The 144179-nt window shown below is 38.8% G+C and overlaps 1 protein-coding gene and 2 pseudogenes across 8 annotated transcripts; 2 read left to right on the forward strand and 1 right to left on the reverse strand.

The window, feature by feature from the left end:
* Positions 1-17757: 17757 nt before the first annotated feature.
* Positions 17758-106606, forward strand: LOC141415447 (uncharacterized). Of its 8 annotated transcripts, none has more exons than XM_074052148.1 (6): positions 17758-18396; positions 19380-19506; positions 22002-22122; positions 23643-23823; positions 24531-24638; positions 43627-47532. In XM_074052148.1, the coding sequence occupies exon 1, from the start codon at positions 18028-18030 to the stop codon at positions 18370-18372; it is 345 nt and encodes a 114-aa protein (XP_073908249.1). In that variant the 5' UTR covers positions 17758-18027; the 3' UTR covers positions 18373-18396; positions 19380-19506; positions 22002-22122; positions 23643-23823; positions 24531-24638; positions 43627-47532. The 8 variants fall into 8 exon arrangements, 6 of the variants coding, with proteins under 6 accessions (XP_073908249.1, XP_073908248.1, XP_073908247.1 ...); XR_012440485.1 differs by having other exon boundaries at positions 17767-18396; positions 23643-23786; XR_012440484.1 differs by having other exon boundaries at positions 17772-18396; positions 22005-22122.
* Positions 106607-106711: 105 nt separating this feature from the next.
* On the forward strand, positions 106712-108494 carry LOC141415448 (nuclear envelope phosphatase-regulatory subunit 1 pseudogene; annotated as a pseudogene).
* A 6847-nt stretch (positions 108495-115341) lies between these two features.
* On the reverse strand, positions 115342-119855 carry LOC141415449 (ICOS ligand pseudogene; annotated as a pseudogene).
* Positions 119856-144179: the final 24324 nt, after the last annotated feature.

Below are 144179 nucleotides of genomic sequence, written 5' to 3' on the forward strand. Positions count from 1 at the left end.
TCAAGCCCCACCAAACAGATGGGTCTCTCCCCTTTTGAAATTCTTTTTTGGATGTCCACCCCTTTAGTCAAAGGCCTGTGAAGGGACCTTAAAGAAAAAGGTGACCTCACCCTGAGACAGCAGATAGAGGCCCTTGGGTTGACTTTCTCAAAAATAAATGACTGGGAAAGAGAGAGAATCCCCATTAGCCTGACAACTCCTATGCACCCTTATAAACCAGGAGATGCTGTTTGGGTAAAGGGATGGAGTGTTTAACTGCTAAGGCCTCACTTGAAAGCCCTACTTTTTTTGTCCACCCCCACCACAGTTAAAGTAGCAGAGATTGTTCCCTGGATCCACCACAGCTGAGGGAATCCAACTTCCCTTGAATGGGAACACATCCCTGACCCAGGCTCACTATGCAAGATCACCCTTCGGAATGTCTGCACCCTTCCCCGACAGCACCCTTGGACAACAGGAGACCATGGACAACCAAATGTCAGCCCTACTCTGGTCACCTTGGAAGCTGACTAACCTACACATGGCAGAAACTTGAGGAGTTGCCCATCTCACCTTTGAGGATGAGTTTGTCCCATGTATTCCTCTTGCTAATCTTAGTCAGCTCTTTACCTGGGGACCCCCAGGCTTTGGACTGTGATTCATGTATGTGCATTACTTGAGCAGGGAGTGCTGTTACCAAAACCCTGGTTTTCCATACTTATTATTCCTGTGTAGGCACCATTGTTGGGTCATGCACCCACAACCATATCGCCTACTCAGTGTTTTTTCATGATGATTTAGACCCATCTATTGTGCTCTGGAGCAATGGGTAAAGGTCCAAAACTTCACCAGCACTTGGAAGCTCATTAACTGCACCTGGGTTAATTACCCCAACAAACTTGTGTTCATATATTTTGATGTGTGTGCCACAGTAGCTGAAAACAGAGGCCCTTGGGGCAACTGTCAGGGCCTAGCCTAGGAAAGGACATATAGGTGAAATAACAAGTATATATACCCAGAAGATGACAGTGGGACATCCAGTTGTGCATACTATGAACAACTCTACTGCCCTTATTGGAGTAGAGTAGTGGGTGACTTGGCTAAAAGAGGAGGCCCATATATCACGTGAAACTGCTGCTCTTTTACAAAAAATGGAAGCAACCCCTGACTGCAAGCTTAATGCCTGTAACCCTGTAAGTCTCACTGTTTTCAAGCTCAAGGAAACAAGTTGGTAACTTGGGAAAAGTTTAATCTATGGAAAGGGAACAGACCTCAGTACTTTGCTGCCCTTTCAACTCACCATGATCACTCATGAGAGATCCTCATACTAGGTCTTTTACTCCTTTTATGAGGAGATACAATATGAGTTTCCCATCTCAGTTAAAACCAAAAATCTGTTCCTCTCACTAGCTGAGTCCATAGCACAAACTCTGAAAATAACTTTGTTTTATGTTTGTGGGGAAACAAATAGGGGAGACCATTGGCTATGAGAGGCAAAAGAGCTAAACCCATAAAAGCCCTTTAATGAGACCACTATCCCTATCCTTGGGGAGATCGTCGGACTAATAAAAACCTCTATATTCGGAATTACTGCATTTCTGATCCAAAAGGCCAATTCTCCATCCCAATAGTGGACTTGATCTGTTTGGGAAAAAAAGTTTTACAATGATGCTACTCATGAGACTTAGTGGTGAGGAAGGGCTCCCACTCACATGAAGCCCCAACTTCAACTGCTGGCTAATTTTCCTAAGTTTGCAATAGCCTGAAATAATCCAACTGCAGGCAGACAGTGGAGGGTGCCTAAGGGGCTATACTGGATCTGTGGGGGATGAGCTTACACAATCCTTCCCAACAACTGGTTTGAATCCTGTGTGTTGGGTACCATCCTTCTTTCTTTTTCTCCCCTTCAGACAAGGTGAAAAATTAGGAGTCTCTATATAGAGGAAATGATAAACAGGAAAAAAGTGAGATGCCGGGGACTGGAAGGACAATGACTGGCCTCCAGAGCAGATTATTCAATATTATGGTCCTCTACAGGTGCAGAAGATGGCTCCTGGGGCTATTGTACCCCAACCTATATGTCAACTGCATCATTTAGCTTCACGCAGGGGTTGAAATTATAACAAAGCAGCTAAATCCCTCAACATATTAGCCAAACAACAAACTAAAATACTCAATGCCATCTACCAAAACCATTTGGCTTTGGACTCTGCTAGCCTGGTTGGGTGGATATGTGGAAAGTTCAATCTGAGTAACTGCTGTTTATAGATTGATGATGAGGGAAAGGTAATTAAAGAGATCTCCAGCAAGATGGAAAAGCTTGCCCATGTTCCTATGCTGACCTGGAAGGGATGGAGTCCCAATGACCTGTTTGGGGGCTGGTTCTCAACCCTAGGTAGGTTTCAAGACCTTAAAAGGGGCAATATTCCTTGTATTAGGAGCATGCCTGACATTGCCCTGCCAAATCCCCCTGGTACTGTGGTCCTTCAGGACCATATGGAAGCCAGTATAGAAAGAAAGATAGCTGCTCATGGAATGATGCTGTGGAAGTATAAACTCCTAGATCAAGATGATGCTCTTTGACCCAAAAGTGGGTCCAAACATCAAAGGGGAGAATGTGGCAGGAAAGCAGGGAGGGAGAAGGGAGATAATGAGTGCTACAGTGAAACAAAGAAAAACTGGAGTTGGGGAATGTTACCTGGAGACCAGAGAAGGGTCACCTTGCCCCAGAGGTTAAAGCGGCCAATGAAATAACATGTGATTATGGATGGGACAAGCTGTACCTCTGCATTTCTGTAACCTGCTCTAAATGGTATATAACAAAGCCCTCCTTTGTTCTCGGGGCTCAGCCTTTGGACTCAAGTCTGCTGAGTCACTGCTGGCCTGCTTAATAAATTTACTTCCCAAAAGCCTTGGTGTCCTCTTTGTCTCTGTCTCTGTCTGAACCCTCCTGCAACAGATACAGTGCTCATGCAGTGCCTCAATCACAATATTAATATGGAGTAAAAGATTCAAGCTGATCTGCAAATGTAAGCCTAGATTAGGCCTGTGAAACTCATTTGGATCAGAGGTGAAGCACTTATTTATCAGAAGAAAAGAAAAGTGCATATGTGGAAGAACTCCCAAGTAAGAATAACTCTTTAAAACTTTTTACTTGGTCTACAAAATGTCCTACATTTGTTTTCCAGCTTGTACCCCCCAATTTAAGCACATAAGGAAGTCCATCATCATAAAAAAAGCAGCTGATAAATTCAACAAATGAAAACATTAGCACCTATGGATATAGAGATAAATCTGAGAAGTTTAAATTAATATGTTAACTGTTCAAAGGTATAAAGGAGTAGTATCTGTGAAACAAGAACAGAAAGATTTGAAAATGAACAAATTTGAAATCTTGGCAGTAAAAAATAAGGTCACTAAAACAATAAAAACAACCCTCAATAAATTCTCCACTGCTACACTGGATACATTTGAAGAGACAGGATTGATGATTTGGAAGATAGCCCTGAAAAGATTCAAGATTAGAGAGTAGTAAGATACGTTAATGAAAAGCTTAGAAATCTACCCAATGGAAGTTATAGAAGGAAAGAGGGAGAATGGAAAAGAGCTGATATTTAAACTAGTATTAAACCTAAAGACATACATCCTGTAAGAATGAATAAAACTGGGATGCAGCTCAGTAGAAGGGTGCTTAAGAGAGACCACAGCACCCCAGCTTCAATTAGATTTTTATCATGATTAAATTAAGTGTTACTCTTCAATCTTTTGAATTAAAGTTTTCTGGAATGGTTATAAAGTCTGAAATAGACAAATATCATAATAAATTGTTCATTACTGAGACTTGCTAAGTATGTTGTTCTTCTGTGGCAAGGAAGAGCATTATTTGAAAAGCTAAGCAAGTGGGCCAGAGGTGAGGCTCAAGTGGTAGAGCCCCAGCCTAGCAAGCCCAAGGCCCTTGGGCAGCAAACCTACAATGAACACTGTGCATGAAAGCCATATTCCCATCAGTCTGTGCACACACATCTGTCATATCCTGCCTAAATGACTTCTGTGTCCAATTTTTTTGGTCATAACTTATGCCTTCACCCTAGAAGAAATGGTCAAGGGGTTCAATCTGTTACAAGATATTGTCAACTTTTCCAGATTTTCTGACCATCAGTAACTTATTTTAATAAATTCATCTACTGTAAATCATATAAACATTTTGCATTTAATACACATCAAGAAGAAATGGGTATTAAAAATGAGATAATGGAGAACATAAAATCTGTTTTCAGATTTTTTTACCTCAAAACATTTTGCTGCTAATGAAGTGGGTATTTTCCCCTGAGGTAGTGATCAAACCCAGGGCCTCACACATGGTAGGCAAGTACTGTACTATCCCTAGCTCCTGAAGTGGTTTTTAATGTGACCAGATAAATGTCTTCTAAATGACATTCAACATGTATTATGAGTTCGGTCTTGAGATAGTCTGTTTTGTTTTTTTTTAAAAACAGGTCTCAGGTCTCACACTAACTTCAATAGGTCAGACACTCCAGAACATGGGGTGGAATGCTGCAACACAGGATGATTTATTAGTGCACTGAGGAACAAGGTTATTTTCCAAATAATAAAAAGGGGGCATTCACATTGTTATTCCAAAGAGTCACTCCCTTTATAAACTGCCATACTGACAGTTTCACCCATTTTACTTTCAAAAGGGGACTCCCACAAGAAGAAATTTCTCCAGGCTTTCCCAGAAACCCACAGCTCCCCTTTCTGTTCTGCTTACAACATTACCAAAGGACAATGCATCCAGATTCAGATAGTCAAGGGCTCCCTAAGAAATTTACAGGTTTTTATTGCTAAAAATCTCTGGAAATATCACCAGGAAGCTTCTACAATTCTCTCCATTTTACAGGTGAGCAAACAGAGCACCAAGTAGGGAACCCTGGCTGTCTGATGCCAGAACCCTGATGCTCAATTCTAAGAAACAGATTGCTCCTTTCAGTGTCTCTGAAATGGCAATGGCAATGCATCTTACAATTGCTGACATCAAATGAATGAGATATTATGCAATGCTCAGGGGTTTCTTGTTAATTTGGATATGTTCCAAAATATTTTGCTGTCTGTCTGCTTCATGCTTATACATTTCTATTTCTCATTCAATTATGAAGGATAGTGTTGCTGGATACATTACTAATCAATGGAAGTCAAATTCAACTTAAAATACATACTAGACCAATAAAATTCTAGATTTATATATAAAGCTTCCTTACTAAATATCAGCTAACAGCAATGACAAGAGTTCCCCCTCTGCAAGTTAGTTCCGAATGGCCATGTCCCTTGGAGGTTGGGAAGAATCTAGATAGACATACATCCCTGGCTTGAGGGATTAGAGATATATCTGCCTAGTCTTTGTTAAGCACTAGATTCTGAAGTTGACTATGACCACATGTCACATGAGGGGACCGCAGGCTCTTTCCTTCTGTCATATTATGTGATCCATGCTAGAATCATTTTAATTTTTTCTGTGAATTTTTTTTTTAACCCTGGGGCTTCTCTTTCTTTAAGACACTGCTAAACCACACACTCCTTCTTTTTTCCATGTGCATGTCTTGGTTTGAACTTGAACTCTGACTTCAGAAATGTGGCTCAGAGGAAACTTGTTTTACACTAACTAAAGCAAAACAGGGCTAGGCCTGTGGCTCACACGGTAGAGTGCCTACCCAGCAAGCGTAAGTCCCTGGGTTCAAATCCCAGTACTGCAAAATAAATAAATAATTCTAGTACCACACACACACAGAGTTTTAAGAATTGGTTGAAAAACTCTCAACATTGGCAAAAGTCATAAACTTCCAGATTCAAAAAAAATTAGTAAAACCAAATAAATCCATGCTCATATTCAACAAATTCAAACTGTGTGAAACAAAGGGAAAAAATAAACAGAGAAAACTAATGCCTTACAAATACAGGAACAATTTGCTGTATGATGGTATCTTTCACACTGAAAAGCATAGAGGTCACAGGATGGTAGAATGCTTTTTAAATACTAGAAGAAATGAACTAGAAATCTAGAAACCTATACCCAATTCAAATATTTTTCAGGAATGAAGTCAAATAATCAAATTCTCAGAAGGATGAAAACTAAGACAATCTGTCACCAGCACACCTGTTCCTAAAGAAATGCTACAGGAAGTATTTGAATGGAAATAAACCTTAAAATATTATGCAAAGTGAAGGAAGCCAGTCATAAGACCACATATGGTCCGATTCCACTTACATGAAACATCCAGAGCAGAAAAACACATGGGAAAAGACAGTAACCTACTGTTTTCCTAGGCCTGGGTACTCCAAAAGAAACACAGGCTGCAGGTGGGAATCCTTTTGGTAGATGGCCAGCCAACTTCTGCTTTCCAATTGGTTGGTACCCAGGAAGAAAACCATCCAATCAGAGTTGGTGTAGGGGGCTCCTTCTCGTCCAATCAGAACAAGCCTCTGGCAGCCCTCATTTGAATACAGAGTCTATAAAAGGGCTGCTCAGCGGCTCCCACCATTTTTCCTCTTCTCTTGGGTGGAGTGCATGAGTGGCGTCTGTTCGGTGTCCCGGCCTCCAGCAGGCGAGGTGAACAGCTCCGATAGACTCCGCTTGGTTCCAGAGATGGAGAACCAACCGTGTTTGCCTCCTCCCGGAAAGTGTCCAGTACTTCGTTCTCCGGCTTCTCATCCCTGGTGAGTCTTGTCATTATTAAAGTTCAGTAGGGTATCTCAGGGAGGTTGTGACCACAGGCCCTGGACCCTCCTTTGTGGGCGGCGTGGGGAAGGAAGAATGACCTGCTTTCTTGTATGTTTTTTTGGTTTTTTCCCTCTGCTTTTTTCCTCTGGTTGTTGCCGGGCTTAGTTTTCTTTTGTGGACAGGAGGTTTCCGTTTCATCGTCCTTGGTGGCTCCGTAGTCTTAAGTTGTCACTGAAGGTCCTCTGACAAGGTAGTGGTAATAACATTTACTGTGCAATACATAGATAGCATTTGTCCAAGAATTCTGTTTCTGTCTTTCCCAAGTTCAGGCTGCTATTCCATAATTGCCTGAGCTAAGTTTCGGAGGCCTGTGTTCTGTCATATTTGTTGGTTACTTGCTAAGGTTCAGGAGTGTGCTTTTTAAAATACAAGTATCGTGTAAAATTCATTAGGCCTTGCATTTTTTCTTCCAAATTAACGTTGACTACCAAGTCTTGTTGCTGGGTCACAGTTGCCCTATGCTGTTTCTGCATTTTAGAATCAGCAAATTTGGCTATGAATCTGGTTGCATACATTTGTAGTGTGTTAGGGCTTTGGATGCCTTAAGAGAGTACATGTTATTTCTTCTGAAATATGTTTTTAAAACATTGAAATCGTTTTAAGTATTGTAGTTTTAGGTCTACATAACTGACAGGGCACAGGGGCTATTTACACAGTTGTATCCAAATGTGTGACATTTACTTTGTGCTAAATGTTGAAATGAAATACCCTTATATGTGACTTTGGCTTTAAAAAGGCAATGTCACGTTCCATCCAGTGAGGCAGTGGGAGCCCAACTGTGCAGTGCTGACCTGCAAGCTTCCTGGCATAGTTTACCTTTTCTTACCAGATTTCATTTAGGAGATATAAATCCAAATTTTAATACAATATCAACACAGTAACCTCAATCACTGGGAGTCTCTTCTAAGCATGTGAACGTCAGTGCACCTGTGCTGGTTTCACATCCACAAACCTGGCTCCGAATCTTCATTTTAATAGGCTAATTTAACTGGTTGACAGTATGAGTTCCTACGTATAAATACATTGGATAGTTGAAAAACTTGATCCCTTTTTTAATGAAAGAAAATCATAGTTTTTCAATTTAATGTTGATTCTTTTCAAACATTCTTACCATATAATAAGGTCATTCAGAGTTTTGTGTTCTGTATTTTAAAAACATGGAAGAAGGTTGAATTTTCAGTTTGCATGATATGTCCATAGCTCTTGCGTGCATGTGCATACTCCCTCCCTCTTCTCTCTCCACCCCAGTGTCCCTCTGTCCCCACTCCCCCCGGGTCTCTTGCAGTTCAGGCTGTCTTGGAACTTGCTGTATAGCCCAGACTTCTGGGACGTTAGGCATGAGTCAGCAACCCAGTTTGCACATTCTCCTAATAGACCCTTTTTAAAAACTTTAAAAGTGCAAAAGTTTTGATTTTTAAGTTAGTCAAATTGATGGATATTAAAATATTTTAGTCTTCTGAAACCTTCTTGCTTCTCAGATGTAACTTAAAATTCTCAAATGTATATTAAATATCTTCCAGCCATAGGAACCATTTTTATTTTCTGTGACCATTTAAGGGTTATTCCAGTATATTTGACAAGCATTGCATATTTTCAAGGTGTATACTGTGATGACTTGATACATGTATACATTGTAATTTGAGTATCATAAACTAATTCACATTTATCACCTTACACAGATGTTTTTCTTTGTACGGAGCGAATACTTCAGTTCTAAGTGCTTATGAACTACTCTCCATGCAGTTGTTAGTGCACTAGAACTTTCATAACTGTAAGTTTACACTCCCTGTATCCCCATTCCCAAACTCCTGACAAATACCATTCTACTCTTTCCTTGTAGAAGTTGGACTTTGTAGATTCCACATACAAGTCAGTCACAAAGCATCTTTCTGTGCCTGGATTATGTGATTTGGTGAACATCTCCAGGGTCCTGGCTTTTGAGTTTGTGGTTGCTATAGTGGCAGCATTTCCTTTTATTAGGCCAGATTGTATTCATAATGTGTGTGTGGCATGTTTTCAGTGTGTGCATATACTTGAGATAGTGATTTTTATTTTCTTTGGTTAAAAACTTTTAAGTGGGATCTCTGGACCATATGGTAGTTCTACTTGTAATTTTTCAAAGAATACTAACAGGCGTTAGGTAATATAGCTCATTATGGTCTTTATTTGTATTTCCCTGATAATTGGAAATACTGAGTATCTTTTCATATACTGATTGTCCATCCTCATGTCTTTGTGGGAAAATATTTAAACAAGTCAAGTCTCGTGTGTGCACGTATGTGTGTTGCTGGGGAAGCAACCTGGGGCCTTGAGCATGCTAGGCAAGGACTCTACCACTGAGCCACAGCCCCAACTTTTTCTCACCGGTATAAAACAACTTTTTTGTTATTGAATGGTATTTGTGCCTTTGGATATTGTTCCTTTATCAGATACATGGTTTGAAAACATTTTTCTCATTCTTTGTTTTGCCTTTTCACTTTTTTTCCTTTGCTTCTGTTGCTTGTGCTTTTGGTGTCACATCCAGACATCATTGCTGAGGCCCATGTCATGGAATTTTCCCCTTTTTAGGAGATTTATGGATTCAGGCTCTGTGCATATAAGTCCTTAGTCCATTTTGAATTGATTCCCTTGTAATGTGTCAAATAAGGCCTTTAGATTTCCAGTTTTCCTGCCTCAGATGAAATCTCCCTGGGGAGTGAACTTGGCAGCCCCCAGTGCATCCAGTTGGCCATGTGTCTCCTGTGGAACCCCATGGCCCAGAAATTGCCATATCCTGCCCTCAGCAGAAGCCAGCTGTGCCCTCTCCTGCCGTTGTGGCTCAACGACTGCAACTCTGGAGATCCAGGCCATGCCTGCCACACTGTTGCTATGTGTAAGCCAGAGGAGGAGAAAGTGGGCAATGCAGACAGCAGAGCCAGCTGGGTGTGCAGAGAAAGGGGAGCAGGTGTGATGGTGGAGCTGGGCAGCTGGGCAGCAGTGCACTGCTGCTCTGCTGGATGCCAGGGTTGTGTTTATTACATTTTTGGTGTCTCTCTGAAGCTTCTGGCTCAGGATCCAACAATCGCATTTTAAGTGGGTACATCTCATGCTTTGCCATAGTGTTTTTGCAGAGCTATGTGAACATAATTATGGCATAATTTAAGCACATTTCTGTTAATTGAAAAAACACTTTATGGTATTTGCTGCCATTGCGTTTTCTCTCCAGCTCTAGACTAGCATGGATCTACACTGTCTCTAGACATTTGCTTTTTTCACTCCTACAGTGGGTGGTCTTTTGCTTCTGATTACTTTTTTTTTCCCCTCCTATCTGGTTGCTTCATTTTGAAGCATTCCTGTTGTAGCATATCTAGTTGCTTCCTTTTACTTGTTGAAGGTATAAAGAACTACATTTTGTCTTTTTATTTTGTAGTTCTGGGTTAACATGTGTGTTGTATTTGAATGTGATCGCAGCTGCAGTGAACCCTTTGTTGAGTGGTGCCCTCAGGATACTGGCTGATTCTGTGATCCTCGAACCAGTGTGGGCAATCCACCTTGCGCTCAGATCAATTGGAATACACAAATACACAAAATGTACATATTTCAAGGATTTGATTTCCCAAGTTGGAATTATGAGCCATGAGGAAATCACCATTTTAAAGGTTCATGGATAGTAGATATATTTCCAAATGTTCAGGTACTGGAATTATGCTTAAACTGTTTAAATCAATAAAAGAGAAAAAAATTAAAAATAATACATAATGTTCAGAAGATTGCCTGCAGAGAAACCAATGCCTGAGAAGCAAGAGGTGGTGAGGAAAAAACCAGGCTTTATTATGGAAGGAAGTAGACTAATCTTCGGGCAGGTATGGGATATTTATATGAAGATCATGTTAGGGACTACTTGTAGTATTTCCCAGAAACTTGAGCTGTCTGATGTTCTCACTCTGAGTAGAGATAACCTAGTGATGGAGCACTAAACCAAAATTCAGGCATTTGAAATATAAGATCACAAAGCATTACAGGAACCTAAATTTATAATTGGATTAATGAACTGGAGATGGAGCTGTCAAAATGCATTGAAGAGTGACAGCATTAGTGAACTGCAAGTTTTGACTCAATCACAGTGGAGTATTTTTCCAGTTCGGGGGATCAAACCCAGGGTCTGCCTCAATGGTAGGCAGGTGCTCTACCACTGATCTATCCCAGCTTCACCTCCACCCCACACATAGACTTGAGATGGAGTCTCATTTTATATAAATTTTTCTTAGGATATATTTATTATACAGGGGAGATTCAAAGTGATAATTCTAATTAGACTTACATTGTACATTATTTACATTTCCCCCATCGTCTCTCCCCCTCAAACCCCTCTACACCCCACTTAAAAAAATTGCAAGATGTTTCTTGGTTCTGTTTAATATAGGTATATGAAGTCAATCTACCATATACCATTACCTTAATCTCCTTCCTTCACCCTGCCCCTCCCAGTACTTCCCCATAGATTGTAACTATTTTGCAGTCTTGGTTTTCATTATTATTTAAGTTGATGTTCAAAGGGGTGTGTCAAGGTATGCCCACTGTGGGTGTACTTTACTTTGGTCTGTTCAACTGTTTCTATTACACTCCCTTACCCCTTTTACCTCCCACCCCCCATTTTTCAATAGCTTTCAATACACATCCTTATTTCCTCTACCTTCACATCTTATGTTTGTTATATTGCTGATGCTCTATCATTTTCTTTTCCTTTCCATTTTTCCCTGAGTTCCAGAGTACTTCCACTGTTACAAACATATTCTACATATGAGTTTGTATATGATCATGCTTGGTTTTGTGTGTATGTTTATGTTTGGATCTACCTTTCATGTATGAGAGAAAACATGTGGCTTTTGTGTTTCTGATCCTGGCTTAATTCACTTAACATGATGTACTCCAATTGCACCCATTTACCTTTAAACCACATGTCATTATTCTTTATAGCTGAGTAATACTCCTTTGTGTATTTACACCACAATTTCTTAATCCATTCATCAGTTGTAGACATCTGGTTTGTGTCTAGAACTTAGCTATTGTGAATAGTGCTGCGATGAGCATTGGTGTACAGGTGTCTGTATTGTACCCTGACTCACGCTCCTTTGGGTAGATGCCCAGGAGTGCTATCACTGGATCATATGGCAATTCTATCTATAGTTTTTTGAGGATTCTCCATACTGCTTTCCATAGTGCTTGTAGTAATTTGCATTCCCACCAGCAGTGTATAAGGGTTCCTGTATCACCACATCCTTTCCAGCATTTGTTGCTGTTATTACCCTTGATTATGGCCATTCTAACTGGGATGAGATGAAATCTAAGTGTTGTTTTGATTTGCATCTCTTTTGTAACCAGGGAAGTTGAACACTTATTCATGTATTTACTGGCCATTTGTACCTCTTCCTTTGAGAAATTCTCTGTTTAATTCACATGTACATTTCTTAATTGGGGTGTTTCTTGGGGGTTGAGTTTTTGAGTTCCCTGTAGATGCTGGATATTAGTCCCTTACTGGATGAGTAGCTGGCAAAGATATTTTCCCATTCTGTGGGCTGTCTCTTGAGTCTGGTGACTGTTTCCTTTGCTGTGCAGAATCTCTTTAATTTGATGCACCCATTTGTTCATTGTTTTTCTTAGATGCTGAGCCTTTTGAGTTCTGTTTAGGAAGTCGTTCCTATACCCATCTGTTTCAGTGTAGTTCCTACTGCTTCCTGGAGTTGTTTCAGTTTCAGTCCTTATATTTAGATCTTTGAAAAGATGTTAAATTTTGTCAGACTTTTCTGCATCTATTGAGATGATCATGTGATTTTTGTCCTTGCTTCTGATAATGTGCTAAGTTATATATATATATGTATTAATTTGTGTGTGTTGAACCATTCCTGCAGCCCTGGGATGAAACCAACTTGATAATCATGTCAGTTGATTATCTTAATGACCGGGTTTGTCCTGGAGGGCTTGGGATGTGTGCCACGGTCACTTAGTGGACAACATGGCATTTATGACCAAGACACCTATGTTCTTGTCAAGCAGGATTCCTACGCTAAACAAATACCTATGAGTTCACTTAAAAGGAGAGAAACAATTCAGTGGTCACATTTGGAGGTACGCATAACAACAACTTCTTAACTGGAAAATTGGCAACTGATGGGGAAATCATAAGCAATCAAGTCGCTTTTTTATACACTATATTTCAGTATAATTAAATGGCTGTTGGTTGATGAGGGAAAGTTTTTTCTTTACAAATTCCAACTAATAACAGTGGAATTTATTAGAAATGAAATAGTCATGGAAGAAGCAGAAAGACAGCTCAAACACCAGCACAGGGTTGGTTGATTGGGAAAGAACCCTGCAGATGGGGTCTCCAGCAAGAGAGCTAGAGTTCATTGATAACCCACAAGTTTGGGCAGATATATGGGTCTATTGGAAAAGTACCAGGAAGGTCACTAAGGAATACTGTATCTAAGAAGATACGTTGTGGTTAGATCACCGTCTGCTCAACTGTCCTTGGAATCCACCCAAAAATAAAAGTTGACAAATGTCCCTTTGTCAGTCTTTGGGGTCAGGTGGGAAGTTTCCAGTAAGCCACCTGCAAAGGAGGAAGGGGTTTGGTTTTAACATGGCTGTCCTCATTGTTAACCTAACATTTCTGCCTTTTGATATCTATGTCTATATCTATATCTATATATCTATATGTATATTTGCAAGAGGGATGATGAAATTTTGTCTAGCTACTTCCTGCTGAGGAAGGGCATTGAGGTCTCTTTAAGCGGAGGGAGTATTGACAGGGTCTTCTTGCTATAGACAACTGTAGTTGGCCTGCTGCAGGAACAGAAGCAAGTTGATCTGTTTTTAGAGTAGTGTCTTGGATGAAAGCCTGAAGCCTCTGGGAAACAGAGCAAGAATGTGTTTGAAAGAGACAAGGTTACTATGAGGAAAAAATAAGGGGTTCCAGCAGAAGGAGGACCCACGGCATCCACTTAGCCCAGGAAGACCGTTGTTTTCAGCTTTCCATTGTGCATTATCAGAGATTCACATCACATTCCCAAAGTCTCTTAATGGCATCAGTAATGATCCAGACTGGTTGACATAAAAGCAGCATGAGTACATTGTCAATATGCTTTTGAGTGGTGACCTGTTTAAAGGAATGTAGGCTTTGGGAGATAAAGGGAGACATGCAGTTATACACCTGGGCCAATGGTTATCAGCATGAAAAGGAAAGCCAAGGGATATTGGGGTACAGACATGGGCCACAGGTCTAAGCAGACAAACTGGGGACAGGGGACAAAGGCATGTACTGTCTGAGAGTCCCAGTCACAGATCATCAGGTGTGTTGTGGTTTACCACCATCCTAGTTCTTGTTTTGGGAGAGGTTTTTGGAGTTGTTGTCATGGAGGGTAGTCCATCCTAAGGAAGGTCCACCTTCTGGGGTAGTTTCAGTCCCTTGCCATGAAGATTCAAGTCATCACTGTCCTTCCTTGACTTCAAGGGGGCCACAAGGTGACTATATAGAGAGAATGGCTCAGAACAAAGACAGTTACAAAATGGAGAGATGTCATGCCTTTTTTTTGTCCTTAGCCAATATATGGACCAAGTAGGGAGCCAGTGCTCCCCAGCCAAAGTATTTTAAGTGCTGCTTATAAGTTTTTATGTTTGAATGTTTTTAATTTTGAGGGAATTAGGGTTTCTTGGCCAGTGACAAATTAGTACAGGGGAAGGGGATAGATAACTAACAGCTAAGTCAAAAGTACTTGTTGTTTAAGTCTAAAAGTATAAACACTATTATAATACAGAGGGAGTAAAACTCAGAAGACATCCAGTTAAACATACTGTGTAGGGGAATCTGTTTAAAATAACTCCATGAACATAGACTACTAAAAAGATATGTTTGGAATCAGCAAAAAATAGTCATTTTTGTCTTTACTTACATAGAAGACCTTGGCCAAAAATATGAGTGTGCCTTCTGTCAGAAGTGCCTGCAAGGGTTTGGATGTCTAGTACCCATGATTCAGATCACTTCTTTGAAACTTCTTGGCTTTAGTAACTTTTGTGAGGTCTGGCATAGGTGACTCCATTTGGATTATGACAGCTTTTCCCCTCTTGTTTCCAAATGGTTTCTGAAGAGTCTCCTCTGAAGATTTTTGTCAGTCCACCATTTTGGTTAATGAAAGTCCCTCGGTGATGGTATAGCTTTCCCAGATGTTTTCAACTTTGGAGGGGGAAGTACCAGGCAGGTCAGGTGAGGATTAGTGCCAATTAGGACTTATTTTGCCAAATTATAAGCAACAAATTAGGTTTAGAGGTAGTGGGTTTACCTGGCAACCATTTTTAATTCTGTCTAGAATATAGATGATATCCTCACCACTGAAAAATACTGCAAAATGTGTACAGACAACAGTTAAATGTTTTCCAAAAAAACAACAAAAGAAATATTTAGAAGGCTGACTCAATTGAAAAATAGGTACTTGTTAGAACCATTTTTTGGGGTGGGGAGGGCATTGATTGCAAATGCTCCAGAGAAGGAACCAGACTGCGAATGACAAGACTTAGAATAGCCAGGGTTGAAATACTGAAAAGTAGTTTCGGAACTGTCAGAACATTTAGTTATTTTCATTGCAGACATTTTGACTGATAGCATTGAAGAGGCAACACTAAGTGCTCCTTGTTACAATTAGAAACACACAGACACGTATACCTGCTTGGTAAAGTTTTTTTAAGCTTTGCATTTTAGAAGACATCTATATTTGGGGGAGTACAAATGCATTACAAAAGAGTTGGTAACATAAATGTCAGATATACATATTAGTTTAGCTTTTTATTCTTCTTTGGAGTAAAATTTAGAATTTTGGCTAGTAAGGTAATAGGTGAACAGCACTGACAAAGGCAAAACTTTAGATCTCTTACAAGTTAGGGGGTCAGTGCCTGTAATCCCAAATAGTCTTGTTTCCTTATGCACAAGTACATTTCATATATACATTACCACTTATTTGACTAAGACAAATGTAGGCCAGGTTTTAAATAGAGTTGCCCAAATGGCAGGTTATTTCTGAATGTTACTGATACAAACATCAGTATAGCCAAAAGTTACATTAACCATTTTTTTGTGTCAAAGGTTTATATGTAATGCTTTTAGATAAAAAGAGAGCATTAGCTGGTCATATTACATATATTAAACTGACACACTTTTAACTCTGCAGATGTTTGTACACTATAAGGTCTAGATATACAGCTCTACATACTTTCAGTCACAAATTTATAGTGCACTAATTGTGTTAGAATTACTTAAAATGATAGTTGTATTATCAGTTATAATTAGGTCATTTGAGAGACCTTTACATGAGCAAACACTTAAATGTACTCTTACTTACGTTACTTTTCTAAGTATTTAACAGCTTGACAAGATCAGCAGAAAATACAAGTAATTACTTTCGTAAAATCTTTCCTTACGACAGTGTTGTACAGATGTTACTCAGAGCAGAACAACAGTAAGATAGCCTTGTTGTTTTATGAACAGAGAATCAGTTCATAACATGATCCTAGAAAATCTTTTAGGCAACTTTTAGATTGCAGTCAAATTAATTAAAGTTTTTTTTTTCAGTAAAACAAAGTTACTCTACTAGCTTTATATTTTTAATATATAGACCCAGGAAGAAAATCAATCTTCAACTATTTCTTTATGTAATAAACAATTTGTAAAATAATGGATCCAATTATAAAAGTGTTCAATGTAAACTATACTTACAACAGAATGAAACAGACCAAGGTAACTGTTCATAAAATCCTTCTCTTTGCTTCTAATATTTTTGAATACCTACATTTTGGTTAAAACTAGTTGGCAAGAAAATTTGAAAAATGTGTTTGTTTTAAAGTATCTGCAAAAGATGTGTGGGAGAGAGAAGGAACAATTTTTACACTAATTTTACAATAAGATTTATCCTAAAGGTGTTTATATACATGCATATGTGGGAAAAGGTTTAAATTAAGCATGTCATAAATGCCAATTTAAGTGTGCATAGTTTAAAGACCTCAAGAACGTGTAAAAATTAATTTAGTGGCCACATGTTTGTTGATGAGTTATTTCTCAAAATTTCAGGAGCTGATTGAGATGTGTCCCATATTCTTTTTAGGACTCATTTTTGGAGGCTTGATAGCTGAAGCAGGAGTGGATGTTAGAAAAGTCAGTCTCTGTCTTCAGTAAGACTATTGCCATAGCCATCAGATTTTGGTGTCTAATCCAATCATCATGCACATACAATAATAGATATTACGCATAAAATTCTCACAGTGACACACAAAACAATTACATTAATTTTCAGTGCACTCATAGATACTGTTCTTTTCTTTTTAGCAAACTAGTCAGTTAGCATTTTCCTTAGGAGACAAGACAAACTTAGTGCTTTTTATTTTTATACTATTTATAGATATATTTTTATGCTTATTAGTCATTTTTAGTCATCTATAAGTTTTTGGAGTTTTTTAATGAATGTTGGAGGCTGACTGGGAAATAAAATGAAGGTGAAGGTAAATTTTTTCCCATCTGAGGCAGGTGCAAGAGTGGTATATTTGGTCATCGCCTGTGAAAAGGCAAGAGAAGAAAAGAACTGAGTTTTTGTAGAAGCCCTGTGTAATGTCTTTTCTTTTTATTAGTGTTTTTTAAAGTTAACTGCCTTAAGTACAGCCTTGTCCATTTTGCCCAGGAGGCAGGTAAATTATGTGACCCCCCCTTTTTTTTTATATTAAAAGACTTTAGATTTACCTCCAGAAGATAGTTTTTAAATAGTTTGTAAGAATAGTTTACCTTGGGTTACAGCATCTTTATTAGCCGAATCTTGTAAGTAAATTTAGGAAGCCTAGTCTTGGTGTGGTGTTGGGATCCCATATCCTCATCCAGACAAAGGATATACTATGCACCAGAGGGTGTAAAAGTTCATCCTCTTATTTTATACTAAATTTTTAAAATTAGAATTTACATGACAGGCTGGTTAAAGGAAGAGGAAGATGGATGGATGCAGGCAAGCCAAGGGGGAGGAGATGCTGGAGGAGGAGGGCTGCCTCCTTGGAAGCTGTCTGTGATGCGGGATGGCGAGGGCTTGGTGGTGGGGTTGGAGGGAGGCCAGATCGGAGGAGGATCCCTGCAGCTGGCCACCTGGCTCTAGAGCCTGGCTTCCCGCAGCGCACAGCCATAGAGGCTGCTCTCGCGCCCTGTGGTTCTCCCAGACCTTCCCTTTTGTTAAATTCGGGTTACCAGCTCTGCCAAAGCTGCCCAAGTCCCCATGCGCCTTGGCCTGGCGCCGCCACGTCAAGGAGCCCTGTGCTGCCTCTTTGGGGACCCTGCTGGCGTGCCAGGCTACGCTGTGCCCTGCTGCCTGGAGGAGCTCCATGCAGCCCCAGCGTGCAGCCCACACCCGGGAGTGGAGTCTGGTCCGGACGCCATCGCCTCCCTAAGACACGCACATCGCACACGCACGCGGCTGCACTCCGAAGACCACGTCCCAGCTTCTGCTTCTCAAACCTCTGTGCCTCTGGAGAAATGTCATCCAGGACGTCAGGAGGAGCCTCCAGCCATCCACCGCTGTGCTAGCAGCCAAGAAGCCGCAGCTGGATCTCTAGTGGGCTAAAGAGCCAACTATGTCTTTAGTGATGTATGTATGGAGCGATTTCTCTTTTTTTATGCATTGATTCATATTTGTATTCATTCATCCATTCAACCATTTAGGTATTCATTTCTTTATTGATGTATTGATTTAATCATTTATTTATATATTTATGTGTTTATGTATTTTAAGTATTTACCCATTCATTTGGTTATTTATTCATTGATACACGAATATTTTTGATATGTCTACTTATGGATTTATTCATTTATTGTCATTCATTTATTGAATTGAATATTGTTTCATTCATCCATTTATTCCTATATGTATTTATGTGCTTATGTATGTATTTTTTCATTCATTTGTTCATTAATGTGTTTGTTTTTATTTTTGCATCTGTGTACTTATTACTTTGTGTGTTTGTTTCACTTACTCACTTATTTCATTTATCCATTGAAATATTCATGTGTTTATTTATACATTTATGTATTTACTAACTCACTCATTGATATATGTATTTCTTTATGCATCTAGGTATTTATGTATTTCCCTGTTTATTTATTTATCTGTTTTTGTGGGACCAGAGGTGGAACTCGGGGCTTCAAGATGAACCACGGAACTTATCACAAGCCTTTTTATTAATGCGTTTGTTGGGATAGGGACCCGCTAATTTTTTGCCTGTGTATGACCTTCAGCGCAATCCCACTGCTCTCTGTCCTGATTTTCTAGGAAAGCAGGGGAGAACCCATGGAGTCCAGGTGGAAGAAAGGAAACAAAAAATTGCATTCACATTGTATTGGGATTTGAACTCGGGTCTTCCCACCCGAGTGGGAGTCACGGGTGTGAATGCAATTCCCCTGGTCTCTGTCTTGATTTGCTAGCAAAGCAGGGGCAAGCCTCGGAGTCCTGGTGGAAGAAGGAAAAAAAAATTCCTCTCAGGTAACACAGGGATCCAAACTCTACGTTGAGCTACCCTGCCTGTTGGCTCCTCTGTTTTCCTTTCCCCCCCTATATTCTTTCTCTTCCCACAGGCCCGCTACTCAGAAGAAACCCCGGGGGTTGAAGCAAGCAGGCCAGTGCAATTCCTACCTTTGGGAATTGAGCGCTGCCATCGCCAGGTGGCGCTGGCTCATGGTGCCTTCCGAGTGAGCGAGAAAGGTAGGTGAGAGAGACTTTGGCAAGGGTCTGTCAGTGGTCTGCAAGATGCAAGGGTTAGGGAGTTTCCCGAGGCCACAAGCACGCCCTGTTTGAGGTTGTGAGGGTGCAGGAGGAAGAGAAAGACGGATGAATGCATGCAAGCCGAGGGGGAGGAGGTGCTGGAGGAGTAGGGCTGCCTCATGGGAAGCCATCTGCGAAAAGGGGCGGCAAGGGTGAGGTGGTCCGGCTGGAGGGAGGCCGGGTCAGAGGAGGATCCCTGCATTTGGCCGGCAGGCACTAGTGCCCGGCTGGGCTGCCTGCAGCGCACAGCAGCAGACGCCACTCTGGCGCTCTGCGCTCTCCCCTTGTGTCGAACCCCGGTTCCCAGCCCGGCTACAGCGCCATGGAGACTGGATCCCTGCCACCTTCCCCTCCCAGAGCCTGAGGAGTCAGACACAGGCGGACACACAGGCGGCTGCACTCTGCAGGCTAAGTCACAGCTCCTGCTTCTGTATATTTACTTATGTATGTGTGTGGTTAGTTATGTAGATAGATAGGTAGGTAGTTTTATTCATTGATTCATACTTGTATTTCTTCATTCATTCATTCGTTTAATCATGTATGTATTTATTGGTTTATTGATGGATTTATTCCGTTATTTATTTATTTATATATTCCTTTATGCATTTATTGCTGTATCTGTATGGATATACGTATTTAGGTATTCATTTATTCATTCATGTATTCATTTATTTGATCATTTGTGTATTTATGTGTTTATTTAGGTAGTTAAGTATTTATCCATTCATTCATTTATTGATTCACTGATGTATTTATGTGTTTGTTGATCTATCTATGTATTGATGCATTTATTTTCATTCATTTTTTCATTTACGTATTTATTCATTCATTTATGTATTCAGGTGCTTATTCGTGAATTCATTCATTCAGTCATTGATTTATTTATTCATTTATATACTTATGTGTTGATTTATGCATCCATGTATTTACTCATTTCTTGGTGTGTTTATTTATTTTTACTCATTTGTTCACTCATGTACTCACTCATTCAGTCATTCATTTATTCTTTTACCTGTTTATGTATTTATGTATTCATTAACTCATTCATTTATTTATGTATTCATTTATGTGTTTAGATATTTATTTATGCATCTAAGTATTTATGTATTTCTCTGTTTTTTTCTTTGTTTTTGTGGGACTGGAGTTGGAACTCTTGGCTTCAAAATGAGCCACTGTCCTTATCACAACCCTTACTATTGCTGCGTTTTTCTGTTATGGGTATTACCTAATTATTTGCCCGTGTATGACTGTCAGCGCAATCCCCCTATTCTTTGTCCTGATGTTCTGGGAAAGCAGGGGAGAGCCCTGGAGTGCCTGGATGAGCTCAGTGCAGCCCCACTGCACTGCACAGACCCGGCAGTGGAGTCTGGATTGGGCAGACCTTGCCACCCAGCGTCTAAGGCACATACATCGGACACATGCAGAGCTGCACTCCTCAGATCAGGTCCTGCACCTGCTTCTGAAGCCTCTGTGGCTCTGGGGAAATGTCATCCAGGAGGCAATGTGGAGCCTCCAGCCAAGCACCACTGTGCTGGCAACCAGGAAACCACTGATGGATCACTTGTGGGCAGAAGAGCCAACGATGCCTTTATTTATGTATGTGTTTTTAGCTATTTATTTAGTTAGTTTTATTCATTGATTCATATTTGTATTCAGTCATCTAATCATTTAAGTATTTGTTTATTTGTGTGTTTAGTCATTTATATATTCCATTTTGTATTTATTTATCTAAGAATTTATGGATTTATGTATTTATTCATTTAGTTATTCATTTAAGTAGTCATTCATTCATATATTTGTTTCTTTATGCATTTAAGTATTTAACCATTCATTTCTTTATTTTTCCATTGATTTGTTTATTGATTGATTGATACATCTATGTATATCAACATAATTGATATACATAGACAACATAATTGATATACATAGATACATTAATTATGTATTGATTTATTCAGTTTCATTCTTTTCTCTTATGTATCAATGTATTCATATATTCATTTATGTATTAATGTGCTTTATGTAATAATTTATTCATTCATTCATTATTTATGTATTTATGCATCTATATATTTATTACTTTGTTCATTTGTTTTTTAAATCATTTATTCACTTATGTGTTTATTCAGTCATTCATTCATTTGTTCATTTATGTATTTATGTATTTAGATATTAACTCTTTCATTGATTTATTTATTTCTTCATTTATGTTTTTATGTATTTATTTACGCATCTATGTATTTATGTATTTCTCTGCTTGTTTGTGTGTTTATGTTTGTGAGACTGCAGATGGAACTCTGGGTTTAAAATGAGCCATTGTACTTATCACAGCTCTATTTATGATGTGTTTGTTGAGATGGGTACTCACCAATTATTTGCCTGTGTATTTCTGGCCGAGCAATCCCTCTTATCTCTTTCCTGATTGTTTTGGAAAGCAGGGTGAGCCCTTGGAGTCCAAGTGGAAGAAGAAAAAAAATTGCACTCAAGAGGATTCCTGTCCTACCTCCCACCAGCCCAGCGATTTAGGACTTGAGCTACTCTGCCTTTCACTTCCTGGTAGGTTTTTTTCTCACCTATATTCTTTCCCTTCCCACAGCCCCACTACTGAGAAGAAAACATGGGGTGAAGAAAGCTGTCCAGTGCAATTCATAAATTTGTGTCAGCATCATTGTCATCACCACCAATGGACGTGAGTGCAGAGCTCTTGATCAGGACTGCAGTGGTACCAAGAAGACTTGTCTTTAGGGAGTCCCCTCAGGAATACAAAACTGACTGTAAATGTGGATTGCTATTCCATCAAGTATATGCCAAATGGCAATCAGATCTGAGCTCAGAGTGGGGAGTTGAATTTGTGCTAAGACATCTAGGGGTCTTCAAAGATAAGATGGGGACCCACTGGCCATTGATGAGTATCTAGATTTTCTCAGGAGATGAATGAGTAAAGATGAGTAGAAGGAGCATTCCAGGTCAAGAGGACTACCTGTGGAAATGTTTGCAAGCAGGAATGTGATGGTAAATCTGGGGAAGAGTAGAGCTATTTATCTGAGGATCATGGTGTTTTGGGGGTATTTGGAAGAAGGAGAAGATAAGGCCTCTAATACTTGGGATATTTAATGTCAGTTCAAAGCCTCTAACAATTTGGACATAAAGGTTAAAAATCCTTGAAGATTATCAGAAAAATTTTGGTTGTTAGAAAATAACAGGCGTTAACAGATTTTTTTAAAATATAGATGATTTTTGAAAGATAGATGATTTACTGTTTTCCATTAAGGTTATTGCATCTGGTTGTAATGTAAACATTATTCTACTAGCAGTGCATTCTGAGATACTTGAAAATTGTTTTTGCTCACAGTCCTAAACAAAAATATAATAAATACCCATCCAAGGGGGCTGCTGACAAATTGCAAACTTAAAATGCACAGAACAGAGTTGAGTTGAAGCTTTGCCTAGCATTATGTGGCAGATCTGGGAGTGACTGAGTGAGCTAAGCTGTGACTTTAGGAGTGGGCTTGTTGGCCCAGAGCTACCCACCTTTTTTCCTTGATCATGTGATGGCTTCAGATGTGTGTTTTCCATATTAGTAAAGAATATTTGGGTAGCAAATGAAAAAACCAAAACTCAAATTGGCGTACTTTAAAACATAAGCAAAGCAGAAACTTAACTCAAAAGTCCAGAATGGAAAGGAGCTTCAGTCATGGTTGGATCTAGAAGCTCAGTGTGGTTATAAGTCTGTCTTTTTTCTGTTTCCAACACTGCTTTCAAGGTTGTTACCTTTGTTTTCCAGCTGTAAAGCTGACTGCAGGTGATTTAGATCCTGTACAGACCAAAGAGTCAGTTTCTCTTCTCCCTCCCGTGTCCCTCCTCATTTCCCTGTTTTTTCTTTTGTCCCTGAAAATGTTATCCCTAAGTAATCATCTGTCTCTGACTAACTGATCATCTTGAGGAGGCAGAACTCTGATTTACAGCTGCATCAGAAAAAAAGGGAGTGAAAAGGAGTAGGAGACAGGCAGAGATGAAAGTGATACCAGGGGATTCTGGCTATCATGACTTGAGGTCCTATGTTTCTGTGGTTTCAGGTGCCCTTTGCTCAACACAGCTAGTGCCATGCCTAGAAAAAAACAAGGATTTAGCCTGGATTGCAACAAAGGATGTGAATGTCAGAGATGGGCCTATTGGTTCTTCTATCCAGCCACAATTCCAGATTATCAAGACTAGAGAAAGTGACTTAAGTCTTTGAATTTCCATCCTAAATTTGAGGTAAAGATATTCTGACTGATAAAAAGACCACATTTGCTTAGTAAGTCCTCAGCAGAAGATACTCAAGTTCTTCCCTTAAGAGTTACCTGTGTTTGATCTGTGGAGTTTTCCATACTGCATCAGCTGTATGTGGAGTAAAGCTTTTGCAGGACTTAATAGGTCATTTGCCCCAAATCTCCATCTTGTGTTTCAGTGTGCTATGTTCCTATTGACCATGAGTTCCACTTCCCTGGAGAGCAATCTGGGACAAACTCATACAGTTGGCATGTATGCATCCTTTCCAAATCACTAATTTGGAGGAGGGGGAGAAGGTATAGATCAGTATGATTTTCTCCACTTGGAAGATTTAGGAAGTAAGACATAGGGAAGGTTAAGAGATTTGCAAGGGAATATCAGTGGCAAATCCTAAAGACAGAAAATGGCACTCTTAATTTCAAATCAGTTTTCCTTAATAATTGGTCTTCATCTTTTCTGATTCTAGTACACTATTTCCTTTCAACAGAGTACCAACTTAAACATTCACTTTCACTGGAGAGTCCATCCAAATCTATTGGTTAGCCCAAAGGATAGTAGCCCAGAAATCATTTGATGATATTTAGATCATTTTGCATGCATTCCAAGTTTCCATTTATTGTAACATTGCATTTAATGTGTACTTCTCTGATTTTTCTTTTAAAATAGAATTTAACAATATTTGTTTTCTGTAGCTTTTCCACTGATTCCTAATCCAAAATGCAGTGATAATGAAGGAAGTAGCTGGCTGTTTCAGAAGTTCAGGCAAGTGAAGATATTATTGACAAGAGATCTCTAAACAGGTATCAAGTGCTGAAGTAATTGGTTTTGTGATTTTTTTTTTGATATTGAGTGGAAAAATGATCCTTCCCAGCTCTCTGAAAATCAGTAGTATTTTTCTTCATTTCTTTGGCTATTACTGATGCTTATGTCTTTATTATGTGAGTCTACATCAGGAATTAGCAAACTTTTTCTCTAAAGGGGAAGGTAGTAAACTGTTCAGGTCTTGTGGCTCATACGGTAGACTCTTAAGACTCTTTATTATGTGAAAGCCACCATACACGATACATACATAAATAGGTGACTCTATATGACAATAAAACTTGATGTATAAAATAGGTGTAGGAAGGGCCAGATTTGACCTGGGGCAGCAGTTTGCAAACCCTTGGTGCACAGACCACTGGAGTGTGTGTGTGTATGTGTGTGGCCTCCTCTGCTTGAGCACAGCTGAAACCCAGAAGGTTTTCCTAGTATCTCTGAATCCTCCTTCCTGTCCCCTCCCTTTTCCCTGCAATATTCTGTTACAAGACTGAGTTTTTAAGTGAAAATTCCAATGTGTGAACCTTGAACTGGACTCAGGGGCCTGATTTTAACTCTGCAGAAACAAAGACCAGGAAATCTTTCTGCTCTAGAGCTGGGGTTGAGGCACATGGTCTAGTGGAATGGTACAAGACAAATGGTGATGGAGAGATGGTGATGTGATCCTGAGCAAACTATTTAACTTTATTGAGAATATCTGATGGTAAGAATATCTCCCTTCCTTACTCTACAGGGCCATTGTATCATTCATTCATCCTGTCTTTATGAGTACCTACTTCCTGACATAACTTTCTTTTGTTAGTCATTGGAGTTATAATGGTGGCCAAAAGGGAAAGTCCTCACTTACCTTTATGGGCCTTACTTCCAGGTGATTAAGTTAGTTAAGGTAGAAAAAACCTTCTTCAAGTCAATTAATGTACAAGATTTTCCTAACCTTTCTACATACAGATGTCCTCAAAGTCCAAGGGAAATTTTGGTCTTTTTGTTAAGGAGTTGAAATCTCAAGAAAGCCAATGGAATAGTAATTTAGATAAAATAACAAAGGTTATGGGTGGAGCAGGGAGAAAATGAACATAGAGTATAAGAGTAGCTAGCTGGAGCTGCTATTTACTGAAATTCCATTCTGAAAGATACCATAGAGTTTCACCTCCATCTGGACTTCAAATCTAAGGAGATTACCACTAAAGTCAGTTATTCAAGGGTAAAGTAAGAATGTAGGAGGATTCATTTTGAAATGTTTCCAGCAACCAACTGGAAAAAAATAGCAGCTACTATGATTACTAGAAAATTTCTTGGATATTGTAGAAGTGTATCAGGTAATCTCATCTACCACAGACTTCATTGGCATTTGGGTGTTTGGAGAAGTATTTATTTTAGAGGGAAATACCACCAAGAAGGAGGGAAAATAACATGATTATTTTAAACTCTGAGGCCTTTTGGCTGTTGTGGATTTGTTGTCAGTCAGAATAGATAGTTCACTTGAGTGATACTTAGTGAGGGAAAACTTGGGATCTTGTTTGAGGCTAACTGGAGTTAGTGCAGGAATGAGGGGGCAGGGATACCAAAGCAGAGGCAGACTTGGTCCCAGCCTCTGGAGGGCAGGTAGACAGGCTTCCTGGAGAGTGAGCATGAAATGGCTTTGTAAAGTGTAAGGGACCAACTCCTTCCTCATGCTCTTGGGGATATGTGCCCCACTGGTGCCCATCATTGAATGGTACCTGACAAATAGCAGTAACTATGCAAGTAACTATAGAAAGAATCACCTTTGCCATCATATGTTTGGTGTTCCAGCCATACCAACACATCTGCAGATCCTTGTGGATGTTCTTTTAATGATTGGCATACCCTCCACCCAAACTTTGACTTCCTAGCTTTTGCTGCCTCTTAAAGACTGTACACAAAGGCCTCTTCCTTCTTGAAGGTTTTCCTCTCCTTCTCTTTCTTAACCATAATGCAATTCAAATGCTCCACCTTACACCCCAGGCACTCCACATCTCCATTCCCCCAAATGTATCCATTATAGACCATGATTCATTTAATTATGGTTGTTTGAATATTATAATGGAGAGCAGCTGCTGGCAATTGAAAAGTTGGTCTGAAATTAGAGGGAATGATAAAATACACACATAATACCCTGACCATATTATTCTAACTTAAAATATCAGAGGTATATATTTATTTGCCCCTCTTTTGATATAGAAAAGTCCTAGTTCTGTTCTTTACATATTGACCTGCTGATTACAGTTCTGCATTATCTTTCTTATTTATTTTTATTTTTATTTTATTCATATGTGCATACAATGTTTGGGTCATTTCTCCCCCCTTCCCCTGCCCCCTCCCTTAAATCACATCTATATATCATCACCTATAATTTCCAATTCTTGATATTTTAACGGACTAAAATACACTGACAATGAACTCAGAGTCTGGATTCTCCTACCCTCAGGACTTTATATTTTCCCCATTCATACCTAATGCAACTACATTTTTAAAATGACTCATCTTCATCCAGTCTTTGCAAAACATTTGACTAAGGTTTTATAGAAAAATGGGCTATATTTCAATGAAATATGTATTTCATACTATTTCATTAAATAATAGACTCATAGTAAGTATGATGACAATAAGTAGGTTTGAGAACAAACACAGGTGGCTCTTCTAAACACATAACTCAGCTGGTAGGAAATTCAATGGTTGAGTTTACAGGAGTGGAATGATAAGTGACCCAGCTGGTATGTAGGAGCAGTTTGAGGTGGTGCATCAGAAGCAATGGAGAACACCAGTTAGTCTAGCAGGTCAGTTGAGCAGAGTTCTGTTAAGGGAGTACTTGCTAGATTAAAGGGATGTGTGATCCATCCATGATGAGAAGGAAAGAACTTTTGGTGATATGGAATTCAGGACCAGCAGTATTTGAACTCATAATTTGCCATCTCTTTTATCTGTAGGGATGCTGGGCCCAAATCAAAAGGCTCGACCTTTTACTACTATCTGCCAAATGAGGCTGTGAAAAGAAATCTCAGGGCATAGATTGCTGGATGAGCCTGCCAGCTGTGGCTGATGATCAAATTTTAAATTTTTTCCTTCGTTGCTTCCCGGATACTTTCCCTGCCATTGCTTCTTGTTCCAACCCTTTCTATTTTGGTTCTGAAACCTGAGAATGTTTTGGGACTAGAGGTTCTAGAGAGAGAGACACTACTGAAGGAAGACATTTGTATTAAAATTCGGTATGTGTAAAGTCCTTTAGTGAACCTGGCTCCACATTATATGGAACATGAGCGGGTGAGAAGTGTTCCATATACATCCAGGTCCCACTTCAAATACCATCTTACTTCCCTGTGGATAATTTTACCATCAGGGAGGCACTGATAAGAAGATTACATGTTTTCATACACATACATATACATTCGTACTAATATTTATATATAGATAAGTACATACATAAATACATACATACACACATGCATGAGTGTGCATATGTATATAAGCTGTACATTTGTGATGACATTTTTCTCTCAACATGAAGGAGATCAATGTGGGCTCATGGAAGATTGCATTGGATGGGGGCTTTTGCAAAATGGGGACTATGGAGAGTGACAGATACTAATGCTTTTAATGTATGGGTATGGAGTGGTTAAATTAATGAGTTAATGGGAAGAAGCCAGATCTGTCTGAGTCATGCATGGAGACAGAGCTCTCAGGGGCCCTGCCACAAATTGGAAAAATAGAGACCTGGATCCAAAATTCAGAAAAATGTGGTGATGCAGAGGCTAAGAGCACATATTTTAGTTTCAGATAGTTTTTGGTTTGAATTGCTGCTCTGTTACTTACTAGCTGTTTGTCTAGGCAACTTGCTCCTTCAGGTTTTGTTTATTAAAAAGAGCAATAGTACTTCCTTCACCGAGGTGAAATGATAATTAGATTTCATATGTAGTGAAATTCACACAGTGCCTGCCCCACAGTAAAACACTTAGAATGTGATGTCCTTATGAATATTAATTAGATCTTGGGCCAGCACAAGGAGCCTACCATGGGGGCATTCTCTTGAGATTGGTTGGAATTAAAACTCCTTCCTAGGACCAGACTCTCTGATGAATACTATGTAGTAAACATGAAGTGTAGTGCCCAAGTCCTTTGAAGCAGTGGGGAATGGGATGGGGGGGAGGAATCAAAGAAGTAGATTTTGTGATTGCCCCAATCTAGGATTGCAATATGATGGAGAGAGGGCCTAACATTGATAGAAACGGACACAGGTTACACTCAAAAAGAGTATATAATTGAACATCATCTCTGAGATTGCATCCTGTGCAGAAATCAAAGCACTTTGGGCATTGGTTTCATCCCCTTTTAATAGCTGAGATTCTTAATATACAGGGGTTGAGTTGCAGGGGCTGAAGAAACTGAATTGTGACTGCTTCACAGCAATTTCTGAAACCAGAAAAGTATGCTCATTGTGCCAACCCCTACCCGCACGTCCCAGCCCAATCGAGCCTGTTCTTCTTTATTCCTTATATTAGGAAGGACTTGGCCATGACAGTCTTGAGACATACTGTCAGGTACACTTGGGATGCAGCTTTTTTATTACAGAGAAGGTCAGGACTTGATACGTGAGAGGGGATGAGATGAATGAGTTTCCATTGTATTTATAGAAACTCAGTGTAACATCTCCCAAGGTATAAAGAGAACAATTGAGTGTTGACAAAGGGAATGGTTTTCTGTAACTGTGGAAACCTTGCAATTACTCCTGAAAGTATACCCATTGTTTATCTGCATCTCAATTTTAATAAATAGGACTCTTAATGTTTATTCCTGAAATTTCAAATGGAAGTATATCTTCCATTATTATCCCCTTCTTGTGAATCAGACCCATCTTGCAAATTTGCAGCTGAGTAAATACATGGTGTTTTAGCAGCAATTAGATAATTGGTGCCCTGGATCAACTCTTTTACAGCTGTGAATGAATATGGACTGCACAAGTGTCATCTGGTGCAGCCTTCCTGCTAGCACTGCATGCCATCACAGCCTTGCAATTAAGCAAGATGTTTACCAGCCCATGTCTAGTCCTCCTCCTCCCAAGAGACATAAAGAAGCAAAGCAACTAAGATTTCCTATGCTCCATGGGGTCATTGTATCAGGAGAGGTGTTAAGGCAGAGAATTTGGTAGAAAAGGAAGAGTGTGTCCATTTATCTTGACTTAGTTGATTGGTAAATTGTTTATGATGACTTGTTTTGTGCATATGGCCAGCAATAATTCATGTTTGGATTCTGGGCAAGGGAGAAAATGAGTTGGGTTCTTTTTCTTGTAAATCCCATAAAACTTGCTGACTCTGGTCTGGCCATTTTTGCCCTAAAGCCCTATCATCAGTTTGTTTTGACCTCTGGCAGTAAGTTGGGTTTTTCCCTACCAACCACACTTGAGTCTCTTTTTCCTTGGGATCGTATTTCTTCTGGTCTCTGGCTGATTAGGATGCCATTTCCAGTTCATTCTTTACCCCTGTTTCTCAGATGATCACCTTTTGTGGTGTCTAAGTTGTTTGTTTAATTACTAATGACTTTAGGAAAACAGATGGAATATTAGCACTAAATGGGGAGTGTCAGAGGGCTTGCGTATCCCTTCTCAGCATCATGATGGAGGCTTATTGTCTGCCTTGTCCTCCTGGTGTGTCCCCTCACTTTTGCTTTTGATTTAAAAGCAATTCTGTCCAGCCCTCCAGTCTCTTGCTCTCCTTCTCCTGCCTTGCATGCCCTGAAAGTTGTTCTGCGTCACCTTTTTCCTTTCTTACTCCATACACTTTCTTTGTGTTGGGAGGAAGCAGATGGAGAGGGAGTTGGAAATTGTAGGGCAGGGGGAGATTTGGGCTGAGCCTCTGTGTCTGTGAACAGGTCACCTGGAATTCTTTCATCTCGTAGAGATCATTCTGGCATATCTCACTGCATCCCTGCATATAATAGGAGTGACATCATGTCACTTGAGTGAAAGGGTTCTGAGGAAATCTCCAGAAGTAGAGGTCCTGGCAGGATTTGGTACCAATCTTGCTGTTTTTTGGTATGTGCCATTCCTATTTAAACATGGGATACATTATCTTTTTGTTTATTGTTAGCATTATTTCATATTACTAATATTTAACCAGCAGTATAGTAAAAGTATAATTCTTGTGTTGAGCACCTACTTTTTGCTTTATGTACAGTGATACATCATCCTTTGAACATGAGATTAATCTTATTCCCATTTTACAGGTGTGAAGCTCAGTTTCAGTGAAGTTAGTAAATACTACACAGCTACTGGGTGGCAGAGATGGAGTCCAAACCTAAGTTTATCTAATTGCTATGCTGGAGGGCTTCAGTCATTTGGGGATACCATTAATGTCATCTTGCCAGATGTCACACAGCTACTTAAGTACCTGTGCCTGAAACCATTCCTAGTTGCTTGACTCTTACTGACTCTGTGCTGCCTCTCCAAATCATTGCCTAATTAGTCTATTTAAAGTCTCTCTGTCAAGCTGGCTTCAGTTGCCCTTGCAAAGACATTCTTGAGTGAAATCAAATGATTTTGCAGTTGAATGAAGACATTTGCATGATGCTATTTTGTAAGCCATCCTCACAGAGGGTCTTTTGGCTCAGGAAGCCACTCCAGGTTTGGGGAGGGGGTGGAGTCAGAGAAAGGATGAAATTCCTGCCTTGTCGCAAGTGAGCCAGTTAGAAACCACAGACCCTGGCAGCAGGTTCCTTTCAGGGCCGGTGGGTCTAGGGAAGGAGGCAGAGGATGGCTCCATCCTGTGTGGTGAGTGTCCCTCTCTCACAGAAAATGTCCACAGCTGGAGGACAGTAGGTTGACCTACAGTTGCCAACACGGGGACCTCTTTCTTGTGGTCTTGTCCTAAGAAACCTAGATGAGAACAAACTGGATCATTAAATCAAGAAAACTTAGACCAAGTCCCCATGTTGTGATGGCTGTACATCAGTTAATCATGGCCTTAAGGAGTTTACTTTCTAGTGGGTGATAGTCAATAAACAAGTAAATTCTGCAGCAGGTTATACAGTGCTAGGGAGGAAAATAAGACAGAAAGAGCATGAGCTATGCCATGGGTGGATTTTCAGGTGCAGTTCACTTAAGTGTCACAGTGACACTGTATGTGGTTCTGGAGATCAAATTCAAGGCTTCGTGCTTGCTAGGCAAACTGTCCATACCACTGAACTACATTCCCCATTTTGCTTTTAGTTTGTTTTTCAGATAGGGTCTGGAGCTCATTTTTCCCTGACTGGCCTTGGGACAACAATCCTGCTTCTTGAGTAGCTGGGACCACAGTCATGTACCACTATGCCCAGCCCTTATTTTTTTATTTTTCAAGATGCGTGTTCATGCAGGCAGTGCAATAGACCAAGTGAAGAGAGAGAAGAGGAAAGAGATGGAGGCAGAAAGGAGGAGAGGAACAGAGAAAGGGAAAATATGTAAAATGAAATAAAAAACACAAGAAAGCTTTTTCCTCAGGACAGGGTTATGTCACCTTTTCTCAACTCAGCTCTGCCTCTACACAACAAGGTCAGTACCTCAATTGCATGCTGGGTGAGTGTAATCAGGAAGAGATCCTAGTCTTCAGAAGCCTACTCTAATCCAGAGGGTGAAAACAAAACAATAAAAACCAACCCAGCTTTCACCTTTTGTTCTTTTCCAGGGGATGGGGAGTTTCTTTGGCTTCACTTTAACTCATGGCATCATGTTAGTTGTGGTGTTTGGGGAGTTCATATTCTTTACTAAATTGAAGAAGTACTCCTCTATTTCTACTTTGCTGAGGCTTTTCTGTGATACCGGGGTTAGAAATCAGGGCCTGCACCTTGTACCACTGCAACAGTCCTTTTATGTGACTTTTTTTGAGATAGGGTCTTGCAACTATTTGCCCAGGCTGGCTTTGAAGTGTGATCCTCCTGATAGCTGCCTCCTGAGTAGTTAGGATTTTTTATCAGGTAGATGGTGGATTTTGTCAAATGCCTTTTTCTCACTGATGGATACGATCATAGAATTTTTCTTCTTTAGCCTGTTGGTGTAATGGCTTATAGTGATGGATGGTCTAATACTGAGTGAGATTTTACATACATGGGATAAATCCGTTTTGGTTACATGAATACTTCTTTTTATACATTGTTGGATTTGATTTGCTAATGTTTGTTGAGAACTTTACATCTGTGTTCATGAGAGATTTTGTCTGTAGCTTTCCTTTCCTGTAATGTTTTCATCTGGTTTTGAGTATTGGGATAAATCTGATCTCATAGATTGCTTCTATTTTGTTGATGAGACTGTAGAGAATTCATATCATTTATTTCTTAAATGGTCGGTAGAATTCTCAGGTCAAGCCACCTAACCTAGTGACTTCTTTTTGAAAAGGATCTTAATTATTGATTCTATTTCCTTAATAGAAATAGGATCCTATAAATTATTAACTTTTCTTTGGGTGAGTTTTGTTAGTTTTTGTGTTTCAATGAATTGGGCCTTTTATATAAAGTATCACATTTATGGGCATAGAATGAATCCTTTGGAGTACTTGTTCAGTCACTTTTTAATGTCAGTGGGATCAATAATGATAACCACTCATATTTCTGATAAAAATTGAGATTAAATCATTTGTGTCTTCTTTTTTTTCCTTAGTAGTCATAATTAGAAGTTTGTCATTTTTATTGATCTTCCCAAAAAAACATTAAGTTTTGTTAACTGTCTTATATTATTTTCTTATATAATGACTTTTGCTCTAATTTTTCTTATGTCCTTTTTTCCCCCATCCTGGTTGTAAATATAAATTAGTCTTCTTTCTCTTGTTTCTTAAAGTAAAAGCATAGTTATTGATCTTAAGTCATTTTTGTTTTTTCATATATCTAGGTAATGTTACACGTTTCCCTTCAAACACTACATTGGTTCCATTTGACAAATTTTAGTAAGTTGCACTTTCATTTTAATTTAGTTAGAAATGTTTAAAAATTCACCATTATTTTTGATCCAGTATTATTTAAAAGAGAGTTGTTTAACTTCCAAATATTTGGTAATTTTTATAAACATCTTTTTGTTGTTGATCTGTAGTCTAATTCCATAGTGGTTAGAATGGATACTTTAAGTGATTTATATTTGTTTTGAAATTTGTTAAGTTGCATTTTATTAAGGCGCATTAAATTTGTTATAGTGACCAAAATATGGTCCATTTTGGTGACATTTCATGGCAACTTGGAAAGAATATGTGTTTAGCTGTTATTGGGTAGAGTGTGATGTCAGTTTTAGACTTAGACCAAGACCACAGTTATCCCCAACTTTCTCTTTCAGCTCAGAAGTTGAAGTCCTCTCAGGAAAGAGGCTCCTAGGATAACTGGGAGTCATATAAGGGCAATTTTTAATCAGACCAGAATCCAGGTCACAGGCAACATCAGGAAGGATAGAGTCAGGTGGTCAGGGAAGAGCTGGATGCTTGGTCCTAAGTTTAATTACCTGCAGTTGTGAGTGAGAGGAGCCAGTAGAATTAAGCTTAATCTTGTGTTATCACACCTATGCTTGATAGTTTCTGTACATTATTTTATACAATCTACACCAGTACTCTCCAAAGTAGGTGTAATGATGAATTTTGTATGTCAGCTGGACCCGGCCAAATATTGCCCAAATAGGCTGGTAAAACATTATTTCTGGATGTGTCTGTGAATGTGTTCCTGGAAGACATTAGCATTTCAAACTGATAATCTCATAAAGAAGATCCACTGTCACCAATGTGGATGGGTACCATCCAGTCTGCTGAGGAAACAGAGTGAAAAAGCAGAGGAAGAGTGAATTTCTTCTGGAACTGGGACATCCTTTGTCTCCTACTCTCAGACAATGGGGATCCTGGTTCTTCAGCCTTTTGGACTCCAGAAGTTACTCCATTGGTTTTCTTAGTTTTCAGGTTTTTAGATTTGAACTGAATGATACTAGTATTTACTGGTTCTTCAATTTGCATATCAGTGGAGATGTAAGACAGGCTCGTGGTCTTGCAGAAAAAAGATTCAGGGATGAACATACTGAGGAGTTTTAACAGAACAAGTTTTATTGATGCAAAAACAAGAGTATAGCCTCAAGATAGGAAGAGGGTGAGCAACCTGACCAAGAATTGAGTGCCCTGAGCTCTCAGGTCTTAGGCACTTTTATGGGCTATAGGAGATTAGATATGTTTGGTTTATGCACATAGTTGTGAGGTTTTCTTAAGCTATGGGGGGACTTTTCCAAGAAATTGGGGGTGAAGCATGGGCTTACCTAGTAAGTTCCCCCTTAGTGCTACAGTGGTGATCTGAGGGGAGGTGCATGCATCAAACTACATCTATAATGAGATGTAGAGGAGGTTTCAGAAAGTCGCTGCTGGGACCATTGCCTTCTGTATTAAGAAGGGGTCAACTATAATTCCAGGGTTTTTGAGTTAGGTTGTTTGGCAAGATGTACTCAGTGTAGTGCTGCCCTGCATCTTTGCTTCTTTTGTTTGGTTTCCTCTTTTTGCCTGCCTGCCTCATCTCATGTAGCTGGCAAGATTAAGAGCTTTTCAGCCTTCAAACTTGTGGAGCTAATTTTCATAATAAATCTTTACTTGTATATCTAGCTATCTATCATCCATCTATCCATCCCATTGGTTTTTTGAGAGCACTAATACAGTAGAGTACATCTAGGGGGTGGACAAGGCATTCCATTGGGTGGTCAGGACAAAATATTAGATACTGAACTATGTAGCCCAGGCTGGCCTCAAACACACACACACACACACACACACACTTTACTCTCCTCTCTCATCTTCTCTCTCTACTTGTGGTACTGGGGATTGAATCCAAGACCTCATGCTTTTTAGGCAGGCACTCAACCACTTGAACTATACCTTTTTGGTTGTATTTTGGTTTTTTTTGGTAGGGTCTTACTACCTTTGTTGTGACTGGCCTCAAAGTGGTGATCCTCCTGCCTCTACCTCCCATGTAGCTAGGATTGTAGGTTTTACCACTATACCTGACTTGAATTTCATTTTTTAAATTGTTTTTAATTTGGCATGTATTTTTAAATGTTTGTAACATGCTAGAACTAAAAGTTGATAAAGACTAGTTCTTAACTACTTCTGCTGCTAAATCCCTAGTGTAGCTGCCCTGATCTTTCACTAGAATTGCTGCAGAAGACTTATATCCATTTGCTCAGTTTCTACCTTTTTCTCTGTGTGACCACACAAGACGATCCTATTGTACATAGTCAGGCCACATCACCCCCTTCTGTGACTTCCTGTCTTATGCAAAGCATAGCCAAGGCTCATACAGCTTATTTTCTCTTTTCTTACTCCCACTTTACTCCTGGTGACCCCCACATGAGTCTCCTTGCTGTCCCCAGAGCTTTGCTATGGAGTGCCCTCTGCCTGGAATACTCTTTCTTCAAATCTACTGAATTTGCTTCCTCAGTTTCTTTAAGCTCTTAACTTGCATATCATTGTGTTTCCTTTTCCCTGTTTCTGCTCTATTTTTTTTCCTCAGAACATTTATCACTGTCAGACACATAATTTACTTATTCATTTTGTTTATTGATATTCCCCTGCTGGAGTATACGATGGATATGGACAAGGGCTTGTGTTTTAGAAGTACTGTATCTCTAGTGTCTGACATATCCATAGAAGGTCCTCTATGAATATTTGTTAAGTGAATGAAAGAATAAATATCACCCAGGGCTGTTACATTATGCTGACAGATGGGTGCATAATGAAAACATTATATAGCCTCAGAGAAGCAAGGCTGAATGCATGCCACTAGACAGAGGAGGAGCTAGGTTTCAAAGCCAGGGCTTTGTGAAACCAAGGTCCATACTACCCCAAGTTGCTTCTCAGGAAGGGAGAGAGAGAAAGAGAGGGTGAGAGAAAGAAAGAAAGGAATGTAGGGAAGGAATAGAAGAAGGTGAAAACTGGAGAGAGAATAAGCTTATGAATGAGAATGAGGATTGAACTTAATAGAAATAAATTATAAAGACAAAGGACAGCAAATAGTAGCCACATGGTGTCACCAGGTAGTTCTTTGGGGACAAGAACTCTTTTTCTTTTAAATTGGAGGAAAAGAAATCTTAAGTTCCCCGGGATCTTTGGAATTTGGTTTCTGGAGTGTTTTGGAATAGGTTTTGTGTCCCTTATCTTACCCAAATTCTCTGAAGTTGAGTCTCAGGTCAGTGGAGCTGGCCAGATCTCTTTGTCAGACCTGTCTGGTAGACCATTGTCACCACTATGTGGATTGGTGAGTTAGATGTCAGTTGACACTGCAGTTCCAGCTGTCTACAGAAAAGGAAAAAGTACTGGAACTCCTTCTCTGCTATCAAGAGGGAACTCATCTTCTTAGTCCCTTCTTCCCATAGAAAAGAATTATGCACTATCCTTGAAAACTGCAGCACCACTGAAACAAAATGAAAGATAATTCTCTTGTGACTTCCTCTAGTTCCTTATGTTATTCAGATCCTTTCTCTGACCCAGACCATGGTGTCTCTCTTTCTAGTACTTTGCTGATTATGCAGGTTTGTTGCCAACTGTCTGGTATATGGTTCTCTCTACTGGGCTCTTACAGGTATCTTTTTCTTCTTTCAAAATTTTCTTACTTTGCTCAAGAGCATCTTCTATTTCATGATCACATATAAAATCCAGGGGCAGTGACAATTAAGAGGCCCTTGAGGGCACCACCTTTACATTGGGTTTGTGGGATGATCACACTGTCAACTGCAAACAACTTTAGCAGAAAAACAAGTCAGAGCTGGGCAGTCTTGAGTACATTAAGGTACATAAGCCTTGGGACACTGAATTCTGTTACCATAGAGGAAAACTTTGCAAGATTCCTCTGGAGTATTAGAGTTTGACAAACCTGATGTTATCCAGGCCTATTTCCTTTTCTAAAATCCTTATTCTTTTACTTTTTCCTTGTTAGAAGTGTTCTCTGGCTTTGTACTTGCTTGTCTAATTTGTATGTGCTCATGTGTAGACTGCAGTAATGATATCAGCAGTGTAAGTTTACCAGTGTAATTGAGTGTAAGTGAGTTGAGGATGGAGCTGCATCTCTCTACTTCTGTATTCCTTGACTCAGACCCTGGGTTAATTAAGGAGGTTGTGGAGAATGGAAAGAGGGTGCAACACAGAAAAAGGTGTTATTGTACATTACTGTCTGATTGCAGGCTACGTAACTTCACCTCTCGGTTCCTCTGATTTCCCCTCCATTAAATGGGGGCATCAGGCTCATCTGTACTTGCCTCTAGGACTTTTATAAGGATGAACACTGGATGCAAGAGACATCGAAAAGGAATACACTATGGATGTAAGTGAGAGTGTGTTTTGAAAATGATCATTGAAATAAGCTGGAGCCTCTTGTCCTTTGCAACAGGAAGCATGGGAATTATACTCCTGCAGATTTTGCTCATGTTGAGTTTGGAGAAGTGGTTAGTGTATATGTCAGGGTGAGGGAAGCAAATGGAACTGGTTCTTAAAGCTATCTGAAGAAAGAATTCCCCTTTGTGAATAAGGCCATATCAAAAAGCCAATTAGAGAGAGCACAGCTTTCTACTAGCAGGGGGCTTAAGTAAACAAGTCTGACAATTAGAGCCATCAGATGCAAATTTCCCTTGTCCAACTGTTGGTGACTATGAATTCCCAGAACTCATGGCACTGTTACCAACATGTACCTAGGAGAGTGCCAGAACTCAGGAGACTTGGAAAAACATTGGTCTTGTCCTTCACTGAGCATGGACACAGTTTCCTTGCTATGAAGGCACTTGCGTGCAAAAGTGTTTTTCTTTGTTAGGTCTAATCAGTGCTTAGAATGAAACCCCTGCTTTTTTGTGTGACCACATGCTTTAGGCACCTGTGGTCAGAGAGAGGAGCCCTTTGTGAACAGTAATAGGTGCATTTGGTGAAAGCCTTAGAAGTAGCACAGAGCTTCTCCTCTCTCATACATTTTTCATGTAAGTGCCGTTAGGCCCATCCTGTTTCACCATTGTCCTTGGATAGCTCTCTGGGATCTCGCCTTTACTCTTTTCTTCCTCTTTGGATTCATAGGTAGACTACTGCCTGATTGGTAATTGCTCCTCCTTTGAAATCTTCAATAGTTTTTTGTTTACCACATGGTAAAATCAATTCCCTTGGCTGGACTTTGGAGCCACCTGCAGTTTGGCTTCTGTTTACATTTCCTTGAGATGTACACCAACACCTTCCTTCCACTGAGCAAACTTTGCCTGATCACTTCTCCATGTTTTCCCTTTCCCATTCAGATTTACTCCTAGAGGGTGACCAACAGTCTCAGTTTGTCTGGTGCAATTTCCCATGCCATCTGTACCTATTGCCATCTTGCCTTCCTTTTTCTGCTTCTGCTACATTCTCATTGTGTGTTTGAGCTTTAGTTCTCATTATCTGTGTATTCATATGACACGGAATGTTTATGTTGTCCTTTGTCTTAGACATTTGTGCTTACTTTCTGTCACCACACACAAAGCATTAGTAATTTGAGAACAGGAACATGTCTTGCTGTTTGAGTCCTTTAGAGCACCTGATACAAGGCCCCTCAAATGGCCTTGTATTGTTGTTCCTATCTTATTAGATGTATGAATGAATGGTAAATGAATTATACCCTTGAAGTGAGAAGATGTACCATAATTGCATTGATGGATTTTAATCCATTTTCACTGATTATAAAATAATCAACCTTGCTTTTGCAGAAAACTAGGAAAATTAATTTTAAAATGCACCTATAAAACTTGTAAACCCACTATCCAGAAATAATTACTAACTCTACAGTGTCTTTGTGATTAGTTCTCACATATCATTTTACCTTTGTTCCATCTATCCTTCTAAATACCATCTGTCTCTATACCTTTTAAAAAGTCCTTGGGTATTATATTACATACAAATTTGTATGATTATTTTTTGATGGTTTTTTTTTTTTTTTTTTTGAGACAGGGTCTTCCTATGTAACTCAGGCTGGCCTTGAACTCATGACCCTCCTTCCTCAGCCACTTGAGTCCTAGGGTTATAGGCATGTGTCACCATACCCAATGCTAAGTGTAACTATATAATTATTTAAAAAGATACATATCTTTCAAACATTTATACACAAATTTACATATTTACTTATATAAATTTGTCTCTCCTGAAACTCTGTAGTCAATCAGGGTCAGAGCTGGAACTAAACCCTGGTCTTCTGTTGTAATATAATATTGCTGATAATATTTGAGGACATCATTGCAGAGTAGGAATGTTATGGAAGACTGGAGGTAGGCACTTACTTCTATTTTTAAAATAGTTTTATGAACTATAGACTCATGAGCTGCAGTTTAAAGCCCTGGGAAAAATTTAAAATAGATGATTTAAAAGATGGTTTGTGTAACCTTGGAAATTCAAATAGTATTCACAAGTAATCATCATGGGCTAAATAAAGAGTAAATATTGTTCCACTAACTTAATTCCCTTTTTGTATTAAATGTGTATACCCTAATTTTGGCAAGGCATTTGAAAAGCCTTTCATGATAACCTCAGGCTCATGTTTATCTTCTGGCTTCATAGTAATTTGACTCTACTTCAGTCAAGTTTTTATTCCAAGATCACTGCATGGCTTTGAATTCCTCAGCGGCATCCATTTGGGGCTTGATTCCCCTAGTTTGGAGCTGGGGTGTGGAGGGAATGGGAGGAAGGATGAAGTGAGGATCCAGGAAGAATATCTGGCTCAATTTGAACTATTCAGGGAACTGAAGCCTTGCCTATTGTACCGTTTATATCCCTCCATTCCTTGTTCTTCCCCTACTGTCTCTGACTCTTTCTCTTTCAAATTTTGTCATCATCTTCTTACTGGTCCATTTTCATCTGGTATCCCTTTGCAAGACATCCCTTTGTAAGTGGGAGTGAGAGGTAGTGCTTTCCATTAGCCAAAGAAATTTTGATAGCTTGGAGATAACTGCTGAATTGGTAGGGTCTTTATAGCACTTATCAAATCCCTTTTAACTGTATTAGTTGGCAAACTGCTCTGACTTACCAGAGAGTCAGTTGGCAGGTAAGTCAATAAATATTTGTCGAATGAGGGAATGAATGAATATCAACTTCTCAATGTATTCTAGTTTTATATCATGTTATCAGGTTATTTAAATAATATAAAATGTAAGGCTTGGTTCTTGGCTTAAGAAATGCTCATGCCTGTAATCCTAACTACTCAGAAGGCAGAGACTGGGAGGATCATGGTTTGAGGCCAGCTCAGGGAAATAATAAGTGAGACCACATCTTACCAATAAAATGCTGGTTGATGTCATCACAGCTAAACCGGAAATGTCATTAGGATGATCACTCTTTAGGCCTGCTCAGGTATAAAAGTGAGACCCTATCTGAAACATAACTAAAAGAAAAAGGACTGGAGGCATAGCTCAAGTGGTAGTGTGCCTGCCTAGCCAGTGCAAGGCCCTAAGTTCAAACCCCAGTATTGCTCCCCTGTCTGCTCCCCAAATGCACTTTCTTAATACATAACAAAACCACCAAATATTGTTTGAAAAAGGGAGAGGAGGAAAGAAGAATGTCAAGGGAATATAATGGGGGGGGGGGGTAAACTTGTTTAAGTACACAGTATGTGTCTATGGAATTATCTCATTGTCATCCCCTTGTCCTATTTAGTGTATATAATAAAAAGAAATGTATCTTCTCACGCCTATTCACCAAAGACTGTTTTAAAATAGTTCAGAGAATCAGACCAAGTTCTCAATTCTTTCAGAAAACAGGAATTCATTTCTTCGAATGGGATATTAGTAGAGTCTACGTTATGGCAGTAACGAACACCTGCTAAAATATTGGAGAAGCTGAAAGCTTGATCGCTATTCATGTATTTTCTATACAACATCTTCACAAACAGCAAAATGCATAAAACGACATGAGTAACATGAAGTTAGCACCTATGGACCTTCCAAAGGAATATAAGTTTGACATTTTCCCAGAAGCCTCCGCTCTCCTGTCTGCATAGTAATCTTTGTATGAGTCTATTGAAATGCCTGAGGTTGTGTAAATTTACAAACAGAAGAACTTCATTTAGTTCACAGTTGTGGAAGTTCAAGGGCGTGGTCCAGGCCTCAGCTGACCTCCGATGAGGACTTCACAGCAGATGGCATCACAGTGTCTGGAGCATATAAGAGGAAGAAACCATATTACCAAACAGGAAGCCAGAGAGAGGGAAGGGGCCAAACCTGTGGCCTTTCAGTAAGCCCCCATCTCTTAAAGGGCCCATCATCTCCCACACTGAGGACCAAAGTCCCAACATGTGAACCTTGAGGTACACATCCAAACCACATCCTAACCCCAGCATTGTTTGCCTACTTTTCTTCATAATTTTCCACCTCTATAAACTTCCTTAAGTTTTATCAAATTTGAACTCAAAATAGATTTAAAAATACAAAATACAAACAACTACATGTGCTTTCAGTATTAGACTAAAAAAAGTTTTAAAATAAGGTATTTTAATGTGTACTGATCTCTACTGGAGATCAAGACATTTAGTCTTGAGTCTAGTTTCATACTTGCTTATTGTCTGTCTCTCCTCTCCTTAGTACTTCAGAGGCATCCTTTCCTAAGATGGCTTTGGTCTCATACAAATGCTTTTGCAGATTCAGTGGAACTTTGAAGGATACTGAGCTCAGCATGATGAAATAGATGTTGACATTCCATGATCATCACTGTAATTATTTCTCTTGAATTTGCTTCAAAAATTTCTTCCTCTACTCCCTAAAGTCTGAATTTTCAAAATAGTACCCACAGCTTTAATTATACCTAACAATAAACTATTCTAACCTGTTTGATCATGTACCACAGCCAGATTACATAATCAGAATCATCTTCAACTATTTTACTTAAAAATACCATAAATACCAGACTCTCTAGGTACAGTAGTAGTGATGGCATTCATAACTCTTCTTGTAATATTTTTCTGTGATTATTGCAAAGCAAAGTTGTGAAAAAAGTTTTTTTTTTTCTTTTTCTTTTTTTTTGCAGTAGTGGGGTGAAGTCAGGGCCTGGTACTTGCTAGATAGGTGCTGTATCACTTGAGTTGTCCACCAGCAGTGCCTGGCCTTTGGTATTAACATCTAGTGGAGATCAAAGACTACTATAAGATTGAATGAACACCAGGAATAATCTCAGAGGCATTGGCCCAACTGCCATTTTAGGGAGTTGGACCAAGTCTAGGGGAGGGGCCAGAGTGAGAAGTGGAGCCTTGGCAAAAGGCAGACTCAGAGAAAGGCCTCTCCTTGGTGAGAGGTGGGGCCTTGGTGGAGGCGAAGCCTGAGATGTAGCTCTGTTCATGCCAGTACTGGTGACAGTCTTGCACCTCAGGTTTCTTTACTTGTCTCCCTTAGTTTATGAAGACAAGAGTGAAAGTGGCCTTAAAGACAGTTTCTGGTGAAGGTTTATTGTGACCAAGTAACTTCCTCTTTGTCCCTTCTGAGAATGTGTCTCTGGGCCACCATCTTCCCTGAGGCCTCAGTAGAGTAAAAGCAGTGCTTCAGAAAGGATGCCAAGGCCTGGACACTGAGTGGAGCTCAAGGCAGGTGGCACTCTGAGAGGAAAGATGCTGACCACTTTTAGGGTTCCTCTTTGCCCTGGCTGCCTGGCCTTGACAGGAGACCTAGTACCTCATCTCACCTATTATGTGGGGAAGTCCTGGTGTCCACTGACAGGGTGGGCCAGGGTGACTGGAATGAACCAGAGCCTCGTCCAGCCAGGGGCTGGCGGTGAGGAATGGTCTGGTCCAGCTGCAGTTGCCTCCTGGTTTTTGCCACACAGAGAAAGCCCAGGGCTTCGTCAATGCTTGCATCAGACGGAAGGATGGTGGAAGATGTCAAAATGCCTATCCACACACCACATTAGTAAGTATCACCCTAATACTCCATAGGACCAGCAGCTACAAGGTGGGTGCTCACAGCCATTTGTTTTCAGAGGAACCAACAAGTACTTCATTCCCTCTCCCCAGGGACTGAGCATGAGTCTAGAAGGACTGGTTGGAGGGAACTTCTGGTCAAGGCTTGTCATGGCAAAGTGCTGGAGAAGAGATAGGAGGTCTTCTCCTGTGTGTAAAAGCAGAACCACCTCAGCCCTTCAAGCCAGGACAGTGATACATGAGGCTCCGCAGCAGACAGGACTGCAAACTTGTCATAGGTACCAGCCTTCCATCCTTCAGGTATTGATACATTCATGCATTTATGGAAGTCACGCTACATGGCTTTGCTCCTTGTTAGATAGGAACTGTAACCAGGCTCAACTTCATAGGAGGTGAAAGAATCCTGCTAGTAATGTTTGTCCTTTAGAAAATACTATATAGCAAATTTGAAAGATATGGGAAAGAAGGAAGACCCCATAGATTTTTAGCCTCAAAACAATTACTCTTAACATTTGATGTTTCCTTTTAGATATTACCATGCATATTTTTACATTGTTTAAATAATATGTACTTAAAAAGAAAACCACTATCACATACATTTTATGTAAGTATAAATTGTAAAAAAAAAAAGTATTTGTGATAGCATTCTATGAAGTGGTAGAACATAAATTCTGCTTTCTGTTAACATTTGGGTGGTTTCCAATTTTTACAAAAATTTCATACTTTGCTTTCCATGTTTCTTCATTTTACTTCTCAACTTTCCCATTCCATATAGTATAAAGCTATTCCTAAATGATAATTTCCTAACTCAGCGTTCTTTCCTTGGCTTCCTTTTTTTCTGTTTTTCAGTTTTCTTAGACAAGTTATCCACTTGTGTGCTTAATTATTTAAGTACTAATTTCTATGACTTTCAAGGTAATGATACTAGGGGCTTGCTAAACATTGTCCATGTAAACTTTTCCCAGTGTCCTTTACTGTTCACAACCTGGTCTTTCTCTCATTTTCCGTTTTCAATTACTAGCCCTACAACACTGGAAGAAACAGAAGAGCCATTCTATTCTCCTCTCTTCATTTTCCCCATAGCTATTTATCTACTACATGAATGAGTTGGAAAAAAAGAATTTAAGATCTTTTAGGTCACCAGCTGCATTTAAATTAAATTAGTAATACATGTTTATATTCTGAATCATAATTAAAACAGTCTCTGTAACCTTAAATATCCCACTCAGAAAACCCCCAAAATATTCTGTTCTATATAAAAATTTCTTTTTCCTTCCTTTCTTGCTGTTTATATTGATACAGATTCTTGATTTCCTACTTGATTCAGTTCAGTGTCTTAAAATCAATATTTATTTTTATCCCACAATTTTCTCATATTTAGGCAAGTCACTTTAATCTGACTTTTCTGTGTTCTTTTGGTATATCTCTATCATGTCACACTTTCTGACACACAAACATGTTTCAGGCTTGTGATGTACGTGTCCTTGCACGTGTCCTCAGTTCAGCCATCTCTTTGAGTTTTCCTGGTTCCTTTAATGTATACACATATATTCAGACATCTGAATCTCAGTCAGTGTCTCTGAATAGCTATATGTGTTGAAAATCAGAGTTCGTAGTAATACCTCCCATTGTGACCCAACACCACAGGGTTGATCCTAGCTTTCGCCCTTGACGTGTAAGTTATTTATTTTTCAAACAGTGAGAAATTGGTTCATTATCCTTCATATATTTAGGATATCTGCTTAGAGATATGCCTGTAAGCCATCAACCTCTTATCATCACCATTGTCCTGTCTGTGTCTGGATGCATTTTTCAGCACTTCAAGGTCAGCCCAAGAAAATAACTTCATGAGACTCCATCTCCAAAGTAACCATCAGAAAATGGCCTGGATGTGTGGCTTAAACTGTAGAGCATCTGCTTTGAAAGCCTGAAGCCCTGAGTTCAAACCCTATCCCCCCCAACCCAAAACCAATACCCAGAACAAATGAAAACCATTCATTTTGATATAAATACACATTCATGTACAGTTTTAAGAAATTTTAAATCTCATGTACACTTTATCCAGCTGTAACATCTTACAAAACTGTAACAGTCACACCTTTGACATTGATACTGATATGAAGATGCAGAGTATTTCTAAGACCAGAAGGATCTCTTATGTTGTCAATTTATAGACATATCTACTTCCCTCCTGCCCTATCTGCTAATCTGTTTTCAATGATTATAATTTTGCCCTTTCAGTAATATTATATTAGTATACAGTACAGTTATCTACTGTAACCTTAGTTATTTACTATATACAGTAACTTTTGGGGATTGGTTTACTTCTTTATTTTTACTTAGTTCAAGTCTGTGGTGACTCCTCTAGGCTGTTGCATTTGTCAGTAGTAAGTCTTTCTATTCTATGGCATGCGTGTGCTAGTTTGTATTATCCATCAAATGATAATTGGGTTGTTTCCAGTTTGGGGCTGTTACAAAGAAGGCTTCTATAAATGTTTGTGTACGGTTTTTGTGTGAACACCAATCTTCATTTCTCTGTGATAAATGGCCAGGAATGTAATTGCTGAATTTTATGTAGTTTACAAGTTTAGTTTTTTATGAAGCTTTGGAATTATGACTGTATCATTTTACATTTCCATCAGCAATGTATGAGTGGTGCAGTTTCTTCTCATCCTTATTGGCATTTTGGGTTGTTACTATTTTTTGCTAATTTTAGACATTCTGATAAATGTGTAGTGATAGTTCATTGTGATTTTAATTTACATTTCCTGAATGACTATTGATGTCAGTGAACATTTTGACGTGTATTTTACAGCTGTGTATTTTCTTTGGTGAAATGTCTCTTTCTCTGTAACCTAGTCAGATTTTTAAAATTACTGGTACCAGAGTTACTCATACATGTATAGCAATTTGCAAATATTTTTCTCACTGTCTGTATCTTGTCTTCATCCTCTTAAAGGAGACTTTTGCAGAGCAATAGTTTTAAAATTCAATGAAGTTCCATTTTCAGTTTTTCCTTTTATAGATTGTACTTTTGGTGTCATGTCTTTGCCTTGCCTTAGATCCTGAAGGTGTTCTGATAAGATTTATGGTTTTGAGTTAATAAGTAATTTTGTGATTTGTTTAGGTTAATTTTAATATAACCTGCAAATCAAGAGGTTATTTTAAAATAACCATTGGCTCAACATTGTTTATTGAAAAGCTATCTTTACTCCATTGAATTATTTTGTACTTTGGCAAAAATTCCTGGTGTGGGCTGGCAGAGTGGCTCAAGTAGTAGAGTGCGTTTCTAGCAAGTGTGAGGCCCTGAGCTCAAACCCTGGTACCACCAAAAAAAAAAAAAATTCCTGGGGCATATATTGTGTGCGCTTACTTCTTGAGTTTTTAATTCTGTTCCATTCATTTGTGTATCTGTATCTGTTTTTCTGTTAATACCACATAGTTTGATTACTAATGTAGCTATATAGCAAGTCTTAAAATTAGGTAAACTGATTTCTCCTGTTTCTTTTTCATATTGAAAATTGTTTTAACTTTTTCATCTCCTTTCCTTTTCCATGTGAATTGTAGAATAATCTCGTGTACAAAAGATGCTGGGATTTTGATAGCAGTTGCTTTAAGGGTTTGTCAATTTGAGGAGAATGGATATTTTTAATATCTTGACTCTTACAATGCCCACCATGTTTGTGAATTGGATTTATTGAATATATGTATCTCTTCCATTGGTATTGTGTAGTTTCAGAACCCAAGTCCTGTAGAAGATTTGTTAGATTTGTATCTAAGTATTATTTTTTCCAGTACTTATACATGATCCTGCATTTAAAATTTTTGTTTGTAGGTATTCATTGACAATATATAGAAATGCATAACCCTGGAGCCAGTGTTTCACACCTGTAATCCCAGCTACTCAGGAAGCAGAGATTAGGCAGGCTTACATTTCTCAGCCCTGATGTCCTGACACTCTTGGAGAGACAAATTAAAAATAGGGCTGATTTCCTGATGTCAAAGGACAAGAAAAAGACAAGAGAATCTTTTCCCAAACAGTTTTTGCTTGAGTACCAACTGAATCCTGCAGGCATCAGAATCTTAGAATCAGTTACTGATCAGCAGGACTCTGCAGTCTCCCTTCCCTTTGGGAGCAGCACAGGGAAACCAGCGGAGCTGCACATGCCACAGCAGCCCCCATGTCTAAAGACCATTGAAGACCAATTTCAGAAAAACTGCATGCAGCTCTTCTGGGGTCTCCCCTGTCTACACAGTGAGTCCCTGAGACCTACTGTTTGTGCCTCAGGTGACTGTCCCTTATACTTTACTTGTTTCAACAGCACCTTCAAGGCTTCTGCAGCCCATGAACCTACAGTCATTCTTCACTTCACAGCTTCAAACTTGCCAGAGATCCAGTCTCAAGCCTTGCCTGAACCCCTGCCCCAATTTCATTTCCCACATGTGCCTATTAACCAGTTCCAGGCCCAGCTTCAATCCCCACTTCCAGACCTGCCACCTTCTTCCTTATCCCAACCTAGGAGTTGTGGAGTCTGTTTTCACAGCCCCCAGAGTGAGGCACAATCTCTCACTGTATCTGAAATTCACCATCTGGAGTACCATGTGTTACAGAAACAGCAGGAAAGCATGTGCGGTTTACCCACTGTGGTCCAAAGATCCCAGGAAATATTTTGTCCTCCAGCTCCCAAACTTGCATTGGTCAGCCATTCCACCAAGGCCTATGTTCCAATCTCCATCCTTCCTGGAGATTTCCCCCTGGACAGTGAGATCCAGGAGAAACTAGAGTATCATCTTCGAAAGAGGCTCATCCAACACCACTGGGGCACCCCGCAGGATTTTTGAGTCTCTGTCAAAGATGAGGCCTTACAGAGAAATTCCTCAGACCTCTGAGTCAGAGAGCAGTCATGGACTCTAGTGCATCTCTCTCTGTAAACATGAAAGCTGCAAAGATCTCAATAATTATGAATTGAGCAACCTCAGAAACTTAAATGAGAAGCTCAGTAATGGCTCAGAGACACTTCCTCTAGAGAACAGAGTGGGGAAGGAACAGGGACATAATCTAGCAATTGGTCCAAACAATCATCTGTTGAGCCACCTACAGGGTGCTCCAGATAACAGCCTAGGACGTGACACTAAGACAGAAATAGAATGTCATTCTGGTGATATCTCAGGGTTCTCCGAGACCTTTGGGGTGAGCCTATGTCAGATAAAAAGCAAGAATGCCCTGGAAGTACATTTGAGCAAGAAATTTGGAGAAATCAATGGGGGTCAGGTCCCTGATGTTGTGCAAAGTTCATGGCATTCTACCAAGATGACATTGCCTCTACCTAAGAAATCCCCCAACCAAATTAGTCAGAGTGATCTGGCACAATTGATGGCCAAGGACAACAGCAAGGACAGCAGCCTTAATAACCCCCATGGTGTTTCTCTCCCTAATTCCAGCAAGCATGAGATTTTGGAAGACCATATTAAAATTTTTCATGGGCGGATGACTAGTGGCCTTGCCCGGAGGGTGCAGAAATCCATTGACATGTTCAATGTAAAAAAGGAACCATCCAACTCCTTTCCTTACTGGAACTTTCCCTCCTCAGTCATTGTTACTTCTGGGTTGGGTTCTGATGTTGAGGTTTGTAAGCCTCTTAGCGGAGGCTCTAACAGTTTTCATGAGGCCAAGGAGGGAAAAACCAATTCATTAGTAGATAGTCCTCCCTCTGCCACCTCACCTGTGAGTGGGGAAGCACAGGGGGACCCGAAAGAGTCACCCTCTTGTAACAAACTTCCCACCCACACAATTGAGAATGGCACACCCACAACTTTATTATCCCACACATACAACAACATCCAGGAAGGCAGTCAGATAGAGACTGCGCTAGTCAATAGACACAGGTCTGAGCTGCCCCCAAAGCAAGCTGGGACAGGACCTGAGATAATGCGTAAGAGAATGAGCATCAGCAATGATATAGAAAAGCTTCAGAGCAAAACAAGGAATTTAGTGCAATTTCCCATGTCTAACAAGTCCAGAGAAATATTCAAAGCAAAGGAGCTCCATGAATTTCAGTCACAAGCTAGTATCATCTTGAAGACCAATGAGTCAGAGAGCTCCCCAGTCAAAGCCATGAACCCAGGTGAAGTAGCAACTACCCTGAACACTGAAACATCCTCATTGGGAACTTCAGTTTCACATCACCCTGAGCAATCTGCATTTAAAGATCAGCTCATTAGGGAATTGAAGCTGAAATTGGAGAGCAGGAAGCAGAGCCAGGCTCAGGGCCTCCCTGCTGATGTGCCCCTGCCCTCAGATTCCTCGACTTTAAAGACTTTACTTACTCGTGACCAGCATGTCTCCAGTGGGGATAAGGCAGCTTCCCAGGTGCTGCATGTGCAGTTAAACAACAAAGGGATCAGCATGCAGCCAGAGCAGGAGCCCTGGGTCCCTAAACATGTCTCACGCAAGTGCCAGGACAAGCATTTCCCTCCAGCTATAAAGAAACCTTGCCTCCCAGCACCCAAAAGAGGAGAGCTTGGTGAAGGGGATGCAGGGTTGGGGACTTCCCAGCCCAGACAGAAGAGCTGCCAGCCTGAAGACAGAGCGTCAAAGATGACACTTGGGAGGAACTCCTCCTCAACCCTGTCACTAAAGGGAAAACCTCCTCCTGAAAATCGTTTGCAAAGCCACATGAAACAATTTTTTCAGTTTCTTTGCCCTAAGTCAAAAGACAAAGGGCATGGAAGTTTCCTGGGAAAGGGCAGCGCCCCATCAACATCCATGCAGGCCAGAGATCTAGGTAAAGGGAGAGCTGCCTTTTCCAGGAATACTAAAAACCAGAATGTCCTGACAAATGTTGACAAAGTCATAGAAGAGAAACTGGGGCAAAGGCATGCCATGTCCATGGCCTGTGCTGAAGTGCCCCTTACTTCCTCTAGGAAGTCTGAGAAAGCTGAATACAAGGCAGAACTGAAGGTCCAGGCAGAGACTATTCAGGGACGTCCCTTCAGTTGTAAACCTCGCCATGATAAAATGACAAGTGTGAAGTCCAGCAAAGAAGCTGTTTTTGCTGGCCAAATTTATCCTGTCAGCAACCCATGTGTCAAATACAGGGCAGTCCCACCCCAGACAGGTGTGTGATTACAAAGGAAGGCATCAGGTCAGAGGAGTCCTGACTCCGTGCCCCACAGGGAGTCCATGCCCCAAAGACCCATCTGTAAGTGTGAAGTTGGGCAGACACCTCCAGCTGCCTCTACTTTTTCCCAAGGTACTGTTTTGGGAGACTTGTTCGTATTATTTAAACAAAAAAGTCTTTTCCACAATTGGCAAAAAGAAAAATTTGTTTCTTCAAAATAATTTACCTCTTGTTAAGACTATTGATTGCCCTTAATAAATATTGTGATAAATTGGTGTGGTTTTTGTGTACTGTGTTGGGGACATGGATTTTGGGGTAACACAGGGCCTCTATATATGGACAGGGAGAAGTTGTGCTCTGATTGCCTCTTTTTGCTTCTAAAAGATGAGTGGTGACCTGAATGTCTTATTGAAGAATGGACATTACATACTTCAAAAAGAACCCTTAGTCCATGATGAAGTGTGAAGAGGTGTGTCTACTAGCTTAGCCTTAGTGACATTGTATGGCAGCCCATACTTTCCTCTCCATTGACCTTTTAATGTTCTTGAGATCATTGACAATTTAGGTTGTCTGCATCCGAGGAGTGGGTCAAGGACAGGTAAAACTTTGAGAGTGGCCGTTAGTTGTCAGAAACCAGAGAATCACACAGGAGGGTTCACCTTGCTCGAGAATGTTTGGAGGTTTATGGCAGGGGATTGAAGATGATTGGGAGTGGAGTGCAGGAATAGGGCAGGTGCTGCTTAAGAAGTTCTCATGTGAGGCTTGTTTCATAAGCATATTTTGACCTTGCCCCTGAGTTTTACCTGCTGAAAATCACATAAGGGAAATGTTTCCCCTCCTTAACTATTTCTTCAGGTAATCAAAAATATCTTCTGATATTTTTGGAGAGGAAAAAAGTCACCTCTCTGCCAGTGATAGGAATGTCTTCCAGGTAGTTACCTTTCCCATAGGGTAAAATAGAGATTAAGGAAAAGATGTCATAGGGTGAGTGGGATATAAGGAAAAATACCAAGGAAGATGGTAAAAAATGATCGTGCTTTCAAACAAAGACTAATGCCTCATTACCTCCCAGGTTGTGACCTGCTCCATTCTCTACACTGTGATCCTGACAGCCCTTAAGACCGACGAAGGCTCTGCATAGGTTACTTATGCCACAATGGCAGAAATGTATTGGGCTGTCCTTTCAGCACTAAATAGCTGCAGGATTGTCATCAGGCATGACATCATTTAGAAAAGTGACCTTGGTTCTTTCTTCCATCCTTGCTCGAGAGAGCATGGAGGATCTTATCCTTAGTGAGTACAGTTCACATGCCACCTTTGACCTTCACGGGCTTGGTGTAGCCAAGCAGTGTGTCCAGGACTATGCACCAGGGCAACAGACACTTTAATGACATTTTCTAGGGCAAAATAGTTTCTGCTGGGTATTGAGGTGGGGGGAGAGGGAGGGGGCAGAGTGGGTGGTAAGGGAGGGGGTGGGGGCAGGGGAGAGAAATGAACTAAGCCTTGTATGCACATATGAATAATAAAAGAAAAATGAAAAAATAAAATTAAAAAAAATTTTTCTAAAATTATTTTTCATGAATAGTTATAGTCTTGATGGAGTGACCCGGCCTTGTCAGCTACTGTTTTGGTCCCTTTGCCCAGGAGGTAATCTACATCTTTTAGTTTTAAAAGGCTTTTGAAGTGCAAAATGTCTAAGCTTACATAAGAGTCAGTAGAGCAGTATAACTTCATGTGTATCCTCTACTGAACTTTTACAATTATTTGGCACATAAGGTGCCTCCCCCATTTTTATACTGAGTAAAAGGTGAAAGTGCAGACATCTTGTCATCTGTCTCTCAGATGATTTGCTGTGTGTCTTATGTTAAGGCTCTCATTTTTCTTTGATACTTACTATGGGAACATACACTTCCAGAACTGACATACATAGAATTGGCAGTTTAAAGACAGTAGGCTTCATCCTTTTATAATCAGTTCTGTTCTGAATTTTAGTGAGCACTGAGTAGCCATTCGATTTCAGTACTCCTTACATTTGAGTGAATTCCTTCCCCACTCCTTACAGGAAGTAATGTTAGGAAATTTAATGGACAATATTGCATTCTCTTTATCACACAGTATATAACATGGAAGTATAGTGCTATAAAATTGTACATGTAGATGAAAAAGTGAGTTTGTTTTATATAGGTGTCTTTTATTATTTAATAGAAATCTTTCGTGTCACAGTTAAAATGAGTTACTGTGTTTCTATATTAATACAGCAAGTCTAGTACACTTGGTTTTTCTCTCCCTCTCAAATTGCCATTAAAATTAAGGGATAAGAGATGGTGGAGTGACTCAACTGGTAGAGCACCTTTCTAGCCCTGATTTCAAACCCTAGTACCGAGAAAAATAAGTAATTAAAGAATTGTAAGGGATTACACATAAAGTGGCTTGACATTATTCATCAGGAAAAATTAGTTGAATATCGGATACTGAGTAGCTTCAAAAGGGCAGATCAGTAATGTGGAGAAATCTAAAGTTTCATAGAATTGACTTCAGGTGGGTATATAAAGTGGTGTGGCTGTTTTCTAATTCCTGAAAATGTTAGAGAGTTGACACATGACATAGCAATTCATCTCCAAGGTATATGCACAAGAAAAACAAAAATCCACACTGAAACTTGTATACTAATGAGTGTAGGATTTTTATTCATAATATGCATTTGTCAGAAACAACCCCCGTGGACCTCAACTAATAGACAAATACAGTGGAATATCAATTGTGTAAGCCATAAAAAAGGAATAAAGTATTAATACATGCTACACATGGGCAAGTCTTTAAAAAATGCCTGTCTTGTTAAATGAGACCACGTGTTATATGATTCCATTCATGGGAGATTTCTAGAAAAGGAAGTCTATAAAGATAAGAACATATAATAATAGATACTTGGTAGTTATTTTTGAAGCCATAAAATTGATAGATGGACAACTGGATTAATGCACCAAAAATCATTAATTTATATACTTGCATTGGGTGTATTGTTTGTGAGCTATATTTTTATTTTAAAACTTTTACAAAGCATTTGAAAAGCATACAAGGACTTGAGGACAACAATAATGGGAAAGCATATGAGAAAGGGGTCACCACACTTCTGGAAATCCAGTAGAGGAAAGGTAAGTGATTTAGCAAAGCAGAATAAGCACCTATAAATCATTTTGAATAACAGAAACTCAGGAGACAAATGACATGGTTGCACCATATTGGAAAGAAATTACGAGTTACCTGGTGTAGCATAGTTTTTGACATTTTGATTCTCTTGTTTTAAAGGCTAGGTGCTGGTGGCTCACACTTGTAATTGTTGCTTCTTAGGAGCTGAAAGGCTGAGATCAGAATGATAGTGGTGAAGGCTAGTTTGGCCAAACTTTTCGAGATCCTATCTCAACCAGCAACTGGGTTTAGTGGCATGCACCTGTCATCCTAGCAATGGCAGGAAGCATGAAATAGCAGGATTGCAGTCCAGGCTGTTCCTGTGCAAAAAAGCAAGACCCTATCTTTTACCAGAACCAGAAGAGCTGGAGGTGGGGCCCAAGTGGTAGATCACCTGCTCACGAAGCACAAAACCCTGAGTTTAAACCCCAGTACAGCACCCTCCCCCCAAAAATTGGGTTTCCTCTTTCCCTGTATTTTGTAAAAACCCTGCTGAAATGTTAGCAGCTTCAAATGTGAAAAGAGGATCCTTAGTTCTCTCATGGGGCAGAACCTGAGACTTTATTTAGCTTGTTTGGTTTTCAAGTGCGGGGGTTTGAACTCAGTTACTGAGATAACTATTTTAGAGTTATTGTTGAGCACTATTGGAGGATGGGGGTGGTGGGGCAGTTGTAGAAAACAAAGTAAAAAATTGTAGGTTAGGTAAATCTCAGTACAATATAATTAGTGTTATATGTTTTTAAAGTGTATTAATTTGAACATAAGCATGTAGAAAATTGTGTGGATGGGATTCAACAGTTTACCTGTACCCAGATTTATCTATAATCATTTGACCCATTTGCAGTCTAACTCTCTTCTCTTATTCTGAATATACACATTCATTCTTGAATATTTGAGAAAACATATCATGCATGATGCCCTTTTCCGTGAATATTTCATTGTGCAGTAAGAAAATTCTCTTACTTTCTCAGTTATCACTTTTAGTAAATTTAATATTGGCTTCAAAGTTTTAACTAATCTCTCACTTATACTCCATTTTTGTCACTTATCCAGGAGTATATTCTGTGGCTTTATGTCTCTATTATCTGATCGAGTTAGAGTTACATGTTGCATTGAGTCTTTAATCAGGAAAAATGTGTCAGCCTCTCTTTTTATATGACCATTTCTGGGTTTATTGTCTGATCAGAGGACTAAAGATGCAATCTTCAGATTCTATACAGACAGCCAGGTGTATGCAGAAAGCAAATTCTATAGTATGCATAGTTTAATTACTGTTCTTATTAATATGTTCAATGTAGCATATAGAGCATCTCAAATTTGACTCCCAGCTTGAATTTCAGAGAGAATGAGTCAGCCAGTTGGTAGAAACGTCAGTATAAGGGAATGCTGAGCATGTAACTACCATTCTAAAATGCTTTTTAGGATCCATGACCTAAAAACTATAATCAAGAGAGAGGTGCAGGTTTAAAGAGACTGAGTGAATGGTATTTGGTCACATGAGAAGTCATGCCTCATGTCCACATCCTTGCTTCTACTCAGAGAAACAGTGGAGGAGGCAGTGGAGAGAATTTATGCTCAAAGCTCATCTAGGAAGTGACCTAGGTGTGAGGTGGCAACAAGGATGGTCCTACCTGATGATGATGCAAGTTTATCAATGCCTCACTGTTTGAGTGAGGTTCTGCTGGCAATGACAAGGGAGGATAATTTCCTCTCAAGGTGTAATTGCTGTATCTACTATGCAATTTTACATACTTGTCATTTGTGGCAGGATCATTTACCAACTATTGATTGCTCTTTCTATGCTTTGCCACTTGATCCTTCCCAAAAGAAGCAAAGTTAACTTTCCATTTTTTTCTTCCTGGAAGTTCTAGGCTCTTGGTCTCAAGCACCTCTTGAGGCACCTCTTGAACAATTCAATCTATTTTGTCCTGTGGGAGGGGAAATTAGGTGGATGTTTCTTGGAGGTATAAGTGACTCAAATCTTGGGTTTTCCGAGAGCTGTGTAATGGTAGCAGTGGCTCCGGTGACTTGAGAATAAGGATGCAAAGTTAGTTCCTTAAGTAGGTCCTGTATGGTCATAGTCTAGGAGGCTGCAGGATTTCTTAATAGATGACATGTTTGCTGAGATGACTATCAAGCCCATTATATGCAACTAAACACTTCATTGCCCAACTTTGGCATACTGTTTGACTTTGAATAGCAAGCTTAATAGGCAAAGCATCCCCACGAATGACAATATTGTATATCTTCCTATCCTTTGTGTGGGTATTTGTGTCAGATTTTTCACTTTAGAAAAATAGAGACTGCTTGTTGTACTTCCGTGTCATGGAACAAATTGATGCCTTTATGTATATTATCCCATTCAATTTTATAAGTCTTTGAAGTAGGTATATTTATCCTTTAAAAAAATCATAGAAAGGAAACTGGTGCGCTGTGGAAAGTCATATGTACATGTATGTAGTGGGCTAGCATGGAAGATGGAGCCAGAATTGGAGAGCCCCATTACATTGTAAGAAATTGTACTCCATAAAATGAATTGGGATGTACTTCCTCCTCTATTTTCTGAAAGAGAATTTATGAAATTCATTACTTTTTAAATGTTTGGTTGAATTTCCCCGTCTGGGTCTGGAGAGTTTTCTTTGTGGGAGAGTTTTAAAATTAAGAACAAATATTCTTAACAGTTATAGAGCTATTTAAATTAGCTGTCCTATATTAGGTGGAAAAGAAATTTGTTTGCATAAGGTTTCAAATTCATTGGTAAAATTATCAGGACATTTCTTTGTTATTCTTTGAATGTCTTCAGGATTTGAAGTGGTGTGTTCTCTCTCATTCCTGATATTCATAGTGGCATTTGCTTTTCATTGAGCATTCTGGTTGGAGCTTTATCAATTCTACTGATCTTTGCAGAGTACTAGCTTTTAGTTTCATTGATTTTTCATTATTTGATTTTTTATTTCATTGATATCTTGTTTTTGTTTTTATGCTTTCCATTCTTATGCACTGAGTTTAATTTGCTCTTGTTTTTTATTTGTTCAAGGTAAACACAACCTTAAAAGAAAAGTTTGAGACCTTTCTTTTCTGATATATGTATCTAGTGCTAGACATTTACTGGTTAGCCCTGCTTTAACTGCATCTTACAATTTTTAATATATTGTGTTTTTTTATTAGATTCAAAACATTTCTTCTTTTGTTTACTTCTTTGATCATGACTTATTTAAAGATGTTTTATTTAAATTGTAAAACTCTTGGAAATTTTCTGGTATTGATTTAAAAATTTTGTGGCAAGAGCACTTTGTCCAATTTAATGGTTTTACGTACTGATTTTTGTAGCTTAGTATATGTTTTATCTTGGTAAGTCTTGTCTCTGCACTTTTTTCTATCATTGTGAGGAGTTTTCAGTTAATTATGTCAGATCAGTTTCTAGTACTATCAACTTCTTTGTGTAGTTGATTTTTTGGGTCTACCTAAGCTATTAATTATTGATTAAGGGATATTGAAATCTTTGATTATAGTAGTATAGTAGTATATTTATATGTTTCTCCTAAGATTGCTGTTTTTCTTCATGACAATATTTTGGTGGCCTTAGAGTTTGAACTCAGGACCTCATACTTCTAGGCAGGTACTCTACCACCTGAATCACACCTCAATCCGTTTTTGCTTTAGTTATTTTTCAGATAAGTTTTGTGTTTATTTCTGGGCAAACCTGGACAAAGATCCTCCTACCTGTGGTCTTCAAAGTAGCTGGGGTCACAGGTTTGTACTAACATATCCAGCTTTTAGTTGTGATGGGATCTGACTAACATTTTGCCTGGGCTCACCTTGAAGTGTGATCCCTCTGTCTCCACTTTCTACATAGCTGGGATTGCAGGCATGAGCCACCATACTGGTTCTTCATGAATTTTAAAGCTCAGTTATTAGTTGCACCGGTATTTAGAATTCTTACATGTCATTGATTAGTTGACCCTTTATTTTTGTGAAATAACTCTCATGTAATATTTTTACAATGAATTTTTTGTCTCATGTTAATATAGTTACTCTTGCTTTCTCTTTTCTTTTTTCTCCTCAGAATAGATAATTTTATTTTATAATTCTTCAAGTTCACTAATTCTTCCTTCTTTATGCTCAAATATGCTGTTAAACTCCTTTAGTAAGTTTTTATTTCAGGTTTTCTTACATCCAATTTCAAAATTTCTGTATAATTCCTGTTTATTAATTTTGTCTCTTTATCAATATTCTCTGTTTCTTTATATCATTTAAGTATATTTTTAGTCTGCAGTTTTGTTTATTTCTTTTTTTTTGCATTTTTCTTTTATTATTCATATGTGCATACAAGGCTTGGTTCATTTCTCCCCCCTGCCCCCACCCCCTCCCTTACCACCCACTCTGCCCCCTCCTGCTCCCCCCCCTCAATACCCAGCAGAAACTATTTTGCCCTTATCTCTAATTTTGTTGTAGAGAGAGTATAAGCAATAATAGGAAGGAACAAGGGGTTTTGCTGGTTGAGATAAGGATAGCTATACAGGGCATTGACTCACATTGATTTCTGTGCGTGGGTGTTACCTTCTAGGTTAATTCTTTTTGATCTAACCTTTTCTCTAGTTCCTGGTCCCCTTTTCCTATTGGCCTCAGTTGCTTTAAGGTATCTGCTTTAGTTTCTCTGCATTAAGGGCAACAAATGCTAGCTAGTTTTTTAGATGTCTTACCTATCCTCACCCCTCCCTTGTGTGCTCTCGCTTTTATCATGTGCTCATAGTCCAATCCCCTTGTTGTGTTTGCCCTTGATCTAATGTCCACATATGAGGGAGAACATACGATTTTTGGTCTTTTGGGCCAGGGTAACCTCACTCAGAATGATGTTCTCCAATTCCATCCATTTACCAGCGAATGATAACATTTCGTTCTTCTTCATGGCTGCATAAAATTCCATTGTGTATAGATACCACATTTTCTTAATCCATTCGTCAGTGCTGGGGCATCTTGGCTGTTTCCATAACTTGGCTATTGTGAATAGTGCCGCAATAAACATGGATGTGCAGGTGCCTCTGGAGTAACAGTCTTTTGGGTATATCCCCAAGAGTGGTATTGCTGGATCAAATGGTAGATCGATGTCCAGCTTTTTAAGTAGCCTCCAAATTTTTTTCCAGAGTGGTTGTACTAGTCTACATTCCCACCAACAGTGTAAGAGGGTTCCTTTTTCCCCGCATCCTCGCCAACACCTGTTGTTGGTGGTGTTGCTGATGATGGCTATTCTAACAGGGGTGAGGTGGAATCTTAGTGTGGTTTTAATTTGCATTTCCTTTATTGCTAGAGATGGTGAGCATTTTTTCATGTGTTTTCTGGCCGTTTGAATTTCTTCTTTTGAGAAAGTTCTGTTTAGTTCACATGCCCATTTCTTTATTGGTTCATTAGTTTTGGGAGAATTTAGTTTTTTAAGTTCCCTGTATATTCTGGTTATCAGTCCTTTGTCTGATGTGTAGCTGGCAAATATTTTCTCCCACTCTGTGGGTGTTCTCTTCAGTTTAGAGACCATTTCTTTTGATGTACAGAAGCTTTTTAGTTTTATGAGGTCCCATTTATCTATGCTATCTCTTAGTTGCTGTGCTGCTGGGGTTTCATTGAGAAAGTTCTTACCTATACCTACTAACTCCAGAGTATTTCCTACTCTTTCTTGTATCAACTTAAGAGTTTGGGGTCTGATATTAAGATCCTTGAACCATTTTGAGTTAATCTTGGTATAGGGTGATATACATGGATCTAGTTTCAGTTTTTTGCAGACTGCTAACCAGTTTTCCCAGCAGTTTTTGTTGAAGAGGCTGCTATTTCTCCATCGTATATTTTTAGCTCCTTTGTCAAAGATAAGTTGCTCATAGTTGTGTGGCTTCATATCTGGATCCTCTATTCTGTTCCACTGGTCTTCATGTCTGTTTTTGTGCCAGTACCATGCTGTTTTTATTGTTATTGCTTTGTAATATAGTTTGAAGTCAGGTATTGTGATACCTCCTGCATTGTTCTTTTGACTGAGTATTGCCTTGGCTATTCGTGGCCTCTTGTGTTTCCATATAAATTTAACAGTAGACTTTTCAATCTCTTTAATGAATGTCATTGGAATTTTGATGGGAATTGCATTAAACATGTAGATTACTTTGGGGAGTATCGACATTTTTACTATGTTGATTCTACCAATCCATGAGCATGGGAGATCTCTCCACTTTCTATAGTCTTCCTCAATCTCTTTCTTCAGAAGTGTATAGTTTTCCTTGTAGAGGTCTTTCACATCTTTTGTTAGGTTTACACCTAGGTATTTGATTTTGTTTGAGGCTATTGTAAATGGAATTGTTTTCATACATTCTTTTTCCGTTTGCTCATTGTTAGTGTATAGAAATGCTAATGATTTTTCTATGCTGATTTTATATCCTGCTACCTTGCTATAGCTATTGATGATGTCTAGAAGCTTCTGAGTAGAGTTTTTTGGGTCTTTAAGGTATAGGATCATGTCATCTGCAAATAGGGATATTTTGACAGTTTCTTTACCTATTTGTATTCCTTTTATTCCATCTTCTTGCCTAATTGCTCTGGCTAGGAATTCCAGTACTATGTTGAATAGGAGTGGAGATAGTGGGCATCCTTCTCTGGTTCCTGATTTTAGAGGGAATGGTTTTAATTTTTCTCCGTTAAGTATAATGCTGGCTGTAGGTTTGTCATATATAGCTTTTATAATGTTGAGGAACTTTCCTTCTATTCCTAGTTTTCTTAGAGCTTTTATCATGAAATGATGTTGGATCTTATCAAAGGCTTTTTCTGCATCTATTGAGATGATCAAGTGGTTTTTGTCTTTGCTTCTGTTAATGTGGTTTATTACGTTTACTGATTTTCGTATGTTGAACCACCCCTGCATCCCTGGGATGAAGCCTACCTGGTCGTGGTGAATAATCTTTTTGATGTGTTGCTGAATTCGATTTGCCATTATTTTGTTGAGGATTTTTGCATCAATGTTCATTAAGGAGATTGGCCTATAGTTCTCCTTTTTGGAGGTGTCTTTGCCCGGTTTTGGGATAAGTGTAATACTGGCTTCATAAAATGTGTTTGGCAGTTTTCCTTCCCTTTCTATTTCATGGAACAGTTTAAGGAGGGTTGGTATCAGTTCTTCGTTAAAGGTCTGATAGAATTCAGCACAGAATCCATCAGGTCCTGTACTTTTCTTTTTGGGGAGACTCTTGATTGCTGCTTCAATTTCATTTTGTGTTATAGATCTATTCAGGTGATTAATTTCCTCTTGGTTCAGTTTTGGATGATCATATGTATCTAGAAATCTGTCCATTTCTTTTAGATTTTCAAATTTATTTGAATATAGGTTCTCAAAGAAGTCTCTGATGATTTCCTGGACTTCCATGGTGTTTGTTGTTATCTCCCCTTTTGCATTCCTGATTCTACTAATTTGGGTTTTTTCTCTGCTCATTTTAGTCAGGTTTGCCAGGGGTCTATCGATCTTGTTTATTTTTTCAAAGAACCAACTTTTTGTTTCATTAATTCTTTGTATGGTTTTTTTGGTTTCTATTTCGTTGATTTCAGCTCTTATTTTTATTATTTCTCTCCTTCTATTTGTTTTGGGATTTGCTTGTTCTTGTTTTTCTAGGAGTTTGAGATGTATCATTAGGTCATTGATTTGGGATCTTTCAATCTTTTTAATATATGCACTCATGGCTATAAACTTTCCTCTCAAGACTGCCTTAGCTGTGTCCCATAGGTTCCGGTAGGTTGTGTTTTCATTTTCATTGACTTCCAGGAACATTTTAATTTCCTCTTTTATTGCATCGATGATCCATTCTTCATTAAGTAATGAGTTATTTAGTTTCCAGCTGTTTGCATGTTTTTTGTCTTTACTTTTGTTGTTGAGTTCTACTTTTACTGCATTGTGGTCAGATAGTATGCACGGTATTATTTCTATTTTCTCATATTTGCTGAGGCTTGCTTTGTGCCCTAGGATATGATCTATTTTGGAGAAGGTTCCATGGGCTGCTGAGAAGAATGTATATTGTGTAGAGGTTGGATGAAATGTTCTGTAGACATCTACTAGGTCCACTTGATCTATTGCATATTTTAGATCTTGGATTTCTTTATTGAGTTTTTGTTTGGATGACCTATCTATTGATGATAATGGAGTGTTAAAGTCTCCCACAACCACTGTGTTGGCGTTTATATATGCTTTTAGGTCTTTCAGGGTATGTTTGATGAAATTGGGTGCGTTGACATTGGGTGCATACAGATTGATGATTATTATTTCCTTTTGGTCTACTTCCCCTTTTATTAGTATGGAATGTCCTTCTTTATCTCGTTTGATCAATGTAGGTTTGAAGTCTACTTTGTCAGAGATAAGTATTGCTACTCCTGCTTGTTTTCGGGGGACATTGGCTTGGTAAATCTTCTTCCAGCCTTTCATCCTAAGCATATGCTTATTTCTGTCAGTGAGATGAGTCTCCTGTAAGCAACAAATTGTTGGATCTTCTTTTTTAATCCATTTTGTCAAACGGTGTCTTTTGATGGGTGAATTAAGTCCATTAACATTAAGCATTAGTACTGATAGGTATGTGGTGATTCCTGCCATTTAGTTATCTTAGTTGTTTGAAGGTTTGATTGTGTGTACCTAACTTGATGCTACTCTCTACTGTCTTGCTTTTTCTTATCCTGTGGTTTGGTGCTGCCTGCCTTTTCATGGTTAAGTTGGGTGTAACTTTCTGTGTGCAGGATCCCTTGCAGAATCTTTTGTAATGGTGGCTTTGTGGTCACATATTGTTTTAGTTTCTGCTTATCATGGAAGACTTTTATTGCTCCATCTATTTTGAATGATAGCTTTGCTGGGTAGAGTATCCTGGGGTTGAAGTTATTTTCATTCAGTGCCCGGAAGATCTCACCCCACGCTCTTCTTGCTTTTAATGTTTCTGTTGAGAAGTCTGCTGTGATTTTGATGGGTTTACCTGTGTATGTTACTTGTTTTTTCTCTCTTACAGCCTTCAATATTCTTTCCTTAGTTTCTGAACTTGTTGTTTTAATGATGATATGTCGTGGAGTAGTTCTATTTTGATCTGGTCTGTTTGGTGTCCTGGATGCCTCTTGCATTTGTATGGGAATATCTTTCTCTAGATTTGGGAAATTTTCTGTTATTATTTTGTTGAATATATTACGCATTACCTTCGCTTGCACCTCTTCTCCTTCTTCGATGCCCATGATTCTCAAGTTTGGTCTTTTGATGGAGTCAGTGAGTTCTTGCATTTTCTTTTCACAGGTCTTGAGTTGTTTAATTAATAGTTCTTCAGTTTTTCCTTTAATTACCATTTCATCTTCAAGTTCTGAGATTCTGTCTTCTGTTTGTTCTATTCTGCTGGATTGGCCTTCCGTTTTGTTTTGCAGTTCTGTTTCATTCTTTTTTCTGAGGTTTTCCATATCCTGGCTGTTTTCTTCTTTATTGTTGTCTATTTTTGTCCTGAGTTCATTTATCCATTTATTCATTGTGTTCTCTCTTTCACTTTAGTGTTTATACAGTGCTTCTATGGTTTCCTTTATTTCTTCTTTTGCTTTTTCAAATTCTCTATTTTTATTGTCTTGGAATTTCCTGAGTGTCTCCTGTACATTTTGGTTGACCCTATCCAGTATCATCTCTATAAAATTCTCATTGAGTACTTGTAGTATATCTTCTTTTAAATTATTCTTGTGGGCTTCATTGGGTCCTTTGGCATAGTTTATCTTCATTTTGTTGGAGTCTGGATCTGAGCTTCTGTTCTCTTCATTCCCCTCTGGTTCCTGTACTAATTTTTTGCTGTGGGGAAACTGGTTTCCTTGTTTTTTCTGTCTTCCTGTCATTGTCCTTGGTGTTGTTACTGTCCCTGTACTGTGTGTAATGAAGTATTTTCTAGCTTGTAATAATAACAATGGTAATATTGAGAATGGAAGAGTGAGCTGAGATGGAAAGCAAGAAGTTAAAGAAAAGGGGAAAACAAATATACAGACTAGAGGGAGAAAGCAGAACAAGGTATCAGACATGAGAGTTTCAAAGGTATAAACAGGGAGTGTTAGTGTACTAATCGACAGTAAGCTGAACAGACAATAGAGAGACAGAGAGAGGATTGAAAATCAAAGATAAAAAAAAAATAAGTATATGAAAGTAATATCTATATATAAAAATGAATTAAAATAAAATGGAAAATAGAAAATTAGAAAAAAAAAAAACCAAAAAAACTTCCAAGTTTATATGCAATGCAATTTCAGTCTTAATAATTTGGATGTCCGTCTCAATCTCCAGTCCTGGAGTTGGTGCCTCAGATGTTGTTCTGTAGTTGTCTCATCAAAGGGGATGCATAAAGTAGAACAAAACTACACTCACACACACACAGAAGAAAAAAAAAAAAAAACCCACCAAGTGTCCCCAGTTCAAATGCAATACAGTTTCAGTAAGTTTTTCGGCTTGCAGGTGTAATTCGGTTGTTCTCTCATCAAAGGTAGGGAGAAAAAGAAAAAAAAGCATCTGGAGGCAGTTCTGAGAGTGGTATGTGCAACTGTGGCTTGCCTGCCCGCTGCTCTCAGCCTGTAGCTGGCGGCGTTATTTATGCAGATCTCTGGGGTGAGCTAGCACTCACCTGGTCCCACAGGCTTTGTTTGCTCAGAGTTCTCCTGTGCGGGGGCCTCTGCTACAGGCTTTCCCCTTTCCATGCACTGGGAAAGGTGACACTGCCCCGTGTTGTCAGGCCTGCGTGTTTATTTACAGTTCACGTGGGAAGTGGGTCTTCCCTCCTCTCACAAGCGTCCCCGCTCATGGTTGCTGGGCGCGCCCCGCTCCCGCCAGAGCCTCTCCGGCCCGCCCGGCTTGTTTATTTACAGTCCCGGGAAGGATTCCCTTCCCCCGATCTTCAGCGCTCAGGACGCCCCACCCTCTTTCCAGCGTGTCTTAACTGTTCTTATTGCTTAGTACTCAGTTTCTCTTTTTTTCCCGGGTGGAGGTCAGTCTGTCCAGGGGGCTTGTCTGTGGGGCTACCATCGTACCACGAAGCTCACCTGGTCCACGTCTTCCCAAGCCGTATGGGCGCCAGCCACTGGTGGCCCCGGGGGCCCTCCTCGGTTCTCCGTTTAACGTGAAGTGGAGATTCTCTGCGCCGGCTGGAGATGTGGAGGAGTCAAAGTTATGCCTTTTCTCGGTGATTATGCCTGCAAAGTGTGTCTCCAGCGTCTCTCCAAGATTTCACTATAGGAGGGTCGCTTTCTGCTTCCTACCTCTAGCCGCCATCTTGGAATTCCTCTTGTTTATTTCTTTTAGCATATTTAAGACAGTCTTTATCTAGTAATTTGAGCATCTGTCCTTCCTAAGTGAGTTTCTGGTAACTTCATTTTCCTCTTCCTCTCCCCTCCCTTCCTCTCTCTTCTCTTACACTTTTTTTTTTCTTTCCATGCATTGTTATTTTGTTTTATTGAAAACAAATGCTAGTGTTAGCATTTGGATTATTAGGGTTTGGTTGCTTTGGAAATCAGAGTTCTCCTTTCCCCTCAATATTTGTCTTGGTTGCTCACTGTGGTTATAGATACTTGCTTGTTTTGTTACTTTTCAAAAACTGTTTTGAGCACATTAACTGAGATATCATTAATGTGCCATACAGTGTACCCAATTAAATTATACAATTCAATGGGTTTTAATATAGTCATAGATATGCAACCCATTATTGTAATTTTTATCTAAATTATATTGTAAAGACTGATTTTCTTTTTGGTCATGTGTGGTGTCTGGAGTGGTATTTTTGTTTTTTTGCTTTTGGTTTTTTTGATGGTGGTGGTACTGGGGTTTGAATTCATGTCCTCACTCCTGCTAGGCAAGTGCTCCTCCACATCAGGCATGCCCCTAACCTTTTTAGTTTTTGTTAGTTTTTGAATAGGGTCTGTGTTTATGCCTAGTCTGGCAAGGATCATGATTCTCTCTTTTTTCCTGCTGCTTAGCTGGGAAAACAGACACTAACCACAGTGTTTGGCTTTTATTGGTTGAGATGTCTGGTGAGCTTTCTTACACTTCTGATTCTCCTAACATAACTGAAGGCAACTAGAGATGCAGAAAGTACAAATGATGGAAGACAAACAGGGGCCAGCTGTGCTGGGTGCTCAGATGGAGATGCACAGCAGCCTCATTGCTTCTTTTCTCTATTCTTTAAAACTTTGCTTCTAAAGTCTTCTTTTTCTGTTCTTTAAAGTCTCTTTCCTTAGACTTGCTCAGTCCCATGTTTTCTTTAATCTCTCTTAAAGTCTTGGCCCTCAGACTTGTACTGTCTCATGTTCCCTTTAATCTCTCTTAAAATGTTGCCCTCAGTCTTTCACTGTCCCACGTCCTTTTTAGCTTTTCTTTAAGTGTCGCTCCTTAGACTTGCACTGTCCCGTGTTTCCTCCAGTTTCTAGCATAACTCAGCCACAGCAGCAGCAGCATTCCTGGAGCAGCCTCACAAGTAGGCCACAGCCAGCCCATCAAAATTCCAAAATCCCCCATCAAAAGCTCTCTGTCAAAAACACTCCATCAAAAAACCTTACCTCCTCCTTCAGAGAGTCTTTTATATCCAGTGGTAAACAAGGAGGTAGAGCAACAGTTCTCGGGGAGGGGCAGGACATTGTAAACAACTTAAGAAAAGCAGCTGTGCCTCATTTTTCCTCTTGCTGCCTCATTTTTCCTCTTGCTATCTTCTGTAGCTGGGGCCTTGCCATACTCAGCCTGCCGATTATTGGGGACAGCTGTGCTTATGTCAAGTTCTCATAGGCTTCTCATAATCTGCTCCCCAAAGAGATGATGCTTCATGAACTTTTTGTACGAGCCTTTTCCAGGTTGCCTTGGAACTGTGATCTTCCCCAGCTCTGTCTCCCTAGTAGCTAGAATTACAGGCATGATTTACTGTGCCCAGCCCCAAAGTGTTTGTTCTTTTATCTTAGAGTTCAACTAGTGGTCTTTCAGAGATTTTCTTAAATAACTAGAGACAACAAAAACAAAACAAATGAATAAAAAATATTTGAATGTTGTCTATATGCCCTATGTTAGGACCCTGTGTTTTAGCCTTACTTCCTATTTCTATTGAGCCTAATGATCAGCCAAAAGTGAAAAATGATGTTTTCTCACATCATTTCTGATTATGTGTCCTGCTGAGTGCATGTCTGTGATTTTCTAGATTCTCTAATGTATGTGGGAGCTTTCCAAAGTGTTTGTTGTGTCTGTTTTTTTCCCTAATTGCCATTCATAGTCCAGCAGCAGTGGCTTGTTCACTTGCCTTTGTGTACTTTTAATTTTTTTTTCCATTAGTATATGTTAACTGTAAAATGGGTTTTATTGTGACAGTTTCATGTACTCATGTAATACATTTGGATCATATTCATCCCCAATTACTTTTGGTTTCCTAGCTCCCTCCTCCTATTCCCCTTCTTCTTCCCAAATGGTCCCCCTTACACTTTCATGTCTCTGTCTTTTAATATCTGGATTCTGCATAGCAGAGAAAGTATGTGCCATTTGTCTTTCTGAGTCTGGCTTATTTTGCTTAACATAATCTCTGATTTCATCCATTTTTCCTTCAAATTACCTAACTTCATTCTTCTTTATGACTAAATAATACTCCACAGTGTGTGTGTGTGTGTGTGTGTGTGTGTGTGTGTGTGTGTGTGTGTGTATAATGTATCTCATTTTCTTTATCCAGTTGCGCATTGATGGGGAGGCACCTAGCCTATTTTCATAAATTGGTGATTTTGACAAGTGCCATGATAAAGATGGGAGTACAGATCTTTCTATTGTATACTGACTTAAATTCCCTTCTGTGTATACCCAGGAAATCAGAATCCTCCCTCTCCCTAGTATTTGTTTTTGTTGCCACCTGTTGGTTGTAGTTTTTTGCTTCTTTGGTTACTTTTCTAAACTATTTTTAAACAGCTTTATTGAGTTATAATTCCGATACCATGTACTTGTTTTCTCTAATTACTATTTGCTGCCTAGTCAGTAGTAGCTTTTTGTTGCCTTTGTGTAATTTTAAAGTTTAAACTTTATTATTAACATATATTAATTATAAAAAATAATGTGTTTCATTGTGACAGTTTCATATCTGTATATAATATTTATACCCAGGTACTCAGGAGTAGTACACCTGGGTCATATGATAGTTATATTTTAAGGTTTTTGAGGAGACTCCATACTAATTCCCACAGTGGCTAGACTAATACACATTCTCAACAAGAGTAAATGTTTTTTTTTTTCCTTTTGCATCCTCTCCAGTGTTTTGTATTTTTGTTTTCTTTCTTTCTTTCTTTCTTTTTTTATTCATATGGGCATACAATGTTTGAGTCATTTCTCCCCCATCCCCCATTTTCCCCTCTTTTTCCCCCCACCCCCTCCCTCTCCCCCCCACCCCCTTGATACCCGGCAGAAACTATTTTGCCCTTATCTCTAATTTTGTTGTAGAGAGAGTATAAGCGATAATAGGAAGGACCAAGGGGTTTTTGCTAGTTGAGATAAGGATAGCTATACAGGGAGTTGACTCACATTGATTTCCTGTGCATTGTGTGTTACCTTCTAGGTTAATTCTTCTTGATCTAACCTCTTCTCTAGCTCCTTGATGATTGCCATTCTGACTGTAACAAAATGGAATCTCAGTATAGATTGGATGTGCATTCCATTGATAACTAAAGATGTTGAACATTTTTTCATGTACCTATAGCTATAACCTTCTTTTGAGAAGGTTCTGTTCAGTTCACTTGCCCATTTACTGATTATTTGTTCGTTTAGGATTTGATTTTTTTTAGTTCTTTATATATTATGGATATTAATCCCCTGTCAGATGAATTTCTGGCAAAACTTTTCTGCCATTTTGTAGGTTGTCCTTTTTTCTCTAATGATTGTTTACTTTGCTGTGCAAAAGCTTTTTAATTTGATGCAATCCAGTTTGTAATTCTTTCTATCATTTCCTGAGTGTTTGAAGTGCTACTCAGAAAGTCATTGCCTGTGCACACAACTTGAAGTATTACCCCTATGTTTTGTTCTAGCAGTTTCAAAATTCGGGTCATAGTATATAGTCTTTGACACATTTTGAATTTATTTCCTATATGTGGACATCTACTTTTCCCAGGACTAGTTTTTAAATAGGCTGCCTTTTCTCCAACATATATTTTAGCACCTTTTTTATTGAAAATAAAATGGCCATAACTCTATGGACTTTCTTCTGTGTCCTCTATTCTATTTCATTTTTTATATGTTTGTTTTTATTCAAGTACAATGCTGTTCTTTGTACCTATGGTTTATAGTGTAATTTCAAGTCAGTTATTGTGATATCTCCAGCATTGCTCTTTTTGCTTATTATTGCTTGTCCTCTTCATGGTCTTTCATGCTTCTTTATAATTTTAGGATTTTTTTCTCTATTTTTAAGAAGAATGAATGTCATTGCAAAGTTGATGGGGATTGCATTGAATTTGTAGATCACTTTTAATAATATGGTCCTTTTCATGATATTAATTCTGCCAATCCATGAACATGGAGGTCTTTCCAACTTCTAGTATCTTTTTCAACTTCTTTATTCACTCTTTTATATTTTTCATTGTAGGGGATCTGTTACCTCATTGATTAGGTTTATTCCTAGATATTTCTTGAGACCATCAAGAATGGAATTCTTTTCCTGATTTCTTTCCCAGCATGTTCATTTTTGGTATATAGAAAAGCCTACTGAGTTCTATATGTTGATTTGGATCTTGCTATTTTGTGGAAAGTGATTATCAGATGTATGAGTTTTCTGGTAGAGTCTGTCTCCTTTAAGTATAGGATCATATCATTTGCAAATATGGATAATTTGACTTCTTCATTTCTTATTTGTATCCCTTTTATTTCTCTCTTTCCTTATTGCTCTGAGTACAAAATTCAAGTACTATATTGAACAAGAGTGGAGAGAGCAGACACTCGTGTGTTATTCTTGATTATACAGAAATGTTTTCAGTTTGTCCCCATTCAGTTGGCTGTGGTAATATAAGCTTTATTATGGTGAGGTATGAACCTTCTATTCCTAATTTTTTAGGGGTTTTATTACAGGATGCTGAATTTGTATCAAAGGATTTTCTGCATCTATTGAGGTGATTATGTGATTTTTGGCCTTGCTTCTATTTATTTGCTATTTATCACATTTATTTATTTGTGTATGTTGAACCATCCTTGCATCCCTGTAATGAAACCAACTTGAGCATGGTAAGTGATCTTTTTAATGTGCTGTTGAATACAGTTTGCAGGTATTTTATTGAGAATTTTTATACTTACGCTCATTGATGAAATTATTCTACAATTTTCTTTTTCTCTTGTGTCCTTGTCTTAAGTTTGGTACCAGGTTTATTCTGGCTTTGTCAAATGAGTTTGGAAGTGTTCCTTCCCTTTTTATTTTATGTAATAGTTTGAGGGGCATTTGTATCTTTTTTAGCAGTCTGAGAGAATTCATTCCGTCCTGGGTTTTACCTTGTTGGGAGGATTTTATTTTTAATTACTGCTTAATGCAATTGCTTGTTTTTGATCTGCTTAAGTCATTTGTGTCATCTTTGTTCAATTTTTATAGGTCTAGAAATGTTTCCATTTCTTCCAGGTTTTCCAGTTTATTGGAATTCAATATTCAAAACATTCCCTTATGATCTTCTGAATTTCAGTGGTATCTGTTGTAATGTCACCTTTTTTTTTTCCAGTTTTATTAATTTGGACCTTCTGTTTCTTCTGTTAGTTTAGCTAAGAGTATGTCAATCTTGTTTGTTCTTTCAAAGAAACAACTCTTTATTTCATTTATCCTTTGTATTGCTAGTTGCCATTTCATTAATTTTAACTCTGATCTTTATTATTTTTTCCTTCTGCTAGTTTTGTGATTGCCTTGTTTTTCTAAGACCTTGAGGTATGTCATTAAGTTATTGTGCTGAGATCACTCTTACTTTTTCATGTAGGTACCTATAGCTATAAACTTCCCTTTCAGAGCTGCCTTTTCTGTTTCTTGAATGTTCTGGTAAGTTGAGTTTTCATTTGATTTTTAGAGATTTAAAATTTTCCCCCAATTTCTTTAGTGATGGTATAATCATTTAAAAATGTATTGTTCTTGGTGCATGTGTTTATATAGTTTTCATGGTTTCTCTTTCTATTGATTTGCCTTTGTCTCTTTTTGAGAAAAGTTCTCTGTATACCTATGTCTGTATCTTACAAAAGTCCTTCAAAGAATTCCCAGGCAAGTGAAGCAGACCAACTAAACTCTTTGGTGACAAAAATTTCCCTGCTTCCTTTAGAACCAAGTTCCCATATTGTGTCCATGGTCTGACATCTTCAGTTCCACCTCTGCAGCAGGGAGTGAGCAAGGGCATTATTATGTGTGGAATGAATACATCGAAACTCTCTCCTTTCCTCTTTTTGAGAAAGAATAGCCTAGGCTGACATCACACATACAACCTTCCTGCCTTAGCTTCCTGAGTACCCGGGATTACATGTATGTGCCACTGTACCTGGACAGAAAGAATCTATTTTGTTTAAATTCCAATAGTATCAGTGAACTTACAATATTCCCTGGTTTTCTCCTCTTCCTTTGGGTAACTCCATCTCTGATGAAGGAGAGGCAACCTTGAATATGATTGGTAAAATAGAGCATAGTGGGGAACTGGAGAAGACCATGCCTCCTCCACTCATGTCTCCAAGCCTGAAAGCATGACCAGTTTATCAGAAAGAAGTTTTATCAGTAAATAAAGTTGTTGGTTTGATTAAAAACCTGGATTGCACATTTTAATTACTGACTTAGATTATTCTTTGCATTATGAATGACTTAAATATGTTTAACAAAATTATGGGGCTATTTTTTACTCCATATTTTTCAAACTGCAAGAGAAAAATGAGTCTCCAGATTGGTTAGAAAGACTGTGTGAAGGGAATGAATAAAGTTTTCTTTTTCCTTTCCCTTGACTTCCCTTCCTTTCCCCTTTCTCTTTTCCTCCATTCCCCTCCTTTTGTCTTCTTTTCTTTCCTTCTTTTCTTGCCTGTATCTTATGGAATTGTACTTATTCAACCTGATGACTGACATTTCTATTATGGTGTTTATCCCAATGTTTCTAATCTATTGTTTAGGTGTCAGATGCCCTTAGAAGATAGTTGCAGTATTTCATTAATCTTGTTTATCCCAGACTCATGATGTGCCACGTAGTAACTGTAGTGTTTGTTGATTGGCTTGCCTTTCCCTCCAGAATTCAAGGTTACTTGAATACCAATGGTACATGGGCTATCAAAATGCAGTTTTGTTTATATAGAGAAGGCATATTGCTTATGAATTTAAAGAGATTCTGTATCCCAAGATTTAAACCCATTTACCACAAGGAAAGTTGGGTATTACCACTATTCCATGGGAAAATACTTTACTTCCAACAGGTATCACAGAGTTGCCTTCATTTTTCCTCTCTTAGTCAAGCTCTCAGCCACCTTATGTGTCTCTTCTATTGCAGAAAGGTATCAATGTGGCTGTTGTGAAATACAATGTTTGGAATAAATGCTCAAAATATTCAACTTTTCGCATTTTGTATTGTCAAGACACCTGTTTAAAGACAGTGCCCGAAGCCTTATTATTGAAACACTTTAAAAGTAAACATGGTATTCTTGTGGCAAATGTAAAAAAAAAAAGTTTTAAAAGACTAAGGAGGGCATCTGTGTTTCAGTTTAAAAACTGCAGATTATTGTTACCATGATCCAGAGATGAAAAGTCATGAAATGTTCTTGTTGAAAGAAGTGCCACATGAATTTAGTAATTTTCTTGTGGATTTTAATTTTCTGAACAGATGGTAGTCAAGAATTAACCCCTCCTGGAAATACAGGAGTGTTTGGGGTATATCATCAAACTGCGTAAGACTTTTGTTCACAGTTTGCTTTTTGAATCACCAAGATGGATTAGGAGGGGTAACATCAGAGCTGTGACAGCTTTGGCTAAATCTCACTGGCATTCAATCCCTCTTTCCTTTAAAAAGCTCTCCAAATCTACAAAAGGGTAAACTTTAGTCATTGGAGGAGTGCCTTGACTTGGAACTGGGTGTGGGAAACAGGGATTTAACATGCCAATTAAAAAAATACATTGTTATTAAAAAATTCTTGGATTGTTTAGTTTGCATAGTGAAATATCTCAAGTATGAATGTTAATCAAACTTATGCTGTGCTGACAATGAGGAGAACAAGTAAGCCTATCCCAGTGACTTCAGTGTATCTTTCCTCGTCATGATATCCCATTGAACTGGGCCACAGTGAAGCCACCATTTCCTGAATTCTAGACTTCATTTCATCCAGAGCATATATCCACAATCATATTACATACACAATATACATACGAAGCTTTTCATTGTACTCATCAGATTTTTAATTTCTATAATAGTTACCATCACCTTCATCCCCTCTCACCCTGGCTAAAACTCAGTAGGTAAGGAACTAAAATTTATGATAGTCTTTCAATACTTGTCAGAGTCCCAGGCAGAAAAGTTGCAAAACAGAGGAGCAAGTGGCTACCAAGTATTTCCTCTTTTAGTTCTGTGATGTCATCTAAGAAACTTCACAGTGCTTTGGTGAGAATAGGCAAGATGGTGGTAGTTGTTTGAGGTCAGCAATTGGCTAATATTCATCACTCATGAAATGTAGAGCAGGTAATTTTCCATAATTGATTTAAATGCTGATATTGAAGATTCAATTACTTTAAAATGAGAGTGAATCAAAGCCATCCTTACAGTAAAATTATCTTTCATTTACTTTTACTGAAGCTGCTAAAGAGACTATAGAGTTAGCATGGAGAACCCCAGATTTCCATGGGAGTTGATGCTCCCTGGAGGACAAAAATATTAAGAATCGATGATTTAGGTTAAAAGGTCCTCCAAAGTAAAAGCATTAGATGGCAATATTAGGGACCTATGTATGCTCATTCCCTGCTATAACTGCTTAGATGGGAACATAATTGGTGATGCTTCCTCTGAAAGTACTCTTTGAGACCTGGTTTCTAATATGCAAATACTTAGCTTACATTTAGTCACATAGCTAATGAGAAAAGAAAACCATGAGTAAAAAACTGTAAATCAAATCTTCCTTTGAGAATGAACTTTGGATTTCAACCTATTCTATCACACTTTACATTTGAGTTGTTATTAGGTATCATTACTATTTGCATTGAGCTTCCTTTCTCTTTATCTGCACATGTATGATAGAAATGCTAAAGCAGGCGTACTGGGGTCAAGGATTGGCAACATATGGAAAAAAGAATTTTAAAAATCTGGTGTTTGTCTCTGGGTCATTCAAGAATTTCAATCAATTAAAATATTGATGTGTATACATGGTATCATGTATTCAGAAGATTCCAGTAGCAACCTGTGTTTGAGACTGTGGGCTTGAAGTTTAGGAAAAGCATAAAATGAGAATGTGGATTCACACAAGTTTTTTTTTCTCTTTTTGCTCTTTGATGAGTATATACAATAAACTCATCCTTTTTAGTCTTTCAATTGTCTAATTATTATATTTGTTTTAATATTTTCTCCCAGTTTCCTTGTTTTGCAAATCATTCACCATTATTTCACCTCAGTGTATTTTAAGACCTGAGATTCAGGTACAATTGTTGCATTTATAATAATACTTTAGAAATATTTTGGAATTTGGTATTGTTTTATTAGTTTATGTTCACATATTTATTGATTTGAATTATAAATTATAACATATAATTAGTCCACTAATTCCTCTACATATATGGAATCTAAAATGTATTTATTGCATATACATGTTGAAAACATATATATAATTTTGTATCTATCTATCTATCTATCTATCTATCTGTATACTACCACTTAGAAATATTGATGCATTCAAGATCACAGAACTAGTAAGTGATATTTATAGTTAGGTGGAGTTATATTTTCAAAGCCATTTTTGCCTTTATAGACCATTTTAATTTCTAAGTTGTACTATTAGAACATATCCATACCCTGGATCCATAATTAAAATAAAAATCTTACTTTAAATTTGATATTTTATGCTGAATTCTGTATTTGCTAGATTGTATATGTAATCTTATAGGACATACTTATAAATGTACCTAAAAGTGGACCAAACTCAGACATATAGAAAGGTAATTTGAATATTATTGTTGTTTTAAAATGGTATCCATTTTATCATGATAATTGCATCTGAGCCCTTTCTACAACATTCGTTTTCAATGTGTATATTTAGATATGTTCCTTTGGCATTTGAAATGAAATTTTAATGTTTCATTCTGTTTTTCTTCTAAATTGATCAGTGTAATTGGTTAAGCAATTAGCATTCGTGTTTTTGAGTATGAAATGAATATTTTCTGCTTTTACCTGATAAAAATTTTTTATGATAGTTAGGGTTTGAGGAAGGGAAAGCAGCAGGGAGCTCCCAGAATGAAATTATAAACTCTCTGAAGACATAATTTAGAAGCAATGTAGTGAAAGACAGAACTTAGAAGCAATGTAGTGACAGTTTGACTTTGGCTTCATGTAAGTGAGTTTTAGCATGCAAATCCTATTTTGTTGCTCTTCCTTTTCTGATACCCAAAGAAAACAAAAAAATAATTTTTACTGCGCTCTCATCTACTCAAAATCAATACAGAGATTAAAGAACTTAATTTGTTTTTGAGAGTCTGAGTTTTGTGGATATACTCCAACTGAAAAAGATGAGGAAGACAAATACTTTTTGGTAGTAAAAATAATAGTAAAGTTTTAGGAAAGGAATCTAGTATAATAGGATAAAAGGGTGGAAAAATGAAAAAGAAAGGGGGGAGAAATATTTCTTGCTTTCCAAGCAGGAAGTGGGAAGAAATAATTTGTCATGCTGAATGTATGTCTGATATACTAACATATAATAATATAAATAACAATCTATAAGCAAAGCGCGTGTAGAAGACAACTAGAAAGGCAGACACTGTTATCTACAGAATTGGCATTGTGCAAAACTTGGGGTAACGTGTCCTTTCGATATATATTGAAGAATAACACAGTTACACAAAATTTGTGTGCAGCTTTTTTGGGGAGGGATGGAGGTCCAACAATAATCCCTTACATAAAAAGACTGCCATTTTAGCTTATCATTTTTAAATTATTTGTCAGAGGCATCTTAGGTAAGAACATTTACTATACTTCCATGCTCTCCCAACACCATATGGCTCTCCTCCTTAGGTTTTATTTATTGTACATTAGTATTTATTTATGTAATTATTTTATACATGTACCTTTAACTTGACTGAAAGCTCAGTAGGAGCAGAAATATCCTCACACACCATTCATTCTGTATAATGAACACACGAGTTCCTGGAATACAGTGATCACACAAAGCTTGGTTGAATGCATCAGTGAGTGAGTGTAGATTTGACATTAGGTACTGAAGGAAGACAAGACATCATTATATGTGCTGGAGTTGTTGGGGCAGTTTTCATGTATCGTGAGTCACCATCCTACCTCACATTTATTGAAGTGCTCCCAGAAGAAGTGAGTAACGGAGTGAAGGGCAGGGAAGAGGCTGTGTGTTGTTTTTGGCATTTCAGTCTCACCCTGATCCCATTATGGAGTTGTTGGGTGTAAATTACATCTCAGAGTATGTCCAGACCCAAGTGAGGGAGCCAGGAATTCATGCTGTCGTGGCAGTTGGACATTAAGTGCTGCCCCCATGGGATGTAAACTTTTAGGCCTTTCCAGTTTGCAGAAGCAGGGGCAGCAACCATCAGAAGAGAATAAATAGCAGGGTACTGGCCATTAGAAGCAAATCACTCCTAAACTAGGAACAGAGGTCAAAGGGATTGGAAGGAATCTAGGTAGACCACCAGCAGGGTCTGCTGTAGGAGTTATATCCTAACTTGATGTGCAACAGAGATTTATCACAGTGGTTTCCAAAATGGGCTGTATGCTAGACTTACCTGAGAAGTTTTTAAAGAAATATTAATTATTGGGCTCTATTCTAGATGGATTAATTCAGCATTTTTTCATGTTGCCTGGGCATCAGTGTTCTCTACAAGCTCCTCCTGTGGAACCAAAGATTGACTGGATCATGCATTTGTAACAAGTTATAAGTAGTATTTTAGGGAGATAAATGGGTATACTTAAAAGCTAGACTGAAAGAAAAAAAATGGTATTCAGCCAGAGAGGATGGCTTGGATCATGGTAGTGGCAGAGCAAAGGGAAATAAGGAAACGAAGGAAGGAAAGAAGGAGGGAGAGAGAGGGGAGGGGGAAGGGAAGGAGGAACACAGACTAGGAATGATCTAGGAGACTTAGTGACTTAGTGACTCCTTTTCCTCTGGACAAAGGAGAAAGATGGCTTGAAGATGTTCAGTTGAGAGGCTGGCTTTGAAGCAGTATCCTTTGAAGTACTGTGATGCTCAGACTTTATGGAAAACTTTGTCAGCATAAACTTTCAACGTTTTCAGTCAGAAATGGGAAGATGCATATTATTAATGAGGAAGAAGCTTCTCTCAGGGTCTAGATTGTTCAGTCACAAGTTAGAAAGTCTATGAACACATTCATGCTAAAAGTAACTTTACATCATATGATCTTTTACTATAGCATAAATATTTTTATGTGGCAATATCTGAGATAACTAATTGATGTCATATATTTGACAATAACAAATAGCAGAGAGATTTATTCCCAAGGAATATATGTTCAATTTAGCACTGATTAATTCTTTTACTAATAATGCTAAATATACAGGCTTACCACCATCTAAATTTTAATTTGTTACCATTGATATAGCACATATTAGTTGGTAAATATTTAGCATTTTATGTTTTTTAATGTGTTGAAGTGCTTATATTTATGGAGTAATAAAGACAAAAACATTCACTGTGACACAATAGTCAATGAAATAATTGAAGTTTATATATTTTACTTCATTGTGCAATATTTATTTGTGTGGACAAACCAAAAGATTGTCACGTAACCACTGTTGTCACCTTCTCAATAAATCACATGAAGAATCCAGTTAGATGATGCTAAGGGGCAACATTAGAACAACGTAGCTTAAGGATTTTAATTAGCATCATTTCTGATTCTAGAATTGGCCAACACTTTATTTCATAGATATAGTATTTCAATGAGCTGAGCAGAAGAGGACTGAAAAAAAAAGCAGAAAGAACAAAAGGTGGATTGGTGATTTCTAGTTGGGAGGCTCATGAGAAGTACATCCTCAGGCCTTGCAGTGGTGAGTACCAGAAATCGAGGCCACTGGTACTGGGGGTGCAATGGACCCCATGTCTGAGTGGCAAGTCTCTTGGCTCATTAGGTATTGGAGGAGATACCTGTTGGACTACCTGACTCCTGTTGTGTGGGCACTACACGGCCTTATGTGCTGGGGTACAGTTGCACAACTGTGTCCAGTTGGATTTGTGAAGTTGCAGCCTCTTATGTGAGTGTGGTGGAATGTTTCTGGGGCCCTTGGTTGGGGTTAGGTGGAGGTTTCTGTTCTCTAAGGCAGTATGGACTGTTACAGTAGCTCTGTTCTCAAGGTACCATGGTGCTATAGTAGTTTGGCCTTTAGAGGTTGATGGGAGGTGCTTTGAATTTTTTTTTTTTTAAGCAGAACTCCTGTGTATAATCCAGGAACCTACCTTGCCACCACTAGCTGAGCTTGAGGTTTGTGATGACGGTGGAACTCTACAGGGTGTGCCAGGGTTTATGGCAATGATTTCTGGGACTCTTCCACTTACCCTTTCCCCTTTTATAGGGGTGTCCTTCCAGCCAGGAGCCTAGCTTCTCCCAGCTGGAGTTGAAGTTACATTGTGTTTTGTTCCTCTATGCTGCCATCCCAGATCTCTGTGTAGTATAGGATTTTCCCTTGCTGTATTTCAGTATTTTCCCTCAGCTGCTCACTTTGAAATGCAGGTATTCATTTCTTATTTAATTCTTTTTGTGGAGAAAGTGAACTGCTCTTGACTTTTTGGGGTGAAGTCTTGACGATGACCTTTTGGTAGTGGGCCACTGATGTGCAGGCACATGGGGCTGCTGGGGGTTGGCAGGTGGCACACCAGGGGACCTCTCCACTATCATGCCCCAGGCTCAGCTTGCCCCGTTGTCCCTGCCTACCCCCCACAATGGTGCTTGCAGCCTCTGCCTACCTCTTCAATATTCAACAGTGGTGGTGGCGCTGGTGGCCTGGGGCTGTGTGGTGTTTGCTGCCTGCAAACCGACCTCCAGACCTTAGATGCACAGTTCCAGTCATCTTCCTTGTCCTGTAGCTCTCACAACTTACCCACCTCAGTGAGAGCCCTCTATGGGGCATTCTTAGCTCAAGCTGCTCTGATCTTGCTGAATACACCAATTGTACATCAAAAGCTCTGTGCCAGGCAGCTGGCTTCATGCTTTGGGCAGTCTGACAAAGAGATGTGGAGTCATGGGTAGTGTAGTGGTTTTTATACAGATACAGACAAAAGTGGCTTTTTGTCAAGTTATATGTGCCATGCATGCAAGACTAGGCATAGTTGTATAACTGGTTGTCCTTGAGTGGTTATATAGCAGGTGTGCTATTATCTATTAAATATGCTTAGTGTACCTGCAGTGCAGCAGTCAGTGCATGCATGACCATTTTCCTTGAAATTGTCTATATTCTCTTGTATCTCTTTGAGTTTCCTTAAGATTATTATTTTGAATTCTTTTCCGGTACTTCTTCAATTCCTTTTCTTTGGGGTTGATTGCTGGAGTTTCATTCCTTTGAAAGTATCAAGTTACCTTGCTTTTTCTTGTTTCTTGTGTCCCTGTGTTGATATTTGTCAAAACTAATCTGTTAGATCAGTTGCCTCTATCAATTTTATAGGGTGGTTTTCAAAGTAGAAGACTCTCCTAGAGATATGTTGTAGGGTGTTGATTGGGTAGGCTATGTTGGCTTTGGTCCCATTTGGGTGCAGTAATACAGTGTCTATGCAGCAGCTTCAGCTGTAGTCAACTCTGATGATGCCTGTGGATGTCTCAGTGACCTAAACTGAGTGGTTTGTGAGATTACTCCATAATCTGGGATACAGCTGTTTCAGGTGGAATGAGTTCACAGGTGGCTCTGGGCATGGTATGCCTAACTAGGTGTGGGGCACCTGCCAGTTTCCATGGGTTGTGTGTGGAGGACCCATGTAGGTGAGATGTGGTTGACAGTAGTGGAGATGGGAAAACTCAGTTTCTGAGGGCTGCTGTGCATGAGGCCACTCTTTAGGCCCAAGTGTGTTTGATACAATGTACTTGGTAGTGAAGTTGACACACCTGTCAGTGTCTGAAGGCTATGCAGGTGCCTTTGCAAACTACCCAAAGGGTTATGTTCAACCATTTTCTACATCTGCCTGATTGCTCAGGGCCAGCCTCCTCAGCGCAGGGTGCCTGGTTGCTTTTTTGGATCATAGGAGTATGGGCAGAGCCTAGGGTTCATGGTCAGGGCCATTGGCTACTTCTTGTAGTTCAGAGTGGATGGATAGACACACCTGTTTGTTTCTCTGAGGCCTTGGTGGATCCAGCTGCCCGCGCTGGTTTCCGTATTGCTTTCGAGGTGGAGGACAGATGAGTTTGACCACTTGTTTCCTAGGTCAGCCCCTGCAGGTCAAGCTGTTCATGTCATGACAGGCTACCCAGTTGCTTCTTTAGGGCTGTGGGAAGTCTGGCTGGGCCATGGTCTGGTTCATGGGGCTAGGCTGGTTAAGTTACAAGGGGCAGCTACCTGACTGCTTTTGATGGCTTCCCCTCCCCCACCCCTTAGGTGGCATCTCAAGATGTGCTGCTCAGCAGGACCTTTGGTTGGGGAGGTACAACATGACCTAGGTGCTTTCTCCGGGGCAGGACAGTGGTTTGGATTCCCCATCAGCAACCCAAACTGGGCCTCAGGTCAGAGGGTTGGCAGGCTTCTCCAGCAGCAAATATTTCATGTTTCTGTGGCAGTAGTGGGATCTTTTGGGAGCCTCCTTTACCTGCTGGGCAAAATCATTTTTTAGGTTCAGGGTTAATCTCTGGAGAGATGGGACCATAGATGTTGTGCTTAGATCCTTCTTTAGAAGGCCATCATTTTGTCCCTGTGCTTTGGGTTGTCTCTGCCATAGCTCTATTGAACTTTGGTGCTCTGCTTCATGTACTGTTTTGGAATAGCTGTTGTTTTTTCTTTTTTTTTTTTTTTTGTTTTGGTCCTTTGTTTGTGGTGGGAACCAAGTGAGGCATCTCAGGTCAGCCATCTTGTTGACTTCGCTTTCCACTGTTTCTGATAATATTGTTTGAACATGGTGATCTTGATCTTATAGTGGTAGAAGCTTTGTGTACCTATGGCTTCCTGATGCAGACTACTGCTTAAAGTAGTTTAACCTCCATCAGTTGCAATCAAAGTTTTGTCATTATTTTTTGTTTAGGCCCCATGTTTCTTCTGGAGGATGACAATGTGCTATGTGTATGATCAAATGGAATATTGATTGAGAATCTGCTTATTTTCATGAAATCCTGATAATCACTTAGAATATCCTTTCCAATACATTTTAAATGCTTATGAAACAAAAAATCCTTTACCTCCATGAAGATATTTTATTAGTGAGTGCTATAGTTTATTTCTGTTAGCTGTATTATTACCTATTAATCTAACTTTATTTTTTGGTGTGGAAATTGTAATTGAGGAAATGTAAAGACAAAAAGATTCTGGGAATAGACATTCTTAAGCCTAGGCACCCAGGCTTAGGTTTGGGAGCAGAGCTTTTGGATTATAATTGTGTGATCTGTGGGTAACATTTTCTTAAGTACAGGTTAGATACATGTACACATTGTACTAGTGATTGAAATTCTCCAATTGAAAAGGAAAAATACTCATTTTAGGAAATAAAATAAAATGTTCTTTAATGAAGATATATTTAGCGCCTATTATACTTAAAATATATTCAAAATACAGCAGCAAATAAGACAGATGAATATTTTGCCCTCATAGATACTATATCTTAGTAGTATAAAAAGAAAGCAAAAATTAGACACAATCCTACGTTTCTAAAACAATGCATTCATATTTTAGTGCATTTCCTTCCAGGTTATGTTTTGAGTAGTGCGTGTGTGTGTGTGTCCCACACTTTGAATTATGTTCTGTGCACAGAATGGGATTTTTATTTTTTCCTTTAGCTTTTTATCTTGACTCTTACATTAAGTCATTTGACAATCTTCAAAAGCATTATTTTTAATTTTTTAAATTTTTAATTAATTTATTTTTATTATTCATATATGCATACAAGGCTTGGGTCATTTCTCCCCCCTGCAGTCTTCAAAAGCATTATTTTTAATGGCCATTAATAGTAAATCAAATATATTTACCTTTAAAGTGTTTTTTATTACAACACTGTGATGAGTATTTTTGTCCATAAATATTTGTCTACACCTTGATTATTTCATTAAGATACATTCTTAGAAATAAAATGAATGGTAAAAAGACAGAAGCATGTTGAAGACGTTTAATTAAATTTGAATTTTTTCCCATAAAGATTGAATTATATTAGATTTTTGCTAAAGAAAATTTTAAAAATGCTTATCTTACTTCATCCATACCATCATTAAATATTGATGCATATTTCTTGCTAGCATTATTTTATACTTTTGTTTTTGTTCAAAGATACTGTTCTGCAGTATACTTTCTAATTGATCATTTCAGTCATATACAAAGTCAATTTATATTTTATCCGCAGTATTCTTGGGTTTAGCACAATAGCAAACTTGTAAAACAGTAGGCTTCACCCAGCTTTAAGTTAATTTAGCATTAGGAACAGATAACGGAGAAGAAAACAATGCACAGTAATAACATAGAAGAGATTTGTGATTTTCTGGGCACAAATTCACATTTCCCAGTTACTTCAGACTTAACATATGCACGATGATGAGAGGTGAAGTGGGTGGACAGGCCATTTCAATTTAAGGAATTCATCAGTTCCAGGAGCTGTCCAACTTTTATATATAGATAATCAAGTAGCCACTTCAGGCATACAGGAGCAGCTCCTATTCCCTAGTGCAGTTGTACTTTATGTCATAGATTCCACATTTCTTGTTAAATACATTTAATGATTAGGTTCAGATTCCTGGTCTAACACAAATCCTTGGCTAGAGATTCTTCTGTCTCTTGAACCATTGTGGATATGCCTAACAATTCCTTGAATTAGCCATAGATACCTGTAAAGTTAGAGGAAAAGGAATCAAATGTTAATTCTTCCTTTTAATTCAGCATCTAGAATTTTTAGTAAGTATTTATAACCTAAGACTTTTCAATTCCATTATCTTGTCTATGATTGTTGTTATGGGTAAATAGGTAGTATGCCAATGATAAACAAGGTTGTAGATGTGAAGGCAATGCTATCTGGAACCAGTTTGCCTAGTTGCAGTCCCAACTCTTGCTCCTACTTGTTACTTGAATTGTCTTTGTCATAGCTATAAAAAGAAGATAATAATAGCATCCACATCATGGGGTTATTTTATGGAATAAATGAATTAGTATATGTGAAGCAGTTAATTTCTGGCACCTGACAACTATATTAGATACTGTTTTTTATCCTTGATAATCAGGTCATGTTACAAATGTTGTTTCATGTATCAAGCATAGAAGATTTAAGAGGAGAAAGTATTTATCCATATTTTTACTTACTGTCTTCTTCCTGATACTATTCATTGCTTCTTATACCATTTACTTTTATTTTAGAGACACTCCTTTAGTTATTTTTTAAAGTCTAAATCTACTGGTAACACATTCTCTTAGTTTTCCTTCATCCAATACTATATTGATTTTTGCTCCTTTCTTGAAGGATGTTTTTACTGAGTACAGTATTCTGCTGTTAGAACTATTTTATTTCAACTTGTGAAAAATGTACCATTTCTTTCTAGTCTTCATGGTTTCTGATGAGGAATCCACTGTTTTAGAATTGGTTTTCCTGTAAAGGTAATGTGTCATTTCTCTAGCTGTTTTGAATATATTGTGTTTGTCTCTAGTTTTTAGAAGTTTGGCTATGATTTGTCTTGACAGATTTTTTTTTTAATTACCACTTGGGTTTCACTTATTCTCTTTATTCAGTAAATTTGTGTCTTTTGTAAAATGTTGAATGTCTTCAGCTATTATTTTCATAAGCACTTTTTCAGTGTCACTTTTTTTCCTACTCTTACCTGTGACTTTTTGTTTGTGGTACTGGGAATTGAACTCAGGGCCTTGTGCTTTCTAGGCAAGCACTCTGTCACTTGAGTCCCTTCCCCAGTCCTTCTGCTGTTTAGTTTTTTTTAGATAGGATCTAACACTTTTGTCCTGGCCAGCATCAGATCCTGATTCTCTTACCTCTGCCTCCTGAGTAGCTGGGATACAGATTTGTATCACCACACCTGGCTTGCTTTCTGAGATAGGGTCTTGTTCACTTTTGCCTGGGCTGGCTTCAAACTGCAGTCTTTTTGTCTCTCAAATAGTTGGGATTACAAGTGTGTATCACCATGCCTGGCTTTTCCCTGGAAGTTGTATCATGCAAATATTAGACCTTTTTAAAAAAATACTTCCAAAAATTCCTGAGACTCTGTCATTTTTTAAAATCTATTTCATCTTTTGTTCAAATTAAGTAATTTCTATTGTACTGTTTTCAATTTCACTGATTTTCTCTGTAGCCCTACTCTTCTGTTGAACCCATACACGGAGTTTTTTATTTTGGTGGTTGTATTTTTTGGTTTTAATATTTCTACTTGACTTTTATTTATATCATCTAAATTTTTACTAAGATTTTCTATTTCTTTCTTTTTAGACAGTGTCTCACATATATAACCCAGAATGGCTTTGAATTTGCAATACTACTGCCTCATTCTTTGATTGCTGGGATCACAGGCATATAACATGCTTGGTGACATTTTCTATTTCTTTCCTGGGATGATCAATTTTTTCACTTGTTTCAAATCTATTTGTAATTGCTGAAGTATTTTTATGATAGTTTCAAATTTTTTTGTCAAATAATTCTAACATGTCTGTCATCTGTATGTTAACATGTCTTGGATTATTATTTTTTCTATTAATTTGAGTTTTTCTGCTTTTTGGTATGTGGTGTTTGGCCTCAGTAAAGCTGTTACTGTCTAAAAGTTTTCTGTCTGGCAGAGCTCCCCTTTCCTGGACTTTTAGTTAGAACCTTATGTTGAGGTTATTTTTTTTTGTACCCCTTGCCATTTGTTTGTTAAATTTTTCAGCTCCAAATTTGGGATATATGAGGCAATAGGAAAATGAAGAGAACTCACCACCACCATGTCTTTCCTTGGGTCCTGAGTTCTCTTGCTTGTCTGTTTTCTTTTCTTCATCTTTCAGAGTCTTCTTATATGTGTTTATATATGTTTCAAAGGGTTTTAGTTGCCCTTAGCAGGGAGAATAGGAAAAAGTATATCTACTCTATGTTCTAAGAGGAAGTCCACTAGTTTGATAATTTTTTATGCCTTCCTTGAGAGCTTGTTTGGAGGTTCTAGCAGGGGAGTGCAGCTACTCGTATACCCTTGACCGAAGAATGGTCGTCCTCTATCGGGGATGGTCCTCCTCTTCGACCGAGCGCGCAGCTTCGGAAGGGACGCACATGGAGTGGTGAGGCAGGAAGGGGACACCCGCCTACCCAGCCAGATCAGCAGAATCAACGCTGGTGATCAATGGGGTGACAGATGTCGCAGCCAGATCGCCCTCACATCCTTTTATGCCTTCCTTAAACGTCGTAGCTACCTTTGACCAAGTATTTGCTAATGTGAATATATACATATATATATCATGTAGATGTAAACTCATTTTTTATTTGGGAGCTAATTGAGCCCATTTCTTACTGAAATATGGGTAGATGTACTGAATTCCTGCCATAGATTTAGTGTGTAATATCTGTATATCTGTATCCTGAAACTCCCTGTCAGTGTAGGCATTTAACAAACTGATTCACAATATTATTACTTCTTAGCCCCCAGACTGACTCTTTGACAGTCTGAGTTACTGGGGAGTATATTTTCATCTCCTAAAACAAAGTTCACGTCCTCTTTTTTTGGGGGGGCACTGAAGGATAGAGAAACATACTGGGGAGTCAGAGGAAGAGAAGTATAAAGTATTATGGCTGTCTCATAAAGTCTTCCACTCAATTGAAGTATAATTAATCCCTTTTTTCAGACTTGATATGTGTGTTTCTTCAAACTGAAGGAGCAGAGAGTTGGTGAGAAAAAGAATTCTCTAACCTTTAGGTAGGTTATCTTCATTTTTAGAGTGATGCAAGAATCAGCCATTACCTGTTTTGCTCAAATCAGTGCTTTTGGGTTAAATAGTTAAAAGAAATTCCCTCAAAATTTAGACCATAGTTAGTCAGATTTTAGCACTGTTGTTTATAATCTCTTATTTTGGATCCTTAAAGGTATTTTAGGGGAAGACAGCAGCATCTAGCCAGAAGCAATTTAAAACTGTAATTTCCCAGACTGCACTAGTCTTCAGGGAAATTTAAAAGGAATTTTAAGTGAAAGGAAGTTTTTAAAAACTTGAATTGAACAATTAAGTTGCTAAAATATGTCATTTTAAAATCAGTGACAACTTATGGAGGTTCAGGGGTCTCTCCCAACTCAGTAGTCACACTACATTTTAGAAAGCACATTACTGAAGCTCAATAAACTTTGGCTAATGGCTGTGAAAAAAAAATAAATAAAATCAGTGACATATAAAATAATTTTATTATTTGAGTTCTTAAATATTTTCAAGTCTGAGAATCAAGTTTCTCTTGGTGCTTGAGTGGGTGCCATCTGCTGATCTGTAACTGAGCCAATTTTTACATTTGAGCTTAAATTTAATATTTAATTCTGATAGATGAAACATCCATAGGTTCATAAGCAATGAAACATTTGTAGATTTTTATTTTAATACTGTCCTAAAACTTAGATTTACTTATTAGTAGTAACTGACACAGAGTTTTTCAAAATACTTATTTATATATTAGACTTATTAGTTAACTATTCACATTAAAAAAATAATCAAAAGCCACCCAACTTAAAATTTTAGAGCAGAAGCTCATACCAGTAGAGTCTGTATTTCAGCTGGTTGGTTTCTTCTGACTTGGACTGGGCTTGGCAAGTCTTGCTCATATGTCTGTGGTTAGCTGCAACTTGGCTAGGTGACTCTGATAATTTCAGGCTGTGCTTTTGCATATGTCTGGGGACTTACCTGGGACAATATAATGGTCCATGGTTTCATTCTCTAGCAAATTAGCTCAGGAATGTTATTGTGGTAACAGCAGGGGGCAAGGGGTAGAGAGACAGGATGTGACAGTGTGCCAGGTGAGTCCAGAAAAGGCATCATGTCTCTGAGACCTAAGCTTGGAATTGTTAAAATGTTACTTCCTTTGCATTTTATTGGCTAAGCAGGTCACTGTGGTTGATGAAACAGTCTCCACATCTTGATGGGGTAAAGTATAATGTAACATTTGAAAGGTTGCAGGTATAGGGAGGGGTGAATAATTAGGACCAGTTTTGACTCAGTCCACTCTTTTAGGAAAAGTTGGAAATGGGAAATAGAGCTCTATTTTATGGCTCAAACCAGATTTCTTTTTATTGTACTAGTTGTTCTTCCTGTTCACCCATACCATAAGTCTGGATGTTTATAAGGAAAACAGCATTTGGTTTTTAATTTTTTAATTTATTTTATTTTTTTATTCATTTATTTATTATTATTGTTGTGCTGGGTAAGGGGAAAATATTTGTGCCCTAGAGTATGCCTTGGTCCTGAAGTACTGATCTAGAGATCTGTCATAAATTCACATCTTTTTAATATATTGAGTACTTAGTAATTCTTCACAAAATCCATGTTAGAAAAACAGATTTGAAAAAAATTGTGCAGTTGGAAATGTCTGGCATTTTCTAAATGCTGTCATTATAGAGAATCTTTTGAGAGTGAAGAAACATTTTTTACATTGCTTTACCAGTTCCTTTCTTGTGATTGTAAGTCTCAGAGAACTGGAGTGATAACATCAGGGTTGTATTCCTCTGGTTATCAAGGTAAGTTATCTTCACACCTTGTATCCTACAGAAATTATTAGTACTTGTAAAAGATTCTTTTTGGAAAGTAAATTACAAAATAAGGTATAAACTTCAGAGTGGGTTTTTATTCATATGGAAATTTTCCTAAAAGCTCATTTGCCCTTTGTGCTGCCCTCACCTTTGTGGTCCTGGAGATGGATGAAAAAGAGAAAATTGTTACTGAGTTGTGGCAGCTTCAAGCTGTCCTGTTGTTTGTCCCCAAATCTCTCTATGACAGTTCCAAAATTCTCTTTTGCCAAAATTAGGTTTAGAAAAATAACATATTTTGTATATGACATATGTTTGAAATTAGCAGGAAATCCAGCCAAGGTTTGGAAATTAACAAGGAAAAAGTTACTTCTCAAAATATTTGAGAGCCAAAGAAAAGTGTTTGGCTCACAACATTAGGGCATTTCATTGTTTAGTAAATTAAATAATATTTTTTAAATCCCAGAAGGAATAGAACAACACTTCTTACTTTCAATCTGTATCAACAATTCCTATTTAAAAACCTTTTGTCACAAATTAAATGAGTAACCTAAATATACTATGTGTAGAATAACTAGTCTAATGAGCTGGTAAATCTTATTTTTCTTTTTGGAGATGTGTTCTTAATTATGATTCATAATTAAGAATCATATATATTCATAGTTGAAGGGATCCAGAACAAGAATCCAGTCGCTCTTTTAGAACTGTTTGTGCTAATCACATTATGATTTCTGTATTAAATGTGGAATTGTCTTCTGTAGAAACTTATTTCTTTGAATTAATTCAAGTCAAGGCAGGAACATTTACTAAGTAGTCTCCATAGAAGGCAGTGAGATGTGTAGGAGGGATACAGGGTCTTTGTAAACTATGATCACTGATCACAGGAGACTTAAAATCTAATTGAGGAGAGCAGAAGTTCTAAAATGGGAGGTATTCTTACAAGGGCCTCTTGTATAGGGCTCTAAAATAATATATATAAGAAGGTGACGACCTACTTGGGTTAAGAATCTCTGGTTTTCTTGATTTCACAATTCCTAGCTGGACTCATGAAAATGAGGCCATATATGTTTTCAGGTTAGCTCTAAATTATGCACTTTGAATAGCCTTTCATAAATTAGAGGAAAAATCCATTTGTCATTGTAGTATTTTTCAATGTCTTCCTAATTTATCTCCTCTCATGATTATGAGATGGGGTATTATCAAGGGGGTGTTAGACTGGCATTATGACCTCTGCCCCTGACATAGGGATGTTTGTTCTGGGAGGTTTCCTCATTTCTTCTTTGTGAAGTCTCAGCATCCTGTATCATTGATATGGGATCCAGCAGCAACAAATATGACAAATCGCTAGAATTATGCAGATCCTAGATGTCCACTAGAAGAAAGGGGAACAGAGTAAGAAGAAATAACAAACAGGAAACTCTTCTCCCACTTTAGTAAGGAATCCAGTAGAGCATTTTTTTAATGACACCATCAACAAGAAGCAGTGAGTGGGATATGCAAATCAGACAAACCAGTTACCACTGTTTGACATTCATCAGGCCTCTTAACTCTCAAATTTCTTTTAGCTCTGAAATATAGATGATGAAAGTACTTATCTCTCAGAATTCATCTGAGGCTAAATGAGAAACTATTGAAAAGTGCCTTTAAATACAAAGCATATAGATATAGCAGTTGTTTTTATAGTTCAAGGAATATCTAGACAAACTTGCAAAAAGTAGAAAAGTACACAAGCAAGACTTAACCAGTATTTAGTCTGGAATGATTATATACAATGAACACACCTTGTGCTTATAAATACACTGACCTGAAACAGCCTTCTGTATATAGTAAAAATTAATAGAAAAATATGAGTATTTCTTATTATGATTATTATCAGTATTAGCTGTAACCCCAAATGTACAGTGACAGGTGACATGAGGAAATTAAAGCAACACTTCAAAGCATCAAGGGATCACTTTTTTCTGAGGTTATTTGGAAGTTTCTTTGTGAAGCAATACTGTAGTGGGCCCAGCATATATCTGAAAGAATAGAGCAGGCCTGTTTTTATTGCAGCTGTTACCAAGCTACGGTAACAGCCCAGATAACCTGCAACTGATGAATTGGTTAAGCAAATGTGGTATATGTACACAATGGAGTATTACTTAGTCATAAAGATGAATGAAATTATGTCACCTGCAGGTAAATGGATGGAACTCAAGATCATGTATTAAATGAAATAAGTCAGGTTCAAAAAGACAAAACTTACTTGTTTTCTCTGATATGTGGAAGCTAGACCTAAAAGATGAATGCATTCACAAATACATTCATGATCAAATATATAGATATAGGTAGATACAGATACATATGTATATATTTAAAATGTTTATAATAGTGTAGTGGTTGAGGGGACTAGGGGATGCAGGAGAGGAAAAGAAAATGAGAATGGATAATTTAGAAATGCCTCACATCTATGGAAGATGGCATAGCAGTGTACTGAAAGCTGTTGAACAATAGAAGGGTGGGATGATGGGGAAAGGAGGTAAGGTACTTTAAAGTACAGTATATTCATGTGTCAGATACTACAGTGAAAACCCTTTGAACAAGAATAGACACTTAAAAAATGAAGGACAGGAATGTAAAAAACTCCTGTTTGTGGGGGTGGGTACTGGTGAGAGGGGAAGGTAAATGGATAGGGTGAAGGAGGATCAATATATATGGCTGGTATATTTCATATACTTACATAAAAATAGAATATAACCTGTTGAAATTGTCTGCTACTTAGGAGGCAGATACCAGAAGGATCACTGTTCAGGGCCAGCCTGAGCAAAAAGCTCATGAGATCCCATCTCAACCAATAAAAGCTGGGCATGGTTGGTATGCTTGTCATCCAGCTGCCTGGGAAGCATAAATAGTAGGATCACAGTCCAGGCCAGCTGGCCATAAAGCAAGATCCTATTTCAAAAATTCTCACAGCAAAAAGGGCTAGAGGCATGACTCAAGTGGTACAGCACCTGCCTAGCAATCATGAGGCCTTGAGTTCAACACCCAATACCACCAAAAAATGTGGGTCCTAAGAACAAGGTGTATTTTAACAGGGAGTCATGGCAAGGGGAGGTAGGAAGACATTCCAGACACGGGGATGGGTGTGAATAGAGATAAGTGGGTGAAGGTGGTGAATGCTCACTCTTAAAAGAAGGAGGACTATGGTTTATGATTGTGGTAGTCCTGGGATCCCTTCTTTGGGAAATGTAGAAGAGGGTTTAGGTTGGGAAGGAAGGAAGGAAGTCAATCAGAGAGGCAAAGGTGTGACAACAAGAGAGGTGAGGGGGACCAAGAACTTGGGTAAACTCCTGGTTCACAGGGAGTTTAAGAAGCAAAGTTGAGTCTGTTTGTCAGGCAGGAAATCTACTGAGTGGACACAGAGAGGGGAATGTGTTATAAAGGTGAAACAATGGTAGTGACGATTATTAAAAGAAACCTAGCACATTGGGTAGGATAGAATTACTCTTTGATTTGTACATGGTCAACTAAATAATTCCTGTTATTCATTGGTCAGAAACAATCTTCTTTGTGGCACTGGGGTTTGAACTCAGAGCCTTGTGCTTGCTAGGCAGGTGCTATACCACTTGAGCCACATCCTCTGCCCAGAAACAGCTTTAATTGGTCTAGGAGATTCTGGGTCATTCAGAGTTCATGGTCATTTTTCAGCTTCAGTTCCTTAGAACCAGTTGTGATGAAACTGTACATTTCATCCTGGGCAAGTGTTACTGTAGGCAGAAAGTTACTTTTTACATGAGTTAGCCAGAGAAAAGATGAAGTAACGTAACGTGAAAAGGAACATAATATTGGCTTGTCCTTTGCTTTCTTTTCCCCATGGTAAGTCTATTTTGATTTGAAGACATTATGCTATGGTGACCACTATTAAAGTATGCACTCCAAGCATTCTTTTAAAAAATAGCTTTCTGGAAATATAACTCATATGTTATATAATTCATTTAAAATATATAATGCAGTATTTTAAATATATCCACAGATATGTGAAACCATCCCCAGTCAATTTTAGAACATTTTCATCACCTTAAAAATGCTGTTTCCTTTAGATATTGCCTCTTTTCACACCATCCCCTCTCCTCTAGGCCTAAGCAACCACTAATCTATTTTCTGTCTATAGCTCTCCTTGTTATGGGATTTCATATCAATAGAATTATATCATATCCTGTACTTTGAGACTGGTTTCATTTGATCATAATAATGTTTTCAGGGTTCATCCATATTGTAGCATGTATCAACACTTTATATGGCCAAATAATTTCCCATTGTATGATTGTATGGATTATTGCATTTTTAAGTCCATTCATCAGTTCGTGGACATTTTGGGTATTTCCACCTTTTGGCTATTATGAACAAGGGGCTATACAAATTCACTACAGGTTTCTGAGTGAACATATTTTTAGTTGCCTTAGCTGCATACCTAAGCATGGAACTGCTGGGTCATGTGTTAACTGTGCTTGGTTGTTTGAGTACCTGCAAGACTGTTTTCCAAAGTGTCTGTACCATTTTATATTCCCATCAGTATACAAGGCTTCCAGTTCTCCACGTCCTAGACAGCACTTGTTATTATTTGACTTTTTTTGGTAGTGTTGGCATTACCTCCAGCCCTTTTTGCTCTAGTTATTTTTGAGATAGGGTTTTGATTTTTCCTGAGACCAGTCTGTACCACACCCTTACTACTTATGTTTCCCACGTTCTGGGATGACAGTCACACATCACCATGCCAAGCCATTGGTTGAGATGGGGTCTTGTAAACTTTTTGCCTTGGTGAGCCTCAAATGGTGATCCTCCTGATCTCAGCCTGTAAAGTAGCTAGGATTATAGGCATGAGCTGCCACACCTGGCTGTAATATGATGTTTTGATTCTAGCCATGTAATGGGTATGAAGTGATAGCTCACTGTGGCTTCAACTTGCATTTCCATGATGGCTAATTATGTTAAGGATATTTTATATGCTTATTAACCATTTGAATATCTTTCTTTTAGAACTATCCATTCAGATCATTTGCTCATTTTAAAGCTGGAGTATTTGTGTTTTTATTATTGAGTTCTGATACAGGTCCCTTATCAGATACATGATTTGCTAATACAGTTGATTGTCATAATTTGTGGATCCCATATTTGCACATTTACCTCTTTGCTATATTATTTGTAGATCTTAAACCAATACTTGTGCTTTTGTGATCTTTTAAATACATGTGGATATTTAGATGAGAGGTTCATGAGGTCACTAATGAATAAACATTTAAATCAGAGTTTTTAAACTTGGCTATACAACACTATATAACAGAGACCAGTATAAGACTCATTTAATAATAATAGGTTGTGAAAGTTTTATACTTTCTTATCCCCTATTGTAGGACAATGGCTTTTGCCTGAAGCATACAGTTAAGAGGCCAGTTCAACAAGACCCAAGAATGTCAACTGCCTAATTGTTTTGTTTTGTTAATGAATGTGCCAGGCTAACAAACAGAACAAATTGAATAAATAGTCTGCATGGTCCCAGACCACCTGTGGGCTCCTCTTGCTGTAAATAAATGGAAAATCTAAAAATAGAAAGTGTTTTAAGTGAATGTGATCAATTTCATTGCCAATGTGTCTGTCAGACTTGGCAAAAGTTCCTTTATGGTTAGTGATGCCAACTCCAGCATACTTACTCAGTTTACTCTTTCCTGCTCAACTAAAGTCTAATCTTTCCTTCCATCAACACCATTTTTAAAGAGTTAACAGTTGCAGTACCAACTTCAGGTGAAATACATTCAGCTGTCCACATCTCAAAGGTGGAGTTAGGAACGAACACCTATGCACAACTTGTCAGTGGGATGCCCCAGGATGACCTGAATAAAAGAGGTCATAGCCCAGCGCCAGCTCTTTCAACTCCATGGTCCTATGTTGCTATTCTGCTGCAAGCTGCAACTTTCTTATCTACAAAACTTGTTTAGTAAAGTCTAGCTCTAAGGATGGAGCACATAGCAAGTGATCTAGCTAGCAATCCCTGGAGGTGAGCTTTCCATTAGTGATGGCTGGTCCAGGTGGTTCACTTAGCAGACTAATTTCAGCCACCAGACTCTAGACCTTTACTTAGGTTCTAATTTGAGTTTAATCTCCAAGACATTCAGCTGACCAGCTCACCAAGGAATGTTTTGCCTCCATCATTAACATTTAAAGAATTTTAAAATCAATCTTGCCTGCAGCTGACAAGACTTTTTTAATTTCAGCACAAGCAACACAATAATATTTTTCCAAGGAAGCTATCAAAAGAGTTGTTTGATTATCTTTGTATAACAAATAATATTTTTCTCTCATTTATTTTAAAATGTCAACTCTGGAAAATATACTTTTGATTAATGTGATTACAACATGACAGAGCACAAGGATTTATTGCTTTATTTTGGCTTAAAAGAATTAAAATAGATTGATTTGTATTTAAGGAATTTTAGGAGTAATAACTTCATAATCTATGAATATAGCAGATGAAACTGTTAACAATAGAAACATTGTTTACAACTCAGAGATCAGAATAAAAAGTCAAATGTTTTTTACAAATGATTAAAATATTAATATTTTAATATTTAATAGTCTAATAAATATTTAAGGGGCTAGGATAAAGCTTAGCAGTAGAGTGCTTGCCTAGCATTAATGAGGCCCTGGGTTTCATCCCCAGCATGAAAACAAATACATATATTCAAATGTTTGAATGCATATATAAAGATGTGTGTGTGTCTACATATATATAATCCATTAATTATTTTAATTTTGGGGAATCACAGTATTCATATTTTATTAGAATTATAACCAGTTTCATAGAATACCAGTCAAATGAAGTATTGTTTTTTAAAGATATGGAAACTAAACAGAATATTCTCTGGAAAGGGAAGGTCTATACTTGTATTTCACTAACATAAGATTTAGGGCTTATTATTAAAATGACCTTATATTGCACAATAAAATATAATGTCTTTTAAAAAATGATGTGTAGTCTCTTACTCATTTAATTTAAATTTGGCCTTGAGAGTTTCCACAATAGACATGAGCTGATAGACCAGTACAAACAGAAGTTTCCATATAAAGGACTCATTGTTCCTGCCTTGTTTTTTTAAGTCAGAAAATGGCAAAGCCTCCAGAGAGTGGGGCTTGGGTGTCTGTGGAAACACAGCCTTCAGCAGCTGTGCAGAGGCTGAAATCTTCATTTAGAGACAAGTAGAAGACAGCCTTGTTGGGAGAGAAAGTTTAGAGAACGCTTTTAGAATTCACAGTCCCTCAAATTCTTTTCAGCTGTTCTTCCTCAGGAGTATGACCCTGGTGGAAGTCATCACTTTTTTTTTTTCTTTGTCAGGGGTGGGGAGATGGGACTGGGTTTGAACTCAGGGTTTTGCACTTGCAAAGCAGATGTTCTACTGCTTGAGCCCCACCTCCAATCCATTTTGCTCTGGTTAAGTTTTGGGAGATGGGGGCTTCTCAAACTATTTGCCTGGTTGGCCTTGAACCACAGTTCTCCAGGGTTCAGACTCCCAAGTAGCTAGGATTACAGGTGTGACCCACCAGTGCCCAGCTACCATCACTTTTGATGAAGAAGAAAGATAATCTATCTGAAAAATCTTGGTTAGGATCAAATCAGTTAACATATATAATGAATCTGTAAAATTATAAACTTCTCTATAGCGTTACTCTACTGTTCATGTGAGCGTGTGTATGTGTGTCTTGTGCACATGTGCACAGGTCCCTCTTATGGAAAGATGATGAGTCACTTAGGTTTGATGTGAATTTTGTCATTGAGAGCACTACAATTGTTATATCCAGTAATCAAAGTGAATATATTCAGATGAAATAATCAGTTTCTGTTGCATGTTCCTTAGCTAAGCATGGCAGCCACTGAAATCTGTGGCTTGGGGTCTTTGCATGAACTATAGGTGTATTTCCTAAGTAATTTAGGAATTAATGACATTATTGAGAAAATTCCAAATTCCCACTTTGAATGGTTCTTCAGGGTTACATTGGTCACACCTAACAATCACAGGCAGGCAGGAATATGATGCTCATGTGACATCCTGTTCAAGGTCTCTTGCATGAAATGTTAAATCCATTAACACATTTGGTGTTCAGCACCAGATAGGAGCCAGGCACAGTGGCTAACGCTATCATCCCAGCTACACAGAAGGCCAAGATCCAATCTTGGTTCCAGGCCAGCCCAGGCAAAAAGCTCATGAGATCCCATCTCAACCAATAAACTAGACATGGTGGCATGGCCCTGTCATCCAGCTGTGTGGAAGGTGTAAACAGGAGGATCACAGTCCAGGCCAGCCTGGGTATAAATGCAAGACCCTACTGGAATGTGGCTCAAGTGGTAGAGTACCTGACTGGCAAGTGCAGACCCTGAGCTCAAACCCCACTACTGCCAAAATATCTATGTAAATAGATATCTACATAGACATCTAGATTATCTAGACAGTAGGTAGATAGATGGATATAGATAGATAGATACATAGATAGACAGACCAAATAGGCTGCCTTAAGTAGAAAAACTTACTTTGTTAATATAAGGTTCATCAACAATCATTTTAAGAAGTCAATTACAAATTTGTGAATATTTTTGCCTTCATGAATTTTTGAAGAGTGGAGACTGAGGTGTGCCTTGGTGGTAAGGCACCAGCTTAGCATTCACACAGCCTTGGGTGCAATCCACAGCACCATAAAATTGCTTTTAATCAAACTTTTATTTTAAATTATGAGTTATAGGTGTTAATCTCAGTGAGTCTAAAATAAGAATCAAGTCTCTGCTATATACCACCCCTGCAGTAAGCAATTCCACCCAGTATTTCAGTGAGCACTCACAAAAACGCTGGAAAACTGATAAAGAAGACATCAGTTGTGCTGGTGGAGTGGCTCAAGTGATAGAGTGCATGCCTAGCAAGGATGAGACCCTGAGTTCAAACCCCAGTACCTCCAAAAAAAAAAAAAGAAAATCCCAGAAGACATCAATCCTTCAGCACCTTAAATTTTATTAGTAACTTTTCAAACATTTGAATGTGCCAAGCAAGATTCTCCTTTCAATCCACTGCTACTCTTTTAAGCTGTCCTGGCTATGTGACAGGGAGGTACCTGCATGACAAATGCTCTGGAGTCCTTCACTTGATTCTTGGTTTCTTCAATTGTTTTCTGTGTTCAGAGTGTCAGTCTGCAATCTCAGCTTCTTTATGAGTAACATGATAATCAGAATAACTGGGCTGCCCAATTTATACCTCATTCAAAGAGGTTTCTGAAAGCACCCTGAAAATTCTAAGGAACTATACAAATGAAAGCTGTAATTAAGCTCTTCTCCCTAAAATAGATGTGTTAATGAGAGGATTTGATTAAGATATTTTGTAACTTATAATTGTTATTAGAAATAATTGCACTGATGTTAAGTGTAGAGCAGTGATAATGTAATTACCCTGGCATATGCCCTGAGAGCATTTTTGAAGCAATTAAAATTGTGTTTTTACAGGTTATCAAAATGTCAGTATATTATCTCTATCACCTTACTATGAATAGCATAATTGTGTCTGTAAAAAGTTAATCAGTAAAAAGCAAAAGAAAAAAATGTAAAACAGCATTATATGTAAATTGAAATACACTGAACAAAACAATTGTGCCTTTTAAAAAAGAATACATATGAATAAACCAGAGTGTATGGAGGGGTGTCAATCACGTATAGAGATGAAAAGGATAAGTGAATGAATGAGTGTAGCTCTTGTGTAAAAAAAAGATACTTCAAGAGGCTGCCAGTATAGTTGTTCAGGGGTATAGTATTTGCCTAGCATCCTGAGGCCCTAAGTTTGATCCCCAGCACTGCAAAAATAAATAAGTAAATAAACAAGTAAATAAGTGCTTCCTCGTGTGTGTTCATTACTGTCAACTTTGAGGAAATGTTCAGGTACGTAATGCATCCAAGGTATTACTCAAGATGAACTCAAGTGCCATTAAAGCAGTTCAGTTAGTGTCAGAAGAATTAGACATTTAGTCCTCTGTGTATTCTGACAATAACTCCATGTATAACACAGTTTAATAGGGGTTCTTACTGAGCCATTGCTACTGACTATAAGTGACCCTATTGATTAAATGTAATACCTTCTGAAAGAAGCAGCTAATTTACCTAACTTGTCACCTGACTTGGATCTGGGACAAATGTGCTGTGGAACATTGATCAGGAAGTCTTCTTGCTCTCAGATGTCCTATCATCAGTAACCATTGAGCTGATTCAGGCTGTCATACTGGTGCCATCTGTGGCTTTTGGGAAATTTTCAATGACCAGCTGGGTTCTAGCACAGAGCAGGCATTGCTGCACAGTCAGGAATTCTCCAAGGGTAACAAACCCCTGCTGGGTTAAATTTTATGCTAGGGTTCCCAAGACTTTGAACACCCTTTCTCAATTTTCACAACCCTTCTTAGTGTTCAGCACATAATGGGAACTAGTCAGGGTTGATCCTGCTACTTCTGTCTGTAGTTGGGTCTCTCTAGGCGAGGCTCCTTGGTCTGCCCTATGATCCAGCACCTGCCTTTGCTATGTGGATGATGCATTGGTGCTCACGCTGTTTTCATCTCTAGACTCCTCCCATGTTTACTATCCAGCCTTTCCCACCAGCCATAGAGCAACTTACTTAGAGTGTTTTCACTCTCTCATTTACGATGCTCCCAATCTGCCCATATTAGTAATTTAACTAGGGAATGACTACTATTAAATTAGCATTCTAACTTTTGTTGTTATTTCTGCTGCGAACTGTAATCATTTGTTGCTTGGCAGGTATTCCTGTCAGAAACTGACCATCAGACATTCAGGGCAAGACCACATCTACCTATTTTCAAAGAAGAATCCATGGGTCTTAACCGGATGATCCATGTGACTTCTCCCTGGATATTAGATGCTAGTTATACACCTTCAAATGGTTATGACTGAGCAAAATGCCAGGGACTCACACCACAAATCCTAGCTGCTTGGGAGGCAGAAATTGGGAGGATCACAGTTTAAGGCCAGCCTGGGCAAATAGTTCAAGAGATCCCATCTCCAAAATAACCAGAGAAAAATGGACTGGAGGTGTGGTTCAAGTAGTAGGGCATCTGCTTTTCAAATGTGAAGCTCTTAGTTAAAAAAAAAATTATGATTAATGTGCTATTATGGAAAATGGCTTATAATTCAGATAAGAATAGCTGTCTACAATAATAGTTTCAAAAGCTCTTAGAATACTTGCTCACTATTTTTAATTTCTATAAATATGTCCATTTCAAACATGAAAGACTGAAACCAGCATCCTGGAGACAGGCTTGCCAGCAATGTTCTGGGCAGCCAACATTATTCTGCCATTCAAAACGAGACAGACTCCATGGGGATTCAGAGCCCTTTATCCACATTACACGTTTCTAATACTTTATACATGTTGCACATTTCGTTCAATAACAACTCACAATTTATAGTGACAGTTTTACATTTTCCTGGGGAATCCGGTGCTTCTAAGTCAAAGTAGATGAAGGGAAACTTTTAAGCAAATAGTCAGGGTCTTTCACATCAACAAAGGAGGCCACATATTGTGGTATTTTGTTTAATTTTGTTTGCAGTGCTGGGGATCGAGCCCAGAGTTTCCCACATACTAGGCACGCGCTCTACCACTGAGCCACATTCCCAGATCTGTATTTTATCACAACTTTTTTAAAGGTGGAAAATTCACTCACTCAAGAATTCCTGTCCTTATCACCAAACTGTTGGCAAAAAGAAGAAATCAAGACCCAAAGGAACACGCTGATTCATAACCATGGGATTAGCTGATTTTATTATTGTCAAAACCTGTACTCTGAATGTAGGCGGGTGGCCCATGGTGGCTGCGAAGCTGAGTGGCTCTTCAGTTCCATTTTTATGGAGTTGACGGGGCAGTTATTACACCTCATCCAACTTTTGGTAACCAGTTATCAGGCATTAGATTGGCCTTAGTCCTTACACTGAAGCCCTGTTTTACATTCTTTGTTGGGCTGGCTTGGATGCTAAAATGTTCAGATTCCTTTACTGGAATCTGACAGCACACTGGGACTAAGATTGGTGGAATCTTAAAACATGCATCCTGCAGGGTGCTGGTGGCCCACACCTGTAATCCTAGCTACTCAGGAGGCAGAGATCAGGAGGATTGTGGTTCAAGGCCTGGGCAAATAGAGAGACCATATCTCAAAAACACCCCTCACAAAAAAGGGCTGGTGGGGTGGCTCAACATGTAGGCCCTGAATTCAAACCCCAGTACTGAAAAAAAAAAAAAAAAGAAAGAAAGAAAAAAACACATGCTTTCAAGGCTAAGTCAGGTGCATTTTCCTCACAGTGTGATCCTGCGGGTTCTATTCTCACAGGATTACCCAGCTTCTCACAACAATTATGCCCAAACCAACCTTCTTAATATCCTACCTCTGTAAGTGGCATGGGACTTAACCAGAATCATATTAAGACAGAGACTTTATTTGTTAATAATTTAAAGTTTAATAAATTTCTCAATTTATTACCTTAAATCTCTCCCTTGTTCTGAATGCTTATTTTTCAGAATTTATTTAACCAAATAGCATTGTGTGTTTAAGTGTGTATTTACTTATTCAGACATTAAAAAAAAGGACTTGTGCTAATGACATTTTAGGGGAAATCAAATAGGCCATGAAATTAAAGTGAGTCTCCATGACTGTAAATACCAAAGACAAGTAATCAGAAAGCTCTATTTAATGGGGACAAGTGTAATAGAATTCATTTTAGATACTGCTATTATTTTCACCCATTCTACCTAGCACAAATACACATTTTGTACTAAGAAAAGATTGTTGCCTGCACATTCACTCTTCTGAGTTACAATTAACATGTTGCCAGATATAGGCTGTTGACTCAGTCTGATTGTATTTTCTAAGACCTTTGTAAAGAACAACTATGGGGACTGGTGGGGTGGCTCAAGTCTGCTAGCATCTGTCTAGCAAGTGTGAGGTCCTGAGTTCAAACCCCGGTGCTGCCAAAACACACACACACATACTATGTATTGCTCTTTCAAGAATTTGGTCAATTGACCAATTCTATGTTTTAGAAACTGAGATTTTTAATTGTGCCTACAACATGTACTTAAAATATGTGAAAAAGAACACATATGCACATCTTCATTAATCATTAAATTCTGATTGAGGGCTGGTGGAGTGACTTAAGAGGTTAAGTGCCTGCTTAGCCAGCATGAGGCCCTGAGTTCAAATCCCAGTACTGCCAAAAAAAAAAAAAATCTGGTTGAATAACCTATGTCATGCTGTCAACTAATTTGAAATGAGCTCACATCATGAGCAAAACCCAAGCCAGGCGCCTGTGGCCTATAATCCTAGGCACTCAGGAGGCAGAGATCAGGAGGATCACAGTTCGAAGCCAGCTCCAGGCAAATTGTTTCTGAGACCCTATCTCAAAAACACCCAATACAAAAAGGGTCTTAGAGCCTCAGCAAGTGTGAGGCTCTGAGTTTAAACTCCAGTACCACAAAAACAAAACAAAACAAAGAAACTAGTTAAGAAACCATGAACTGTTTAGAGCAAATACTCTGTATTCCAGTAGGAATTTCAGCTACAGTCTAAATAAACAAATCACTTTCAATTCACCCAAATAGCATTTGGTGAAAATTCAGTAACTTCCAAGTCAGGAGGGAAACATTTATTAGTTGAATCCTACATCAAAAACCATCCTTCTCTAAGCCTGGTTTTGATAACTTTATTTTTTCTTTTTTAATAGGATAACTGCTGATTTTGATAATGAGAGACAACCCAGCAAGAGTAAAATGAAGACTATCTTATTCATGAACCAACTTAAATATTCCCTTCTTCTAAGCTGTTCTCTCAGGTATTTTGTCACAGTAATGAAAAGCCTATCATAGCCAGTATTCACTATTTGATGACGTTTGTGTTTTTTTGAACTTTATGACATAGATACATTAGTTTTGTTTCATTCAGTGTCTTTGAAAAGTGTGAGTGGTTTGATTCTCTGAAAAGAAACTTATCAAAAGCACTTTTTCTTGGACACTCTTTTGTTTTTTTTTCCCCCACCGATGCGTTAGCTCTGCAATAAGAAATCTGTCATTCCCCTTGGTACTTAGGATCCATGACGAGCACAAGTGTAGGGTTTGATCCTTACATCTTGTACAGAGGATTGCAGATATGCATGTTCACCTTCTTAACTGGCATGTCCAGTGAAATGATTCACAATAACTGCGACAGGTAGTCGCAGGTAGACAGGTAGAAGCTACATTCATTAGCCTCCATGCTCACCCCACAATAGCCTCTACCCTCTGTAGTGTCCTCCATCTCTTGTCTACCACCCCTGTGTGTATAACTGCCCAGGGCAGAACCAAAGTCTCCCCTGACTCCTCCTCTTCCTCACCTTTCATATTTGTCCCATCCTCAGATTATGTTGGCTATTACCTATTAAGTATTGTTTAATACAGCTACTCAACTTCTTCCTCCCCACTTATCATCAGCTCTCCTTGGAGGACTACAGCACTTCATACCTTTTCTCCCGTAAGTACCCCCATTCCCATTCTCTTCTCCACATGGCCCTCCAAGTGATATTTTTAAACATCTTAGAAGGTCACTCTGTGATGGGTTATCATTGCTCTTGTTAAAAAGAACAAAATCTTATCTCACTAACATATTCTTTGGGACTTAGAGTGGTCGTACCTGCATCTCTCCTCATTCTTGCTCCAGCCATAGGATCTTCCTCACTTCTCTAGCACAATTCACAATATTCCTGCTTGGAGTGCCCTCCCACTGCAAGCCTCTCACTTACTTAGGTCGAACTTGCTTTTAGGACTCAAGCCCCTCAATCCGAATCTGACCTACTTGTCTTCTTGATCTCAAGGCACCATTTTTCTTTCAGGCAACTAATCTAAAATATAATGAAATTGAATGTAAAGAGGGTCTTCAAGGGTCAAGTCTGTGTAGCTCATTAGGAATCAGTACCTGCCTAGTACTTAAGAAGTGTTTAATATTTATTTATTGAATAAACAAATGCAAATTTTGTTGGAACTCATTGTCACTTTTAGTTGATTGCTATCGTTCATCTATTATATATATGGAATATATTATGCAAATACATATAGATTACATATTTACAATAACTTCCATTCTGCTAGCTTTAAGAGTTAATAATTGGCACTTTTAAAGAGAATAATCCAGATGGGTTCATCTTTTTCTTTCAAGTACTCACTGCTTTCCATTTGCCTGTTGGTTTGCTTTTTTTAATTGACAAGTAAAAATTGTCTATATGTATAAGGTATACAATATTATGTTTATAGTGGAACAGCTAAATCAAACTATTTAACATGTCTTACCTCACATATATTTTAAGGTAAGAACACTTAAAATCTAATCTTTTAGCAATTTTCATATACAGGTAATGTATATGAAATGTCTTTTAATGCCATCTCTTGCTAAGTTTCCTTTTCTAAAATACATTAGAAAGCTTTCTACAATTGCAACATGTGTTGATCCTAGTTGAACATAGGTGATAATTGTTACTTATGAATATCAATTATAGTTCTGTTTGTTCTTTGTTATCATCAACTACTCATCCCTGAATCATTGTAAATGCCTTACTCATGTCTTTTTGTTTCACAATATTTCTTCTAATCTATACAAATTTAGAAATTAAACATTGTTCTTAAGCTCATGTGATAAATAAGAGCTAAGGTCTGCTAATGTGGGAAGACAGATACTATTGTATATATTCATGCATTTAAGAGCTAAAGTATTTGAACTAGAACACAAAACAATAAATAAAATAGAACTGAAGAGAATGTAGATCAAGCATCAATTCATATCAAGTAATTTTCCTTATCTACATACCAAGAAAAGTTAGATCTCTAGGAAGTATCCAATTCGTAATAAGGAAGAAGTAGAAAAAAATCCATTAATATTTATAATTAGCTCAACTGCTGCATATTGATCATTATGACAGTACCTGCTTTACTCTAAACTGTTTCTCAGGATTGTATTTTTTTAAATTCTGAAATAGGGATAGATTGATTAGTAGTTGTCTTCAGAATCCAGTTAACATTTAGGAGTATCCCCATTAGCAGGATTCTGCAAAGAGAGTGTTCAAGCTCTGGCATCATGTTAATCAGCTTTCCCTTGCTTAACAAAATACCACAGATAAACAAGTTAAAAGGATGAAAGATTTAGTTTCACTGATGGTTTTAGAGGTTTCAGTCCTTAGCCACTTGGCCCCATGGCAGGGAGTACATGGTAGAGCAAAACTGCTCACATCATGGCTGGGAAGTGAAGAAAGTGGGAGAGGGGGAGGGAGAGAAAGGAGAGAGGAGAGAGAGAGACAGAGACAGAGACACAAGAGGCCAGGGTCTGAATATCCCCCTTCAAGGGCAAGCCCACCATCTCGATCTATCTTCCCTCTACTTAGGCCCCCCTCCTGCAGAAAGGTTCCACCACCTAACAATAATGCCTTCAGCAGAGGACCAAGTCTTCAACACATGGACTTTGGGGATGATTAAGATCCAAATTATAACAAGCATCCTGTACTTCCAAGGCACAATTCACAATTATTTCAGCAAAATATGATGATATCAATGTACTTTCCTTTCTGCTAAGAATCCCAAATGGCTGTTGCTTGTCATTCTGCTGCAACTTTTTGTACACTGTGGCTGAATCAGGGGGGCTGTGTGGAGGATGATTGCATCCCAGGTGGAGATACTCTGCAGCCTTTCTGAGACAGCTTTCCTCCCATCAGCAGCCAGGGTAGATGAGGCTGGTCTGACTTGCTAAGCAGGTGACTTTACCAGCTTCTCCAGCATCTCCAAAACCATGTCCTTAGATGAAACATATGGCCTTCTGAGGAAGAAGTTCCTCTTTCCATCAAGGGTCTCAGAGCTGCACTCCTCAGTTAGAATTTTGGTTAAATTTACTCCAGATAGTGAAAGCCCTCAAATACAAAATCCTGAGCTCTAAGGCCTAAGAGAGGTGAGTTGCCCATTAGTCCTTGGACTACTTCTGAAGCAAAACCAAGTGGAGGTCATATTCAGAGCAGCAGCTTCGCTTCAGCATCATTGCCTTGGTGACCTTAGGTAACTTTCTAACTCTTTTCTCACTTCAGGAAACAAAAATGTGGGACATGACTTAATTCATGTAAGAAATATGTTGAGGCTCTACTATGAGCAGACAGTGACTGCTTTAAACACTAGTATATAGCAATGAACAAGAGATAAATATACCCGTCTTCAAGGAGTGTGTATTGCGGAGGAGTGAGACAGAAAATAAAACCTACAAGTTAATGACAAACCTTAAACTATGGAAGATGGGATACATTTTCTGGAGGAAAGTAAATTAGCAAAGGAATACAGTAGTGTTATGTTTAATTTTTTATTATAAATTTTTTAGGATTATTCATTATAAGGGGGGTATTAGTAGTGACAGTTCCGTTTAGTCTTATTTTGTACATTATTTACATTGCCCCCATCGTCTCTCCCCATCATTAAATCTGATGGTCAGGAGCATCTAATTGAGATGAGTGAAGAACAGAGGGGAGGGTCTGGGGAAGGACCCTCTCAAACAAGGGCAGCAGCAACTACAAGGGCTGTAGCGGGGAGTATTGTTATTTTTGTTTGTGTATCTTCTCAGAAGAATTACATGCATGTCTCTATGTGTGTGTGTGTTTGCATGTGTACTCACACACATCCTTAACAAATTTACACAAATGCCATCATTAAAGTGTATATGGTCTACTGTCTTCTAATTTATGCATATCTTAGGGGTCTTTCCAGAACCAGACAGGTCCTCCTCCTTTCCAAGTGACTATATTGTGTTCTGTGTTGAGCATGAGCTGCATGGATTTGACCAGTTCCCATTGATGTGCTAGGCTGAGGCATGGTGGATGTCCATTTCTCTGCTCTCCTGTCCTGTCTCTAGTACAGGACATACATTTGCATCGAGGCCCCTCTATTGCCAATACGTGTATCCTGCCAAGTTTTTTTTTTTTTCCTTTCCTCTTTCCTAGAGTTCAGGAAAGAACTACCTATATTTGTTCCCCTTTCTGAGTTTTCAATGCAGTGTCAGATTCCTGATGACAGATGCCCTGCAGGTACTCCTTTGCCCACTGATTTAGATGTAGAATAAACCTGCGCAAGAGATTCAGAAATGCATTTTGTTGGCATGCCACTGAAAGTTTTGGTGTTGGTCACTGACACTCTTAAATCTGTATCCATTCACCAGGAATCAGGAAGGGCCTCCACAGCACTGGCCATGATAGTCTCACTCTGGCCTCTAGTGGACACAGTCTGGCTGTGTTGGTTAGTCCCTGCTTCAAACAGGCTGCTAAGGTGTGTGAGCAACTCAACAGCTATAGTTACACAGGCCTTTATCTAAAATCCAGAACTCTCTATAGCTGATCTCCAGCAGGAAAATAAAACTGACTTTGTTGGTATCTTTCAAAAATCAAGTGCTTTTCTTTTTCTTTTTAAATTTGATATATCCAAGATACCTTCAAAACTTGTAGGAGGAAATGATACTTTCTCAGTCTCCGCCTTCCAAATGTGCAACCTAGTTGGTTTCCTGAAGTAAATTCTTGCCAAACTTGGGGAAAGCATTGCATATTATTTCTCTCATCAAAGGCCTTAGAAAGGTTTATGAATGGCATTTAATAACAAAAAGTAAATTTGGGATGAAAGCATACCATTGCTGAGCAGAATCATTTGACAGCTGTCTTGTGTAGCTCTTTATATACTTTTGTGGATTTTGTGACAGTCCTCCTTCTTTCATTTAATATTTTTATTGAAGCAAGGGGCGGAGCGACGGGGAGGGGCGGAGGGGAGCGGTTAGCGGTGGGAGTTGGCGCTGCGGGCCGGGCGGGGGCCGCGGGCTGCGATGTGGACAGAGCCGTGGCGGTGACTGGAGTTGCCGCCCGACATGAACTCTCTGGAGCAGGCGGAAGATCTCAAGGCTTTCGAGAGAAGACTTACTGAGTATATTCATTGCTTGCAACCTGCCACGGGACATTGGAGAATGCTTCTTATAGTGGTCTCTGTCTGTACAGCTACTGGTGCCTGGAACTGGTTAATAGATCCTGAGGCACAAAAGGTGTCCTTCTTCACATTATTATGGAATCACCCATTTTTCACTATTAGCTGTATCACTCTAATAGGCTTGTTCTTTGCTGGAATACACAGGAGAGTAGTTGCACCATCAATTATAGCCGCTCGATGTCGAACAGTATTAGCAGAGTACAATATGTCTTGTGATGATACAGGGAAACTAATTTTGAAACCTAGGCCTCACGTTCAATGACATTCTGCATTCATTGTTATGGGACCTAAAACAGTCTCTCTTCAAATAAGTGATACAGCAAAAAGCCATAAAGGATTCCTTTTGCAGTTGGGTATGTGAAAGTTATAGCAACAACTGACAAGCAGTGTGCAATATTTACCCAGATTATCTTGATGATGATGACTTGAGTTATCAGTGCTTTGGTACCTTTGATTACCTGTGTTCAGTATTAGTGTCACTTTAGTACTTCAGCTCCTGCAAAGGTGTTTGCAGATGAAGTATATATGTGTTACTAAGTTAAACTTAGAAACCGAACCTCATTCAGTTTTTATAATGTATTTTTGCAAACTACTGTAAATAGCAAATCAATACCAATGTTAAACGGAGTAAAATGTTGTGTGGACTTCGTTCTCCTGCACCAGTATTTCAAGAACATCTGCTTGCCGTCTCCACAGCTCTTTAAAACCGGCCATTATGTGTGCCTTTCATTCTTACTCGTCTTTTAATTGTACTGCAGGAAAAACATCGGATTCCACTTAGACTGAGGAAACTCATCTCCATTATGTTGTAAGAAATTATAGATGTTTTGAGAAACAATTTTTGTTAAACCAGATACTAAACTCCAGCAACTATTGTGCTTATATTTAGTTCATTATTTTCATTTAACGCTAAGTATACTTTATATGTTTTTTAAGAATTTTAAGAACACCCAAAGTCTTCTGAATGTACAAGTTTAAATTATGTATTGTCTGGGAATTTGATGGTCATTGTTTTAGGTAATTGGATTTTACGCTGTGGTAGACATGCTCTTACACTAGTATTGACCTGGTGTGACTGATCGTCCCACTCCATCATTGGGTGACATGGGAGCCATGCCACAAACTAGAGTCTGCAATTCTCACTATTAGAGAGTGTTAATGACATACTGTGTATGCATAACAGCCACGTGTATTATAATAGCCCTTAAAATTAAACTATTGGGATCACTGTAAATATTTTAAAGTACTGGAGGTGCCTTTTACTTGTTTATTAGAAGATTTTGAAAAGGTTTAAATTATTTCATGAGCAACCTTTTACATTTGATTTAACATAAAGCTGAAATTTCAATAATAGGACAGAAACTTTTTAACAAGGCTGCCATTTAACTTAGATTTGTTCATCTTAGCTTTCACATGTATAAAATTTTATTCTTTGAACTGCAGCAATAAAACCCTCTGCTCCTAAGAAGTCTTAAGAGGGTATCCTATATATTCTGCTTTGTTTCATTTTCTGTAAATTTTGTAGGTAAATATGTGCATAAAAATAAATACTTTATATATAAAAATAATAATAATAATATTTTATTTATTTCTCTAGTAAAATGACTCTATGTTTACTCCACCCCCATTTATAACTTAAAATTATGTGGGAAAAGAAAGCTACTCCTGCTTTTACTGATCCATTTGGACTTTGTTTCTTCCTTCCTGCTTGCTCAGGAAGCTGCAGTGTGCTATGCTCTGTGGATGAGTCAGCCAAACACAGAACCAGGTTTTGTTTGCCAGGCCCATTAAGTGGGGCTCACACTGCCTGAAATGCTGTTGGGCTGAGGCAAATGGCCTGCTTTGAAGTACTGGGAGGAAACCTGAGGCCACCCGTCCTCTGAATAATTGGCTTCCTTATCCATATGGTGCTGCATTCCTAAGTCTAGTAGATTGCCAAAATGAGGTCACTCCCTGGAATCTGTCATCAGGAGCAAGTGGTTTGGTGGTCCATCTGTGTATGGGGTCATGCAGAGAGTAGAAATGAAAAACATTGAGTTATGCATAGGAAAGGGTTTCTTTATGTACAACAAAAGGGATAGAACTTTTAACATTTTACACAGTATAGAAAAAGGGATGAAGTCTGTTGAGTAGTCTGTGTAAATTGTGCTAGGTTGTCCATTTCCTTTGAGCATAGTCATAGATTTCAAGTGCTTCATTATTTCCAAATTATATACTTTTGGATAATTCAGCAAATTAAATTGTTCCTCTGTGCTGTTATTGTAGCTCTCAAAGCATTTCAAGACCAAGCTTGGCTGAAGGTGAGAAGAGACCCTCTGCTGAGGTTTATTCCAGGACTCATGCCATTAGTAAGTGGCAAGTCATTAGTAAGCCAAGTGATCTAATCTGTTAGACTGATGGAAATGGGAAGGGAACAGTTGCATGTGTCAGAACCAATTAACATGCTAAAACCAGGAGGGCTGATGAGCATTGGTGAGGAAAGGTAGAGGAGATCCAAACTCTCCAACTGTTGGAATGTTAGCATCACTTGGAAATGTACACATAAACTTTGTGGTCTCTAGAGCAATTTTTTAAAACTTGAATTTAAAAAACCCTTAGCACAGCACTATGATTGAATGCCATTAGAGTCACTTTTCATCAGGTTCTTTCTATTCTTGTTTTTCCTGTTATCACTTGAAAGGGTCAAGTTTTGCCTTTTTGATGTACTAACATGGCTGTGAGAACCTCCTCAAAAACCTTGCTCAAATTATCTTTCTGTGGCTCCCAGGGGCTGTGTGCATGCAGTCATGAAGGAGATGTTTCATGAAGTGGTAAAGCAAACCCTGTGACAACTGATGGCTCTGCCCCTCCTCAGAGAATAGCCTCCCTGAGTTAGAGTGGCACTGTCATTGGTGCACTCAATCTTAACCTCTGCCATGGGCCATGTTGTTCACAGTGATCATCATCATGGAAGAATAGCTCCTTCTTTCTATTTAGGGAGTCATGTTTTGTTTTTTTGTTTGTTCATGTGCTTTGTTTTTGTGTTTTGACACAAGGTCTTACTATGTAGCTCAGACTGGCTTTGAACTTGTGATCCTCCAGCCTCAGCCTCTGAAGTGCTGAGATTTCAGGCCCATGCCACCATACCTGACTCATATGTTCTTTACTAAAGGAGCAACACTAGAGAAATTTTGTCATTCTACATGTTATGTGAAGATTTAATGGATCTGACAGTGCTGGATTTCCATGTGTGCAGTTTGTTTTGCCTCCCAATTTTACTGTGAAGATGAAAGTGCACAGATCATAACCTGAAGGAAGATTCTTCCTAGAGGTTGGAACTTTAGGGAGGCAATAATGAATACTTCTTCTTTCCCTTCCCAGTTATGGAATTAAAGGAGCCGGACAGGGAAAGATTAAATGTCAGCCTTATTATGCAGTCGCACAGCTGTGCTTCAAGTTGGCGTCAGACATAAAAGACACAAATAGGATCTAATACTACATTTTGATGACTTTATAGCAAGACACAAAACAGGGGGCCCAGCAGGCATCCTCTTATCATCAAGGAACCCAGAGGTGACCTGCATACAAGCCCCTTTCGCCCTGTCTCCTGCTTGAGGTGTGAAAATGGCCATGGTTGAGAGCCAAGATGTGTGGGGTCACCAGGACACAGACAAGCCACAGTTCCTTTCTCCATTAATGTTCCATATCATTCAAGTCTTTTGCAGGCCTGAGATTTTGGAGGCTAATGTCTCCCCAAACCCCAGTACAGAGTCACTTAACCATCTCCTCATTTGTCTGAGCTCTACTGCTTGTAGGGAAACAGATCCAATGTAAAATGCTGTATGTCATCAGGCTTCAGTCCAAAGAAAGAAACAAAAAATAAAAACAAAGAAAGCTGATCAAAGCTAGAACAATTTGAGCCACAAAATATATAATATAGAATTGGGTTGTAATTAAAAGTATAAAGTAAATATCTACAAATCCATACAAATATAAGTGAATAAATAAGAAAATAAGAGAAGAGATAGGTATATCTTTCCTATAAATAACTCCCAAATAATTTATATGCAGTCTTAGTTATCAATTGCTATGATAAGGAAGCGGAGTTTAATGCTTCCCCATTTGAATGTAGGCTATACTATTAGAGTATAAATGGGAAAAAAGTATCCAGTGGAGAAACCTGAGAAAAAGCACCCCGGCCAGCTGGTCAAGGTTAATGTCATCAGAAAGAAGTCATGTCGATAGTTTGCACTCCATCATATACTAGAAGGGCATTGCACCTCTGTCATATTCCTCCCCTGAATTTATAATCTGAGTAAAACTGAGAAAACATTGTACAAATCCATGTTTAGGAACATTCTGCAAAATACTTGATCAAAAATGTCAAGGTCAAGAAGAACCAAAAAACTGAAAAGCTGTTCCAGATGAGAGGAATCTATGGGGCATGATTTAAGTGCTGTATCCTGGATGGATTCTGAAACAAAAAAGGGACCTTAGTGGAAAAGCTATTAAAATCTGAGCAACTTGTGGAGTTTAGTTAGTAGTAATTTGGCAGTGTTGGTTTCTCAGTAGTAACAGGTGTACCATAGTAAGGTGAGATAGTAGGAGGCAAAATAGAATGAGGAGTGTACAGGAACTCTCTGTATTTCTTTGCAGCTTTTCTGTACAGTTGAACTGTTCTATAATAAAATAAATTATTAAGAAGAAGTCAGGAATTAATAAGCACATCCATGTGTAGCTCAGTCAAGCTCACATTTCCTAGAATTTCCTTGGCTGGCTCTCCTTGATTCTTGGAGGCTTTATTAGATGTTACTGAACAGATCTAATGTAGAACACTCTGTTATCAGGCCACCTTCTAAGTGTTTCACCTGTTTATGCAAATGCTATCACTTGCAGTCTCTGCTGGCTTATCTCTAGCCATTTGTTTTCTAATTTAGATTCTCCCTATAATTTTAAAGTATAAGATTCTCCTTATCTCAGTCACTACAGTCAATGCATATAGATTTTAATATATGACTCCATATTTATGAGGCCAATTAGAGGAATCAAAATACCATTTATTGGATACTTCTCATGTAACAAGTACTGTGCTAGATGCTGTTTCATTTAATAAAAATTATGGAAAGGGTTTGAATTCTGCCAATACTAGAAATGAATTCTTTTCTCTAGAATTCATTGAAATATGTTAGAGTTATTTGCATACTAATTTTCTGCTTACAATTCCATTTGTCACAGTGAGACTAGAGCAAAGATTTTCAGGGTAAGTGTTCACAGCACATGAATTTTCCTTTTTCTTTTGGTGGTGAATGCATGCCTCATTTCTCTCATTTTTCATGCAGGGATGGGCTTCTGCTTTCCCTCCTGCAGGTCTGGTTAAAGTGTTTTAGGACAGGCTAGTCAGGCTTACCAGGCATGTGGGAGCTCAGACTGATGGACAAGTACATGGGTTGCACTTCCTGTCTATCCACTATTCATCATTGTTCACTACTCATATAGTATTCCAACTTCTCTGTACAGCAAATACATTCCTTATTCATAATTGACTAGTGTAGGAGTGGATGTATTCATTTAATTTTTGGCACTATATAACCTGTTTCTAGAATCCTAGGCACATCAGGCAACGTACATCCTTGTGGTTTTTCAGTAGTGAAGACATTTTTGTAATAAAAACTAGTAAAAGATCAGTTTGCCCTCTTCATTGCTTCAGTCAGCCTAAAGCAACTAACTTTACTTGCTCCCGAGCCAGTCAGCAATCTTTATCGCTATTGTCATTATCGAAGTAGGCATTTTTAAATTTGGGGAGAATTTTATATTTACAGAAGAGTTGCACAGATAATACAGAGAATTCTCATCCACCATTCATGCAACTTTTCCTATTGTTGATATCACTAAATCATGTTTTAATGAACATCTGGGTTATTCAGCTTGCAATTACCACGACAAATCCCTGAGAAGAATCAACTAATAAAGAGAAAGCCCTTTATTTTGGCCCAAAGTTTTAGAGGTTTCAGTCCATGGTCAGTTGGTCCCATTGCTTTGGGCCTGTGGTGACACGTTATGGAGGGTACACATGAGATGGAGCAAACCTTTTCACCTCATGGCCAGGAAGTGAAAGAGGGAGAGAGGAAGGGGCTACAGTACCACTATCCCCTTCAAGGCAAAGCCCCCAAGACCTAACGACTGCTCCTAGACCCCACCTATTAAAGGATCCACTACGTCCTCATAGCACCAAGCAGAGAACCAAGTCTTCATCATGTGCTGTTTTATGATCCACACTCCAACTACAGTGAAACTGTTGTAAGCAAGATGGTTTTTGATAGATAACAGTAGTCTCAATTTCTCAAAATAAAGAATGTTCAAGATTAAGGCTTTTAAGTTATGAGTTTCCATTTTCTCTAAAGATTGGTGTGTAAGGAGTTTGTGGGACTGAGATGATATAATCACAGACAATAATGGTTCTTTGCATAGATTTTAAGTGTTGAAAAATGATGGCTAAAAATTGTGACCAATGTGACTTGCAATTGCCAGATGAAATGAGTGAATTTTTCCAGTCACTTTCCTATTTTCATCAGCTGAATTTATTTTTATTCTCACTCTGTCAAAAAACAATGAAGAGATAGCTGTTGCTCCCTGAAGGAGCTATTTCTTCAGGGGATTATAATTGGTGCCTGTCAATCCATCAATTAATAGTAGGAAAATGTCTTCAAACTGAGATGCCCTGTCTGCTGAATGGCCAACATCTTTTCTGGAACCTTTGTTAGTAAATTGGCTTGCTTGGTCATTAAAATTTTAAAATCCATTAGACTTGTCACAACTTCCTAAAATATATTTTCCATTTTGTGAAGGTGAACATGGTTGCTTACTGCCTTCTTGCAGTGGGAAGGTAATAAGCTCATTAGGTCAGAGGGATATGTTACTGTTTGGTTTTCTTTGATTTCTTATATGCTAATGTTTTTTTCTTCATCTAGAATCCATTGAACAATTCTCTTTCAAAAATGTGCTTCAAGATGTAGAGGGAGAAATTGAGGTACTTAGGCATGCATTATGCAAATAATCAACACCCTTGTCTCATTGTTATTTACTTTTGAATAATCCCAGTGTTTCCAAAGGGCAGAAATTCTTGCCTGAGTAAGGTAATTTGTTAATTAGAAAGACCCAGGACTTGGCCTATGGGAGAGGCTGGGTCCCTCAACTATGACTTTTCCTTAAGCAGGATTTCAGAGATTTTCCTCACCATCATCACCTTAGCAGAGTTGTGCAACTTGAGTGAAAATGGCTTTACAGTGGAGCATTGGTATTTAGATACATAAACAATGATTTCATGCAGGTGGCACCCTGGCAAGCAGCCTTGCCTTTTGCAGGTGTTCCTGTTCTCTTATTTATACATCCTTGTTTTTTAGTTCTAATATGCAAAGTTGGTATCATTAAGTTTCTAGGTAAAAAGTGTAGCATCCACAAAGTCAAAATACTGAGTGTGATGAAATATCTAACTATAAATAAAAGAAAGGCTGAAGGTAAAAACCTGACTCCTCAAAAGTCCTCAAATAGCAAAATGAGGGCAAGTTCATCCAAGAATAAGTGTTTTGTCTTTGTGTGTCTTAATAAATATTCATTGACCCATTTGAAATAAATGGATAACTTAGAGTTCACTTTTATAATTTTCAAATATATTTGAAAATGGCTTAGTTATTTAAGAATACAGTGTGATTTCCCTCAATCTTAAAGAGCATGTTTTCCATTGGGCTTATCCTGCATGTATAGTTTATATGCAAATATGGCATGAAACAGGAACAAGATTTAAATATAGGACTATTAGCAGTTTTTGTGGCTTCTTTAATCTTACACATTTATGTTAATAATTAGAATATTAAAGGAAATATACTGCAGAATTGGGGGAAGCCAAATAAGCCACCGAGATTTTGTACTGGAAAGGAATAAAACTTAAGAAAGACCGATGTGTCTGGTCATGGTGGTGAATGTCTGTAATCCCAGCTACCTGGGAGATCTCATTGGAAGGCTCAAGGTTTGAGACCAGCCCTGGAAAAAGGTTATCAAGAGCTCATCTCAATAAATAAGCAAGGTGTGGTGGTGTGTGCTTGTAATTCTAGCTATAAGAGAGGTGTAGGTAGGAGGATCACAGTCTGAGGCTGACCCTGAGCAAAAAACATGAGACCCTATCTGAAAAATAACTAAAGTCAAAAAAGGGGGTGATAGGGGTGTGAAGAGTGCCTGTCTAGTAAGTGTGAGGCCCTGAGTTCAAACCCCAGTACCACCAAAAAACAAAAAAGTAAACACTGAATACAAAAATGTAGGGGGGATGGGAATGGATTGGTTCCGTGGGGAGAACATTTTGGGGCAGCTTAGAAAGGGCAGGAAGTATGGTCTAGGATGCCACTCCAAAATGTGAGGGAGTTTAAAGGATGAGTAATACTGAATCAGGAGTTTAAAATATTTTATTGGAATCAAGTCCCCTTTAATAGTTTACAAAAAAGATTCTGGCAAATACACACTTTGTTTCCTAAATGACTATTTAAGATGTTTATTTGAACAAGACACACAGGGACAGGGTCTAGAAAAGACACAGATACATTTTTGCCACATTAATATTCAGGATCCTACATCCAAGGTGAGCATTTCAGAGTTATTCCAGAATTGAGACGAGAGTATGAGTTTATCACACTTGCCTTATCTATGGACTCTTAGAGTGAGCAGCAATAAGAGTGAACAAGGGTCATTCTTCCTTAGTTAACTGAAAACCAGAGGGCACCAGGCTGAGAAGGCGGCACACCTTTTCAGAGAACACAGGACTAGGGCTTCCCAGTGGAGGCCCAGTCCGGTGTGATCTGTGTGATCTCTAAAATGAGGGATCTGGAAAACTGATAAAAGTCTCATCTGCACAGTGGATGACAACCCATTTGCCAAGAACCTGGGGTCAGCCATGGAAGGGACAAGAAGGCTGATGACTAAGCTACTTTGACCAGTTGAAGGTCCTTCTCAGCACCAGCTGCTAAGACTGCCTTCTGATATGGACAGGGCTGTGGCTGGGGGATTGAGTCAAATAGGGAACCACACAGTGTGGTCAGAAGACCCTGAACTGTGCTTACTAATGCCAATCAGATGCCACAGGGCAGTGAACCCAGAAGGGTTTAAACATCTGAACTTGGGTTTCTCTGACGATGTTTTTCATTTTGGCTGCAAACTTTGGGATGTGCTGTGCTGGGCTGAGGTAGGTAGAAGGAAGGAAAAGAGAGTCCTGGTCTCTGTGGTACGTATGTTTTGTGCACATGCAGTGCTTTCATTTACTTTGAAGATGTACGATCTTTCCTTTCTGCACCAGCCTTTTAATTGCACTTTGTTTCTTGTTCCATTCCAGGCACACAAAAGATGTGCTTATTTCTCACAGTGCTTACTACTGCCTGACAAAATGTGGATTTGCATATTTTCCCTCTGTTGCACAAGGAGCTGGCTCTGGTTGCTCAAGTGTGTCTTTGGTTCTTTAGACTTGCAAGTGACAAAAGCCTCTGTAAGCAGACAAAACACTATTTGAAAGGAGTGGGTCATCACTGGAAAGAGAATGTGCATATGGCATTGTGAGGTTTCCTGTCTAATCTTTTCATTTTCTGAAAAAGTCCTTTGCACAGTGAATTCCATTTTCTGACCACAATCATGAGCATTAGTACAATACTGCTATTTATTAATTTGTCCACCCATCCATCCTCTTATCATATAACATGTAAATTTGCTGCTGTGGGGTAACTAGGAAAAGGAGACATTGGCCCCATCATCAAAGTATTTCTATGCATTTGAGGAGACAGACAAATCTGTAGGCAATTAAACACAACTGTTATGGCAATAATGACAATAGTGATATCACAGTCATTTGTGGAGTGTTTACTGTGAGCCAGGCACTCCACAGTTTCATGTACTTTATCTCACTTATTTCTCTGTGTAATATGAGCCAGGACTGTCTTCATCCCCATTGCAGACAAAGGCAGTCAGTCTAGGGGAGGTTGCAGTGCTGACCGTCTCACACTGGTAGACAGTGGGCACTGAAGTTGAGCTCCAGACTTGCGGCACAAGCAAAGTACTGAGGGCTATGGAGGGGGATCATGGCAGAAGAGGCAGCATTTTGCCAAGTTTTTGCCAATACTACTAAGAATAAGTAGTATTTCAAAAAGGAAAGAAATGGAAGGCAAAAGGAGGAAGGCAATCCAGAGATTGAATAATGATGAAAGCAAAGAGGAGTTATATCAGTTAGGCATTATATCTGGCAACTTGTGAAAAAGACCTGAAATAACAAGGACTTAAACTATAAAATGGTTTTCTTTTTTCCTCACATGACATGAAATCCAGACATAAGTTGCTCAGGACTGAGTGGTTGCATGGTGATATTATCAAGGAGCCAGGTTCACTTTCTCTGTTTTTGTTTTGTCATCCTTAAGTCATACCTTCTATTGTCAAGGTCGCCTCATAGTCACAAGAGGGTCCCTGGAGCTTCAACTATCAGGCCAAAGTTTAGAAAGAAGGAAAAAAGTAGGGAAGAGGAAGAAGTAGGCAGCCAACTGAACGTGTAAGGAAGAGTTATTCTCTCTCCAACTGGAAGGGTTGTTTAAGACATCAGAACATCATAATATACAGAAAATAAAAATATATCCATTATGCCATTTTTTCATGCAATTTAAGGAAGTAAATCCTTTCTCAGCCAATTACTTTTTGTTTTTTGGGTTTTTTTTCATTTATTTATTTATTTATTGCTGGTACTAGGGTTTAAACTCAGGGCCTCATGCTTGCTAGGCAGGCATTCTACCACTTGGTACTCCACCAGCCCTTATGCTGTGGTTTCAAAGGGCACTGTGGCTACAGGAGACACCCACAGTCGCTGGGCTATCCTGCTCGCACAGGTGATGCCCATTTCTTTATCACACACATTTCAGTCTTGTCTGAGCCAAGTTTTGCCTTCTGGGGCCACATCCCTTTCACGCTGCACAGCCTGTCTGTGCCCAGCTGTCCATTGGCCCCGAGGTGGGATTTCTTTGGGTAAAATTCCACATGCCCTCTCAGAGGGCAAGGTACCTTCTGACCAAAGCAAGAAAGTTCAGGTTTTCTTCCCACTGAGTATCTTAGAGGTAAGTGAGTCCAGCAGCCCTTCCAGTGCAGTTAGTTTCCTGTATATGTGCACATCCACGCAGCTCCCAGGGCACAGCAGCAGCCAGCAAGCCCTGTGCTGCCTGTGTCTCCCACAAATACTGCTGGAGGTTGCAGATCATCCTGGAAGACAGCAGGTCACTCACTCTCCTTTTTAAACCAAACGTCCTTCCTCTAGTCTCAGAAAGCCTCCATCCCCCCGAAGGTCCATGGCCCCTGTGCAGATCGGGGTTAATGACAAGAGCCTGGTGCGGTTCACAAGTGCCCCGGGGTCACTGGGGGTCTTGCTGGGGAAGAGCCCATTGCCAGCTCCTCTGCCCTGCCTGGGCAGGTGGTGAGGCTGGAGCTCCCTCATGTGGGGCACTGAGTTCTGCTGCTGTTACCCCATTGGAAAGGTATCACTTGGACCAGGGGCAGCGCTGCCTGGCACGTTCCTGGGGTCAGCCCCCTGTGCCCCTGCAGGCCTGCAGCTTTTGTCCTGGTTGGTGGCACACAGCTCATTTTGTCCCCTTTGCCATCGGGCCTATCAGAGTCCATTCTCAAGCTGCATCTGACATCCAGCTGATGGCATCTCACAGAAATCCTATCCACGTCCTGTGAGCTCACACACCACTGTTGCAGCCTGGGCACCTGTGTAGTTTCTGCGGGGACATCTGCTTTTGCCCATATAGATGACCACAGCCGCTAACACTGCCACCAGCAGGAGAGCGAGGGTGATGAAAATGACTACACTGTCCTCCTTCTGGAGACTGTCTGGGGTCTCTGTGATTCTTCCCTCTGGAACGTTCTGTCTGGCTTCTGCCAGTGAGGTTTTGGTGCAGAAGCACGTTCTCTACACAACAGCCGACACTCATGTTGGGGGGGTTCCCCTGGATCCTCAGGATACTGACCACATCGTACAAGCCTTGTGAGTTCAAGGAGACCATGTCGTTCTGTAGAGCCTTGTCCAGAAGGCTGTTGTCCATCTCGTTGATCCAGTATACAATGGGCCTTGGATAGCCATTGGTGGACCTGCAGGTAAAGGTAATCTCCGGGTATCCGGACTCACTGCTGGGGTGCTGATGACTGGCAGGCTGTAGTTAGCTGCCACGTGCAGGCTGACCTCCATTTCCAGAATCTTCCCTAACTGCAAGGATTCCCTAAACATCAGGCAGTTGAACTTCTGGGCATCCTGGGGCATAACATTCTGCAGACTCAGAGAGAAGTCCCCCAGTTTCATGCTGTCCAGCGACAGGTGGGCCCGGTTCTTGTAGTGGTTGTTCTAGTGGCCTGCAGAGCTGTTCTTGGGAAGGTAGTAAGTCACAACGGTGTTTGACCCACTGATTTGCCAATAGACATGCAGGTCATTTAAATAAAAACTGTTTTCTTCAGGGTAGATGCATTTGAGCTCAACGGTGCTGCCCACCATCACTCTGATTTCTTTTTCTTGAGTAGCAGCTCGCAGGCCACTGAGCAGCAGTAAGAGCCGGCCAGGACTTCTCAGTAACATGGTGGGCGCGAGAGCCGAGGCCGCGGGGACCTCGGAGCGCCGGAACCTCGGACCACCGAGACCTCAGAGCGCGGAGACCTCGGGCAACTGTGATCAGGGGCTGCTGGAGACCGCTGGCTCTGAGTGCGCTCCGGGTTCTGATCGCACCGCGCGCAGCCGGCAGGGTGCAGCCGGGTCCCCGCCCTCGGCCAGTTCTCCGGTGAGCGCCCCCGGGGGCGGAGGCGGGGAGCCGCGGAGCAGAAGGTCTCACACGGGCTCCAGAAAGCAAGCCCTTCCCAGACTGGTGCCGGTCGGTCAGCCCGACCCTGGGCAGGGCCGGGATCCGCCGGTGCGCGGGGCGGGAATACACCTGCACCTGCGCAGTCGATCCCTGGGGAAGTCCCGGCAAGGGCGGCGCCTCTGGAGGGTGGTGGTGGGGAGCGGGACGGAGACGTGGACGTGGTGCTGCCAGGACGTCCCGGGCTTGGCAGCTGAGCCCTTCCCTGGTGCCCAGTGTTGGGTCCTGCCTTCCCTGAGGATGAGGCCGGGTCAGGATGAGGCTGGAGCTGGCGTCAGGCTCCCTCCCTCTCTGGGAACCGGAACTGGGTCCTATGACTGTTCGGGAATGAATGAGCAAGGGAGGGAGGGAACGAAAGCTGCTCAACCCTAGGTCCAGCCCCATACCCTCCCCGACCGCCGGCTAGCGGCTCCTACCCTTTGTAGGGTTTGGAAACCTCTTAGGCCTTGTTCTCAAAACGGAAGGGGGGTGTGGGGGGAGCAAGTGGCCCAGAGTTCAAACCCCAGTACCGCTAAAAACAAATACAAAACACCCCGGTGCTGTCCAGAGAGAGAGGAGAGAGAGAGAGAGAGAGAGAGAGAGAGAGAGAGAGAGAGAGAGAGAGAGAGAGAGAGAGAGAGAGAGAGAGAGAGAGAGAGAGAGAGAGAGAGAGAGAGAGAGAGAGAGAGAGAGAGAGAGAGAGAGAGAGAGAGAGAGAGAGAGAGAGAGAGAGAAGAGGAGAGAGAGAGAGAGAGAGAGAGAGGAGAAAGAGAAAAGAGAGAAAAGAAAGAGAAAGGAGGAAAAGCCAGTGAGAGTTGGCCCTTGGGTTTCTGACCAGCTAATTACTTTTTGTATTGTCTTCCCCACTCCTATTTAGAAGAGAGGCCAGGAAACACAGGTGTCATGTGAGTGCATTCTTCTTGGATATTATGGGGGCTCTGTTAGCATCAAAAGGAGCTTGAATACTGGAGGAGTTAGTGGTTGTTGCCAGAGTCATGAAGAGTGAGCTTGCTACAGGGAAAGAGGTTGAGGCCAGGCTGTGGAGGGTGTCACTCAAATGCCATACTAAGAAGGTTGGACATCAGATTTTTCTTATTGTTGTTGTTAGTGGTACTGGGGTTTGAAATCAGGGCCTCATGCTTGCTAGGCAGGTGGTCTACCACTTGAGCCACTCCATCAGCCCTTTTTTGTGCTGGGGCTTTACAAGATGTCTCACAAACTACTTTGTCCAGGCTGACCTTGAACCATGATCCTCCTGAGTAGCTAGGATTACAGGAAAGAGCAACAGGCACCTGAATGACATCAGAATCGTTCTGTTTTTTTTATGTCACAATACTGCCTATGGACCCTTACAAGCTACTTCATGTCATTTTAGGATTCAGGCTTTACAGAAAACAGTGGTCTTTAAACTTGAGGCTATATCAAAATCACTTACATGGTTTGTTTTTGGGTTTTGTTATCATTTGTTTTTCAGACAGGGTCTTCCTATGTAGCCCAGGCTGACCTGGAACTCTCTGTCCTGCCTCTACCTCACTATCGGTGGAATTACAAGCATGAGTCACCCTGCTTGGGTCCAGGACTTCTTTGAAAACAGTGATTGTTCATGCATCCCACAGCTTCTGATTCCCAAGTGTGTGGCAGAGCCTGTCTTTGCATTTCTAACACTCCCAGGAGATGCTGCAGGCCCAGAGGTTATACCTTGAGTACCACTGTTATAAAGAAAACAGCAGCATCAATGTTTATTAGTTATTGCATTAGCAACCTGCCAATCAATGAGTGAGTTGTTAAATTCTTCTTCTGCAGCTGGTACCAAACAAGACATTGAGGGCTAGCATAGTTCTTATCCTGAGGGTTTTATCTGATTGGTTGCAGTGATGAGAAAGACATCTAACTTATTTTTGTCTATCAAAGTGGAGCTCAGGGATGGGATAGTGCAAGGTGAATTGGGGTCCTTAGAAAGGAACACAGGATGAATAGGGCTGAAACTGATCTTTGAAGGGAAGATAGGATCTGGATGATGAAATAAAGGATGGGCCAGCATTGTGAAAAAGACCCTATACCCCCTCCTGTACACCAGGACTGCATCAGGTAGGACACAGAACTGTTCATCCAACAGAGCATGGGGCATGGGGGAGGGAATTCCCACAAGCTATGCCACCCTCCCTTCTGATCTCCACTCCTTTTTCACTAGATCAGATCCCAGTGTTCTATTCTTACCAGGGCTGTCCCTTTGCCTGTTTCCTCTAACTGATGTACACTTTTCTCTTTCTTACTCTCCCAAGATGCAGCTCAAACCACTTAATGAAAATGTTCCAGGGCCCCCGAATAACCTCCTTAGTGACTAGCTAACAGCCTGCATCTGTAAGATTGTCATGCCTTCCCCTATCCACTTGTGCCAGGTTTTACCACTCATCTGTCAATTCCTGCTGTTCTGTGAAGACCTTGTTTGGGGCCCAGGCTGGGCCCTGCTTAGCTCCTGAGATAGGGTGCTTTCAGTGTGGGAAGGCCAAGGGCTTAACTCTGTTACGGCGTTGTCAGCAGACCAGGTGTACCAGTCCTCCTGGGCTGGAAGTTCCCACCCCAGTAGGAAGGTCTGGGGGTGGGTGTGTCAGTCTGAGGTTCAGCAAACCTTCCAGATCATTCTAATGCATGCCATGCTGTGAGGAAAGCTAATTATTGGCCAGTGGCCCCCAAAGGCCTCCCAGAGGGACTGCCCTCTGTTCCCTAATTACAACAGTGCAGTTTCTGAGTTGAGATTTTGCATTTCTTCTAAGATGAACAGTTTGAATTTCCTCAGCAGTTTGCTTTAAAAGAAAAAAGTGACCATATTTTCTCAAGTTTATAATTTTGCTGACTTTATTATGTATAACAAATGCCTTGAGTGCTTTTTAAAATGATTATAATTCAAATGAAGATAATGAATGCTTTAGAGTACTGAAGCAAATTGAATAATAAGAATGATTTAATAGAAGCCAGGCTATCTAACGTTAGGAAGAAAACCCTGCTGATTAAGTTTAATTTTCTAACACATCATGTCCACTTAAACTATGTAAGGATGTTGTCTTTCATAAAAAGCTAAGTATTCCAATCAATGTTCCTTTAATAATTTTTTATCTTTTAGCTATATTGAAGTATAATTCATGAAAATAAAAATACACCCATTTAAAGATTACAATGTGATAGGTTTTGACAGGTGTACTCAGGAAACTGCCATCACAGTCAAGTTGAACAACACTTGAAAGAGCCCTGCGTTCCTTTTTAGTCTATTCCCCTGTCGCTCCTGGTCTCAGGCAACTTTTTGTTACTATGGATTAATTAGTATTGTACGTACATGGAATGTGTCTGACTACTTTCATTCAACATGATCATTTTGACATTCATCCACATTGTCACGTATATTTGTTTTCATTGCTAAGTAGTATTCCATGGTGTAGTACATTTGTGTACTTGTTAACTTGTTGATAGGCTTCTTGGATTGTTTTTAATTTTTGGATATTCCAAATAATTCTGCAATGGACATTCATGTGCAAGTCTTTTTGTGGACATATGTTTTTTTATCTTGGGTAAATGCCTAGTAAGAATGGTTTGTTTATAGCATATTCATAAACATAACAAAGTTTTTAAAATAGTTTCTAGAACAATTCTATAATTTTATGTTCCAGCCATCATTGATAAGACAGCACTGTACCTATACCAACACGTGGTGTCATCAATCTTTTTATTTCTGGTTGTTCTGATGAGTTGTATCTCATTGTGTATTTATTTTTATTTCCTGACTGCTAATGCTGTGTGCTGTTTTGTGCTTGTTGGCCATTTGAACATCTTCATTTGTAAAATGTCTTTTCAAATACTTTCCTTTTTTTTGAGATGCTTTTCTTAATTTGGAAGAGTTCCCTGTGTATTCTGGGTACAAGTTTTTCATCTGTTGTTTATTTTGCAAATATTTCCTCTCAATACTAAAGTCCATTTCATTATATTTTCTTATGTCATTCATGGTTTTTACATCCTAGCTAATGAATTGCTGTCTATCAGTTAGTTACAAAATTTTTTCCTTTGTCTTCTGATAGAACTTTTTTATTGAGGGTCATCTTTATTACTCAAGGTTACCACATCTACAAAACACGTATCCACAGCAACGTCTAAATTAGTGTTCAGATTAAATAACTGCCCAGACAAGTTCACACACAAAACTATGACCAGGGACAAAAATGTCTCCCATGCCCGATGGGCATGTCATTCCCACAGCACATGTGCTCACACAAAGAGAATTGCATCTCACTTTATTAACTTCAGCTCCTCATCAGCCTTTTGTCATCCCATAGATTTTCTATAAGCTTTTATTAGCCTTTCTAGTTAGGTAGCTTATTCATTTTGAGTGAATTTTTAAATGATGTGAGATAATGGTCAGTGGTAATCCCTCTGTGGATATTTAATTCTTCAACCTGTTGAAAAAGTTATTCATTTCCACTGAATTGCTTCAGTTATCTTTATCAAAATTTTACTGGCCTTGGGCTGGGTGTCATGGCATACACCTGTAATCCAAGTAACTAGCTACTTGGGAGGCAGAGATAGGAGGATTGTTGTTTGTGGTTAGCACAGGCAAAAGTTAACGAGACTCTATCTCAAAACTCAAGCTGGGAATTGGTGAACATGCCTGTAATCCCAGTTATTCATGAAGCAGAGAAGATCATGGTCTGAGGCTGGCTCCAGAAAAAAGCACAAAACCCTATCTGAAAAATAAATTAAAGCAAAAGTGATAGTGTACTTGCATAGCAAGCACAAGGCCCCGAGTTCAAGCCCTAGTACTGCCAAAATAAAAGTTTAACTGGCCATGTAAGTGTGTATTTATTTCTGTGTTCTCTATTCTGGTCCATTGTCAAAATCATGTTGGCTATTTTAGTTTATTTTCTTTTAGATTTAAATTTTGCAATGACTTGTCAATGTGAACAAAATGGCTGCTGGAATTCTGTTGGGATCGTGTTGCATCAAGACGTTCATGGGGGAATTAATTGACATGTCTTAGAGTATCACATCTTCTAATTCATGAACATGGTCTACTTCTATATTGATGTCTTTTTAAAGCTAATTTTACCTAGCTGTTTCTTGGACATTTTATTGTAGAGGTTTGTGTGTTACTTGTTAAATTTATTCCTAAGTATTTCACTTATTTTTTGATGCTATGATAAATTGTTCTGTAAATTTTATTTGTCTAATGTTTGCTACAAGCATAAAATATATAATTGCTTTTCTATAACATTGTATCCTGTTATCTTGCTAACTTCACTTCTTAGTATCACCTGACTATAGAGATAATATTACACTTTCCTTTCCAATATTTTTGCCCTGTATAATTCTTGCCTTCATGCACTGGCCAGGGCTTCAGGATCATTTTGGATATAAATGTTGAGAATAGCCATTCTTGCTTCTCTCCCAATATTAGGAGGAAATGGTCTCCCATTTCCCCATTAAGTCAGATATTGGCTGTAGGTTTTTGCATACATGACATTTATCAGACTGAGCATGTCTTCTTCTATTTCATGTTTGCTGAGACTTCATCTTGTATTTTATCAAATACTTTTATGCATCCAGTGAAATGATGTGACTTTTATCCTTTATTTCTTACTATGATGAATTATATTGATTGAAATCATTCCTTCATTTGAATACTGAAATACCATATCATAGTGTGTTATCCTAGCCATTGAATTCTTAATTTTTTTCTTATCTTTTAGTTGTGGAATTCCTGTTCATTTCTATATTTACCTGCTACATCTCTTTGTAAAGTTTCCAAATCCATCCCAAGAATTTGATACTTGGATTTTATTTTCTGGAACATATTGATCGACTATCCTTATTTTGTATTCAGTGTCTGATAATGAATAGCCTTGTGAGTCTTTTTCTTTTCTCTCTTATTTGTAGTGTGTTTTGTTCATGCTATCTTAACTCTTTATGAGCCTGATTATTTTAGATTACATGTGGAACATTGCTTTTGAAAAATTATTTGCGGATTTGAGCTCTAAAATGGTTTCATAAGGCTCCAGCATATGCTCAAGTCCTGGGGCACTACTAACAAGGTATCCATTTTATCCAATTTTAGTGCTTGATTTTTTTGATTAGTATAAGATCCTCTGAGAAATGGTTTCATTTATGTATTTACTTATTTATTTATTTTTATTGTGCTGAGTATGGGTACACTGTAACATTTACAAAGGTTCTTACAATGTATCAAATATATACTTGAAACCCCCCTCCCACTGATTCCTGGAACAGTTTCAACAAGCATCATTTTTGCACTTACATTCATGTGTGTACATGAATGTGTATACACTGTTCGCAGCTTAGCTTTCTTTCAGTTGATGCTTACCCTTGGGTTCAGTTCAAGCCTTATGGGTGGTTGCTTTGGGTCCTCATTCTTGCAAGGTCTAGTTTGTCTTTAAATCTCTTTCCCCAAGAGGCTGTGAAAAATCATTGCTGGGCCACTCAGCTGCGTTACTGGGTAGGCATATGTGCTAGGAAAAGGGGGGTCCAAATGCTGTGGCCACCACAATGGATTCCAGCTTTTCCAGGATGTTAGCTGGGCAGTTCCTCGCTATTTAGATAGTTTTCCAAACCCTTTAACATGACTTTGTAAAAATACACTTCACCTAGTTTTTCACTTATCTTCAGTGGGAGATTAGCTTTCAGTTAACCGAAGTTGATGCCCTGATGTTGACTCCCTGATTCCTTTAAGAATGACCACATGTGACATTCCTTCATGGGCTCCTTGTCTGTTCCCCAGATCACGTACTTTGGTCTGTTCTTGGTGGAGGTGGGGGTGGGGAGAGGAGCATTTCCCAAACACAGTTCTCTGTTTCCCATGCATTTTTCTTCAGTCTATCTCTCTCCCTTGGGACACTTTAAAATGCAGTTTGTGAGACACCAGTCCACCCTGTTCTGCACACTCCAGCAAGCACATGCCAAGTTCCTTGAGTGTCTTAAATGGTCTCTCACTAGCTTGAAAGGAGGATTCCGTGCTACCATCCTGTGGTTGTTACCCATAATGTATCAGCAACTCGTAAGGAAATGTCCCTGAAAAGTATGTGTGGTGGAGTCAACTTTGAGTGATGCTCAGGTCAGTGGCTAAGGATTAAAACAACTAGTTTTCAGAAACTTCCTTTGTAAGCTTTTGGAATCTGGGTTATTGTCACATAGCACCTCAAATGCACACGTTGAAATATTTCAGCATTTTATAACTTATTTCACAAATGATGTCCTTATTTGCCATTTGCCTTTTGACTTTTCTTTCATGTTTGAATGTGCCAGGGTTCATTGTTAATAGGGTGTATGTTTTTATGGTTTCTTTCTCTGTTCTCAAAACAAAACATGTTCCATGCTTTAGAACCTATTTGAATATTTACCTGTATTTTCTTCTGCTATACATATTAATACATTTGTTTTCTACACTTAAATATTTAATCTACTTGACATTTTCTAGGTTAAGGAACCTAACTTTTTCTTCCCAAATCATTAACTACTCAAGTCCTTCTAAATATTTTTTCTATAATTTTATATTAAATTCCTTGTCTGTTTTTATTGCTCTGCAAATGGTAACATAACTGATTAATTGAAACCAAGATGTAGAGGTATTTGTTTAAGTGCTTACACTAATTCTGATGAGGTAACTCTTTATTAGGCAATTATTTTTGATTTAGATACCTTTATTGAACATGTTTTGGTAAAGTTATTCTTTTGAGAGAGAGGCAATGCTGGGGATTGAATCGAGGGCCTTGTGAATGCTAGGCAAATGTACTGAGCTGCATTCTTTGCCTTCAATGAAATTACCCCTAATTTGGAATTTTATTGATTGAGTCACCAATTTCATTTGCTTTGCAATGTCATTTTTGGTTGAGTGACAGGGATGGTGCGTGGGAAATCAGCAGCTTTGGTAATCTAGTCAAAGGGAAGTTTACAGCTGTAAACAAGTCACATTTGAGGTGGTGCCAATGTTGGTGAATTGGTCTGAGTTCACCTGCTTGTTGTCCAAGGTTCTGGCTTCTGTAACATACTTGTGACCAAATTTGAAGCTAATGATTAACTCCCTGTGGTAACAAGATTTCTTGGCTAAAGGCAGCAGACCCAGTGTCTCAGTCACAATGCATTTGAAAGGCCAGGCCCCCATCATTGCATAGAGCAAGAGGGACTCCTGTGCTTGCATCCTGCAGAGGAGGCCAAGCATTTGGAGCTGTTGACTGTTTACAGGGCAGTTGAGGGGAACATTTGGTCATCTCTGAGCCACAGTAGTCTCCATCCAAGCTAGAATTCAGTTAGCCAGGGATAGGAGTGGACTCTGACTTTGGGGAGTAGGCCAAATGGGGAGTACCTGAAAGAGGAAGCTGTGTTTCCCGTTTCCAAAAACAAACATAGAGAAATCAGTTCACTTGACATTACTATTCAGTTTCCTTCCTCCCTCCCTCCTTCCTGCCCTCCTTCCCTCTGTCCCTCTGTCCCTCCCTCGTTTTCTTCCTTCCTAAATAAGTTTGAAGTAATTTTAAAAGTTTAAACTTTTATTACCATGTTGCTATTTATTTCCCCCAACTTCTTTTAAAACATTAGAGGTGTTTATAAAAATATAAACATCTTACACTTTTACAACTTGCAGATAATCTTATTTTATAAGATAATGATATTGGGGCAAAAGGAGTAGAACGGTCAGATAGAAAAATGAAAGAAAGGAATAAACACATGAAAATGTCTGCTCTTTGTTTTTATCTTTTACTAAATAGAGTTGTTGCATAATTGAGCTTGGATTTTCATGGGCCTGGGAAGGGAGAGTGTGATGCATCACAAAATTCTTGTTGTTCTAAGAGAAAAAGAAGCCACTTGTAAAGAAAAAAGGTCATCATAGGAGTAAGTTAGGTGTATGAGACACTTCTGCTGTGGTTCCTTTTAGTTACTACTGTTTGTATATTAATTTTCTTGACCCTGTTAATATTTCATGCTTTATAAATTATTCTTACAAATGATGAATATTTCCATCAGTCACTTTTTGAGACATTGTCTCTAACCCACATATATTAACCAATTATTTGTTAAATGGTCAGTGTTTCATTTGGTCCCAAGAGGATACAAATGAAACACAGCAGTTACCAACCTTAAGTAAAAGTTAGTTGGGCAAACAGTCACTAAAAGAGAAATGACTTACAATTTCACAGTAAAAGTAGCAGTATTGCATGTGAGAAGAGAGCAATGCATTCAGCTAGAAGCAATAAGAAGCAGAAGGACAGCTGAGCTGACATTGGGCAATATTTAAGTTTGATAGCAGGAGGAAAAGGGCTTTTCAGGCAGAGGTAGCAAGGTGAGCCAAAAGCACATAGGTATGATAAATTCATTGGAAACTTCAGACAGTAAGAGCTTGTCCATAGGTTAGAAGTCAGAATAGGGGAAGCCGTGTTAAGTCGAATTATAGAATACTTACCCTTAGATGCCCATTTGCTTAAATTCCCTGATCTCTGATTTCTCACGCTACCTAATGCCCCAGCCCAGGTCCTGGGGAGGAAAGTAGAATATTTGTTGGGTGTCACTGACCCAGCAACAGTGGTCATATTCTGCTGGGTCCTAGCTAAACTGTGAAAAACAGGAGGCTTTTCAGATATGTCTTTCCTCTCTAAAACCTCATGTGCCATCCTAAAGTACTCTTGGGAAAATCTCTTCTGTCATTGAGTCCTGTGTTGGCATGTTACTTCTCTCACTGGTGTTGAGCTTAAAGCCTTTCTACAGTTGTGCAGTGAAAGATGTGGAGTATCTGCCCACATGTGTTTAGTTCATTTTGGAAGGGGAGCCCTGCCCTTACCTCATATTCAAGAAATGCTGACAGCAGGCCACGGTATTCTCAGGTCTCATCAGGCCCAGCCTGCCATTTCCCCTCATTTGGACCATTCCTACTCTCCCTGTCTCCAAAGACAACTTCTCCCCATCCTCCACAGCTTAGTGTATGGCTGCTTCTGTCTGCAAATACAGTACTCCATGCTGCACTTCTGTTCATCTGTGCCAGTGTCTTTAACATTGCTTGCTAGCATCTTTCATATTCCCACTTGACATGCTATACTTGAATAGTGGTACAAATGTAAAAGGCAGTTAGACTCTTGCAAAGTGATATTTAGAGGTCATGTGTTCCAGTTGCGTAAAATTTTATTGGCTGTGACCCACAGAAATACATTTTATAACATTATCCAGCATATATGTGTGGCTGAAAGCAATGCTTAAAATAACTACATGTGATTTAAGCATTTTATTCTATTCCATCCTATCCCATCCTGTCCCTTTCCCTTATATTCTGTTCCATTCCATTTAACTCATCTGATATTAAAAAGAAAGTGTGTTGAGCAATTTCAGTGTTATCTGTCTAAGTAACAAAATCACATATATGAAAACACCAAAGAAACTTCCATATCATTATTTGTTATAGCCCAAGCTGGAGATAATCTAAAATTATCCATAAATTGGATACATAAAACCTGGTGTATCTATTTGATGAAAATATATGAAGTACTAATAAGTGATGTGACATGGATGAAACTTGAATACATTATACAGTATATCCACCTTATTTATAGATTTATTACACATGGTTTTCATGTAGTGCATTAAAATAAATAATCAAAATAAATTTCAGAAACAAAACATGTAAATTCTTGTGCATGCATGCCACAACTCAGTTGATGCAGACAGGCTCTCAGTCTGTCCTATGTTACCAATTGTGTTTAAGTCATGGTGTGATCTGCTGAGTGTTTCCCTGATCTTAATTTTGTGAAAATGTGCCTCCCAAAAGCAAGCAGTGCCCAAAAAGCAAGATGCTCCAAAGTCAATGTCCTTAATTATAGTGATAAAGTGAAAATTTTAGATATGTTAAAAAGCGTGTTCTTAGTGAAAGTTGGGTGGTGTTATGGAAAAATGAATCAGGTATTTGAGATGAAGAGCGTTAAATCAGATCTAATTTTTGGTGAGCAGAGTTAATGTGTCTAGTAGTAACTTTGTGAAGGTAGTGTCGCCTACTCCACGTGGCTTCATGTTATGGATGCGCAGACTTACTGTACATATCAGGTAGATCGATTTGAGTAATTTTAGAGTACTGAACTCTGTGAATTCCTTAGTGCTGGTTTCCTTGGAAACATACCTGTGCATGTGAAGCGTTTGCCGTGCTAAGTTAAAGAACCCCATCACAAAAGACCATCATCACATGATTCCTTTTATATGATGTCCAGAAGGGGCCAGTTCATTTAGACAGAGTGCAATTGCTCAGTTCTGTGGGTACTGCTAAAGGACATGGAATTTATTTGGGAGGGATGATAAAAATATTCTACAATTAACTCTTGCTGATAGTTGTACAGCTGAGAAAATACTAAAACTCTCAAATTGTACACTTTAAATGGGTGAGTTTTGTGCTAGGTGAATTATGTGTCAATACAAGTGTTACAAAGGAAAACATACAGAAGGGCTTATATTCAACATTTAAATACTTAATATAAAAATGTTTTTGCCTCCGCTTGCTTGCTGCCAACATCTCATGGACTGTCAGAGCAATCCTGAAAGGAAGTTGGTATTGCTTTGTCAAGTTGGAGAAAATAAAGCATAAAGACTTTAAGTGATTTACTTCTGACATTAGCTTCTTAGATTTTTTGTAGTTTAAAAGTAGGGCCAGGACATGCCAGCCTCCATTCCCCAAGGCCAAGTGCAATGTCATTTTCACTATACTAGTCTTTTGTTGTTGGTTTTTGAGGTATTCCCTTATTTACTTTGCCTCAATTGCCTTATTCAGGGAATGAGAACCCTGGAGAAATTCCACTGGAAGTAGGGAATTCACTTTCCCAGATGACACAGCTAGTTTGTGGCACAGCTGGAATTTGAACCCAGACTTTATTGCTCTTAAATTTTTACATTCTACAAAGAGGTTTTCTTTCATAACTTTGCAACTTAGACCTCTGCCTCACTTGTAAAAAGAGATAGAGAGAGCTGCTCTATCTGTTTGGTCATGCTGAGATCTGATCCTGGGACTCCCCAGGATCAGCATTGCGTTCCCCAGCATTATGCCAAAGGTGAGTGTTTACAGTCATCAAGTGACTCAAACCCTTTGCTAGGAGCAGTGTTTGCTTTGTGGTAATTAAAGAAATCCTCCTCTCAAGTGGCCAGGCTGGGGTAGGGGTGGAGTAAGCTGGAAAGAAAGTTGCTACAGTTTGTATGGACTCAGAGTTTGAGCTCAGTTTTAGTTCTGAAAGAAGAGTCAGAACAAGAGCTCTGGGACTCAAGAATTCCCTCACATTGTACACACACATACATTCATACACACACTCACACACACACACACATTCACACACTCACACACTCACTCACGCACACACACACACTCACACACTCTGTGCTGATGGCAAAAACCCTCAGTGCTAACAGCTGGCAGGGCTGGCCACACAGTTGCAGGTTTTTCTACCCTGGCTCATAGTGTTCCGTGTCAGTGGGGCAGCCTGCAGCTACTCCTTGGGTTTTCTTTCTGGTTGGTTGTTTAGAGAGGACTTGGGAGTAAGCTGCTTCGCTTGTGACTTTCCGTCTCTGTGTGTCAAACATAATCAAGAGTTCTTACCAGGCCACAGGGGCGGCTTTTCCCCCAGCCAGGGCTGAACTTGGCTTTCTCAAGAGAGGCCAGTCACTCTTGCATTTACGTTGTAGGGACGGCTGAATCTTTTAACTTTATAATACATCGGGGCACTCACAGTGTTAAACCAGCAACCCCAGGTTTGGAGTGGAGGAATCTGTGGTTTCCTAGTGCTGCCTTGGCAGAGGAGGTTCCCCATCAACCTGTGCTGAGAGCTGTTCTACTTACTGCCCATGCAGAAGTTAAATTAAGGACTGAATACTCTATTCTTCTGCTCATAGTATGTAGCCATGAGAGGGATTAATAGCAATTTTTATTAAAGTCTTAGTTTATAATTTGGAGCTTCTGCAATTTATGCTTCCTGAATAAACCTTGACAGTACTTCTTTATGAACTATTTATTCTTTGGAATACAACTGAAGTCTGCATTCTGACTTTCTTTTAGGAAAAGTGTTTATAATTGCTTTTGTACTGAAAGTGGAAGAGCATCTTAGAAAGGCTGGTGGACTGAACAAACTACTCTGGTTTATATGACTTTCAGTATCTCCTTGTTGACCCTGTTCAATGATTGCAGCTTCTGCAGCTTTTTCCCTCTTCCCTGTGATTAGGGTGAGAGCTGCTCAAATCGCTTTTGTTGAAAAGCACTGGTTCCTTACTTGGGCACACAAATTAAAAAAAAACAGGAGAAGTGTGGCATCCTTGCCTCTATTTTGTATCTGTCTTTGCTCTAAGCATTCTCTTCACAATCACTTTGCAATCACCTTGGATTCCAGGAAAGACAGATAACATCTTTATGACAAGGGACTGAAACTTCCCATATGGAACAGCAGATACTTGCAGGACAGACCACCCTTCCAAATGAAGACAATTACCTACAATGTTGAGGCTGCACCCTGGAGTGGATTAATCATCTCATGGGAACCAGATTGCTCCCCTCAAGTGGTGACAGTAATAACAACTTCTCCAAAACCCCCCTGGGAACCATTGGACTGAGATGATGGTCAGTCAGAGCACGCCTGTGACTGGGACTCTTTAACTGGGCATACCTTTGTCCCCCACTCCCAGTTCTTTTGTCTACTTCAGCCTATAGCTCATGTCAGTACCCCAAAGATGGATGAAGATGAGCTGAGTGCTTACTCTGCCTCTTCCCATGGCATGCCCTGAGCCATGTAATAACCACCTTTCTCTGCCTTCACCAGGCCTCTTTATTTGGCATTTAGGGGTGGGTGGCTGGACCTGGCACATGGAATCTCAGAAGTTTGGGCCTTGGGTCCAAAACTCCAGTTTCATTAGCAGCTAGGAAACTTTGACCCAAATTAATACCCATCTTTTAGCAAATATATAGGATATTATGACATGTATGTGGGGGTTACCTTGTCACTATGCTTGTTTTCCCCATTTTCCTGATTGCCTTTTTAATCTATTGAAAGTCTAACTCAGATTTTTTTTTTTTGCAATGAAGGTGGGAATTTTAAAAAAAGATCAAATTATGCATCCATATACAAACATTTCTTGAAAGGCAGGCCTACAGGAAACATCTCAATTTTTGTATATCAGAGCCAGTCATTTTTTAAATTCACTTTTGAAGGATAATTTTGCAACGTATATGGATTCTAGGATGGTGACTGTTTATCTCTCAGCTCTAAATATTTTACTCTAAAGTCTCTTTCTTGTATGGTTTCTGAGAAGTCAAAAGCAATTCATGTCTTTGCTCCTCTATAAGTAAGGTATTTTTCCCTTTAATTTCTTTATCAAATTTTCTTTAGCTTTGAATTTTCTGTAGCTTAAAAATGACATGTCTCAGTGTAGTTTTTGTTTTGTTTTGTTTTTGACATGTATCCACATGATATGCTCTGAACTTCCTGGATCTGTGGTTTGGTATGACATGAACTTAGATAAAATATGTCATTATTGATTCTTTTCTTTCTTCTGTTCCTTCCTCTTTTTCTTCTTCTGGTATTTCTATTATGCATATTTCACCCTTTATGGTTGTCCTAAATTTCTTGGGTACTCTGTTCTCTTTTTTATCAGTACTCTTTTTCTTTGCTTTTTCACTTTTGGTGGTTTCTATTGTGATATCCTTCTAGCCCAAAAATGCTTTCTTCAGCAGTTTCTAGTGTATTAATAAACCCATCAAATAACTCTTCATTTCTTTTATAGTATTTCTTATTTGTATCATTTCTTTTTCATTCTTTTCTTAGAATTTTTATCTCTCAGCTTACATTGTCCATATGTTTTTGAATACTGTCTAATTTACCTGTTAGGTCCACTGTTTTTGTAGGAATGCATTTTAGTAAGTTTCCTAAAATTTGATTGATGACATGTATCAAACATAGAGTACATTCTCTCTTACATAAAATTTCAATACCAACTTTGCATATTACTTTGAAATTTATTTATTCCAGCTGTATGTATGAATGAAATATTTTTAAGCTTGGTAACTGGAGTGTCAATTTTAATTAGATGTCACAACTTATTTTCTTGTAGTGTATATTATGTGTGCATTACAGCCAAGTCCTAGCACATTTATGCCTCATAAGATTCTTAATTTAGTAAGAACTTATTTCCATAACTCCATGCATTACAAACATATATATATATATATATTATTACTGTAAAAATATTTTATCTTCAATGTTTACCTTTAAAATTAATTAACCACACCATTCTCAATGATGCTAGGTGTTTCATATTAGGGACAATAATCTTACAAGAGCTTTACTTTGATTCTATTAATTGGATGAAAAATCTGACCCTACTGAATTTACCTTAAGTGATTGTTTTATTTAGTATCTGATCATGTTGTTTGAATAAAACTGGCAATCATTATTATCACTTCAGCTTTCTCACATGTATAAGAAAACTTGGAATAAAAAATGTAAGTAGTAGTAATTTTATGAGCAGTAATTTAATTTTGAAAATTCATGCATCACACAGTGATATTTAATGTGAATTTTGTAGTTGCATGTGCAGAATCTGCTTTGGGCATAGTCTTCTTGCAGTAATTATTAAATTAACCTTCAGTTAAGTAAGTACAGATGCTTCTTCAGCAGATTTGTATCTTTTGGTTTGCATATGATCACTGATGTCACTACGGCCCCATGGTGAATGGTAAATGGCAACATTAGGTAGAAGTTACACTTTGATCCTCCAATATTTTTTCGACAGGTAAATTTCATGTCTAATTTTTTGTATTAAATATGTACTTTATTTTTTAGCTCACTGCTGATGAAAATATTTATTACACAAATGAAAGATGTTGTCAAACAGCAAAATGAGTAAGTAATTGCAGATTTACACAATGCAGTAAGTAAAGGGCAAACCTCTATCATAAAAACATTGAGATTAATCTGCTCATAATCTGATCTCTACTTCTTACCTACTTTTCATGTAGGCCTAACCTATAATTTCCTACTTCCTGTGGAACTCACCCACTGACTGGCTGCCTGTGTCCTTGAGCATCTTGCAGGCCCTCCTGGTGTTGGTGGCTGCACACCAAGTGGCTGACTTCCAGAACATTCCCACCACTACCTGTCACCAGAAGGAGTTAGCCATATCTTGTATCCAGTACATGTATTTATTTTTCTAACCAGTAAATATCCTACATGTTATATCGAGAGAAAGACTTTAGTCATATTTCATCTGAAAAGGGCTCAAAAAAGAGAGATGAGTTGTTTCGAATGTAACCACATTCAAATTTCTATTTATTGCCCATGCATCTTATACATTGCTAGACAAAGTAGAAATATAAAATGGAGATCTTACAAACTCATCCTGTTTCTTTGAAATTAAAATGACAATGATAATGATAATATTTCATTAAAAATGAAAACCCCAGGGCAAATAATAAATCAGATGATACGCTTTTGGGATGGTAGGCACAATTAAGAACACTCCTGTGCAAACCAGGAAGATTCTGGATAAACTGGGATGCACAATTACCCCACCAATAGATAGTCAGGTGGTTAGATAAATGAGTCTGGGGTCCCTGGGAGACATCTGCTCCAGATATACACCCTTGGAAGTCATCAGTAATTGATTATATTTGGCCATGAGACTGAATGAGACCAAGAAAGGGAGTAGTTAAAATGCAAGAGAAGAGACTCATGGAACTTCACCATGGGGACTGTGAAGAAGATGAGGAACAACAGAGAATGAAAGTTGAAATTCAAATTGCAGGATGTCACTTCATCAGGTTACAGGTGCTCAAATCTCAGAGAACCAGACTATTCACTGAGAACTTGCATCTGTGGTAAAGAGGTTGAACTCCAATGCCCTTGGGCCAGAGCAGGGAATAAAGTCCCTGATGCAGGTCAGAAAAGGACCAATAGGAGGAGTGAATAGACTGCCAAACTGGAGAAGGCAGGATTCTTCCAAAGAAATTTAAAAAATACTTCCACAATTTTGTGAGCAAAAGAAACTCTGTCTGTGGACCAGATATGGCTTCTGGGCTTTAAGTTTGTGACATCTGCTGTCAAAGAACTCTTCAAAAGATAAACTATTCCTATGCTTTCAGGAAGGTAAAGGAACCCTACGGCCATGTGACTATTAAGTGGCAGATTCTGGGACAGGAGTTCAAGTCTGCTGACTGCAGAGCCAGTGTTCTTTTTACTACAACGAATTGCTGTTCTGGGATTTCTGAAACTAACTCTAATGCTGAATCTAAGCATCAAGTTGTCTCTGTTATATGAGTTTTGAGGTGAACAGACGTAGAGAAAATTGTTTTGTGTGTTCCAGAATGTTCTCATTAGTACTTTTATATTACCTTCCCATCCCATCCAATTCTAAATGGAATGAGAAGCTTTGTGTATTTCTTTATTAGATGTCCCGTATACTGTAATCTGAGGGAAACATCTGCATCCAAAACACAGATGAAGAAGGGTCACAGAGCATCTGAGAGTCTTCAGGGCCTTAAGTTGTAACATGGTCTAGGTTAATTCTAGTCCCAGAATGCTGAGCATTATTCTTCTTTTTCCTTTCTGGTTTACCTCTGGATTCAGGCTGCCTGTGTAATAGGTGGTGTTGAGTATTGTCTCCTCGCTGTGCCTCTTGTTTTCCTTTCAGAACCCCCAAGGGACAATGGGGAGCGTGTTGACTCTGAGTCAGCAGGCTGGTGTGTAAAGCCAGGCTCTGCCACTATTGTCTAGGTGATCCTGGGGTAAGCTACACAGCCTTTCTAGACACTGCTTCTTATTTTAAAATCACTTTTATTATTTTGAGACAGTGTCTTGCTATATAGCCCAGGCTGGCTTGAAATTCTCTAGGTAGCCTCCAACTCATGATCCTCTTGCCTCAGCCTCCCCAGTGCTGGGATTGCAAATGTGTGCCACCATGGCTGACTTAGTTTTTAAATTCTTAAGTAAGAATGAAAATATCATCCTCTATTACTTCCTTAGATGGTTGTGAACCTATAAGAAAGCATTTGCAATTTCTCTTATAAGAAAATGCTTTATTAACTCTGTGAGTGTTAGGGCTTTTATTTTAAGAGTAACCAGAGGGAAAAATGAATGCAGGTGTGGCGAGAAGAAAGGGAAAGCTTTAAAACACTTGGACTGTGAACATGGGAAACACCATTGGATAGTGCTCTTTTAAAAAACTTGAGTCTGATCCTTGCTTAATACTACTGGGTGCAAATTCTCATTGTGGCCTGCCAGCCCATGCAGTTTGACCTCTGCCTATCTTTGTTCTGCCTACCTTTCTTTCTATACCCCAGCCTGTGCTCATTTCCCCTGCACAGAACACCTTCTCACCTCATTACTTCTCACACACCATTTCCTTTGCCTGGAAGAGTCTCTTTGGGACCCACTCTTACTTTTGCCATGTGAATTCCCAGTCTCCTTCGTGTCACAATATAAATGTCTTTTCCTGGGGTAACCTCTAATTCTGATAGAGCCCCCACATAATCTCCCAGAATACTGTATTTCTTTAACATTCATGCTGGGTCACTAATCATGTTATATATGTCACACTTGATTAGCATGGCCTTCTACAGATAGATTGTAAGTTGCCTGAGAGCACAATGGTTACCTTTCCATGGTGACTTCAATTGGTGCTTAGTAATATTTTTGCCCCTTAAGAGAATATCCATAACAGGTACTTTCCTAAAGGTGTCAGGTGTCCTTAAAGTGAGTTCCTTAAGGTCTTCCCTTTTAAAAAATTCAACCTACTGGGAAACAGATCCAGATTGCAGACTGCCATGTTCTGGAAGATGACCGGCTGATTGCTCTGGCTTACAGGCAGCCCTCCTTTCTCACTCTGTACTGCTGCTGCCATGCTATCCAGGCTGTGACTGAAGGTACTTTTTGCAGAAATGCAGGGATGTTCTTTAGGTACTCATGCTTCTTCTCCTCCCCCACCCAGGCAAATGGTATCTATTGGATTCTCATGACTCTCTTCCCACATTCTTCTTCTTTCCATAAGGCATACCTCCCTTGTATGGGATTACATAAAAAATGTAATATATTGAATGGGCACTACATTCACTTGGCTTAAAAGATTATAACACGAGAAGATATCCATTGAGGAGTCTCACTCTAACTCATGTTGTATTAGTTTTTGAGGGTTGTTACAACAAAACCATAGTCTGGGTAGCTTAACAATCAGAAATGTATTGTTTCACTATTCAGGGGGCAAGAATCTGAGATCCAGGTGTTGGCAGAGTTGGTTTCTTCTAAGGGCTGTCTGAGTCTCTTCCATGCTTTTCTTCCAGCTTTGGTGGTTTTCTGGGGCTCTTTTGTATTCTTTGGCTTGTGAAGCATCATCCAGATGTCTTCCTTCATCCTCATATCATTATCTCCCTCTGTGTCTATATCTGTATCTAAACATTCCTTCTTTTAAAGGACACTGGTCATCTTGAATTTGGGACCTACAGTACTCCAGCATGACCTCATCTTAAGTAATTACAACTGCAATGACCCTATTTCCAAATAAAGTCACAGGCTGAGGTTAGGACTTAAAAATATGAATTTTGAAGGATCACACTTGCACATGTAGCATATATCTCACATGATATTTACTGTTTAGACTTTCATAAAGGTGAAAAAACAACTCATAAGTGAGCAATGAATTTAAGACTATGTTACACATTTGAAGTATTTTCTGCAGAGTTTTAATATGTTCTGATTTTTTCACAAATGCAACTACAGAATAATTGAAGAAACAGTGTACTTTGACTTTTTTGGAAATTTGCCAAGAATTGTTCATGTCTTTAGAAAGGCATGCCATTTTCAACAAAACTGCATTGTATTCAAATCTCCAAGACAACACACCCAAAGCACTTTTCATTGTAGAAAAAATGTCAGGTCCCTGCTAACTTTAAAAGAATCTGAAAATGAGTTTTTATTTGGTTGCATAATTATTCTTTCTGAGTTTGAAAGAAAGGTATTTCAAAACGTTCTAAGCCAGGTTTATAGATATCATTTCCAAAATTATGGGCTACTTATGTGATATACATATGTATGATATATGCATAAAGATACAGCATAGGTACAATGATATTGTAAAAGTGAAGATTATACTATTGCCTTTTCAGATTTCTACTAAGATTGATAATTTTGTTAACCTCACTTCTGTCATTCTCATCCAGTTGCTGGGGACTGTGTCTTCTTTTCCTAATTTTATTCCCAAGTTTTCAGAAGCCCCACATTTTAGTCATGTCTTCTCCTGAGGATTTTTTATGGTGGGGAAAATTCCTTATGGGTTAAATGCAATCAGAATTTAAGTCAGTATGAAGTGAAACTCCTTCTTTGGCCTATGAGCCTATATGCATATTAGTTTGGAAATTTCTGTCTGACAGAATCTGTTGAAAGGAGTTTTGAATATTTGATGAGAGTTTCCTACTTCCATCTGAGTTGACAGATGAACAATTTAAAAGACAGAGGCTGTCTGTTCTTTGTTGACTTTCATGGATCAGTTGGTGTATAAATATTGAATTTTTCTACTATACTAACAAGAAAGTAGCAGTAAACTTATTGTTCAGAATAGCAAAAATATGAAATAATCACTCAAAGATATGTGTGTGTCTGTCTGTGTGTGTGTGTAGAAATCTTTTTTTATCCAGAGAAATATAGCACATAGCAGGGGTTTGTAAGAAATTGAATCAAGAATCACAAATCATTTTTCAGAGCTAGAAGGACCCTTAGCTGTCACCTACCATATTATTGGAACCAAATATCATAGATAATAAGTTTTAAGGCAGATTATTCTTTATAACTATATTATAAGTTGTCTACATTATGAACACTTATGAAATAAATTTCTCAAAAACTCAGATCTGAGGTATGTGCTAGTTGCTCACACCTGTGATCCTAGCTACTTGGGAGGCTGAGATCAGAAGGATTACATTAAAGGCTAGTCCATGCAAGGAGTTCTCAAGACCCTCTCTCAACCATAGCTGGGAATAGTGGCATGTGCCTGTTATCATAGCAATGTGGTGGGGGGTGGGAGGGTGGAATATAAAATAACAGGATCATGGTCAATGTCACCTGGGCAAAACATGAGACCCTATCTACAAAATAACCAGAAAACAAAAGTTCTGGAGGCATGGTTCAAGTGGTAGAGCCCTTGGCTCACAAGTCTGTAGCCCTGAATTCAAATCCCAGTACCACCCAAACAAAGGGAAAAAAAAGATCCCAAACTCGGATGTAGGGATACTTGCCATTTTTTTTTAATTACTCAATTAATTTTATTTTATGGAAAGTATGATTATGCATTTTTCTTCCCCTTGGCTGCTAGGAAATGCCAGAATTAAATTGTTGAAATGAATGGTCATAGCAGGACATAGAATGTTATGACATATTTTGTAAAGCAACCTAACTTTACCCTGATTTTATTTTTCTACCTTGATTCTGCCTTTTCTCATGTTGAACAAAAGGTACTTTTTAGTTATATGAGATCCATTTTAATATTATGCCTAATAATCTTCTTTGGATTCCTTATTTATTGAACATCATAGTATACTAGGTTCTAGATAGAACCAACCTCAGAAGTAGTGGTGAGACCAATTGAAATAATAAATAATCCAATTAACAGTATTTTTTCTTCTTTTTAACTGTATTATTGTTATACTGGGGGCACATTGTAACATTTACCAAAGTTCTTACAATGTATAATAGTTGATTTCACCCCCTCCATCATTCTCCTTTATCCTACCTCCCCTGATTCCTGGAATAGCTTCAACAGGTCTTGTTTTTCCATTTCATACATGACTACATAATATTTCCACTACATTCACCCTCCTTCACCCTTTCCTTATATCCTCTCCCTCCCACTGGTACAGCCCCCAAACCAATTAACTGTATTTTTATTTAGTACTGAAATGAATTCGAGGGCCCTGACCAGGTAAGAAGAATATGAAAAGGATGAGCTTTTTCCTGAATTCTAAGGTCCCTCAAGACAAATGGGAAAATACCTTATCATATTTATGCATTTAAAAAAATAGAGTATAAACTTAAAATATAATATTAAGAATAAAATTAATCTGGAAATTTCTCAAGTGATATAGTAACCCTGAATGAGAGTGACAGGCTCAAATATGACTTAGACATTATGATCATGGCCTGACTCAAGCCCAGAGATGTGTCATGTTTGGTTACCTCCTTCTCTAAGTTTTAAAGTCCTTGTTAAATATATAAATAGGTTTCTGCTCCACTTGTATTTTGAACAGGAGTTCAGTCTATGTTCCAGCCAATCAGTTGTTAAGGATTTCTTTTTGTTTTGAAAACTGAGAGGAGGCCCCAAAGATTGTGTGGAAAGATAGCTTCAAAATTGGAATAATTTAAATTTCTTTTTATTAGCTAACAGATTTTAACCTTTGGAAGACTCAGAATCGAGACTAGAAATGTTTGTGAGCATCAAATCCATGATATTAATAGTTTGCTTAAAAATCTGTAGATGTTTGTGTTTTCTGTATATCTAATTTTTAAGAGCATTGGCTTATTAGAATAATAGATAATTCTTTTGTTTCTAATTTAAAATGTATAATTAAATTATTTATACCATAAGCCTACATTTGTGTTTGGGCCACTCTGAGTCCTGGTTATCTCCTCTTTCATGCCAGATACTCTAAACAAGTTTACCTGAGGTAAACTGATTACATACTTCATTCCTGGCAGCTTTTTCTTTTTGTGCACCAGCTGTCTCATTCTCCCTTTCTGTGCTGTGTCCTTTCACACCTGTGTGTGTTTCTTCAGCTACTCATCTCTTTCAGGTATTCACAACCAGTCCTATCTCTGCTTGGAAAAACTGAACCCACCCTTTCAGGCACTGTGGACATGTCACCTTAGCTGACATCTCCCCATTCCTCCACAGACAGGCTTTCTTCAATCCCTACAGTTCTCTGCACTCTCTGCCCTGAAATAAGCATGTCTGACTACCATCTGTGGGGTCCCAGGTCTATAAGGGCAGAGATTGTGAATTGCACACAATTGTCTGGTCTGTAACAATTACTTACTGCATGTTAAATGCAGCTAACCTAAGAGGTAAATTGTCATACATTAAATGCACCTATGGACTGGATAACAGACACTCATTACTTCACCAACTCATATGCAGTCTCATAAATCCACAGCAAATATTGAGGAATTTAAAAGAGAATCTAGTTTTGTTTGTTTCATATTTTGATCTATGAAAAATTTAATATGAATAAAAGACTTCTAGAGCATAAAACAGCAGGAAAGGCATTATTCTTGATAAAACCTTTTTTCAGTTGGACACATTGAAAAAATTTTAAAATATAAAAATCTATGTATCTGGTTTCTCTTGAAAAATTAAAGGATTCCACCACACAGATTCCTATTCTTAAAATGTATCAATCTGCTGGAAACATCCATTTTTTTGCCACAACTCTCACAACTCCCTATAGTTTCTCTGATGCAGAAGACAAATATCAAGAGCAGCATTAAAATTCAGAAATGATGACTCTGGCATACATGAAAATACACCTGACTTTCCCACTTCATTGATGCTATTTACCTGTCACTGAGACAAGTGAACTTGAGGAACCCGCTTTTGTAATCGGTGCATTTCTAAATGTATCATGAGAAAGTATTGTCTACAAATCCATCTGAAAGGAAGCATTAAGTGCAAGTGCAAATTACTGTTTTTTACGTAAAATTAGCACAGTTGCTCATATTTCTATTGCTTTGACAAGAGCGCTATCTTAACCTGGCGTATAATTCTGAGAGCTCAACTTGTTCTATTACAATTCTGCAAAAATGTCTTCCTTTTAAAATTATGATGTTTATTTTTCAGAGGAAGGTTGAACTCAGTGTATTGTTCTTCCTTCGCAAGTAATCTGTTTATTTGGCTTGCTTTTTCTGCATGAGTAAGATCATATTGGTTGTAATATTTTTATCATGAAAATAACATTATTGCCAGGACAAGCTTAAGACAAGGCAGCATTAAATTAATTTTGCCCAAGGGCATGGCAAGCTCATTAGAGCTATAGACTCCAACTTTCTTTCATCCTAGAAAGTTTTCCCTTTTGTCTACAGTTAAAACAGGTTTATTTGTCATATAAATTTCATATAAAATTTACCCTGGATAAATGTATATCTCAATGATTTGGGGTTTCAGAACATTTCCATCATCCCAAAAAGATCATCTGTGCTCATTGCATTTTTTTCTGGGCTCTCACCTTCAGACCTATGCAAGCTTGAGCCAGGAATCAGTAACCTTGCCCCAGTCATGACCTTAACCTTGAGTTTGTAAATCTCTTGGCCTTCTCTATTCCACTCATCACCAAGATCGCTGCCTCCACAGACAAACCAC

The sequence above is a fragment of the Castor canadensis genome, chromosome 13 (genome assembly GCF_047511655.1).
Source record: "Castor canadensis chromosome 13, mCasCan1.hap1v2, whole genome shotgun sequence".
Classification (NCBI taxonomy): Eukaryota; Metazoa; Chordata; class Mammalia; order Rodentia; family Castoridae; genus Castor; species Castor canadensis.

Coding starts and splice junctions, on each gene's coding strand:
- LOC141415447 (XM_074052143.1), top strand. CDS start 20,593: ATGTATTCATTAACTCATTCATTTATTTATGTATTCATTTATGTGTTT. Junction 21,163..22,004: donor CCAACGATGCCTTTATTTAT/GTATGTGTTTTT, acceptor TTTGGAAAGCAG/GGTGAGCCCTTGGAGTCCAA. Junction 43,523..43,626: donor CCTATCCACACACCACATTA/GTAAGTATCACC, acceptor CCCTCTCCCCAG/GGACTGAGCATGAGTCTAGA.